This window comes from Pantherophis guttatus, chromosome 2 (assembly GCF_059756535.1).
Source record: "Pantherophis guttatus breed Tessera chromosome 2, ASM5975653v1, whole genome shotgun sequence".
Classification (NCBI taxonomy): domain Eukaryota; kingdom Metazoa; phylum Chordata; class Lepidosauria; order Squamata; family Colubridae; genus Pantherophis; species Pantherophis guttatus.
Genome location: NC_142064.1, coordinates 67,040,114 through 67,174,440, shown reverse-complemented (window position 1 = coordinate 67,174,440; position 134,327 = coordinate 67,040,114). Strand labels below are relative to the sequence as shown.

Below are 134,327 nucleotides of genomic sequence, written 5' to 3'. Positions count from 1 at the left end.
AATGTTGATGTAAGAACATAGGCCTACTCACATTTCAAAGTGCATGTTATGTTAAACCATGTGGTGTTTATGCTTTTCTTTTTCAGGAAAAGCCCTGAAATTGTAAATCATGGAAAATGTTTAGGGAATCGAGTCAAATGAAAGCAATTCAATGAATAAGAGCTTTCTTCTCCATTCCAGATTACAGTTGGGATTGATATAAGGCCAAAGCGAAATATTAGCTTCTTTCAGAGGAAAAAAAGCTGCTTTTCTTTTAACTCTAATTATTGGTGTTTCTTAAATCTTATAATTACCTTGGGGTGGGTTATCATTCATAAATATAAGTATTGGTCCAATACTGCATATCAGTTTGAATCTGAAATTGGTATATATATGGTTTTTTTTAAAAAAAAACTTCTTTTGTCAGAAACTGACTAATTTAAGGGACAGATCTAAAATTTGTGCAGTGATATTTTCAGAGTAAACGGAAAGGACAAGTCTTCTGGAAACATTTGTAGGTGATTAAAGTGTGTACATTTCCAATTTCCCATGAACGTTCAGTTTTAGTATAGTTTTTAAAATCATAACCTGTGTTTTAATTTTTTTAATATACTATTTTTCTACGCATTTTATAACTTGTAAACTGCCCAAAGTCACTTTACAGAGAAGATATGCATACAAATTTAATAAATAAATAAAATACAGGAAACAAACATGGCTTCTCTATAGACCTTGATGCATTTAGCACTAAGGGTTAATAAGAATAAAGCTCACTGCCAGAATGCCTTTGGGAGTGAGACTGATCTTTTATACTGTTTATTTCTCTTTCTTTTCCATGGGGAGGCAAAAAGCATCTTAAGCTTCTTGTGATATTATTAAAAGATACTTTTATGTAATACATTTTAAGTGGCGTTAAAATATTTTACTTACATTAATTTAAACCTCTTCTTTCTGTAAGGCCAGCCAACTCCTTAGTGATTCTGCACAATGTTCAATATTAAAGACAAATTAACAGCAACAAGGAAAAAAGCAAAATAGTGAACTTGTAGAAATAATTAAGTCAACTGTCCTAAACACAGCTCTCCCACAAGAATCCATTTGAACAAACCAGGGGAGGAACAGTATAAATCTCTGCAAAGTTACCATTCCAGAGGGCAGGCACCAGAACACAGAAGGTTCATTTTCTTGCATAGGATGGGATGGGAGGACACTACAGGAGACAAGACTGTCCCTTAGATAATCAGGCCCTATGACATGGATACAGATGATAAACAGAAGCTTGCATTGTAACAGGGAGCCTATTGGCAGCCAGTGTAACACAATAGAATAGAACAATAGAATAACAGAGTTGGAAGGGACTTTGGAGATCTTCTAGTCCAACCCCCTGCTTAGGCAGGAAACCCTACACCACTTCAGACTTAAATGGTTATCCAACATCTTAAAAACTTCCAGTGTTGGAGTATTCACAACTTCTGGAAGCAAGTTGTTCCACTGATGGTTCTGTCGGGAAATTTCTCCTTAGTTCTAAGTTGCTTCTCTCCTTAGTTTCCACCCATTGCTTCTTGCCCTGCCCTCAGGTGCTTTGGAGAATAGCTTGACTCCCTCTTCTTTGTGGCAGCTCCTGAGATATTGGAACACTGCTACCATGTCTCCCCTAGTCCTTCTTTTCATTAAACTAGACATACCCAGTTCCTGCAACCATTCTTCATGTTTTAGCCTCCAGTCCCCTAATCATCTTTGTTGTTCTTCTCTGCACTCTTTCTAGAGTCTCAACATCTTTTTTTACATCGTTGCGACCAAAACTGAATGCAGTATTCCAAGTGTGGCCTTACCAAGGCATTATAAAGTGGTATTAACACTTCACTTGATAACTCAGTGTAACTCAGAGCAAAGGAGTTAACATTCTGTGGCATACCCTTTGCTACCACATTTTGCACCAACAGTCGTTTTCACATGGTCTTCAAAGGCAGCCCCTTGCAGCACACATAATATTAATCCATATGCAAGCATGAGGGATTGTCCAGAAATGCAGAAAGTGAGTATGTCTTGGAAGAACCATTCAGTGTGGTGTAGTAGTTAAAAAACTGGCCTGTAAACCTCTAGTTGTAGGAGCGGAATAAATGGCTTTGGGCCAGTCTCAGCCCAACCCAACTTTTGTTTGGGAAAATGGGAAGAGACCATTATGCACACTGCCTTAACTTGTACAAAACAAAGGTGGGATATAAATCTAATAAATATTTCTGTATGGATTTTTTATACTATTTTCAGGGCTGGATTTAGATGAAAAGAGGCCCTAGGCTATTCCACTTATGAGGCCCTTTCACCTATAGTGAAACTGTAATTTTAATTTTGCTAACAATTTGAATGTAGGCCCCTCTTGATCTTGAGGCCCTAGGCTGAAGCCTAGTTAGCCTATAGGAAAATCCGGCCCTGACTATTTTCACTGCAGTATAGTATAGGATAAAACAACAATAACCATAGAAAAGTGGCACACATAATATATTGCTGCACCCATCTCTTCTTTAATACACCTACCAAAATTAGGTATTTCATTACACTCTTTGTAATAAGCTGTAATACAAAACCATAATTTCTGAAAGTAGTGGGACTTACTTATGAGTAAACATACATAGGATTGTGCTGTTAATCACATTGCTGCATTTACACTCATGACTGGTAAATTTCACCGTGCAGGCTGGTTTCTAAAGATTGCAAATATAGCAGCAGTTTAGAAGAGTTATATATTAGCTGATAAAAGCAAACACAAAGAAGCTGACTGTGAATTGTAAGCTAACAGCCAGAAGTACTTAAGACAGAGATATCGGTTATTGTGGAAGCCTGCCACTAACAGAATAAGCCAAATTGAAGGATCCAGGAAGCATCTGCTTCAATAAACTGCCATGTAAAAAACAGTGGGTTAATCTATGAAAGATTAGACTGGTCTGTATTGGTTCCTTGTTATAGTGCAAAATGTTTTTTTTTTCCTAAATAAGCTACAGGTGTTCCTAGTAACGAGATATCTGAGGAATGTAGAAAGAATCAATCAAGCCATAAGAATTAACACAGTCAGACAATGTCTTCATTGCTGATTAGCAAAGAGGACAGGAGGTTAATTTTTTCAATTTTTAAAATGAATGGAGTTTGTGTAAATGCTCAAGCTCTCGAAAATGGCTCTTTCCAAAAACTAGTTTCCTTATGAAATTGGGGATTACCTAGCCCCTAGCAGTTATTTTTTTGTAAGTCTGAATCAAACCATCTATTGTGCACAGTAAAACACAGTATATAACAGTGTTCCAAGAAGCAATTTGAAGAAAAATGCTGATTTGCCAGCATATTGACTGAAGAAAATATTTTCAGAACTTTAGTGAAAACCAAGGTTTTAAGTGCACTCCTAACCATGTAAGAGCAAATTCCTCGGAACAGATATGAGCAATAACCTTTATCACACACAGTGTTATTTAAATAAGTACATTTATTCTAGTGGACCTAACCCTAATTTTATCAGTAACCTGAATCAGAGATATGTTTGAACCAGTCATACTTTCTCTCAGCCTAATCAAAGTCACATGGGAGTTCTGGGGAAAACCATAAGAGGAAAATGAACTATGTACATCACCTTGAGCTCCTGAATTAAACATATAAGTATAAAAAGCAAAGAATGGCAAAGAATGAAATCTATGGGGAATAATATTAATTGTATTTTAATGTATGTTCAATTTATATTAAATTAATATATTTTGGGATATGCCCCCTGGTATGTCATTCAACAAGTCAAGTGTATGCTCCCCCAAAATTGTTGTATACCCCTATATTGAAGAAAAACAAAAATCCTGCTTGTAGTCTTAATAGGAAATATCTTAATCATTTATCTGTGGCAAATTAAAAACTTTTTTTGACATACACTTTTCTAGATTTATTTCTAGCATAAGCTCAAGTAATTTATTCCTGTACACTTATATACAGTAGTGTAAAACTATGAAAAAGGACACTTTAATATGGCTGTCGAGGTAAGAACAAGACTCCTGAAATGCTAATTTGTGTGTCAAAAGAGATGGATACTGAAACCTTGTGGTTTTTCTACATTACTCATTGAAGAACCCCAATTTTCTTTTGCAATTGCTTTCCCAAATCTTAGTTTTCTTTAGAATAAGAAATGTAACTCCAGAATTAAGAAGGATAAGCATCAGATAGTTAACAGTATTAGGCATGAAGACTACTTGTTAGATATAACAATAGTAGCCGAATAATTCTTTTCTTCAGTGTTTTGATTAATTACCCTGTAATATCATTTTGGAAAGAGAGTGGCAGCAAGCAGAACAGCTGTGCTACCTTCTCCCACACAGACCTTGTCAAAGTTTTGTCACTGATCCTTCCTCCCCATCACAATATTGCTTCTCTAGCAAGATTCTAGCAAGCAACACAAATTAGGTGTGCATAATTCCACTACCATACGTATTTTAAGCAAAGTAAATACCTGACATGGTTTGTGTTCAGGTTTTCTTTGTTCATAAATTGCAATCATTCTGCAAATCTCTACTCAATTCCCCTTAATTGGTGATCTGCATTTTTTTTTTTTAAAAGGAGCATAAAATATACTGCATTTCCAGTTGCAAAAACCAGTCTCAAAAGCCAAAAGGAGAAAAAAAGTAAGGTTAAAGAAAATCAATTACAACAGAAAATAAAAACAGAAGCAGCAATTATAGTCATTATAATTTTATAATTTACTCCCCTGTATTGCTTGGAGTTAAAATTATATGCCATTACTGGTACATAGCACCCAGATAGATGACGCTATGGCCAACTTTGCTTGATCTTGAAAGTTAAAGAAGGTCAGAGTAGAGTAGTACTTAAATGGGAGACCACAGGACATCTTAGGGCATGAGGCAAGATCAGGAAATTGAAAAGTAATACTCCATAAGGCAATGGTAACTAACTTCATACTTTTACAGGAAAACTGTATCAGCATGTCCATTACTTGATCATTCTAATGAAATGTTCGTTATTAGAATTAGAATATTCTTTATTAGCCAAGTGTGATAGGACACACAAGGAATTTGTCTCCGTTTATGTTTCCATTAATGGAAACACTGCAAAGTAAACATGAGTTATTGTATCTCCCTACCACAATGTGTGAAAGCTTTAGACTGGTTGATTAGCTGACTCACATGGACCAATCTTATGCCAGTATGGTACCACTGCTAAAAACACTGGGGTTTGATCAGAGGTTGCCATAAAAATTGGCCCATTCATGTAAGCAGCACTATTGTGCATAGTTAAGTAGTTCTGGAGAAAGGCTTTCAATATGCCATGGTGAAATGTGTGAAATTCCAGAATTGGAAAGCGCCCAACTATTGTTTGGTGCAGGAAGCTCACAACTTCCTCAACAGTTCAGTCCAATTCTTTTATCAAAGACCAGCCTTCCTGCAACACAGCAATTGCTGACAACTAAATTCCTTCAGGCATTTTAAAATAAATTCTACACATGAAGAGAAGAAGTAACTATGTGGATATCTCTGCAGGCATGTTCACTAGTTCCACATATATCAACCTCACATTTATTGAAGACAATGATTATGTGTACTGAAGAATGTTTTTTATCTGTGGCTCCTCTCAATGTGATTTTGAGCTCACAACTCTTTACTGCACACGGTTGACCTTAAGACATGAAGGATGCCACAGGAACAAAAGCAAAAGTGTTGGATTGGACTGCACAGATGAAAGCCAGTGGAATGTCATGAAAAAATATGTAAGATCGACTTGTGATAATTTCAGTTGAAACTGGTTTGGCCTGAATGGACATTTTTTTTTTACTGGATTTAAATCCGTTTTATTATTGAATCATGCATACATATTGTACATCTACTGATATTACATATTATATTGCTTAATCTATATAACATAGTTAGCATACTGAACAAACTAAAGCTTTAGAGCCATTCCAGATAAAGGAGAAATTATATTTTATTACCAATGATGGCATCATGGGAAAACATCCCTTCCAAAGATTCCTTCCTTACATAGCATGTAAACTTATTTTTAAAAATAATCATGATATATGTCCATGATGATGAACCTATGGCACTCGTGCCCAAAGTGGGACATGGAGCCATGTCACCTGGCACACGCGGCAAAACATCCCTTCCAAAGATTCCTTCCTTACATAGCATGTAAACTTATTTTTAAAAATAATCATGATATATGTCCATGATGATGAACCTATGGCACTCGTGCCCAAAGTGGGACATGGAGCCATGTCACCTGGCACACGCGGTATCACCCATTCCTCTTCTGGGTTTCTGGCGCGCATGTGCGCGTGACGATCAACTGACCTTTTTGCATGTGGCAGTCAGCTGGTCTTCTGTTTTCCTGTGTGACCATGTGTGCCGACCAGCTGACCGTAGTGTTGTGAGCCAGAAACCCGGAAGAATAGCTGGCTGAAACCAGAAGTTCAGTAGCTCCTCTTCCAGGCTGCGGTCCAGGCACGCGCACGTTCCCTTTTTGGCAATCGGTGCCAAAAAGGTTCGCCATCACTGATATATGCAATATAAAGCTATCATCTAACCAAAAACATAAGCCCAACTGAATTTAGTGCTATGTTCCCTGCAATTGTTTGAGATGCTCATAGGTTTGTGATTTTTTTCCCATTGCTTGTGAAGGCCCAGATATGCTGCAGAAGGGAAAATCTGACACCTGGTGAAGTCAAGGATCAGGTAATCAGAAACATTTGGGTATAATTGAAGGTTCTATGAGATCCTAACCCTTTTTGTGTCCTCTCCTCCCTAACTCCCCTCTCCATAATAGTGAGCAGAGCTTTGGTATGTATGTTTGAATAATCAGCATGGATTCTCCAGCTTGCACTAAGGATTGATGTGCTGATGCTATGTTTTAATCCCTTTCTCTAAAATTTGTGGGTCTTTAAAGTTCTTAATTTTGGATATATCATATCTCATAGTTAAATCAGTACAACATTCTATGGCCACTGGTCAATAACGAACAAAGTTCAAACCACACAAATTTGTGGTTACAGTTAATGTGAGCATGGGATTATCTTTTCTTTGGTAAACCATGAGAGAAGGGCTTTTTAAAGAGATTACCTATATGTCTGCCATAGTAAGTATACAACTTTTATTTATTTTTAAAAAATCATTATGGTTAATTTTTTTCCCTAGAACATTAGACTTAGAATAATTTGCTTTGGTTATTCGATCTGTACATTTCAAAAGAAATGTTAAAATATGTATTAGTTAACATGCATACACAATCATAATGGATAGTCTATTACATTTTTAACAAGGCATTTATTGTGCATATCTTCTCAACTATCAACATTTGACAGTGAATTGGATTGATTTTACATTTTGTTCAAATACTTAATGAGGGGATTTTTTTTGCTGAAAATTCCAATAATTCATACCTGATTATATGAAATTAGGTATGCATAAGTGGTTTAAATACATGAGCTTAGATGCATGTAACTTAACCAGAGATGGATCATAAGGTTGTAGATCTAAGTACACTTACTAGGCAATAAATACACTGAGGTCAGTGGGATTTGCTCTAGAGAAAAGATGCACTGGATCAAACCATAAAAACCCTAAGATATAATGCTCGAAATCATTTCTATTTTTGAGCTATGGCAAATTCTCTATTATGGGTGCATGGTAGAAGTATGTACATCTCATATGTACATGTGTATGTGTGATGTTTATTTCACACAAAAAAAAAAAAAAACCAAGAAGGCAAATAAGCAAAAAGAAAAAGAACTGAAAAAAGTAAAAGTCAAGAAAAAAAGCAAAATAAAAGAGCAAAAACAAAAACAAAAACAAATGAAAAAGAATAGAAAAAGAATGACTTCCAACTTTCTTTGGTACAGGGATAGATAAAATACATCAAACTCTTAAGTTCACAATAATGTACATTACTTCTATAAACCATACCATTCTAATCTTCAAATCTCAAATTCAAAATTCCAGCAGCTGATGTTGATCACTAAGAACTGAAAGTTAAAGTTCTGATGAAGAGGTAAGAGCAGAGGAAGCTGTTCCTTCCTATTAATTAATCTCAAGGCCAAAATATAAAATAAAATTCTAAACTATTATTCCACTAAAACTGGTTAGATAAAAAGCACAATGCTGGGCCTCCTCAGGGTGCCGTCCGCCAGACAATGTCGGCTGGCGACCCCCAGGGGGAGAGCCTTCTCTGTGGCGGCGCCCACCCTCTGGAACAACCTCCCCCCAGAGATACGTACAATAACAGACCTCCGGATTTTTCGTCGGGCCCTGAAAACCTATTTATTTCAACTAGCTGGGCTGGCTTGAGTTAAATTTTAAATTGATTTTAAATTGGGTTGTTTTAATTTACGGCCAAAATATTTAATTATTTTAAACTGTTTTTAAATTTTGTATGTTCTGTTTTTTACTTTGGCTGTTCACCGCCCTGAGTCCTGTTTGGAGAAGGGCGGTATAGAAATGTAAAAAAAATAAAATAAAAATAAATAATAAATAATTGTGGCTTGGGAAAACAGTTTTTGTATTTATAGGTAGTCCTCAACTTTCAACCATAAGTCTGCAATTACAAATTACAAATTCAATCTTGCATAATTAAGTCTGCAATTTCGATCATACATTGTGACAGTTGTAAAGTGGGTCCTAATGTTAGCACATCCAATTTTATTACCTTTTTTGTAAGGTAATAACCAAACCAATTTTTCACTATGGGTCATTTTTTGCCAGAAACCAGAAGTTACTACCAGTTCTCAGGGGGAAAGAAAGTTGTAAATTAGTCATGTGACTGCAGGGGGTTGCAAATGGCCATAAATAAAGGCCCAAACTGAGGTCATGTGACTGTGGGGGAGCACTTAAATGAATTGTTGGTCTGAGCTCTGAGCTTGGCATTTTGGTTGCAAGCGTTTCGTCACCATTTGAGGAGACATCGTCAGTGCGCTTTGAATTGAATTGACAATGCACTGATGATGTCTGTTCAAATAGCGACGAAACGTTTGCAACCAAATTGCCAAGCTCGGAGCTCAGACCAACAGCCCAACTACCAACAGAGCTACTTATATTCAAATACATTTCAACGAGGTCTTAGATGTCAGAACTTCAAACTTCTAAATCCCTTTTTTAGGGGTCTGTTGTAACTTTGAAAAGTCACTAAGGACTGTTGTAAATTAAGGATCATTTGGAAATTTCATAAATATGGCCTGTTTAAATTTTTATACAGAGCATCTCTCAAAAAGAATTAGCAATATGAATGTAAGAATTCAACAAAGATTGCATTCTCAGACCCATTTGTTCAACTGGTCAGAGATGGTATTATAGCAGACAACAAAATGCAGCTGATTTTATACCTAAAATACAGTTTGGGAATATTCAATTAATCTATAGCTATAAACCAGTGGTGAAATCTAGAATTTGTTACTACCAGTTCTGTGGGCGTGGCTTGGTGGTGGTGGGGTAATGTGGTGGGCATAGCCTTTTTTTTTTTTTACTTTTACTTTTACTTTTAAAACCATTTTTTCTACAACCTCTGGTGAAAAGGTTGTAAAAAAAAATGCTTTCAAAAGGCTCTGATGATCAGGCAACTCAGGGTTTTTTCCTTTTAAATGCCTCTGACGATCCAAGCTGAGTTTTTTAAAAAGCCTCTGCCAATCAGGCAACTCAGTTTGGATTATCAGAAGCATTTAAAAGAAAAAAAGGGGTTTTGTTTTTTAAAAGCCTTTGATGATCCCAGCTGAGCCGTGCGATCATCAGAGGCTTTTTTTTTACTTTTAAAAGCATTTTTTCGGCCGAAGAAGTTGTAGAAAAAATGCTTTTAAAAGTAAAAAAGAAAAGCCTCTGATGATTGTGTGGCTCAGCTGGGTATGGGGGGGCGGGGGGGCGGGATTTTTGCTACTGGTTTTCCAAACCACCCACCTCCATCGCTACCGGATCAGGCGATCCGGTCCGAACCGGGAACATTTCACCCCTGCTATAAACCCAGATGAGAGCTCAAAATCGACACCAAAGCACATATGCTCTTAGGGTGATTTACTTGAAAATGCACTGATTCTTTCTCCAGCCGTATAACCCCTTTTGTATACAACACTGCTTCTTTTATTCAAACCAATGCAAGCCAATCATTTCCACAGATTCGCTATGGTCCCAGGAGATGGTAGAACGAGAAGAGTAAACAATATCTATTCATAAGTGGCAATGAAGGGAATCTTACCCTGTCATCATCCTCCCACATGAGGATTTTTAAAGAATGCCATCAGTTCTGAATTTAAACAGAGTTGAGAAACAATGCAAAGTTGATTATAAACTTTGTAAAGGCATGTTGATTTGTATAATTGCAGTTTTCCAAATAGTCTGAGTAGGACTCAAGTAGCCCACGGGGGATGCATTTTGGCTCTAATGATAATTGAAGTACTAATTATAGGACTGTTTTTCCTTATGCACGATTAATATAGTGTGTAACAAGATATATTGTTCAGGGACGGCTCTCATGGCAATTCTGCAAATCAACCCACCCTTCAAAATGCTTGTTTCTTAGTACAAACATTTTACAAATACTTGTGGAGGAATAACTGGCTTTGCAATAACATCTATGTAATTGACCCTCTCTTGTTCTGGGTGGTAGTATCTAAACATCTATCAGGGATCCACGTTGAGGATTCAAATCAGGAGTACTCATTATGATACAAATCTTAATACTTGAATGGTAACTTAAATATTGTTAACTTTTACTTATTAAAAAAAAGGATGAGGAATCGGCTTTCTGGTGACCAAGGTGTAAACAACTCAACTTTTAATAACTGTAAAATCTCAGCCATTGAAATCTGAAAGCCACTCCAGCCAATTGATGGCTGCTCCTCACTTTATAGCCTTGGTTGCACACAAAACATTAAATGAAAATTCAAGCTTAGCTTAAGCAAGCTTGAGGTTGCTTAACAGAAAAATGAAAATAAATAAATATGGTGCTACATCAAAATTAGAAGGCAGCGTTTAAGAAAACAAACTTTTGAAAACTTCAATTCAGTCCAAGGGTTAAAATACTAAACAGGAATTAAAAACAAGTGATAGACAAAGCAGAGATCCTAATCTGAATAGGATGCTATTCCCAAGAGCTGATAACATGATTTGTGTGATATCAAAGAACATAGACATCTGAAGAGATGGCAAGAGGCAGCAAGTGATGAGATGCATGCTATGATAGTTTTGTGCAAATTATTATTATTTTATTCCATTTATTTATATACTGGTAAGTGTTTATATCATCCTATTTTCCAAGGGCTCAGGATGATTTAAAGTACAGAGACATACAAATATAGTAATCATTAACTGTACAATCTTGGTAATACCTTTCCTCCACATATAAATGTGTTTTTGTATCTTTTTTTTCTCTTCTCCTTGCTTGCTTTTTCTTTTAAAAAAATAATAAATAAAAATTTAAAAATACAGAATAGAAAACAAAACAATCACGTGCTTGCATTATGATGTGATTCATAACATAATTACATAATTATGTTTTTTGTAAGATGACATTATGATGCAGGTGTCATCATTACGACAGCACTGTGGTTTAAACCAATGCCTTTTCCAAGGAATACAATTTTAACATTCTAGTGTTATTTTAAAGCCTAAAGGTTCAGTTTAAAGATTTAAACTTATATTTTAAAAAAGAATAACTTGCTCTGTGAGCATGGGTAGTCTCCAAATTGGATAAAGTTTGACATAAATAATAAAAGAAGATCTGAGAGATATTCAGAGTAAATATGCAGGATATGATTACAAGCACAAAACATGAGGTAAAGACAAGACAGATTACTAAATTAATGAATTAATTAGCTAATTTATATATATGTTACAATCTCATAAGTGGCAAAATAAAATTCTTTTCTATCCTATAGATGGCAAAATAAAATTCCATTTATTAAAATGGAGGCAAGACTCTTTTCCCCAACATTCATGGTTTATATGCTGGCTTTTTGCTTCTTTATGATGTACCATATGTTTCATAGTTTCCCCAGGAGATGAACAATATATTCTGAATGATGTATCAATGGAGAAAACTGCAAACATAGGCGCTCTAGGTCACTTCTATTCAGCATGACTATTAATGATTAATAAGAATAAGAATATTAATGACTTTAGATGCCATTGTGTATACCTAAATCTATGGAAAGCTATATTGCTACAACAAGATGATAGCACTGTGTGGTTTTTAAGCTTATTATAATAAATTCTTATGAACAAGTTATGCCTGTTATTACTGCAAAGGTTGATTAAATAAATATGCTTATTAAATAACTTAATATAATGCTATTAATTCCTAACAATATACTCCAGTCCATCCAATGATTCCTTGGTCACCATGCTTTGAAATTAACTAGCATTTTTCAAAATGTGTAAGCTTTCTCCTTAATATAGGAATGCTATTCTATGACTGTATGATGCAATAATTAACAGTAAATGTTGATTTGATGCTATGATAGCCGTGAATATTAGTATAGGAATCAAAATATTTTTTACTTTATATTGTGCCAATGTTTCAAAATATTATCCTATCATTTTATCAAATGTTTTAGCTTTACTGAATCCATGTATTGGGTTTTATTTCTATCTATATATGTTCTCATATGTAGTCATCCCTCTCCCCACATATATTAGGTTGTAAGAAAACTTATTGAACTTTTGGTTTTTTTCACGATTGCTTCTACATAATTTAAGTTGTGTTTTTTTTTTTAAATTAGGAATGGTCCCAATCTGCAATTTAAACAGTGAAAAAAAGCACAAAATTTACAGGAGCCAAAACAGGGCAACTGCAGTTAACAGTGCCAAATCAACATCTGTGAAGGCTCTGAATCACATTAGGATCTCACTTAAAACTCACTTAAAATGTTTTCCTTTTTTTTTCAAGAAATACTCTGCATTTATATATTAAAAGAGCCAAGAAATAACTAATCTTGGGGCACTTCCATAACAAGCAACCTTTTTCCACTTTACAATCTCTCATAACCAGATTTGAAGCCAAACTTTTAATTATCTTCACTTCTGCCAGCTTCAAAATACTGAGAACAGGCAGGCCACTAGTAGCCAGTTATTATTATTATTATATTTTGCATATCTAGCCATTTTTGCAAGAACCTGGGGTTCTTGGGGTTTTGTTTTTTTTTTGTTTTGTTTTTGGCATATCCCTCCCAAAAAAGTTGTTACAGGTAGAAATTACCATAGTTTTTTTTTTTTTCTATTTAAATAGATCTCCTGGTGATCTTCGAAGGATAGTATGGTGGCATTTTCAATCGGATGCTTTTTCCAGTAGTTCGAACCATCACTGCAGGCTGGACTATAATTTTTTTGGGGGGGGGGTGGAGAAATGAGATTAGGAACCGGAAGAGGCAAAAGTTCAATGAGTTCACTTTTCTCAACAGAAAACATGAAGCCAGCAGGGTTTTCTAATATTGTTGTTATTTTACAGGAAGTATGAAACTGACTAAAAGGATTAGAACTGCCTGGCTTACTAATACATTTACCTGCATTTTTTTCCTATCTTAATTATGGGAAAGCAGACGCTGACCGAGGGGTTACCCGCTTTAGAGCAGTAAAGTGAAACAAGACCAAAGCCAGAAGAAAAAGAGACCCAAGCTGTGCAAAACATGGGTTTGTCTTTGCCCTGGTTTCAGGAAAATTACAGAGTCCAGAAAATATTGGCTCATATCTTAAAAGGAGAACCAATGGTTTGTGAAGAGGGGGTCCTGTATCTTTTCTTGTAAGAATACGGTATGCAACCCAGAGCTCCTTGGAAATGCTCTAAGATCGCAGCCTATGTAGGACTACTGCATACACTAGGTGGCAGCACTAAGTTAGTTCTCTTTCTGCAGCCATCTGATTGTTGTCTATGGAGATTCTCAATCATCGGGTCGGAAGGAAGGAAGGAAGGAAGGAAGGAAGGAAGGAAGGAAGGAAGGAAGGAAGGAAGATCAGCATTGCTGCATGGAAGCTAAAATCTCTAGCTATTAATACATAAATATGTAGAAGACAAGAGACTGAGCCACACTATAAAATCACAGGTCAGGCACATTAATGGCAAAATAATTTGGAATTCAAAAATGCAGAATTTTCCTTATTGTAAATCTACTCCTGATATAATATTACACAAAGTCATTACCTGCACCTCTGCTACTATTCTGGCAGTAGCAGCCACCTCCTGTTTAATTTCAGAATGCTCCAAATAACACTAAGTGATCAGAGAACAAAGGTTAAATCTACCAGGAGTCTTTCTTGCACAGACAGGCTTTGGGGAAATAAAAGAGATTTGTGCACAAGAAGATCCTAGTGTTCCGATGAGAAGCCAAAACTGTCCCATCTTCAAGAGTCAGGCACATCAAACAGGAACGTTTTCTTCTCCAATTTCCATGGAAGTTAAGAATTTTTCATGGCCATGTTGATGCTTTAGAAAAAGAAAAAAAGAGTCAGTACAATGGATTGTTATTACATATGTATCCAGGACTTCCCCTAAGGAGCAAAGGGCAGAATACACATATAACTAGCCCTAGTAATATCCTATCTAGTTACTGCCCAGGCCCAGACATTATAGATGATAAACGCTGAACTATCTCAAATATCACTTGAACTTTTATTCTTTCAATATAAGGGACCTGGAAAAAAATCCACCATGTCAGATCTCATGAGATGAACAGACACAATAGGAGAGAGGCGGTCCCATAAATAACCGGTGTCATGTAGAGTTTATAGATGACATCTAGTCCAGGGGTGGGTTCTAAATTTTTTTACTACCGGTTCTGTGGGCGTGGCTTATTTTGTGGGTGTGGCTTGGAGGTCATGTGACTAGGTAGGCGTGGCTAGGTGGTCAGAGTCATTTCTGGAAGGTCCTCGCACTTACGACCAGTCCTCGCACTTACGACCCGACTCATTTGTTTGCTTTTAACACTGATCAGCTGTAGGACAGCCCTTTGAAGCCCCGCAGCAAGAGTTTAAACAGTTTTTTTCCCTCTAGTCATCAGCTGGGACTCAGGAGGTAGAAATAGATTGGGGGTGGGACCAAATAAAAGGTAAGAATAACGTGGGGGGGTGGGAGAGCGGGGGGGAGAACCAGTTCAGTGACGTCATATCGTCACCGCTACCGGCTCAGCCGAACCGGACCGAACCGGGAGGAACCCACCACTGGTCTAGTCCCTTAAATTGTAGCAGAAATGTACTGGGAGGTAGGGCAGATTGTTAAACCAGAGGTCCCCAACTCCTGGGCCACAGACTAGTACTAGTCCATGGCCCATTAGGAAATGCAAGCAGATGAAGCTTCACTTGCGCAAGCATGGGATCTAGGCAGTGGTGAAATCCAATTTTTTTTACTACTGGTTCTGTGGGCGTGGCTTAGTGAGCATGGTGTGGCTTAGTGGGCATGGCAAGGGAAGGATACTACAAAATCCCCATTTCCTCCCCACTCCTGGGAGAAGGATACTGCAAAATCTCCATTCCCACCCCACTCTGGGGCCAGCCAGAGGTGGTATTTGCTGGTTCTCTGAACTGCTGAAAATTTCCGCTACCGGTTCTCCAGAACCTGTCAGAACCTGCTGGATTTCACCCCTGGATCTAGGTAGGGTGCGAAACACACACACACACACACACACACACACACAGAGTCCATGGAAAAATTGTTTGGCACAAAACTGGTCCCTGGTGCCCAAAAAGTTGGGGATCACTGTATTAAGCAGTAGCATGGTGTGAGTATCACCCACAGACTACCCTGCCTCACTGCATTCTAGACCAGCTATAGAGCTTCTGAATGGTCTTAAAGAGCAGCCCCATGTAGACTGCATTGCAATAATCCAAAAAGAAAGTGACTAAAGTATGAGTGACCATGAGCAAAGCCTCTCTTTGTAGGAATGTGCATAAAGGGCCCATAAAATGCATTTGTGCACAGCTCTGCTTACATATTGAGGAGTAAGTTCAAGACCAGAAAAACTGCCAAATTGTGCATCGGATCCAATGGACATCCATAGTTAGAATTAGAAAATCTCTGGTCTGGGGACTCTAAAACCCATGGACACTTGGTCTTGCTAGGGTTAGGCTGGAGCCTATTCTTCCCCATCCAAATCCCACAGCTTCCAGGTAATGGAAAAGAGCCTTGGCAGCTTCATTTGGGCAGCACAGTGTAAAACATGTACATCTGAGTACTATCAACACACTGATGGGACTTAACCTTTTGTCAATGAATGATGTTACCTAGCAGCTACAGGTAAATAAGGATCAGGACAGATGCACTACCTATATCCTGTGCTATAGATTATTCACAATTACAGTCCATTCCATGTCAGCAGTATAACCTAACTTGAAACCTGGCTACAAAGAAGAGAAAGTTGTAAAAGTGAAAATTGTCCAACTCTGTTGGACTTAGTGATGGCATCTTAGGGAATGAAACTGTTTCTTTCAAAATAGATGGAACTGTCCCTTTCTTAAAGAACCATTCACCACCACATGGATTCCAACCATGTATTATCGCCCAGGAGCTCTTAACCAACCAGGTGAGATAAGGAACTAAAGACAAAAGGTGTGTCGGAACCACAAAAACTGTCCATTTACTCATCTCAGCATCTCAATTCTTCCCATGTACTGTGGAGGCCTTGGAGTTCGCTGAGCTTGGTTGTTTACTTGCGCACATTTCATTACCCAACTTTTGTTTCCTGTTTATAGACAATAGCTTGCTCTGCCAACATTGATAGAGATGTACTTTTGTCCTTGGTAGTTCTTTGATTAGGATATTATTCTCTGCTTGATTCTTTGTCTGGTGATTATTGGGGTATTGGCTGTCAGAGAGAATAGACCTTGGTCTTTTCGTTAGCATTTTTTGTCTCCTTTGAATGGTATGTAAATGTACTTTATGTGTCTATTGATGATCTCATTTACACACCATTCAATTGAGACTCAAACCCCACACACAAACAGAAAGACCAAAAAAACCCACATTCACTAATACTGATAACGTTACCTAGTCAGCTAATGATGTGTAAGAAAACAAAAAGACTCTGAGAGAATCAAGTACTCACTGTTTAACCCTGAGCTACATATATTATCTTTTATTCTTCCCATATAGTCAACAAGATTGTATCTCAGCCAGTTCCAGAGGACCTGATAGCCAGAGTCTAATTCAAACAGTTCCAAGTGATCATTTTCCAATAGATGCCTGAAAAATCCTTACAGGAAATGTTTCCCAGGGTCCACCTTACCTCTGCTCTAGGCACATCTAGAAACTATCAATCAAACCTGAGAAGCCTATGTAATTCTAACAAGAATCCCATCACTTTTATTTCTCCTCCATAAAAGCTGGCTATATGGTCAGCCCAACATGTCCTAAGAATCTACTTGTTTCTGAACTATTAAATCTTCTGAAACTTGAGGATTTGTTTGTAGCACAGTACTTGTCCCACCCCATTCTCCATTTACATTACATAATACGGAGGCATGGAATGACACTGTAGAGCAAACATTCATTAAAAAGCTTTCTTCCTCTAGTAGTAGTTACCATTATTGCACTTTTTATTAATGGATTAGTCTAAAGTATAATGCCATGCAATACCATAACTGATAAAAATTATTACCAATAATAGTCAATATATTTTGATCCTCTTTTATTTGAGTCTTATTTTCATATCATTAAAAGGAAAATAACTGTCAAAAATTAAAATTATTATTGTTATAGATTAGAAGGATCTTCTATAATTAATATAATAATACAATATAATAACTCTTTTAAGGTTCTATAATTTACAGGCCTAATCAAGATATTAATAATGGTATTGTCATAATTAACTTTCATGACCAACCAACTGGCCGTGATCCTTAATACCTCTTAGTTCCTTTACAAAATTGGGCTGAATACAAACTGTAACATTAGAACAGAGCAACTGAAAACAATAGGACTTAATGAGTCATCTGAAGTCTAATTAAAAATATGGATAGCCCAATCCAATGTTTCTTTTACAGCTTGCAGAATAATAAATAACTACTACCAAATACATCCATTTATTTTTTTTAATAATTAAACACTAATGTATATTTCTTCTAACATCATATAGCTTTCATAAACTATGAAATGATAAACATAAATGATAAACATAAACATAAATGATATTCAACACATGCAGAACACTTATGCTTTTTTATAAAAAAAGATTTACGTGCAGCAGTCCTCAACTTAAAGCCTTAGTTTAGTACCTCTTCAAAGTTACAATGGCACTGGGAAAAAACCTATGAACAATCCTAACATATACTACCATTGCAACCTCCCCATAATGACAAAATCAAGTTCAGGTGCTTGGACCCGGCATATAATTAGGAAGGTTGCAATATTTAGGGTCATTTGTGACTTTTCCAGCTGGCTTCTGACAAGCAAAGTCAATGTGGGGGAAGCCAGATTCTCTTAATAACTCCATGATTCACTTAACAGTTGTAGCAATTTGCTTAACAACTGTGGCAGAAAAAGGTTGTTAATTAAAGTTGCAAATCACTTAAAAGCTGCCTTGCTTAGCAATGGGATCTCACAATTGTGGTCCTAAGATGAGGACTACCTGTACTATTTGCTATTCAAACCACAAAGGCAAATGAAATGCAACTCTGTAAAAGATTTTACAGTGATTATAAAAAGGTGACAGGGCAAACAAAAAAGAAGGTTGGGTAGACTCCAGAAAGATATAGTAAAAAAGGTTGTTCCATTAAAGCAAAGTTGCAAATTGCATCTACTGTCTTTAGGATTATATCATGTGTTACTACATGTTTATAATAAACCTGGTAGCAATTTTTATCTGACTTTAGCTTTGTCAAAACTTTAACTTTAATCTAAACTTTTATCTGCTGGTCTAAAAGGCTCATGTAAGTATTTGGATCTCAAAGAGACTACCTGGAGTTTACCCAGTTCTTCAATATCTCTTGCATAATGTTATTATGAACAATACTCATAGATAATGGCTTGTTTATGAAATTCTTACTCCTGTTGGACTGACGTTATTTCGGGCTCATTTGAAAGACAGCTTGCTCTGAAGGCAAGGGAAAATGAAAAATAATAAATACATTTTTGTTTGTTAGATACTTATAAATGCATATTTACTTTAAAAGCAGAACAAAGGCATTTTCACAAGCAAATTTTATCATATATATTATGATGTCTTCATAAATTATCAATGTTCATTAAGGAATGTCTCCCCAATAGTCATCAAAAATGCTTGCCACAAAAATTTTAGGTTGTAGAGTGTTATGAGACTATTTTTTTCTTTTTGCTGTTCATAGCAGCAGACTAATTGGAATATTGGAATCAATTACTGCAAGAAGTTTCAAAAATATTGATTTTAAGAATTTAAATATTGCATTTTAAGAATTTATAGTTGAAATGCTACTCCTATGAAAATGACCTTAGATCATCCTGAATGTATTTATAAAGACTTCTACTTGCTTAAGCATAGATAGGATGAGGTTATAAGACAGTCATATAAATACAGTTTCATCCTTAATATTGGCTGGAAAATGTATTATACAAAATATGTGTATATTAAACTGTATTTTCTATAATTCAGTGAGCTGTTGCACTGATATCACCCATTGTTACCAAATATAGCATTGGATATATGCTATAAGGCACAAAGCTTTAACCAGAGCAGTATGAGATGATAGTCATGACATATTTTCAACCGCTCTGAACAGCTTTGTTGATGCAATCTATCAAAATCTTGCTTGTGGTCATTATCAAGTGTACTAGGATTGCAAGCAGATAGGCAGTTTGCTAAAATTACTTTTGGGCATCATTCAAAATAGATGCATCTTCACAACAGAATATTGCAGTTCAATTTCACAGCAGCAGCATATTCAAGCTTTCTGAAATGGCTACTTCGATCCATAATGTTACCACTATAATCACATAATAAGATAATATAACATATGCATTTTTCAGCGTGCTCTAAAGCTCATGCAATTGACATGGATACAGCCAGTCTAGCAAAAGATTATTTAGGTTTGCAGTGACTCAGTAGTGATTCTTTCTGTCAGTCAACCCCCATTTTAATAAATTCTATTCAGTAGAGGTTAATAATGGATGCAATGAACAAAATCTGGACTTTTGACAACAAGAAACTTTGCCCCAGGTAACAGACAAATACTGTTATGAATGACATAACAATTGTACATTTTGAACATTATGTTCATGTTATGTACATCTACATATATTTTATAATTTTTATAAGATATAGATTATATGTTTGTTTTATATATGAAAAATTGAGCATTTAATGAACTTTTGACTCAAAAACATTTTCCCCATCAGTTCATTAAACTGAGGGTTCTGCGTAATGCTATGCCACTTTATCTTTTTTGTACATAAAATCAATCTTCATCATAATGTAAAATCCTGGGCATGAATAGAACTACTGTATATTCTCTAAAAACATTACCTACCAGTATTTTCTTAAAGGGACCTAGACTGATTTAGAATACATAAATGGAACCATTTTATCATCCAATTTGCCAAATGTCATAACCAACTCTAGCCTAGCCAATTAATAGGTAATAACTTTCATCTGAACAAAAAATGAGCAAAATTACTGTTTTAAAGAAAAATTCTAAAGCTGATAGAAAACACGTTCATTTAAGAAATAAATTTATCCATATATTCTGGAATCTCCTTTTAAGTAAATGTCTTTGAATATATTCTTTGCATTTTCATTTGTAACAAAGATACAATGGATTTATGGGTTGTTGTTTTTTTATTAAGCTTATATGCTGCCCTCTCTCTGGAAAGGACTCAGGGCGGCTCACAGCAATAAAAACAGATAAAATCAATATTAAGTGTTAAAAACCATTAAAACTCCCCTTAAAACCCCTTCAGTTCAATCTGGCCTGGCGAAATAACCATGTCTTAAGGTCATGGCGAAAAGAGCGCAGGTCAGGGGCCACCCGGAGCTCCAGGGGGAGTTGATTCCATAAGGTAGGTGCGCCCACAGAGAAAGCCTGTTCCCTAGGAGTCGCCAGATAACACTGCCTGGCCGACGGCACTCCAAGGAGGCCCTCCCTGTGGGAACGCACCGGGCGATGGGGAGCTGTCGCTGGCCACAGATGGTCCGTCAGGTACCCCGGGCCTAGGCCATGTAGGATTTTATAGGTAATAACCAGCACCGTGAATTTCACCCGGAGGGCAACCAGTAGCCAATGCAGGTCGCGCAGGAGGGGTGTAACATGAGAGTGTCGGGACACTCCCATCACTACCCACGCAGCCACATTCTGCACCAGCTGAAGCCTCCAAGTGGTCTTCATGGGCAGCCCCATGTAGAGAGCATTGTAGTAGTCGATCCGGGAGGTCACGAGCGCATGAGTGACTGTGCGGAGGTCATCACGGTCCAGGTAGGGACGCAATTGGCGCACCAGATGAATCTGTGCAAATGCCCCCCTGGTCACGGTCGCAACATGATCTTCCAAAGTCAACCATGAATCCAGGACGACGCCTAAATTGCGTGCCCTTTCAACAGGGGGCAACACCTCACCCACTATGACCAACGATGGAATATTCCCTTGGAACCAAGATGCCGGTACCCACAGCCACTCTGTCTTGGCAGGGTTGAGCTGAAGCCTGTTCCTCCCCATCCAGAGCCGCACCGCTTCCAGGCACCGGGACATCATGTCGAGGGCATCACTGGGCTGGTTCGGGGTGGATATAAAAAGCTGGGTATCATCAGCATACTGATGATACCTCACCCCGTAACCATGGATGATCTCCCCCAGCGGCTTCATATAGATGTTGAACAAAAGGGGAGAGAGGACCGACCCCTGAGGTACCCCACGTGAGGGACCTTGAGGCCGACCTCTGTCCCCCTGCCAACACCGCTTGCGCATGCTCCGAGAGATAGGAGGTGAACCACCGAAGAACGGTGCCTCCCACTCCCAACCCCTCAAGGCGCCGCAGTAAGATACCATGGTCGATGGTATCGAAAGCCGCCGAAAGGTCTAATAGGACCAGGACAGAGGAATATCGCTTGTCCCGAACCCTCCAGAGGTCATCCACCAGCGCAACCAATGCCGTCTCCGTGCTGTACCTGGGCCTGAAACCCGACTGGTACGGGTCCAGATATAATGTTTCATTCAGGACCAACGGGAGCTGATGTGCCACCACACTCTCAACAACCTTTGCCATAAAGCGAAGGTTGGAGACAGGACGAAAGTTATTCAAAGTAGCCGGATCCAGGGTAGGCTTCTTGAGGAGGGGGTCTCACCACCACCTCCTTCAAGGCAGCCAGAAAGTGCCCTTCACCCAAAGAAGCCGTAATCACTGCCTGGATCCAGCCGCGTGTAACCTCCCAGGCCAAATAAACAAGCCAGGAGGGACATGGGTCCAGCACACACGTGCTGGCCCTCAGCTTCCCCATGATCCTGTCCACTTCCTCGGGAGTAACAGGATCAAACTCTTCCCAAATCACCAGACCCGTCGTCCCCTCCCCGACTGACCCCGCCTTGTCGGAGTCCAGCTCCTCCCAAATCTGAGCGATCTTACCCTGCAGATATTTACTAAATTCCTCGGCCCACCCCCTCACAGGGTCCTCCCCCGCTCCCTGATTCAAAAGGGAGCGGAATACCCTAAATAGGGCAGCCGGGTGGTTCTCTGCGGATGCGATGAGGGCAGAGAAGTGAGCACGCTTCGCCGCCTTCATCACTACCAGATAGGATCGAATAAAAGATCTCAGCTCTGCTCGGTCAGATTCGGAACAGCTAGATCTCCAACAGCTCTCCAGACCTCTCCTCCGACGCTTCATCTCCCGGAGCTTCTCAGTAAACCAAGGGGCCAACCGGGATCTGCGTCGGGTCAGAGGTTGCAAAGGCCCGACCCGGTTGAGAGCCCCGGCAGCCGCCTCTTCCCAGGCATCCACCAGAGTCTCGACCGGGGCATGGAAAAGAGAGAGAGGGATAGTCCCAAGCTCCGTCTGGAACCGCTCAGGGTCCATCAGGTGCCTGGGGCGGAACCAGATGGTCGGTTCTGCCTCCCAGTGGCAGGGAGCGGCAAAATGGAAGTCCAGCCTAAGGAGATAGTGATCGGTCCATGACAGGGGTTGGATAACTGGCATACCCCCACCGAGCTCACTACACCACTGCTCCGAGACAAAAACCATGTTGGGTGTGTCCCCCCCACATGAGTCGGGGCCTGTATTATCTGGGTCAGGTCCATGGCTGCCATGGAAGCCATGAACTCCCGGACTGCTCCTGACGCCACCCCCAGGGATAGTAGGTTAAAGTCCCTCAGCACAATAAGTCTGGGGAACTCAACCACCAACCCCAATATGGCGTCTAGCAGCCTGGGCAGGGCCGTTGATACGTAGCTGGGAGATAGGTACATAATCAACAGGGCCAACTGACTTTGCGGTCCCCATCTCATAAGAACGGACTCACAGCCGTCTATCTGAGGAGCAGTGACCTCCCGCGGATCATGGGTCTCCCTAATTTTGGTGATATAAAAGCAGTAAGTGGATGCATCCAAACTAAAGACAACTTGTTTGTTTTTAATTCACTTGTAAGATTCCTTCTTTACCCTCAACTATCTGTATTAGGGCAACTTATCTAGTCTTAATATCTCCAAAGTTACTGTTATTCAAACAAAGCCTTAAAAGTAAAGATTCCCCCTTACATGCGTGCTAGTTGTTTCCAGTTCTAGGGGCGGTGCTCATCTCAGTTTCTAAGCCGAGGAGCCAGCACTGTCCGAAAACATCTCCGTGATCATGTGGCTGGCATGACTAAATGGCGAAGGTACACGGAGCACTGTTACCTTCCCACCAAAGTTCTCCCTATTTTTCTACTTCCATTTTTTACATGCTTTCGAACTGTTAGGTTGGCAGAAGCTGAGACAAGTAACAGGAGCTCACCCCGTTATGCAGCACTAGGGATTCAAACAGCTGAACTGCTGACCTTCTGACTGACAAGCTCAGCGTCTTAGCCACAGAGCCACCACATCCCTCAAAGCCTTAGGGATTACCAATTGTGCACCATGTCCTAAAAATAACATTTTACCTAGCAGTTATAATTAGACTGAACTAGGATGCTGCTGAAGTACAATTCCCACAATCCCCCAGGCCACTCTACAGAAGTGCCACTGAGAATGGTGAATATTACTCCTATGTAATATTATGTAGCAGTAATATTCACTATTCTTAATGACACTTCTGTGTAGTCCTGTATAGGATTAACATGAATTTTCTTAATAGTTAATCCTTTTTAAGAATGAAAAAGGAATATAGTTTATTATCAGAATTCTGTCTTACTTTGCTGATGCCTCCCTGAGCTCTTCATCCAGTCTGCATGAGTAAAGGTTATTGGTGAAGGAGAAGAAGCAAGCGGAACATAAAATAAAAGCAGGGAAAAGCAGAGTGTCAATCAAGCAAGGAACATGCTTTTGAAATTATGCACCAACAAAGTATTTTTTTCTAATGTGTTACTGATTTCATCTCTGTGTGTGTGTGTGTGTGTGTGTGTGTGTGTGTGTGTCTAGTCCATGTGTAGGCAGATCTTGTAAAACTAGCAGGAGTTTGCAGCATGCATGCTGTGCAAAGCTGACAAAGTGATTGAAGTTAATTCCAGAACAGGCCAAATTAAGAAAATTTATAACTGATCTCAATAGTTCATGCGTGACATTCATTACAGAGAGCTATGGGATCTTTTTAAATGTCAGCTGCTGAAATCCTCTACTGCCTCAGCTATCCTCAGTCATTTAAAAACATCAGCACAGGCTGCAGCAGAGCAAGGGTTTTACCTTACTCTTCTCTGAATGGATCGCTCTTCGTCATACCTTTCAAGATAAAAATGGGTGAAGGACAAACATACACAAGGTCAAGTAATATGCAGACATGTATCACCTGTATCACCTTCACATCACAAGGAACTATTCCCAATGTCAAGTTGAAGTGCAGAGTCAGCACTGAGGCTCTTGTATATGCACCTCATGTCAATGCAAATTTAAGCTACAATGTCTATTTCATTATGCATAGTTTGATCCTTTGGCCCTTATTCAATGGGCTCCAGACTCGCTTTGTTATTAGTGGGTTGGCATGTTCACACTGAGAACTACTATGCGCAGTGAGAGAACTGGTAAAACCATGAAATGTTCTGGATTTTCGCCCTCTTGGCACTGTCCAGCTACATTGAACTAATATCCTATCATCTTTAGCAATTCCTGAAAGTTTTGGACAGGAGAATAATTTATAAAACATAGAGTCCCCAAATCAGAAACATTGATGTGTCCCCAAAACATCAGTGCTCATGAACATGAACACTTTGAGAATTTAATCTTCACTTTCAGTGAATAAAATATATTCCCATTCTACAATGTCTCGTGCAATTCTCAAAAATATTTTGAAAACTATTAATTTTTTATTCCAAACAGATGGTATGAATAAATTAGTGAGGCAATAACACATTGGAATAGATCCTTGGATCTTTCACAGATTCATAGAGTTGACAGATAACAAAGAGGCCATCTAATGCTGCTTAGTGCAGGATCTACGACAGCATCCTGATAAACAATTAGCCAGCCTCTGTTTGGAAACTTCCAGTAAAAGAGAATTCACCACTTCATGTGGCAACCTGTTACTTGGTTAACAACTGAGGCTGTCATGAGTTTCTCCCAACTTCTAGCCTGAATTTTCTTCCTTATAGTTTTATCTAATTGGTCTTGACCCATCTCTTTGAGGTAATTGAGAATGAGATCACTGATTCAACCTTCAGATATTTGAAGAGTGCTTTATCACCTCAATCACCTCTTCTATAGGTTAAATTTATTCTTATTTCTTAACCATTCCTCTTTTGTTTTCTTGGCTTGGCTTTCTTTATATAATAAGGAACCATATTATAATATAATTGTGTTTTTAAATTTTAATCAAGTAAACAGCATAAACAATTATTTCTAGTGCTGTTCAGTTTTAATCACAATGTTGAGTACTTTGTAAATATTATGTATTATTTAGATAAAATTAACTTTCCTTAAAAATAGCAATCCTTTTGATTTATAGTAGTAACTTATCTCATTATTATTTTCCAAACGCTCTTCACTTACTTGACAATACTTTCTGGGACATTTACATATTCCATTGGAATTAGTTCATTAAGGTCTGCCAAAGTGTTGACGTATTGTATCTTATTACTGAATTTTGAACTGAAACACAAAAAGCACAATTCACTGGTTAAGCAATATATAAAATAAAATATAAAATTCATCTCCATGTTAACTAATGAGCTGCTAAATTGCAGGCTAGGGTAGGAATGATCTTTAGTGACCTTTCAAAGTTACTGAAAGGCACTGAAAAAGTCACTTACGACTGGTCCTCACATTTACAACAATTGCAGCATCCCAACGTGATCAAAATTTGGGCATCTGACAACCAGCATGTATTTACAATGGCTGCAGTGTCCTAGCATCATGTGATTGCCATCTGCAATTTTCCCAGCCAGCTTCCAACAAGCAAAGTCAATGGGGGAAACTGGATTTGTTTAACAACTGCACGATTTGCTTAACAACTATGACAAAAAGGTCATAAAATCAGGTGTGATTCATCTAACAACTGCCTTGTTTAGCAATATAAATTCTGATCTCTTTTGTGTCCATAAGTCGAGGACTACCTGTACTGTCTTCAAATATCACAGTAATTTATACGAACCTCATCCAAGATAGCCTACTTAATTTGTTAGGTGAGACCTAGGCAGAGTCTTCTTATCTCTTAGTTTGTATAGAAAAAGAACAAGCACTCGTTTTGCCTGCACCAACCTATTAAATACTGCATAAATTATTCTGTGATAATGCCATATATAGTTATAAGTTAAAATGTAATTATTATAAGGGAATGATAAATTTATTTTTTATTAATGTTACTCATGGTAAAATTAAACAAATATATTGATCATTTTAAAGAGCCTTATCAGCACAAAGCTGAATCGGAAGCTGTTTCTTTACTTCCCCAATTGCTTATCTCACAATCAAAGCAGTTCCTGATCATGTAAAAACTCAGCATTTTAGAAAGTCCGAAAGTGATAACGTCTGACCTTATAAATGGCCGTGTGACAGCTAGAATTGTTCTTATAAACCAAGAAGGGTGAACTATGATGAATGATTTCAAATTCTTCCTTAATCTGCATTTAAAAGGAAATATTACAGATTAACAGAGTTGGAAAAGACCTTGGAGACCCTACACCATTTCTGACAGATGACAGTCCAGTCTCTTCTTGAAAGCTTCCAGTGATGAAGCTCCCACAACTTCTGAAGGCAAGCTGTTCCATTGATTGATTGCTCTCACTGTCAGAAAACTTCTCCTTATTCCTTGAATCTCTCCTTGTTCACTTTCCATCCATCATTCTTTGTCTGGCCTTCAAGTGCTTTGGAAAATAGCTTGTCTCCTTCCTCTCTGTGGCAGCCCCTCAAATATTAGAACACTGCTATCCTGTCTCCCCTGGTCCTTCTCTTCAGTAGACTAGCCATGCCCAGTTCCTGCAACCATTCATCGTATGTTTTAGTCTCCAGTCCCCTAATCATCTTGGTTGCTCTTCTCTGCACTCTTTCTAGAGTCTCAACATTCTTTTTATAGTGTAGTGACCAAAACTGGATGCAGTATTCTAGGTGTGATCTTACTAAGGCTTTATAGAGTTTAGAGTTAGTTTCTCACTTGATCTTGATTGTATCCCTCTGTTAATGCAATTTAGGATTGCAATGGTTTTTTTGGCTGCTATCGCATACTATTGGCTCATATTTAATTAGTTGTCCACTAAGACGGCAAGATCCCTCTCACAGTTACTGTTATTTAGCCTGCTTTCACCCAGTCTATATGTGTACTTTTGGTTTTTCTTGACTAAGTTTTCTTGCCTAAGACTTTACTTTTCTCTACATTGAATTTCATTTTGTTAGATAGGGCCCAGTGTTCAAGTTTGTCAAGATCAATCTGGATCTTGAGCCTATCATCTAGGGTGTTGGCTATTCCTGCCAGCTGAGTATCATATACAAATTTGGTAAGTTCCCCTTCTATTCCCTCATCTAAGTCATTTATGAAGATATTGAAGAATACTGGGCCTATGATACTTTAAGTCTTCAGTATGAAACACATTGGTTGAGAAAAATGACAGTCACATGTTCCACAAGTATAGCACTATCACACACTGATTCACACATTTTTGGCATGCTTTCTTAAATGTATTCTTAATCTTCAGTGATACTCACAAGCAACAGCTTGCATTTAAAAAGAATGGGGCAAGAGGATTTAAAATAGTAAATAGACTAAGAAAAATAATAATTAGAAAATATAAGTGATCCACAAACCGCCTGTCAATCATCTGGTAGCATCTTTTCATCCATCCAAGTCCTGGCATTCTTCTCCTTGGGGTTGCTCCATTTAAGTAAACAATCATATAGTCTTCAGCAACCATGAGCTCCAAAGTACTTATTACATATCTCAACAAAAAGAAGGAAAAGAAAAAGAAGTGGGGAGAAATAATATTTTCACAAGCATTTTTTTTTTCCTTTTAAGAACCTATGCCAGTATTTTTTTAACCATAGGAACTTTTAAATATTAACTTTAAGATATGTGGACTTCAACTGGCTGGGGAATTCTGGGAGTTGAAGCTTACACATCTTAAAAGTTGTTAAGGCTGAGAAACACTGCCCTATGTTTTAGCACTTAAGCAAATACATAATTTCCAGAAACAAAATTGGCAGTTGAGGGAGTTCTTTATTAAGTAACCTACATAGTACAGGTCATACTGTCCCTCCTTTGGGAATGTGAAATATTTAAATAAGAAGCCCATGTTAATTTTACTCTTCAGGGCATGAAAACTGCAGTATAAGTAAATGATTGCACTCACTCCATTGGCAGACAATTTAGGAGCATTTCAGGGACAGGATTCAAAGCAAGAATATAGTCTGAAAATTCAGACAGAACTCCTGACCTATGTGGCTTTCCAACAATGAGAAATTATAGTTTTATAGCTAGTCCTCAACTTATTACCATTCGTTTAGTGATTGTTCAAAGTCACAACAGCACTGAAAAAAACTATGACCACTTATCAGATTTACAATCCCTGCAACATTTCCATGGTCACGCGATCAAAATTCAGATCACAGCAACTGGTTAATATTTCTGATTGCTGCAATGTCCCACCTTTTGTGACCTTCCAACAAGCAAAGTCAATAGGGAATTCATTTAACAATTGTGTTACTAATTTAACAACAGCAGTGATTCACTTAACAGTTGTGGCAAGAAAGGTCGTAAAATGGGGCAAAAAGTATCGCTTACCAACATAAATTTTGAGCTCAATTGTGGTAAGCAGAGGGCTATCTGTATTATGGAATTACATAGGAAGGTTAGGGGCAGTTCAAGAAAAACTTTCTTTAAATATCAAGGCTTAATTCAGGCTTAACTATGCAAGGCTTAACTATGGCAAAACAGGAATCACTTCCCTATGGCTTCTTTCCATTGTAGCAGGGGTGAAATGCTACCAGTTCACCCCGGTTCGGTCAAATCGGTAGTGATAAAAATTACCTGTTTGGGCGAACCAGTAGTAAAAAAAAAGCTACCAATTCAGTCGAACTGGTAGTTTAAAAAAGCTACCGGTTCATCCGAACCGGTATTTCCAAAGATCAGCTGTGCCGCACAGTTTATATTTGCTAGAAAGCAGGAAATCCTGCTTTCTAGCAAAGCTAAATTGCGCAGCACAGCTGTTCCCTTCCCCTTGCTGTTCTACTTACCTAGTGAAGTCTTCTATTTCCGCATATGTTGCGCATGTGCGCGCAACATACTTTTGGCGCACACTGCATATGCATGCACAGCGTCCTTTTGGCGCATGCTGTGCGTGCGCGGCCAGCAAACTGGTGGCAAACCAATTCAGATTTCACCATTGCCTTGTAGTATATTTTATTTTATTTCATTTTATTTTATTTATACAAACCAAATTTCTGTTTCCCTCAAAAGAACGAAGCAACAAAGGAACTCATTTTAACTCTGCATTTATCTCTTAATGAAAATCATCTATTTTACCATATGAAAGAGTTTTACTACAATATTTCCACACTCACAAGAAAAGGTTTTCCATGACATACGTATAATCCATTTGACTGTTATCCGGTAGAAAACATGCAGCAAATACAATGATGGCATTCAAGCCATCACCATAGTATCCTGTGGAGTCAAAAATATATGTCTCACAAACAGTTCTTAACACAATAGAATTGGCAGGTTTCATAAGCAATTGAACCCCCCTATTACCTGTTGCATAATTCAGGGCCAGGGGGCATAAGTATCAAATACGCTAAAGCAAGTTGGGAAGCAAACCAATAGCATAGTGGCATATTTGGTAACATTTTAATGAGAAAAGCAACCTGGGAATCTCAATGCAAAGTATTCCACAACATTGGACCATAGACAAGGCTACTTCCAAACCTGAATGTCTCATGATATCCTCCTATTTGATGTAAGAATTTCCCAGGTGAGGTTTCTCATTTGGAGAATTGATAGCTACGTCTGTTATGAAAGTCTCAATTCAAAATAATTCTAGAAATTACAAACTCTAATAAGTAAGTAGAGTAAATGAAAAAAAAAAATAATGGAAAGAACAGATGCTGCTAGTCCTGAAAAGCTTGAACTCATACAGTTCTGCATACCTACAGGACCCTACCCAGATCCATAGGCCTGTTCACTCATCAGGCAATCCACAAGAATTGCCTAAACATGGATGAAACACTTAGCAGGCTGGCATAGAGATACTGGTGATATAAACCACTGCTACACATCCCATGTCAGGCCTAAATTGCAGCAGTTAAGCACTGAAAAAGAAATAACTTTTCTCTTTCAAGACATGTGTTTTGCTACAAAATAAATACAAAATCTTAGTCTCAGCACACCCACGCCTGGTCACAACTTACTGGTTTAAATGACATGTAGGGAGAAACTTGCAGTAATAGACATCTTTAAACCATACCTTACAATAGCCTCAGTAAATCTGGCTATGCTTGTGATTGCACATTGTATTAAACCATATTCTTTTTTAACCATGAATTGTTGAACAAACCACAATGACACACATGGATTCACACATCATACTAAGCTGCAGAGCAATGATAGCCAGCTTTTCTAACTGAAGATTATATTGGAGCTGGGCTGGGTTTAATTAAAAACAAATTAATTAAATAAAATCAATACACTATTCTCATTATTTTAATTACTTCTCCTTTGGAGGCAGCTTCCAGAGATTCTGAAGCTGTCCCAGTACTGTAGCTTTCAGGGGGCATATGCTGCTATGGGTGTTTACATTCCACCATAAACTATGGTATACAAATCATAGCTGGTTTCACACCACATATTAAGTTCAAAGAAAACATTCAATAAGATGAAATGTTCCTGTAACATACAGGCCTGCAGTTGTACCATGAACACTGAATATATTGTGCTTTCTTCTCTCATTTTTTTCTTTTTAAAGCTCTGTCTTTCCTTTGGAAGTGTGAATCAGAGATCTGGAAACTGGAGCATATCATGCCCAGAATAAAATGATTTAATGACTCATCAACTCACACATTTCACATCAAAAGTATTCTGTTGTCATAGATACATTACAGAGTTTTCAGTAGCGAAGGAATTAATTCAATAATTCACAAATTCAGTTTTGAATTATTCAAAGGAAACATATTCTAAATTTATGTCAGATGTGGAAGACCATTTACAATTAGGATACTTTCAAATGTTTTCTAATTACTCTATACTAGTATAATTAATAAAACAGATTTTTTTTCTGTACCTCCATGAGAAATAACCTTTTTAAAAGGTTCAATTGCTTTCATATCAATCCTCTGCTCCTGGTCTCCAATAACAACAGTTCTCCATAACCTGTTGTCTTCCCGTTCCTCTTCAGCAGTATATTCTGGGATGGATTCAGATTCTTCTTGAGAAAGTTCTTTAATGGCTGGTTGCTCTTCTGAAAATACAAGAATAAAGGATTTAAATAAACAGTCTTTAGCAATAGCAATAGCAATAGCACTTAGACTTATATACCGCTTCATAGTGCTTTTACAGCCCTCTCTAAGCAGCTTACAGAGTCAGTATATTGCCCGCTACAATCTGGGTCCTCATTTTACTGACCTTGGAAGGATGGAAGGATGAGTCAACCTTGAGCCGGTGAGATTTGAACTGCCAAACTGCAGCTAGCAGTCAGCTGAAGTAGCCTGCAGTACTGCACTCTAACCACTGTGCCACCTCAGCTTTAATATAAGAAAAGCCTGTTTCATCCAGTAACAAAATTGAATTTCTGACTGTAACTCTGAAATCAATTGTACAATTCATTGAATGACTTTATTCAATTCAATGTTGGATTATTTGTAGGAACAATGTAATCTGTGAAAAAAATCATTGGATAGTGATGAGGAAGAAATGAGATATATAAAATGGTATTTAGATTCCTTTGGCATGATGGAAAAAAAGAGAAATCCATAGTTCTAAAACAAAACACATATTACATTTTAGGATTGGAGTTAGATACTATATAAGTATCATCCAGAATGTATCCTCCAAAGTTTATACTTGCATCTGGAATCTTTAAAAATAACTCAACTAGAAATACTATTATTCTTAATATTACAATTTTTCTTGCTATCCAATTAAACAGATATACCATTTAATATTTCAAAACTATTGTATGCAAATAACCAACAGCTGGCTCTACAATTTGATAACAATCTATATTACACACACACATACACACATATTGGTGTGTTCTGCTTTTCTTTAGAGCTGTTCATTCTTATACTGCATATTTGTCTTCATGAGCTGACAGAGAAAATAATAAAATTTCATGCCAAAGTGTTCAACCCTGCCCCCAATAAAGACACACAGGTAATCACTGCAAATTTACTTTTACCAAATTAAACTCATTACCATGTCCAGCATATTCTAAAGAATCTCCTTCGTCTGGTGTGTCCAGATCATCTACATTAATATCAATTTCATCTGGAGTGTCCAGGTTATCATCAGAAAGGACAGATCCTTCACTCTGGTCCAAAGAGAGATTGATATTTGGAGCAGTGAGCTTTATTCTTCTGGGATGAGAGCCATTAAGGTCTAGCGAATTGGGAGGTTCTGAATAAGCACAAAAAGAGAAGAATCTCTGTTTTAGGGTAAAACTATTATTCCAAATAGCATTTAAATTAATTTGACTTTTGAAAAATTATTCAACCTGTCTCATAGTTGTATGTGACTCCAGAAAACAAGAAATAGGCCTAGGTGAAGTGGGCTTGGACCTGGATGAAGAGCTTCATGATATGGAAGGAATGAGGTACCAACCTGAGCTACCCTTGACAAGGATCTTCTCCCCATTACCAGGATAAATTACACCATTTGTTCTGATGGATGAATCCATTTCAGAGAGAAGAGGAACAAGATTCTTTTTGTTAGCACAAAAAGGCAATGTATGTTTCAATTAGGTGCTTCTCACTGCTACATCTCCCTTGACAGGTATTTGTCTTGAAGTCCCCATCAGCTACAGCAAGAACCAGTGGAAGCAATGAAGGACCAAAGTGAAGTAACACAGCCATTTCATCCTTAGAAATGCATGGGCTGCTTCACTGCAACCTTCATTATCGCAAAGCATTCTTATGAAGACCTGGACCCAATATTTAATAGCAGATACAGAAGATACTGTATTTACAATTCAAGTAAGGATAACATTTCAATTGGAGCAGAATGCTGTTGCCAGCCAACCTATGTCTATTTTTGTTACTTCTGATAAGGCATCAGTTCCCCTCTAATTAACAGAACAAATATGAAGATTTTATACACAACTGTAAAAAACCCCTTTCCTGGTTCTAATGGTATACTTTTCCTGAAACATGATTACTCAAATCCTAGGCAGTTGTCATTTATATCTTCCTGGTCTTGGATATAATGCAATGGCTGAGGAATAATCTAATATGTCAAAGACTTCTTTTCTAACTGATGACACCTTAGGCAGCAATTTTAATTGTGTTGTTTTCACTGGTAAATAGAAGCTAAATCTGTACAGGCTGAAGTGAAGAAAGTGCAGTGTAGCTAATTATCATATGCAGCAAGTTCATTTGCAGCCTAATGAAATTAAGCAGCGTAGAAAGTAGATGAGAACTGCAAATGATGATCAAGGGAACCATGGAATTAATTAAATATCAAAATTAAACCATTTTTATCCCAAATAAATATTATCAGTCACAGTACAGAAATAGTTCACTCAGTGAATAATTAAATGCCCCAGGAGAGAATGAAACTTTTAAGAAGCCAATTAAAATGTACACTCACCAGGTCTCATCTCTATTGCAGTAGAATCTAGCATGGCCTCATTAAGGATATCCATTCCCACATCCTCTGGTACCAATCTAAAACATCAAGACAAACACATATGTTGTTGTTTTCTGTATTTGAAGAATCAAAGCACTCTAAGTAAAGATTTAACTGTTCTCTGTCTGCCCAAGGGGAAACAGATGCAGAGACCTGAAGAAGTTTGAAGAGAATTTGGCTTTGCTGAAAGAATAGAGACTTTTTGAGATGATTAAGTTTCAAAAGAGATTATGCTGTCTCCAAACTTCAATATTTGCATGCAAAATTAATTATATTTTTTCTGACAATGAAAACAAATCCTGACTTGGAAAATTCTGCCACAAATGAGAATTGTGTTTTGTTCTGAGCTTACAGAATATCCCTGCCAGTTGTTTCTTCCCACCCTTCACTTTGTACAGAATAATAATAACATTATTCCAACCATTATGCTCAGTTGTAGTCTCCATGGAGATCTAATGTTAAACAAGACACACATCCTCTCCATATGCACAATGCATCCATGTGTTAACATTTCTCCAGCTACACCATCTACACCTGCAGCCTTATCAAATGCAAATCTTGCATGGGAGCATGCTCATCTTTTAGTTGAAGCAGCAGCCAGCGTCCAGACTGCTTACCTAAATAATGGATTTACCAGTTATTTCATGTTACTGTCTGAATGAAAAACTCGTCTGTGGCATCAAATTCCACTAAACCCAGATTTAACTTACTATTTGATTGTACCTGGATCCAAACTGAGAGCTATTGCTGAAGACCTTGAACTTTTCTAAATAAATAAGATCACTTTATAAACTCAATAAATTAAGGTTTTCAGAGATTTATGCCCACTAGGATTTTGTGATAAAAACTATTACAGATTAATGGGCATTTTTAGATTCTTAACATAAAATCAGCCTTGGTTCATGCCCAAGGCCTATCTAATCCAACAATCTTTTTGATGGTAACCCATCAGATGCCTCTGGGAAGTGTCAAGCTGTTGCTGAAGGCTCAATAATTCTTAATATCAAAATATATAGGCAAGATATTTATCAAAAAAAATGTAATTTTTTTTAAAAAAGTAAATAATGCCTTTATATAAATCATCTTTGTATGTCATAAAATGCACTCTTTTAACCTCAGCCTTCCCTAGTTACCATTTGTTTTTTAAAGTCCTTAAAAAGTTCTCATTGCTCAACTAGCTTAACTCTAAAAGCCAATCCTTCCCTTCCATGCTGAAAACTCCACCACCTCTCCAGCTCTTCAAATCCTTTATTTTTTTAAATATTATTTTGGAATAATCCAAGGACTATTTAAAAACAAATGATATATAATGGGTGAAAAAAATTACCTGACCAAAAAAAATCTTATCTATTGTAACACATTTTTTCTCTGACTACCTAAAGAAATTGTGAGTCTTTATTTAACTTTCACAAAACTTTTCCAAAGACAAGATGAACAGAGTAAAAATAAAATAAGCCTTGCTCCCAGTCAGATTATTGTAAGATTCCTTAGTTTATGAATTCTAATGTGACTCCCTTCTCTTTTCTATAGAAGATCAAGATGACACCATGTCATAATCATTCACCTGGAAGAAGAAAGAGAAAAGCTAAAGCAAGAAGACAATTTGAATTATGCCAGTAGCAAGATAATTTAGAGAAATAAATGTAATTGTTACACAGAAAAAGGAAAGCACTTGATACAGGAGAACTACTATAGATATAAATGCTAGGCTTTTGGGAGAAAACGTTTCACATAGGTTTAGCTTATAACAGGAATCTTTTAAGATGCATCATATGTTTAATGGCCTGGACTCTCCAAACTCTAGGGCCACACTTTACTATATGGTCCTTCAACTGATTTATATAGTGCATTTTATTCTTTAAACATCTCACCTGCCCCGTTTTGACTCACCAACTTTATACAAACACAATTTTCTCAGTCTTTCCCTTTCTCTCAGACCATTTACTTCCTTTATGCATTTTATTTTTGCACTGTGGATCTCATTCACTCTCTCTGTATGACAGGGAGTCCTCAGTTAATGTACAGAGAGTCCTCAGTTAATTATCATAATTGGGACTAGCAAGTCTGTTACTATGTGGTAAAGTTAAAAATCACATGTCCAAGCTGACTTATGACAGCAATTCTGGTTGTGATCATTAAGCAAACTGTGAGCAGTTGTTAAATGTGACATCATAGGACTTGAGTCCCTACATGCTTCTCCACTGACTTTGCTTGTTGGAAGTCAGCAGGGAACATCAAAAATTGCATTACAGCACCACAAGATACTGAGGCCATCACAACTGTACAAGAGTCCAAATGCAAATCATGTGACTCGGGGACAAGTGATAGCAACAACACTGAGGGCTACTTATAAGTGTTCTTGATCATCACTGGCATAATTTTGAATGGCCACTGAACCAGTAGTTCCTAAGAAAGGATCGTCTGTACTTCTTTCATAATTGTAGTGAATGTAGAGGAAGTCCATTTCAAAAGGTTCAGACGCTGAAAATGTTAGGGAACTTAATTCATCCAGGAGTTGAGTCTGTAGAATCAAACACTGAGGAGCCAATCAAAAAGAAGGAAGGTTCTCCTCTCATATGTATTTTTTTATATGAAGAAGCAATAATCTAGCCTATGAGCCTAGCTAAATTGAGATATGTCAAGAATTTTGAATTGGACAGCCCAATAGCTTGATTACTCAATTCCATCAATATTGCTCAATATTCCATCAATAGGAGATCAGAGTTTAGCTCAACAGCTACTGATGTTCCGGTAATTCTGTTGATTGTCAACCCAGTTACCAATGCCTTGGTAGCCAAGGTGAACCAGTTAACTCCACAGTGACAAATTATGACAGCAGTTTTGATGGAAACACAAGATATAGGCCCCTTACAAAGTACCCAACAAAGATGGTGAGAGTCAAAGCAAATACAGATTTCAGAAGCTGAATCCATGAAGCTGGAATCCAGTAAGATCTGTCCAAGACAAGCACTATAGCATGCAAGGTTTATGTTTATATCGTGGAGAATTTTTTTCACTCCATGAGAACCCCTCTTCTTCTTCACATGAGCATTTTATGAGTAGATGCCATACATGCTCCAGATATGACTTTTTGAAAAAGGAGATCCCAGCCAACCACAGAAGCTAAAGCTTCTCTAGGAATTAAACAAATTCCTGACATGTAGAGCTTCACATAAAAATTCAGTCATTCCTACCCGAAAGATCCAGACTGTTGGTAGAGTACAATTTACAAGCTTTAATAAGGTTAGGGCAGTGCCATAACAAGTTCACTAAATTATCCATCTCTATCACATAGGCCTCACTATAGAAGTATTCTAAGATATTTTAGCTCGTGTGTCCACAAGTGAAGCCCAGAGCAGGATATCTGTTTCCTGAAAAGAATGCACTGATAACAAGGGTCAGTGCATCATACCATTTTTAGATGCCTGCATGCATTAGACCTTTTTCCTTTCACATTTACTCCAGAGTCTTACTGTCAAAAAAATTTCTTCTCTCAGCTCAGAGTTAGTTTTGCATTCAGATACATTTTTCCTGCATCCTTATAACGTAACTTCAAGATAAACATAATTATATTTACTATATCAATGCTACAAAAATCCAGATGACTACTGGTATATATATATATATATATAGTATATGGTATATAGTAGCAAAAGGATTAAGATGGATAAAATATATTCCAAGATTTTATCCAGCTTATTGCAGGAGAGTTACAATAGGCCTAAACACTACGATCTAGATTAGGGGTATCAAACTCAAGGCCTGTAGGCCTGCCCCAGCCCGCAGGGGTGTTTAGATCTGGCCTGTGGAGCCGCCCTGAAAACAACAAACGACCAGCCCGCAGTGCCTCTGTCAGCGAAAACAGAGCTTGGGAGGGCTGTGCGCAACCCTTCCGGGCTCCATTTTCACTGGCAGAGGACTGCAAGAGGCCATCGGGGCCGAAAATGAAGCCTTGACAAGTGATGTCGAGGCTGTGGCCCACCCTGGCCACAGCTCCCTCAAGGTCAAACACAACCCTGATGCGGCTCTCAATTAAATCGAGTTTGACACTCCTGATCTAGATAATGAAATGCAATTCAGTTTTTTTTTATTTCTTTACAGTCCAAAACTTTAAAATTTTACAAGTATAACAGTACAATAGTATATCAGATATCAAATATAAAAAGCAATAAACTTGTATAGGAAAGCCTGAAACAATGCAAAAAATCATCAGGTTGATTCTATAAGCCATAACTACCTATTATAAATTTGGGAAACAGCTGAGGCTTGATCTTGCAGGGGGAAAAGAGTATTTCCTGCTCAGAAGAACAGTTAAAATTTCTGACAATTGAAACTGTGAGTGCTGGCCTCCACTGACTATATAGCAAGCACTCTAACGTAGTGTGAAAAATAGAGGCAACCATTTTATATGAACATATTCAAATATGGCTTTCATAGGGAATGTAGGGTATCTGTCAACTGCCACCCTAATAGATAATTGGCCAATTTGGGTCAAAAAGGAAAGCCTCCAATGTGATATGCATAGGATGCTTAAGCAGAATCTATAAATGAAACAAACAGTGGTGATATTTGAGCTATAATTTAAATAGAAAATTCTGGTTCTCTCTTTGAAGGTCTAGGTCAGGAGTGAAATCCAGCAAGTTCTGACAGGTTCTGGAGAACCAGTAGTGGAAATTTTGAGTAGTTCGGAGAACCGGTAGTGGAAATTTTGACTAGTTCGAAGAACTGGCAAATGCCACCTCTGGCTGGTCCCAGAGTGGGGTGGGACTGGAGATTTTGCAATATCCTTCCCCTAGGAGTTGGGAGGGAATGGGGATTTTGCAGTAGTCTTCCCCTGGAGTGGGGCAGACATGGAGATTTTGCAGTATCCTTCCCATGCCACACCCACCAAGCCACGCCCACAGAACCAGTACTAAAAAAATTTGGATTTCACCACTGATCTAGGTCCTAAATCTTCTGCTTTAGACTAGCTATATTTTTGTCAGAATTTAGATAGTATCAGGAAAGTGAGCTGAATTAAGATTGGTTTGTTCTCTTAAGAACAACTAAATCCTGATAAGGTAAAGTGAACCAAGGATGTTCTCCAAAGTTGTTTCAGCCAGGACCTATGACAACATAGACTCCACACATCCTGAAGAAGATAGAGCTAATTCTATTTGAATAAGAGAGAGTTAAGAGTGGAATGTGAAAAGCGAGTTATTGCCTTTAAGAACTTATACTGAATAATTTCTAAACTGGAAGTATCCCTACAGATACTCATCTGTGTACTATATAGAATCTGAATGAGTACTTGGGTAGAACAAAACAAGATATTGGCTCCCCACCCCCCACCCCACAGCCATTGTGATTCACAAAACGTGTTTTATGATTTACCATTATAGGTGAATCTAATTAAAACTGGATAACAAGTCTTGGCTTAGTAAAATGTGTGAACCTAGATACAATTTCATGCAAAACAATGTTGTTTTTAAATATGGATGGGTTAATACATTGCACTTTACCAAAACCAAACAATTTAGGGCTTAGCACCACAATATACCTCTAGCCCATGTAAGAACAAATCTTAAGTGAATCTTTTACAAGCAGAATCTCAGAATGTCAGTAAGGCTTATTCCAAGGTTAAAACTTTCATCTTAATTGCGCTATGCGCTATGCAGCTTTTCTCTCTCAAGCTGAAATCCTGGATATATTTAGTTAAATGAAACTACAGTAGACTTCACTTCTGCACGAATATGCATAGATCTGTTATTCACTCAAAAACAAATTTGCACAACATGCTAGACTAGACTAATGAGGTTATATAACTGTTTCAGAAGACTATAGATACCCAAGCACAGTCTTAATATGCTGTGTAAACTAAGGCATTATGCTACCTAGTTAGTTTTATGCATAATATAGGCATAACATATTATACATATGTTATGTATGCAAATCTATATGTGTATGTATAATACACATGTCATGTATATAATATATATTTTGTATATATAATATTCACAATGCTTAAAATAATTTAGAAATATAATCTAAACAAGGTTGAATATAATATTGCTACATTCACATTACATGTTATGCACAAAACAAACTATCGTTATAATGCCTTAGTATATATATATATACTGCTCAAAAAAATAAAGGGAACACAAGCAGAAGACATCCAACATCTGAATGAATGAAATAGCCTTATTAAATACTTTGTTCTTTACATACAGTAGTTTATACTTACTTACTTAATTTGATTTATATACCACTCTGCTCCCGAAGGACTCAGGGCGGTAAACAGCCAAACAGTAAAAATACATAGGTACAAAATTTTAAAAAAAGTAAAATCGAATTAAACAATTTGGCCCAGACAGATTAAAACATCCCAATCATTTAAAAACCGATTAAAATTTGCATAATTAAAAAGAGGGAAAAGATTAGGCCAGGCCCGTCTGGTGGAATAAAAAGGTCTTAAGAGCACGGCGGAAGGTGCGCAGATCCAGGATCCTCTGTATCTCCGGGGGGAGCTTGTTCCAGATAGTAGGTGCCCCCACAGAGAAGACTCTCCCCCTAGGGGCCGCCAGTCGACATTGTTTGGCCAATGGCACCCGGAGGAGCCCCTCTCTATGAGAGCGTACCGGCCGTGTGGTAGTAGGCGGTCCCGTAAATAACCAGGTCCTAAGCAATGTAGCGCTCTAAAGGTGGTGACCAAAACCTTAAATGCACCCGGAAGACCACCGGGAGCCAGTGCAGCTCGCGCAGGAGAGGTGTTACATGGGAACGCCATGTCGCTCCCATTACCACCCACGCAGCCAACTCTGCGCCAGTTGGAGCCTCTGGGTGCTCCTCAAGGGGAGCCCCATGTAGAGAGTGTTACAATAGTCCAGGCGGGAGGTGACGAGGGCATGAGTGACCGTGCATAGGGAGTCCCGATCCAGAAAGGGACGCAACTGGCGAATCAGGCGAACCTGATGAAAAATCCTCCCGGTCACGGCCGTCAAATGCTCTTCTAAAGACAGCCGTGAATCCAGGAGGACGCCCAAGTTGCGAAACCTCTCCGTGGGGGCCAATGATTGCCCTCAATAGTCAGTGATGGCACCAATTGACTATATCGGTACGTCGGAAACCACAGCCACTCGGTCTTGGATGGGTTGAGCCTGAGCCTATTTCTCCCCATCCAGATCTGCACGGCCTTCACGGGACATCACTTCAAGGGCATCATTGGGGTGGTCCGGGGTGGAGATGTACAGCTGGGTGTCATCAGCATACTGGTGGTACTTCACCCCGAAACCACGGATGATCTCGCCCAGCGGCTTCACATAAATGTTGAACAGGAGGGGTGAGAGGACCGACCCTTGCTGCACCCCACATATGAGGGGCCTCAGGGTCGACCTCTGCCCCCCTGTCAACACAGACTGCAACCGGTCAGAGAGAAAGGAGGAGAACCACTGCAACACAGTGCCTCCCACCCCTAACTCTTCCAACCGGTGCAGCATGATACCATGGTCGATGGTATCAAAAGCCGCTGAGAGATCGAACAGGACCAGGACAAAGGAGCACCCCCTGTCCTGAGCCCTCCAGAGATCATCTACCAACGCAACCAATGCTGTTTCCGTGCTGTACCCGGGCCTGGAATGGATCCAGATATGTCATTTCATCCAGGTGCTGGGAGAACTGTTGCACAACCTCTCAACAACCTTCACCACAAAGCGAAGGTTGGAGACCGGACAATAATTAACCAACATTGCCGGGCCCAGGGAAGACTTCTTGAGGAGAAGCCTCACCACCACCTCTTTCAAGGCGGCGGGAAAGTCACCCTCACCCAACGAAGCATTTATAATCCCCTGGAGCCAGCCTCGTGTCACCTCCCGGGAAGTCAGCACTAACCAGGAGGGATATGGGTCTAATAAACAAGTGGTCGCATTCAGTCTGCCCAGAATCTTGTCCACGTCCTCAGGGGTCACAGGATCAAACTCATCCCAGATAACATTCTCAAGACCTGCCCCAGTCCCTGCCCCAGTCCCTATACAGTGCTCAAACAACTAAAGGGAACACAAAACTACTGTATGTAACGAACAAAGTATTTAATAAGGCTATTTCATTCATTCAGATCTCGGATGTCTTCTGCTTGTGTTCCCTTTATTTTTTTGAGCAGTGTTATACAGGCCATCTATGGAAAACATAGCCAGTTTAGATTTTGCACCAGTCACTCTCTATTAGCCCTAGGAAGAAAAAAATGACAAACTTTTTTGAAAATGCTGCAAGAAAACTTCAGACAACGTTGAGTCAAAGGAGCAACAAAAAAAACCTCTTTTACTTATAGTTTACATTAAAATCATGTGACTAGACCTAATTAATCTGATAACCTACAGGGAGCTATAATTCACTAGATACGATCTATTTCATTTTATGAACTTGCCACACCAATGTAGATACATACACACACACTACTTAATCAACAAATTATAATTAAAGTATTCCATGTAAAGAATAAGAGCCAATTTGGTGGTTAAGGAGCCAGACTAGAAACTGGGAGACTGTGACTTCTAAGCCCTACCGTAAGCACGAAACCAACTTCTTTGGGCCAGACACTCTTTCTCAGCCCTAGGAAAGAAAATCAATGGCAAACCACTTCCGAACAATTTGACAAGAAAATTTCAGATATTAGTCCAAGGAATCCTGATTGAATCTGTCCCCTCCCCCAAATTGTAAAAAATGCCTTACCTTGGACAAATTTCTTAGCATGGACATTTTAAATCATGTTTCGGTATCCACAATCAATTGCTGTAGTAGAAAAGCTCTGTAAGCACATGTTTTTATATGCCGTACAATATGGTGTGTAAATATTGTCTGCTAATGTTTGCACTACAGCTGAAGGGGAAAAAATCATAACTAATAATGACTGCTATTTTTGACTTGCTTATAATCTAAAGGAGACTTTTCCAAACTTGGCATTCTGGTCATATTTTGAGCTTCGGTTTCCACAATACTAACAAGTACTGCCAAATGGTCACACTGCCTGGGAAACCATGGGAGCTGTAGTATAACAGAAGGCAAAGCTTCTGCTTCTGTTAAGCTTCCTTAAGAAATCCTTTTCCTGGCTTCCTTTATCTTGGCCACAATGATGGCTTGATGTTGTGTCTGGACAGGGTTTAATTTACTACCAACCTTGACTGGAAGATTTCTGAGTTTTGGATGGAAGGGAAGGAGGGAGGGAGGGAGGGAGGGAGGGAGGGAGGGAGGGAGGGAGGAAGGAAGGAAGGAAGGAAGGAAGGAAGGAAGGAAGGAAGGAAGGAAGGAAGGAAGGAAGGAAGGAAGATCACAGATTTATTATGTTTAATTATTTATTCAACTTAGATAGTGTCCATCTAGCCTAAGGCTTACAATCATTAAAAAGCTGATAAAAACATTAAAATATCAAAGGAATAAATAGCTTAAAATTAATAAAGATGGGGGGAAAGTAGCAATTTACGGGACCGCCTACTACCACAAATAGTCTCCCACCGGCCGGTATGCTCTCATAGAGAGGGGCTCCTCTGGGTGCCATCGGCCAAACAGTGTCGACTGGCGGCCCCCAGGGGGAGGGCCTTCTCTGTGGGGGCACCCACTATCTGGAACGGGCTCCCCCGGAGATACAGAGGATCCCAGATCTGTGCACTTTCCGCCGCGCTCTTAAGACCTTCCTATTCCAGCAAGCTGGCCTGGCCTAACCTTTTCCCCTTTTCTTTTAAATTGAAAATTTTAAATCTGTTTTTAAATTATTAGGATGTTTTAAATTTGTCTCGAGCTAAATTGTTTAATCTGGTTTTATTTCTGCTTTTAAATTTTGTATTTATGTATTTTATTTTGTGCCTGTTCACCACCCTGAGTCCTTCGGGAGTAGGGCGGTATATAAATCTAATAAAACAAACAAACAAACAAAACAAAACAAAAGGTAGGGAAAGTGGGATCTTATGTTAGTCTGTTAACCACCTGCAGAATGATGTACCCCCACTGGGGCCCCAGGCCAGCTGGCAAAGCCAGGTCTTCAGGCCCTTTTGGAAGGCCAAAAGGAGTCTGTGGCTCTCACCTCGGGGAGGGGGGGCATAATGTACCAGAGAGCAGGAGCCATGTAGAAAAGGCTCTTCTCCAGGACCTTTTCAGCTGGAATTCCATGACCAATGGAGTCCATAGCATGCCTTTTCTCCCAGCATGAGTGTGGTGGACCAATTTCTTTGGGGTGAGACAGTTCTTCTGACAGACGGGACCCATACCATGAAGAGATTTAAAAGTAAGAACCAAAACCTTGAATTGCACCCAGAAGCATACAGTTCTGCCATAACTGCTTTGTGTGTGGGGGGGGTAGTAACATTGGGATGAATAGATAGCTAGACAGATAGATAGATGATCAATAAGCCAACATTAATAAGGCATGAATGAAATCTTACTCAATTAACTATATTAGCTTTAGGTAAAACTCCACGGATTGATTTAAAACTCACATGGTTAATTGGCTACAATGGCTTTAATTTCTCATTAAGTACTACTGTAATTTGGAAAAAGCAATCACTGACAAGAAGAAACATTTTCCTTAGTTTTCAGTTGATATAGACCATATGTCCTCAGAAAAAAAAATCTGTAATCTGTTCTATCTCAGGAAAGACCAAATGCTTCTTTGCAGAAAGGAATTTCAAGTTACCTGTATCACAAAGATTGGTGCTTAAAAAAAGCAAACAATTCATAATTTGCTAACAGATTAATTGTAGGCAATTTTAGTTGATTAAACTGTTTAATCAGTACAGGTAATTATTGTTGTATATATTTCTAAAATTATTCAAAGTGCTTTAGACCTTAGTACCTTTGGGCTAATCATGAAAGCAGAATGGCTTTATTCAGGCTTTCACAAGGTCTGAGGGGGAAAATGATGTTTTAAAGAGTCACATTAACCTTAATGAGTAGATTACTTAAATCACTGGCATCTATTTTCAGGCATGCACAGAAGCTTGAAAAAAGATGGGTTGTTTTAATGAATATCAAAGAAGCACTGCAATTATGCCAGAGCCAAATTTTTTCCAAATCATTTTCAAATGGTTTATTATCCATTTGAATCATTGACCAATGCTTTATGCAAATCTAAAATTGTTAAGTACCAAGATAGTTAAGAACCAAAAAGTAAAATACATAAAGTATACCTTAAAAAGATTTCAATGCCATTACAATTAAGTGGTGATTAATGCAATATTGGAAGACTTGAAAGACCAAGTTAGAAATAGATCATAATGATGAAAATCTATCTATGTGGTCACCATCAAGCCAAAAAACGACTTGATCGCACATAATAAGTTGTGGTAAGCCACCCCCTCCCCTCTAGAAGAATAAAATAGTTTGAGGAATATTTTAAAAAAGGCAGGATAAAACATTTCCCCTAAAAGAGAAATAAAACATCTTAAGGGAGACAGAAACTCAGAGCCTGTTGTGACCCCGGTCCCGGAGGCTGATTTATCTTCTCATGATGAATCGGAGGATGATATGGAGGAGGAGGAAGCTGTCACGAGCTATGTGCCGGAGGGGCCGTCTTCACTGGTGAGTCAGCAAGAACTGACAGTTGCTGATGTGCCTCTGGACCCCAGCCAAATTGAGGAGGAAACAGAGGCCGGTAACGCCAAGGGGGAGCCCCTATTGGATGCAAGAGAGAGACGTAGGAAACGTCGTAGAGAACAGCTATTGCCACATCCAAAGAGGTGTGGTCAGGAGACGTAGGGCCACACCCTACAAAATATAAAAGGGGTGTGACTGGGCTGGAAAGGCGTGGTGAACAATTTGTTGGAGTTTTGGATGCAGTGGATTTACAACTGTTGGTTTGGAGTTTTTTGATAAGAGTCTGCATTCCTGCATTAACCAGCTGGCCATCTGCCAAGACCTTTGGAACATTGCCTGGTAACTATTGGACTGATATACGCTTTGGAAGAGAACTATTTATTAAAGGGCCAGCTTCATTCTCTCTAGCCTGCGTTTGTTACTGCCGGGCTATTTGAGCGTCTGCAAGGCTACTCATGGGAGGGGACAGAACAGAGCCCCAGCTCCTTGCCCCCAAGCAGATACTGAGCTGGGGTAGCTTTAGAAATGCAGATTTGGTAATCCATTACTCCCTGCAGCAAAATCTGAACAAAGGCAGATTAGCCGCCATCCAAGAGCCAAAACAGGGCAAAGCCAGTAAACCAAAATAGGAATTATTGCATCACCTTCAGAAACTTCAACCAAATTTAGCTCAAACAAACACCTAGGACCGTGATGGCGAACCTATGGCACATGGAGCCATATTAGTCGGCATGCCAGCTCAGCTCTGGGGCGCATGCGCGTGCTGGCCAGCTGATTTTCGGGCCTTCTGGGCCCACCAGAAGTAGGGAAACAGACTGTTTCCTGCCTCTGGAGGGCCGGGGGGGGCAGGAAGGCCCGTTTTTCTTTCTTACCTGCATCCAGATCCTTTCTATTTATCTGGGAAGGGCAAAAACAACCTTTCCCACTCCCTCGGAGGCCTGAAAGGCCCCATTTCCCAACTCCCGGTGGAACAGGAAGTGATGTTTTTTGCTGTCCCCAGCTTCCAGAGACTCCTAGAGTGGCTCCTAGAGAATCCTAGAGAGGCTCTGGAGGCTGGGGACAGCAAAAAATGTCACTTCCTGTCCCACCGGGAGTTGGGAAATGGGCCATTTCAGGCCTTTGGAAGGCCTCCGAGAGAGCGAGAAAGGCTGTTTTCGCCCTTCCCAGGTAAATAGAGAGAATCTGGAACCAGGTAAGGAAGAAAAATGGGCCTACCAGGCCATCATGTGCCAGGAGCGGGGGGGGGTTGCAAGCGCATGCGCGTGGGCACATGCGCGCACGACCTTCCCCCGCCCCCCCTCTCCTGGCACGTGATGGCAAAAAGGTTAGCCATCACTGACCTAGGATTTGTACTTTGCCTATAGAGACAGCTATGACCCCTACATAACCCCTATATGGCCCCATGGGAGTCTGATAACAGCCAATAGAATACATGTTCCTGCACAGGAACAGGGAAGCTCAAGTGCAAAGCCCAAGAGAAGGTATAAAAACCCTTTGCTCTCAACTCCATGTGGTTAGCTGCCCAGAATTACCCATATGGTTCTCTTCATCATTAAACCATCTTTCCAATCAGCTTCTAGCTTCCATTTTGTCTCCAGTGCCTTTCTCCCAGCTTTGAACTGGACCTGATATTTCTCCCAACAAAGTCAATTAAAAAATCCACATAACATTTTAAAACTCTGAAGCTAGAGAGAATCGGGCAGAGAAAACAACCTTTTTCCATATTATAAGCCGGCAATTGTACTGGATTGAAGGTTCTTTTTATAGAAAGATTCCTTCTGTAAAAGAATGTTAATTCTTAAATTTACTATGACCTTCATCAAGAATCAACTATTAGAAGTTATTAAATGTTATAAAAGTTATGCCAGTGACTCATTCATGAAACTATAATATTCAAAGTATTGGCAGCAACTGAGCCACCATGGCTCATGGCACCATTTTGCCGATCCTCCATTACAGGGTTCATTGAACTGAAGCAAAAAAAAGAAATATTGATTTGGACAAATATAATTTTAACAGGTTAATGCAGCCTAATGAGCATACTGTAAACTAGTATAGTAGATGTAATAATTAAATCAAAGATGTTGACATTAAGAATCCTTAGGTGACAAAAATGTACATTATTTCTAAAAGGAGGAAGGATCATAAAGTAAGAAATATCAGAACTGTGGACATGAACAATTTACCAGTCAGACCTTAGCAACAGAATTTTTATGGATTGTAAGTGGGTCAAATTGGGATTTACAAAATCTAAAAATATGGTGGCTATGAGACAAGAATTTCAAAGAGATGGAGCTGCATCAATAGAAGGGACTTATAGGTTATACACTATAAGTTATACACACAATTAGTTGAATGGAATTTACAAAAGACAAAGAATTATTGATGGGAAAACTGCTTCAAACTAACTTATTCACTATAAAACTAAATAAATTTTCTAACCCCTTGACTTAATATAATATAGAGTAAGAAGCTATACTGTATATTCTTGGTAGCCTGGATGGGAAATAACTACAAAGGCTCCATTTATCTCAAGCATAGAAGACACTTAGTTTTTCTTCAGAAGCAACACAAAGTAATAAAAGGAGATGAGGAAGAGGATTCCATGAAAATATAGTCAACTTCCTAAGTATTTTTTTAATATGCAATGCTTTATCAAAAGCAATGTTAAAAGCACACGCTGTTTCATTGGAAGATTGTCCTTTACAGTTTTATAAGCTCCTTCTTTTTCAACCAGCCTCATGAGGCAAAGCATTAACAAGTTCCATCTTACAGACTCAAGAGAACAAATGAGCCATGCAGAGTACATGGCTGATGTGAGACTTGCAGTCAAACACAGCTCCAAACAATCACATCAACCTCTTGTGGCTTAAGAAGACACAGCACAGATCCTCCGTCCTATTCCTATATTTCTATTAAATCCTCCTCTTAAGTATTTTCTTTTCTGAAAGCTGTTGTGCATGTGGTCATTTCTTGTCACTGCACAAAGCATTTTCTGAAAACAAGTTTCTCACAGAAATATTTCATTTTTATTTTTATTTTTTTTACTGGCAGACATAACCAAAGAGCCACAATTCTAGGTAATGCTTGCTCATTTTTCAAGCTTTGTGTTTTCCACACGTTGTCCATTGGAAAGCCAATTCCTTCTGAACAGCCAGAGGATACTTCAAGAAAGAAACCTTATATGCTTCTCCCTGACAGAAAAGGACCTAAAACAGCACAGTCACCTATTATACTGCTGTAAGACTGATAACAATCTCAAGTGCACTTAGTTGCTTCCCCTTAGTTAAGCAAGCTTTTTAGATAGTGGAAGTGCCTTTCTTTCCTCTTCATTACCACCATCAAAGAGCTATGCGGAGAACAAAATCATACTAATGAGGAGGATTATGCAATTAAAATACACAGTAAAGTTCTGCTCGTTAATTACAAAAAGCACGTCATCTTGCAACTCGACATATCTCTGAAAAGAAGATACCGTTTCCTTCGTAACCAGATGTGACTGAATTTCAAGTCACAGCTGCTTAATTTCCTTATGAGACAGCAAACCCTTTGCAATCCTGCTGATGCATATTCTCTTCTCCCTCGCCTCCCTCCGAATTAACTGCAACAATAGAGCTGGTTTTTTTCAAAAAAAAAAAAAAAAACAACGTCTTTGCCGATTGCTCCGTACAAGCGGCGTGCTTACCTTCCTCAGGTTTAAAAAGCAGTTTTGCAATAGGAAAAGTGCAAAGCTGCTTTAGGACTTTATTTCAGCATCTCCTTCCCATGGCAGCTTACTAGAAACGGAGATCTTCACCATTTTTCTGATCACATGACCGATGCCAGTTCTAAATAAGGAAGATGATCACCTGCTTTTGGATACCACGCTGTGCATATCCAATCAGCCATTCTAATAGGCACTCAAAGAACACCAAATACTAACAGACTTATTAAGAAGAACTCTTTTTCTTTACTGGTGGCAAGCACATAACCGTGAAAACCAAATAAAATAAATCTCATAATCAATTTAGAAGCAAATTTGAAGCTGTGTGTTGGATAGCTTTATGTAATCTACATTACTTAAAGAATTTAAAGTGGTGGAGAATTTCATTTAAAAAAACAACGCAAAAGAGGGCAGATTCAATGGGTATCTTCAGGCAGAATAGAGAATTTTTACTGGGATCTCTAAGCAAAAGCCACTTTTTTTTCTGCATTATCCAATTAATTAAAAGGCTATTTCTTTTCCTTGAAAAGTATCTTTAAATATGTGCCAGTGTGTAGAAAATAGCATTAAGAGATATGTAGTCATTTCCATGCAGGGTTATAAATCTGTCATATTATGAAAATTAGCCTTCTCCAGTTCAGAGACTTCCTGATGTGCTAATGCTAAAATTCCAGCCAGTTGAGTAAAGTTGATCTATTGAGCAAACTAGTTCCCATTCAGTTCTCAGCCTTCAAAATTAAAATAATTTTGTATTTCTGGGATTTTGATTGTACACACAATTATATTTTGGTTCCAGGGCCACTTTTAAGAAAGGACTAGTGACATAAATCCAAATAAATTATTGGATAAATTTTGTTTTCTATAATTTATATATAAACAAATGATTAAATGGATAAGTTTATCTCAAATTGAGTCAAGGTTGACTCAGCCTTCCATCCTTTCTAAGGTAGGTAAAATGAGGACCCAGATTGTGGGGGCAATAAGCTGACTTTGTATAAATATACAAAAGTATGAAGGCTATTGCTTAACACATTGTAAGCCGCCCTGAGTCTTCGGAGAAGGGTGGCATATAAATCAAAATAAAAATAAAAAATAAAAAAATAGTAATGTAATGTTCTGAAATATGCTTAGATCTATAAAAATAAGAGGAGAGGTAAAATTATTTGATAAAGTTAAAAAAATCTTTACATGGAAAAAAACCCCACTGTGATAGACTCAGGTGAGGTGGTGCAGTTTATGCAAAATATAAACGGAATGAGAAAAACCAAAAATGTTTATATGTGCCATTATTATGGTCATGAGATTTGCAGCTAAGAGATTACCTTCAAGAAGACAAACTAAACATTTGCAATATATTTTGCAAGAATTGCATATCATTCTGAGACAAGGCATCAACAAGTAATGCACTTAAGCATAGGACTGGAGGAAAAAGTTAAATAACAAGTAACTTGTTATAGCAAGTTTTCATGCTCCAGTGAAATTAGGATCACTTCATGTTTATTTTGCTCACACAGGACATACAGAACTGAACTGGGGGGTATGGGGGAGGGGATGAATACATAGTGTCACTTCAACATTTCTTTCTCTGCAATATTTCAGAGGTAACCCAGATCCCTAGCTTGTCCAAGTTCTACCAAAGAATCTGTGACGGTTGAGAGGTCACGAACTGAGAAAAGATCTATGGGTAGTTCTCATTTAAGAACCACAATTGGGAACAACAACTAGGTCATTCAACAAAGCAGTTACTAAGTGAGCAACAGTGGCGGGCGAACCAGTAGCAACTGCGGCAGGAGGCTCCGCCCACCTGCCCAGATGTTATCATGAACACTCTGCGCATGCGCAGAAGTGCCACGCACAAGCGAAGCAAGCGCACACAGGTGCTCACAGTTCCAAACCAGTAGCGAAGGTAAGTGAAACCTACAACTGGTGAGCAGGCCAGGGATGCTCTGTGAGTTGATAGACAGTGTTTATGTTCTTACTTCAACTTTCCTTTGCTTTATAGACCTGTGAAATCATAGACTAGTCATAGTTGTTTTTTCCATCACCATCATAACTGCAAATAGTAGCTAAATGAAGCAGTAGCTAAAAGAAGACTACCTGTACAGGATAGATTAAAAATACGGTAACAGTAAAAACAACTAAGAACTGTGAAAGTTGATTTGAAAGGAAAAAGGAAAAAGATTCAATTAATATGAGAAATGAACAATGTCTTTTTAAACAAAGGCCCAGGCCCCCAGGAACAGGAGTGGAAAATGGGACAATAGGATGATGGTTAGAATAATTTTGTTCACTACAAACTTTGACATTTGATATCTTAAAAATTAGATCAAAGTTATTTTGTGCTATTTTGAATGACAAATTATATTTAAACTGTATTTATTATTTGATTTTATTTACATCCAGCTTTTCTAACAGAGATTGCCTAAGACACACTTTAAATCAGAATTCTCAATATGCAGGTTAGCTGCTTGGTAACAACACTACATCACTGTATCAAAGTTTAGGTTTAGACCAGGGGTCTGCAACCTTAAACACTCAAAGAGCCATTTGAACCCGTTTTCCACAGAAAAGAAAACACCGGGAGCCACAAAACCTGGGTGGGCATGGCCAACTCGACATCACTCACTTCCACCAGTCACATGACACCCCCCTAGCCACGCTTACCCAGCCGGTCATTAGGGCAGAGAACTGATCGTTAAAAAAACACTGGGAACCACAAAACCCTTTTGACATCTCTCTCTTCCTCCCTCCCCCCCTCTCTTTATCTCTCTGTCTCTGCCCTGGCCGCTTCTCCATCCCCTGCCGTTGTCCTTACCTTCTCAGGCCAGACAAGAAGTGACTGGGGGGAGGGCAAGGGGTGGGGCCAGCCAGTGGTGGGATCACCCGACAGGGAGCCACAGCAGAGGGCCCAAAGAGCCGCATGCAGCTCTGGAGCCACAGGTTGCTGACACCTGGTTTAGACTGATATTAACAGAATTTCAAACATCACTGAATCAATTACTGTAAGTTAAAGACAAATATGTTCTTGTTGATAATATATCAAAGTATGCAAAACTATAGATGTTTTCAGGCATATGGGCTGACACATAGCCTCTTTATGTATCTGATGAAGTTCATAACACCTTATGTCTTTTAATAATATTGTTATAACAGGCTCCATCTGATCTTTAGCTACCAATACCTTTGACTATTATTTTCCTCCTACAGCATCTACATTGAAAATATACAACACAAAATGTATTTCAAAAGTCAAATATCCTTTCAATAGACACAGTTAGTACTATTCATCAATGCATATCTTCATTGCACATCATCAGTTGCTGGATTGCTCTATACTGGATTGTTGCAGAATATAGGAGAGGTAAAAGTTAGATAATCTGCCTTGTATAAAAGGAAGCTCTTATACTAGTATAAAGTTTATCTACTTCTTGCTTTGGTGTGAGCAACCTTCTGAAATGTACCAATACATTCATCAATCATAAATTCAGCAATAACATTTGTAGGCCTTAACATTTACAGGTCTGTTCTTACCCTACTGTTTGATGGAGATGTCTTTCATTGTCCACAGATGGAATCTCGTCTTCTGTTTCTTGTTCTTTAACCATGCTCTCTCCAGGAGGTTGTTGTGGATGATCATCCAATTCAACATCATTAGCATCCACTTGCAAGAAAGGAGCATCTGTTTTGGTATCACATGAAATCTTGTCCTGTTGTTCCCAGGCTTGGTAAGAGCTTTTATCTGGTGGGATATCAGTTTGGGTCTCAGAGATCAGTTCCTGGCTTAAAACATTGTCTAATTCTTTAATGGATTGTCTGCATAATGACTCTATTGTGACTGGCTTGCTACAATTATCTTCAGATGATACCTCCTGCTCTCCATTTTGGCCTACTATAGTCCACTCCTGGTCTTGTACAAGGATTCTGGGTGATTTATTTTCACCTTCCCATTTTTGGGGCACAGGAGCAGAACTTTTCTCTTCTAAGTAGAAAGAGTCCCATTCATTCTCCAGAGTAGACTGTCCTTCACTTTCATTTATTATGGAGATTGACTGTAATGTATCCGAGGAGTCTGCTGAAAATGTTTCAAGAGAATCCATTTGTTCAGCAACTGCTGAAGGGAAATTGCTTTCTTGTGTTACCAATAAGTCCTTTGTCAAAGATACATGTTCTTCACCGCTAATGAGTATATAGTCCATTTCTAAAGAAGACTGCTCTTCTGCTTCCTGTAATTGTTTATCTTCCTTATTGTCATTTCTTGTCCTTTCTGGGAACTTGGTCTCTTTACTATCAAAATTAAACACATCACAGACAGCTTCTGAAATTAAACAAAAAAAGTTTTAGTTAAAGCGGTTAATTCTTCCTGCTAATTTTAAATATGAAAACAGTTATCAGTTTGATTTGTATAGCCTCTTATTATTTCATTATATGTTTTACTTAGAATAGTTTTTCACTTAAAATAAGACATGCTAGACAATTCACAGCTGGAAAAGAATATTGCATTTATAGCGTGTGTGAGTGAATGTCTCTAAAAATACATTTACGGTGTATGCATTGATTTTGAATATTTATTTTTTAAGAAGAAATATTCTTTTAAAAATAAATATACTTTTTTTAAAAACAGTATCTCCATTTTTACATTTTATTTGGAAAAGTTTTCATAATTTATTTCTAAATCATTTCATGATTATAATATATGCAAAAAAAGATTTTACTTGCCTAGAAAAAATCTTATGCTAATAAATGTGCTAATTTTACTCACCGTTGTTTACGCTTATGACTCCATCTGCTGGTGAATCAATATGAGTTGATTTTTCTTTGGATTCACATTTGTTCAAATCATCTGTTAAGTCGGGAATTACTTCCGAGTCCAGCAATAAAGAATCCCAGTTTTCACAACTTTCTCCAGCTTTGCTATTTACATCATCAGATTTCTTTTCTAAAAGGTTATTTTCATATTCGCTAGTTGGTGAATCAATACTATTTGAATATATTTCATGCACAGGTTTTTTAAAAACACATGAGGGTTGCAATTTCTCATCAGATTCTAATAAAAATGACTCCCAGCCTTGATTTTCTTGATCTTCTGTAACCTCATTTTTTAAACTAGTAGCTTTAGATTCCAAAATGTCAATTTCACTACCAGCAACTGGAGATTCAATATTACTTGAATCTGTTTCAAACTCAAATGCTTTCAAAGTACATGAAGATCCAGGAGTCCCATCAGATTCTAATAACAGGGATCCCCAACCCTGTTGAGAATATTCAGCAACATCATCTTTTATGAGAGTAGAGTTAGATCCTGAAATGTTCATGTCATCTTTTTGAAGAGTGTCCAAACCAAAAGGAGAAACACATGCTAGTGTTAATTGTTTATGGGGTGATTCTATAAACTCTGGACTATAATTTTCCTGTGTATTTTGAAGATTTTGTAGACTATCTGCAGAATATTGTATTTCTGAATCATATAGGACCTTTTCCTTTTCTTCTAATGAGGCTTGTGGTGATTGTTTCTTTGTAAGTGTTGGATGAATTTCTGTTTTCTCTGATTCGTCAATGACTGTTAAAGGATTAGTTTCATTCAGCATCACACATTGGTTATTCATAATTGGTACCTTATTCATACTATACTCTTTTCCAGTGTCATCAAGTGCAGTATGCACTGTTTTCAGCTGTTCAGTTAGTCCTGTTACATGGCCAAAGGCTGAAAGCTGATCATTTACAGGAAAATTATCACACATAAAATTATCTGTGGCCAAAACAGATTCCTGATTAATATTTTCTTTTTCAACTTCAGGTAGTTTGTCATTTGGAGATGTTCCTTGGTAGATTTTCTCATACTTATTTGAAAGACATGAGTCGTTTTCTTCAGGACATAATTCCACTCTGTCAATTGCCAGTTGCTGTTTAAAATGAAAATCAGTGTCTTTTAACAAGTTGGGAGACATCACTCCGAGCTCCTCATGTTCAGCTAGGACAGAGGTTTGTGCATATGTTTCCTTGCTTTCATACTGGCAAACATCAGGACTGCTTGAGGCCTGTGAACTGCTGTCTTGATCAAAGTGATTTAATATATCTGGGTTTTCTCTGCTTGTTTTCAAAATGAAGGGATGGTCTACATCAGTCCACAAATCTGGATCAATACTAAATATCTGGCAGTTTCCTGGGGTGCTGTTCTGTAATATGTCAGGAACAAATGAATTTCCTTGGTTAATTCTTTCTTCAGTAGGTGTTGAGCTCAAAGGTTTTGTTAAAGATAGTGAAGGATCAGATGGAGATTTGTTAATAGTCTCTGGTTGCATTTCACTGTACTGATTTATTATTCTGGGGACAAATCTACTTCTAGTTATCATATTTGGATCAAGTTTTAGATCTTCCTGAGCAACAGCATTTAGCAGGCTTGTCTGCCAGTCTTCTGGAACAGTTTGTTTAACAGTATTAGGAGAGGGTTCTTGTCTTCTCTCTGTTTCATCAATATGTGGCCACGGTAGTCCATCATATTCTCCAATGTTTGCACAAGCTTGATCTGACCCTTCATACCAATGAGTCAGTACAGGTTCCTCATTTTTATATTCATGTATATTGTTACATTGTGTAGATTCTTTTTCATGTGTGGAAGTAGCTGTAAGATTTGGTTCTTCAACATTTTCATTTATTTTTGGATTTACTGCCCATGTATTATCAGGGATAACTCTTGCATAGTTTCTTTCTAAATCATTCCTTGAATTCAATCCAAGTGAACTCTCATTTTGTTTTTCCAAATTCCACCATTCAAATGTATCATCTGGAAATCCAAAACATTCTTCTATGGATTTTTTATTTTCATCTAATGCACTTTTTGCATTATCTTGCAACAGAATATCCCAGGCATCTAAATTATTTGGATTATAAATTTCTTCATTGTTTACAGCAGATGTTTGTTCAAGGTGATTATGTACATCTTCCTGATCTATTTCGCTTTCTATAAAATATTCAGATGTTTCATGGGCATAGTCTTCTGTTATAATATTAACATCTTTGGAGGTTTTATTTAATGCATCCATCTGAGCATTTTCCTTCAATTTAGGTTGACCATTTGAATTTTTTGAATCAACTATAAGATTGGTTTCATGGAAATGCAAAGATTCACTCTCTCTCATAGCATCCTCCAATTTCTCAGAGTCTAAATCTGACTCTATTCCTCCCTGATGTCTATTTGAACATTCTGAAACTTCATCTGTTCCAGGACTTGATAACGAAGATGTATCATCATCCACATGAGCATTCCAAAGAACTAAGTTTTTAGGAACTTTGTGATCAGTGTTTGTTTCAGAATCTTCTTGGCTTTTATTTTCAAGGGATTCCTTTCCAGATTCATCTATTTTGATATCATTTGTAACGTCCCATATACCTTCACTCTGGGTATTACTTCCTTGAAAATTCTCCCTGGTATGTATATTAGTTGAAGAATCACTTATATCTGGGCTTGTTGGACCTGAATATGTATCATTATTAATGGACCCGCCACTGCTATTATCTTCCTCACCAGTAATTTTGAGGGAAGTATTTGTAGGGGAATTACTTGATCCTTCTGACATTTCATTCTTCATGGGGCTTAATCCAGCAAACTGCATTTCTTCACTCACTGATGTATTCCAAGCATCAAGGATTTGGGACAATTCATGATGCAGTATAATATCAATACATTTTTCATGAGCAAACTCATTCTCACTCTCCACACTTTCAGGAGTTTCACTTAATTCAGAAGAATCAGCTTTATATGGTAATAAATTATTTGGTAGTGGCTTATCTGTTGTATCCAGGGGTTCAATATCTTCTGCATATAGATTCTGTGAAATTCCTTCATTTCCATAATTTGAAGTTGTGTCTTCAATGTCGAGCATTTCTGAAATGTCTTCACAACTTTCCAATTCAAATTTATCAGTGTTCAAGTTAGGGGTTGACTCGTCTCCTATTGATGGTTGTTCTTTAGCATGCAAAAAAAGATTTGATTGTTCTGACTCTGAAGCGTTCATTTCTGATCTATTAATCATGTTTTGATTTTCAACCATTATTGGATAATGGTTCCTTTGATTACATTCTTCTCTGGGAGAAACTGAAGAGGGACTTTCCATATCAGGAATATTTTGTTCAGATAGATCTTCATCAAAAGGTTTAGAAACTAGTGTAGACACCCCCTCTGAATGGTAGTTTTGATATTCAATCGTGTTAAAATGATCCAAATTATCATTATCTTCTTTGGGAGACATAACATGTTTCACATTATTGTCTTGGGATACCTCATTATTTTCCTCTGTGATAAGATGAGTCCAATTGGAAAATGATACATTTACTTCTGGTGGTTCTGCTGCTACTTCTTCCAGACTTCCACTAGTTATAGTTTTTTCTGGAGAACTGGGATAATCAGAAATTGTTCTGCTTTCTTCTGAACTATTAACATATGAAAGAGGTAGTAAAAGTGACAGTTGCATGTCATTTTGCATTGTTTCATTTCTAATATTATTAAGAGGGAATGACCCTACAATAGTTTTATTTTCAATGACTTCTAGTGATGAGGAGTAAGTTAAGCTGTTATCCTCCAATGTAATTTCTTGATCGTGCTGAAGATGTTCAGCCTTCTGGTCAAATTGCTTGTTCAGAAGTTTACTTTCTTGATCTGATTGATTGTTTTGTCTAGGTTGATAATTAACTAAAATGTCGTTTTCTGTATCATTTGCTTCAAAACAAGGAGATCCTATGTCTTCAAAAATGATTTCATTATTCCTCTCACCATTTTCTTCTTTTGTGCACACGATACTACTTAGAGGGGAATTATTATCTTTTTGTGCAGGGATCAACATCACTCCACTATTTTCAGAAGGACTACTGTCATCAACATCATAGTCACCTGAAAAAAGCTCTGCAACTTTTTGTTCTGAATCATATACAACAGCATCTTTTATATTAAGGTCAGAATGTTCAGCTTCTACTTGTTTTTCATTATTAAGGGTTTGTTCCCAACTTACTTCACTGTAATCAGATGAACATACAGGAAATGTTTGTGGCAATGACTTATTATCTGATAAATCATATGTTTCCGTTCCAGTTTCATCTGAATTTGAGTTTCTTATTTGGTCAAAGATTGGCTTTCTATCAGAATATTTGTCTTCACTTTCTTTTTCATCTCCAACACCTGTGGGTGACACATATGAATCAGATGTTGAATAGTTTGTATCTGGTGGAGAAACAATCAGATCTTCACCTGTATTTGATGTAACAAATTCTGGATCTTTGTATGACAGAAAGGGATCTTCCCAAGAGCCAAGATTTCCAAGCATATCTTTCCTGATGTTTGAATCACAAGGCTCCCAGACAGTGGTATTGTCAGACTTAGTGTTACTATGGTTTTCTGTAATCATTTTAACATCTTTCTGCATAATGCCAAAACTAGATTTTGCATTTTTATATGCTGTATGATTTCTTAATGAGCTATCTTCCCTGTTGTTTTGAGAACTGAAATCAATTTGATTTTTTGGATTTTCACTTAAATTATCTACAGATAATTCCAGCAAAGATTTAGACATAGAATATTTATCAAAATTTTGTGAAAAGTGATCAAATTCCACTTGAGAAACATTCCATGGATGTTCTGTGGGTCTTGAGATATCATGTTCAAACTCTGCCCAAACATTAGGCAAGTTTGTCTTTATATGTCCACTATTATTCCACTGTCCACAAGCTGGTTGACTGGAGTTCCACACATTAGAAAATTCTTCTATTTGCTGTTCATCATCTTTCTGTTGAAACTCCAAAGTATTTTGGGCAGGACTAAATGGTTTTTTCCAAGTATCTGTTCTTGAAAATTCCATATGCTTTGGTTGCTTTTGTATACATGCTGAATCTGATGCTCTTCTGTCAGTTTGCTGTCTCAGTAACATATTTAATTTATAATCTTTCCATGAATCAGGACTCTGAAATACAGATTCTGGCTCAGTTGAATTCCATGTATCAACATTTTTGGAATCTAATTCAAAACCATCCCACCAGCTCCCATATCTAATGCGAGAATGAGGATTTTTAACATGATCAATTTCATTAATTCTTTCAATTACATCTTGTGGATAAAATAAAGGTGGCCCACTATCTAAAGGCGATGTTTCTACAAGGCTATTCATTGGGGTTGGGGGAGTTCTTCTCTCACCACTTTTCAAGATTTCTGGACAAGAAGAAAATTCATTTTCCAAGGCAACCAAATTTGATTTATTTTCAGAGAAACTTCTGTGATTTTCTTCTTGGTGGCCAGATTCATTCAATGTTACTATATCATCATCCTCATTTCTTCTTCGAAAGTCTATTGAATAACTTGCAATATCGCATTCCGATAGATTTGTCTTCTCATCTGCTTTTGAACTAGCTGACAACTGTTCTTCTGATGAACCACTGTCATGGGAGAAATCATCCACAGAACAGTCCACCAAATGTGAAGACAATGTCTCAACTGATGGCATAGGTGCTAAATCAAAATTAAAAAGATCGTAATTGTCACTACTATTTCTAGATGGAGGCTTTTCTTCTTCAGCAACTGCTCCTTCAGGAATGGGACTATAAGAGTCAAATCCAGAAAGAAAACTATGATGAGATGCACCCCCTTCTGCTACTGGACTATCATCACTAAGAAAAACTGAGCTCTCCTTAGATGATCTGCTGCTTCTAATAGTAGCAAGACCACTGTCAGGACTCACAAGGTCTATGTTAACATCAGCATGAGCTTGCCCTGACCCATTATGATCTTGAGGGTTTTCTATAAAGTTCACAACATTTGGTTGTGGTTCAATGTCTGAACCATATAGTTCCATAATACCAGAAGACCCTTGAGAAAGTGGAGCACTTCCAGCCACAGCTTCGGTGGAAGATGTTCTACTATTTGGTGCCATTTCAGGATGTCTTCTGCTAATAACATCTTTCATTAGCAAAAAAATTTCATCACCATTTGCTACGTAATTCTCTTGCTGGTAAATAAGAAGTTGGTCACATCCATATTCCATAGGATCCAGTTCCAGGCATGGATTCTGACATTCTTCTAATTCGCAGCAAATCTATTAAGGAAAAAAAATATATTGAACACCAGAGTTTTGTTTAATCAACTGTACATAATGAAAGTAAGTTTAATAAAAATTAATACTGATTTAATAAGTCTACTTCTTTTTCCTTTGTAATACTTTTCATGTTCTAATATACTCTGAGCAAGTGCTTAAGCAACAGGAACTTAAATGAAATAAAACTTTAGCCTATCGGTCTCAGAGAGTCTAATATTACTGACCTTGGTCCCTAATATTCCCCTACCCTTAGAAGAATAAAAGCAAATATTGTTATGCAGTATTCTCAGTCCAGCATTATTTAGAAGCACCAGATAAAACAACAATAGCCATCCACCATTCCCAGAATTCACCAGAACCTTGCCATATTAGAATGGGGGCAAATTCTGGGGAAAGAAGCATTGCACTAATATATGTGCATGGTTTGATGAGGGCTCAATTCAGTTATTGCTAATCACTGCCTAATAAATTTATGTGGGACTAGACTAGATGAATCTAGCATAGAATGCTAGATTATTTCAATGTCATTGTAAAAAGCAAAAGCCAATGAAATGCTTAAGAAAAAAATTAAATTCAACATTGGGTTTATTTAATTACTAATTACTGTATTTTTCGGAGTATAAGACGCACCAGAGTATAAGACGCACCGGAGTATAAGATGCACCTACCTTTTTTGGTGAGGAAAAGAAGAAAAAGAAATCTGCCTCTGCCTCTGAGAAATTTTGCCTCGTTGCAGCAAACAGCAAACAGCCTGCCTTACTTTCATTTTCGTTTTCAGCATAGCTTTATTAGCACAAGGGAAAAAAAAATCTGCTCCAGCAATTTACCACTTTGCAGCAAGCAGCAGAGGCCTGCGCAAAACAGCTGAGAGAAAATCATCTGAGAGGCGGGAGGCCGATCCAATCAACTTGTGCTAATTAGGCTGTGCTGAAGCTGAAAGGAGCTGTTTTTTCTTGCTGTTTGCTTGCAAGGAGGTAACTGCTGCAAGGCAGAGGCCAAAGGGTGGGGGCCAGTGAGTGGGCGGGGCTACATTCAGTGTTTAAGATGCACTTAAATTTTTACCCCTTTTAGGGGGGAAAAGGTGTGTCTTATACTCCAAAAAATATGGTAGTCCTCTAATTAATGGACCTAAGTTTCCTAAGAGCATGGCCAATTTCAGATAGGTTCATCATATTCTTTCCCTAGTGGGAATAAACATTTGACCACAGCAGTCTGTAACATTTAAAAATGTTAATAATAATAATATTTGAATATATTGTTAATATGAATTAACTTGTTAATGTGAATTAATGTGACACTGTATCATAGAAAGACCAGACAATTTGGATATATTCATATATGTGAGAGTGGTGGAACTCTCACATATATGAATATATCCAAATTGTCTGGTCTTTCTATGATACAGTGTCACATTAATTCACATTAACAAGTTAATTCATATTAACAATATATTAACATAAGAACAAAGTCAAACTAGAATCTTTAAAAGGACTAATTCCAATAAACTAGAGACAGCCTAGGAAGGATTCCATGGGTGAGAATCCTCAAGGGGAAAACAACCCAAGAAGCTTGGAAAACTTTGAAAAGTAAGATTATAAAAGCCCAGTCTAGCACAATATCAGTGGAGAAGAGAAGAAAAATAACAGCTCTCAAAAGAAACCAGCATAGGTGCATAAAGAATTCTCCGATAAATTGAAAGATAAAAAGGACAAGTATAAAAAGTGGAAAGAGGGACATATAACTAAGGCAGAATATCAGCAAATAACTCGAGCCTGCAAAGATGGGTTTAAGATTAGATATAACTGTAAGAAAAGATATTTTAAAGTTAAATATATCAAAAATAGCAAACAAGTATATTATACTGTAAAGACCGCTAGAGTAGGGGACATTCTAGGACATGGAGAAGAAGCATATCTTTTCTTCAACCAAAACAATAAATACAAATATGCTTTGATTAAAAAAAAGTAATTATTGTGGTGTGAACTTTAGACAGCAAAAAATACAGAAACTGGGTTATTTCTAATATATAGTATTTATGACTATTCTATCTAAAGATGCAGATTTAAAAACTATACTGAGAAATCCATGCACATTCATGATTTAGGTGTTAAATAAAAACAAAACAATGACATAAAACTATTAAAAGAGAGTTCAGTTTTTAAAATTTAGAATTGCTTTTCTTCTCTAATTTTTCTATCATTTAACCATCTAATGATGTTTTATTGTTCTAAGAATTTAACATCCTGTATTATTAAAAATAATGGCAAAATATGATGTAATATTGCATCCTCTATGACAATGCCAGTTTTTATATTATTTCAGTCTCTTTTCCAGAATACATACCTGATTTCCTAGCTCCATGTTTTCTGAATAAACTGCTATTTGCTTTTTTTCTTGTCCTTCTGATAAATAGCTGGCCGAAATGACAAGGACATCAAAACCATATTTATCTACAAAGGCTTTCAGGTCTTCATTGATATTTCTGTGAAACAGATAATCCTGTAATATGACAAATCAACTATTTACTGAAGAAAATAATTGAATTAACAACTGAAACTCTCATATTCGTACATACAAAGTGATATTTGAAGTCATTTGAAAACCTGGAGTAATGATAGGTCTCTCAAGTTTTTATTAGGGTGAAATTTTCAGCAAAAATAAAAGCATCTTAGGCAATACAAAGTCTTAATTGGGAAGTGTGATATGATGATGATAGAGCCAGACCTTTCAAACATTAATAATCTGAGGTACAACATGAATTCAGCTGCATTATTCTGACAATCTCTCTTCTGTACTGCCCTGTCAAACTATTCTCCCAGGTCATTTATTCAGGCACGTAGAGATTCTCTTATAAAAAATCTGTTTCTCTTTATAGAAATCCTCAGTTTTTATTTTAATTCTTCAGCCATTTTTAAAATCTGCTTTGGGTTTATTGGGTTTACAATAAATAAGAAATGCTGTCAAACGTATTTCATCATAAATAATACATGTAATGGATTAATCAAATACATAATAAAAATTACTGTTAATAATTGTTAATAATAATTGTTACTAACTTAACAGCTGCAGTGATTCTCATAGCAACTGTGGCAAGAAAGGTCATAAAATGGGGCAAAACTCACTTAACAAATGTCTTAGCAACATAAATTTTGGGTTCAATTATAGTCGTAACTCAAGGAATATCTGTATTATTTGCATACCCCCAAAAGTTGAGGCACGGATAAACCAATAAATAAATACGTATAGTCAAACAATCTAATATGCAAGGGCTCTTAGGATTGAATGTTGTTCAATATACTATTTTGACTAGTAGATACAATATGCTAAATATAAGCATTCACATTTCATGCTTCATATTTCCAATAATTTCCATATTCTAATTTAACTTCCTTCGAATTTAGAAGTCAAATGCTAATTAGATAATGTCTTAAAACTGAGCTTCAATAAAACTCTAGACTAAATTTTGAACCATTCACCCACATACTGGAACCTAAATCTGTAATAAGTTACAGTCATATTTTATTTCTAGATAGTTTAAGACAGAAATCTACTTCAATTCCTTGAACCATAAATAATTTCAATTTGCTTTGCTACTCCTAAACTATTTAGACAAAAAATATGGAACTAATTTTACTTTTAAAAAATACTGGCTGTTTTCATTCTTTTATGTGTGAAACTCAAATCTTGTGCTGCCATTATTTTCATAAGAATAATTCCCTTAAATTATACTCAGAAGCAATATGGTAATTTGCATTTTTTGTTATTTTATCCTGTAAGAACCTGAATATGTTTGAAGTACTTGAAGGACAGAAAAAAAAATCCTGCTAACTTCAATTCAAGTACAAAACAGAGGGATATAGAGGTGCAGGAATATACAGTCAAAATATATTGTCACATTTCTTTTTCTGAGAGAAAGCTGTGGTAAACCTGAATAATTAAAAATAACACCATTTTAAGCACAGGACTAAAATGAAATTTATTTTGTTTTTGTTCTTCTCAATAGTTAGAATACTTTCTGATTGATGGCATATGACACTTGATTACTCAAGTGAGCCCTGTGTAAATGTTCATTGTTCATACATCAGACTCTCTGGAGAAACTAACTGTGTCAATATTAACCTGCCCAAATTAAAAATAAGATGTCTTTTTTGTTCTTCTTGCATGGGGAGCACAATATGGCTTTTGTCAGAAGCGCTCCATCATTTTGGCTCAAAGAAACTGTCACTACAGTGTGGGATTTGTTATTCACGGCCAGATATCCTGATGGGTCTAATGAAGCCTTTCTGCTGACAACTCATTTGCTAAAAATATCCAACTATCGCTAAGTATAAATGAGGAATATATTTCTTTCCTCATTACTCTGCGTTTCTCTCACATTGACAATTATGTCATGAACCCCAAAGATCCTCAAGCTGGGATAAACTCAACTCTTCTCAGTAGCAGAAAGGTGAACAGCCTTTTCATGGTCAATGCTTCAGTTTGCTCTTTTCTGTTTTATGAACTCATGGGCAAACTTTATGACATCTTTAAATTGCAATATAATAGGGTAAACATCAGTGTTTTCGCACACATGCCGTGCCAACAGCCTGTGTGCTGTTTGTTGAAAAATGTATGCTAATTACTACAAACCCCCTCCTGAACCCAGACATGGATGACTTTTTACTAAAAGTTTTCAGGTAATAATACTGATTTGCTTTGTTGTGAAAAGAAAAGGAAGCTATTACTGATCCACCCAGACTCCATTCTTCTTATTGTGGTTTTCTTTCTAGAATGTTCTGTCTGTGCATTCTGGATGCCTATTTTATCTAGTTTCCTACAGTTGCTGAAACCATGGTCTTTCTTTTCTTTTTCTTTTTTTGCAACCAATTAAAGTGAAGTAATTTATTAACAGTAAGGTGAAGACAAAATTACCCTCAATTTAAGGTTGATTCCTGATGATTACATGGATACATTCATGCAATTTTCTTGGTAACAGTACAAATCATTAGCCATTTTCTTCTTCCAAGATATTTTTAAACTGAGGGGTCCTTGGTGTTCTCTGAGCTTGGTTGTTTTCTTACAGATGTTTTATTACCTGAACTAGGTAACATCATCAGTGCTCATCAGCACTGATGATGTTACCTAGTCTAGTTTCTCCATACCCCACCATATTTATTTATTGTTTCTTCCTAACCTAAAAAGCCGTCAAACATACATTTTCCTTATATCAATATTGTTTCAACCTCTTATTCATTTTGGTTGCCATTTTTATTCTTTTTTGACAGCAGAGGTCAGAATTACATCTAATATTTCTCAACCATAGATATGTATAAAACATTATATTAATGTGGGGATACAGAACTCTATATGGGGATGTCCTTGAAAACCACCCAGAAACTTCAATTGGTCCAGAATGCAGTGACGCAGGCAGTTCTGGGTGCCCCATAGCCTAATTACAGTATTGTGTGACCTGCAATGGCTCTCTGGTTACTTCAGGGCTGGTTTTCACCTTTAAAGCCCTGAATGGTTTGAGACCCAGTTCTCTCTGAAGCTATTTGCCTGTCCCAGCATATCAAATAAGAGAGGCACATACCAGCACTCCCATCAAACAATATCATTGGATGGGATATTCAGGAGGTGGGTCTTCTTCATAGCAGTGCCTGCTTTGTGGAACAGGTTCCATCCTATAATCTGGAGGACCCCATTAGAAGGCTGTGTAGTCTTAGTTGTTCTCCCAGGCACTGAGCCTTACAAAGGTATATTTGGTGTGGAAGTGCTATGGCACCTTGGTTAGTTTGTGGCTTTAATTCTGTAGAGTTTTTGCTTTATTTTTTATGTGTTTATAGAACTTGATTGTTGTTGACTACTCAAGGTTAATATTGTACCAGACAACCCTGTGACCAGTTGGGTCATCCTTTGAGAGAAAGGTACTCTATCCAGCGCAGCATTCTTGGTGATAGAATGGGGGGTGTGGGTTTGTCTCCGGCGATGATGCCCAGTAATGGTTTATGGTCGGTGATGAGTTCGAATCTCCGGCTGTACAAATACTCATGAAATCTTTTTATTCCGGCTACTGCAGCTAGTGCCTCTTTATCTAGCTGGCTGTAGTTCCTCTCTGGCTTGGACAACGTTCAACGTTCTGGAGTAAAATGCTATGGGGGCCTCTCTTCCGTTTGGCATGCAATGGCTCAGTACAGCTCCGATGCCAAAAGGTGATGTGTCGCACATCAACCGGATTGGCAGCATTTCGCTGTACTGAACTAATACTCTGTCCGATGTTAACTCCCTCAATCCCTTGTAGTAATCGTTCCATCAGGTTTTGGAACAATCCTGGGACTACACTGACTCCAAATTGTAACCGCTTGCACTTGAAAGCACCCCTGTGTGTTACGATTGTTTGGGCTTCGGCTGTGACATTGTCTACAGGGAGCTGCTGATATGCCTGTGCTAGATCTAGTTTAGCGAATATCTTTCCACGGCCCAACGAGTGAAGCAGATGTTGCACCATTGGTATCGGGTAAGCGCTCTGTTGCAGGGCCTTATTCACGGTACTTTTGTAGTCACCACAGATGCGTACCGACCCATCTGGCTTAACTGTGGTGACAATGGGTGTTTCCTATTTCACATGGTCTATAGGCTCTAATACACCTTGAGCAACTAGCTTGTCTATTTGCTCATCTATTTTGAGCTTTAGAGCAAAAGGGATCCTCCTGGGTTTAATCTGGACAGGGGCAACTTGGGGGTCTAGGTTAAAGGATATTGGGGACCCCGTGTACTTGCCTAATTTGCTGTTGAATACTTCCGCGAATTCTGCCATCAGTTCTTCTTCCCAGCTGCAGTTGTTGATGTGATCAATGCCTGTGACCGCCAGTCCTAGCGGCTCGAACCACTCCAGGCCCAATAGGCTAGGTCTGTCCCTGTCCACGATGGTTAGGGTTAACTTTGCCTTGAAGGTTTTGTAGGCTATGTTGAATCTTCCCGTGGAATCCCTACTGGGATTCGGTTCCCTTGGTATTCTACGAGAGTCAGCCTTTGCTGTTTGAGTGCGCTGGGTTTGATGCCTGGAACCAGCTGTTGTATTGTTCTCCAGGAGACCATGGATAGGCAGGACCCCGAGTCGACCTCCATCTTGCAGGGTCTCCCCTCGATGAGTACGGTCGCTGCCATTTTGTTGGACTTTCCCACGCTTGCATGACCCACTAGTAACATTTGGTGGGTGTTGCCTCGTTCCGATCCGGAGTCCGCACTTCTGCGACTTCTTCTAAACGGTTGCTTTTTTCCATTTGTCTTGAATGACCGGTTGGGTGACGGTGAGCTTGGCGGGCGGTTTGAGTGGCTTCTTCGGGCTGCTGGTTGAGATGGCCTGCAGGCTCTCGCTATATGCCCTTTCCGGTTGCACCGTTGGCATATGGCATCCCGGAATCAGCACTCTGCCCTGGGATGATTCCCCTTGCAGCCTGCGCACCAGAATTCCATCTTCCCTTTTCCTCGTGGCTTGCCTCTCCAGTCTGTCTGTAGGTGGTGGACCTCATCCTCCTCTTCTTCCTCCGATTCTGTTTCCACGTCCTCGTAGTGGACCCCGGATTCCTCTTTCCCTTGTGGCCCTTTGTTCACTTTTTTCATGGCTGCCGCGGATTTCTAGGATGCCTCTGATGCTGTGGCCTCTTCCAGTGCCTCCTTGAAGGTTATCTGAGGTTTGACTAGCAGTCTGCTTTGCAATGTAAGGTCTTTTAGTCCCAATACTAGCCGATCCCTCATAGCCTCTTCTAAGTTTAAGAAATCGCAGGCTGTGGCTATCTCCCTCAAGGTTGCGATGAATTTGCTTATTGACTCACCTTCCCTCTGGTCCCTCTGGTAAAACTCATGTCTCCTTACCAGGGATGAAGCTTGGGGAGCGTAGTGTGCCTTGAGGATGTTTTGTAGATCTGTCCAGGACATCGTTCTCAATTCTGTGGGGGCTGCGAGTGCTTTTGCCATTTTGAACACTGCGGCTCCTCAGTGTGTAAGGAATATGGCTCTCTTCCTCTGCTCTGACAGGCTTAAGCGATCATTCCCTTCCATATACATATGGAATCTTTCCATGTAAGATTCTCAGTCTTCTCCAGCCGGGTTAAATGGTGCGGGTGGGCTGATTGAAGGCATAGTGGTAGCCGATGATCTGACCGATTCTCGTGGCTGGTGATCGGGGTGGCTGGTGATTGCTGTGGAGGTTTCAGTGCTTCATTCTCTATCCTAGGATCCCACCTTTGTCGCCAGTGTTAAATCGTGGGCGCAAGAAAGGACAGGACACGCAGTAAACTCCAACACTTTTATTAGCTCTGTAAATCGCAATGGCAATCCTAGCCGCGGCAGCTTCTTTTATAGCTAGGAGCTGTCCACAGCTTCAGCCACTGATGGTCCTATGAATTTCCCGCTCTTGTCCCTGATTGGTTTGTTCAAATCTGCCATTCAATACTCAACATATACTGTATTATAAATAAAAAAATTATTGTAGTGGCAAATGAAGTTCAATATTATCAATATTTATTTACCTAAAAAGATACACAGAATGACCAAGGATAAGCAAAAAAAAAAAAAAAGTAGTAGGAAGAAACAGCTTCCGACTTTCTGTTAGCTTCCCTATTGATTTTACTTGTGGGAAGCCTATAGGCAGGAGATCATGATCATAGAGATAGTGCAGTGGCCATAATTTTGCAGTTAAAACTGGTCTGACATCATAGAAATTTCATTTGCACAGGATTAATGGAACTCAGATTTTTTACACATTATTTATGTTAGCAGAGTTTAGGTATCTCGATTCAAAAATTGTTGCAACTTGGGGATACAAACAAAGAAATAGATATACACAACGAGAGTTTCAGTAGTACATAGATGAGCAATCATATAAAACTTTCCAATAAATTAAGTAAATACATAAATACTTCTATTTTTTTAAAAAAATTATCTATTATATGACTGTTTCTTAACAGCAGAAGTTTGTTTTCATCAAGCTATTCACTACTAAGCTTAGAATTCTTTCCTGGTCAATTGTAACAACTCAAACCATATGCATATTAAGGTGTTTTTGACACAACATTCATCATTTTACACCACATTTCCCCTTTTAACTTTACTGTCTTCAGACTGGAAAATTCTTCACAGCCCCTTATTAAGTATTTTAAGTAATGTGAGGCCAGAAGTCAATTCAATGCTCATCTCAATCCCAGATAATTTATGAACAAGCAAAAGAACAGTTTTCTCTAATGATCTTTTGCTATCTACTGTCTTGTTTATTTTGGAATCTAAAATACAAAAGCACTTTAAGTATGGATCTTCTACAAAACTTTGTTGTTTTATACTTAAAGCCTTTTTCTTGAAAAGCTGCTCAAACATATCCATAGTATGCCCTTCCACAATCTGTTCTTACACTTAAGACACTAAGAGAAATGTGCTGTTTGACAAAAGTACCATGGTCAGGCTGCAAATAATAAAGTACTAAACTGTGCAGAAAAATGACCAGCATAGTTACTGTCCAGGAGCTGTCTATTAGTGAGACTGTCCCAAGTGTAAATTTATATTCAGTAATTTGTACTATCACCCATGCAGTATCACTGTCATGCAAACATGGTAATAAAGAAACGCATTTCTTGCTGTCAAAAAAATGTCTAGGAAAATTAATCAACCATTCATCCATCCAGGCTCTTTGCATACCCTTTTCTCAAAGAGGGAAAGCTAAGAGATTCTTTGCGTGTTCCGTGCACTCATTGCAATAGACTATCGAATCCATCAAGCTTGAGTTGATTTATTGAACTGTCTCTAAGCACAGCAGTACTACTACAGCAAATGAACTGATAACAACTTTAAAAAAAGACTCAGTAATGTTCAGCAGTATCTGATGCATTAAGTTCCTTCCCACAAATTAAAGATCTTTTAAAGGTCGTGAATCGTGGCTCAGTAAACAACTGAGTATTCCAAAATGATAAAGTTAGAATATTTGGAAAACAATTTGAAGACACTGCTAATGTACTTCACATGCATATAGTCAAGTATATTAATACATTTTAGTATGGATGCAATTATCTTGCCATTCTGCAAGTTTGCATTTACACAGTTGTGCTGATGGCTAAATTGTTTCAGCAATAGAATAAAGATAGTTCTCTGTGTATCTTGAATATATATTGTTGTATTCATATAACTTCTGAGACAGTATCCCAGATAAGTTTCTACTCCAAGTTTGGATGGAGAATTCCAATTTCAAAGAGTGATATCCATTATCAGGTTTCCCTTCCTATTCTCCACAAATATCTGCAACTAGCTTTTTTTGATACTGTCAGATTTGAACCCAAAGGTCCTTTTTTCAAGAGGCAACTGGACTTTCTGGTTTTTCTTTGAAGACGTTTCGCTTCTCATCCAAGAAGCTTCTTCAGCTCTGACTCAATGGTGGGGAATGGAAGGATTGACTGGAAGGATCCAGTCAGAGCTGAAGAAACTTCTTGGATGAGAAGCAAAATGTTTTCAAAGAAAAAACCAGAAAGTCCAGTTGCCTCTTGAAATAAGCACCTTTGGTACAACCATGACCTGGGTGACTGAAAATCTCCATAGACTGTCAGATTTGAACTTCCTGAAAGGAGATATGTTGTCAAGGGGACAAAGATAGGCTATTCTGCTAGTCTTTGACATATTGAAGCATATCTCTCTCATTATTTTGAATGAGAACATTGTTTTTTTTTCCTTTGGAGGAAAAATAAGGCAGATCATCCATGGGTAAGCTAGCAGAAAGCAGGTGCCTCTACTTTGGTGCACTCTAGCCAATGAGGCTGACTGCTTTCTCGGGAGATAGTCCTATTTGCTCAGACTGGATATATATTCCACCTAAATCTATAGGCATCAGAGTCTGTAGGGGAGAGTCAAAACCAATAGGATGGCAGAGAGAACATTGCAATGCAAGTCCTACCCTTTTCATATGTGTATTGGTTATCCTCACACACGTTCAAGGTGTGTGGAGCTTATATCTCTATTCTCCATTTGCCATCTTGTCTTTTTTTTTTTTTGTTGCCATATACATAAATGCAGCTGTTAGAGGGGAAACTTTCTAAGTGGATATGCATATGATCGCCTAATAATCAAATATCCACATGCTTAGAAAGAGTTTTTCTGGCAAAAATATCAATCTGCAACAATATATAAATGTGCTACAATCCACAGACTCCATTCATCATTCAGTAGCTTTGGTTCTTTTTCATAAAGATATGTGACCTCTGCCCATTAGATTTCATTAGCAGGGCACCATGCAAGGTTCCTTCGCAGATGACAGACTAGAAAGCTAAACATCATTGCCTAAAGGATTTGTGGGAACAAGCCCATCTTCAATCTTTGTCCCTGGGAGGCACTTTTAACACCTGCCAACCACAGCACTATCATCAGAAAAACATTTACAGATTTATCTTCAGGCTGGTGATTATAAGAGATAATTTGTTTGGAGTATGGATAAAGTTGGTCTAGCATAAACAAACTCGACACTCAAATTACATGATGAACATCATTAACTATTGGTTTAACCACTACTGATCTGAAAAAGATGAGACATTAGCTCAAAATTATAGAGTTCTTGTTGCTTTAAACTAAAAACTATTAGTCACAAATAGATGAAAATTTTATTGGGGTATTTTACTTTTCCTACTTAGCAAATCCTTTATTTTATATTGGTTATATATTTTAACTCATATCTAAGTATGAATTTGTACCCTGGTACCTAGAATTTATTTATCCTGGATTTTTTTACAGCTCTGAATGCAATTATTAAATGCAAATTTATTTGTTCAAAGATTGATTAATTTGTTAAAAATTTTACTGTAGGTATCAATTAATATAGTTTAAAAACTCACCCCTGTCAAACCAAAATAACTTTTTATTTCTTTTACTGATTGCCATCATGAGCTTTTTTTTCCTATACAAGCAGTCATGTTGCATATCTTCCATCATATATTTACTCAAGAGAACAAGTTGTTTATTAAGCATTGCATATAGAATACTTTTTTGGCTGGAAAAGCTCCCAAACTAAAAAAAAAAAAAAGATGAAAATAAGAAATATTCAGATTTTTTCAGCAAAATATATTCTATATCCTAACCAATTATTTTCCAAATGTTATGACTGAAATTTTATTTTTAGTATGTCAGGATTTAAAAACGTCTATAATGTCTTTCATATGAATGGACATCACAAGCAGAATAAAGTTGCTAACCACCAAATGGCATCTGCAGAAAGGAGAGTGCTTGTACAAGTTTTTGTCCCTAGACAGGCTAAAGTTTTCTGTCCACTTCTTTCACAAATCATGCATAATTGGAATCCAAAATATATGAAAACCAAAGGTTACTGTACCTAAAACATTAAAAACCATTGTAAGCAGAGGTGGGTTTCAGCAGGTTCTGACCAGTTCTGAAGAACCAGTAGCAGAAATTTTGAGTAGTTTGGAGAACCGGTAGTAAAAATTCTGACTGGCCCCGCCCCCATCTATTCTCTGCCTCTCAAATCCCAGCTGATTGGGAGGGAATGGAGATTTTACAATCTTGGTGGACACGCTCACCAAGCCATGCCACTCCCACCAAGCCACACACACAGAACTGGTAGTAAAAAATTTTTGAAACCCACCACTGATTGTAAGTCTTCCTGTTCAGCTCCCTTAAATTAAAATCTGTCCCTTCCAACTTTTTTTCTGAAATATTATTCTTTCAGAGTCTTTTTTTTATACTCTAGTGTTTATTTTGTTCTCGTCTCTTAAGCCCCAGGCCTCTAGGTTCCCTGGGCAAGCCATTTTTCAAGGCTGTTTTCTGCAAGTTCAGGTTTTCCTTTGTGAAGGTTTATTCCCAGCCAAATTAACAATTTTCCTTTCATTTCACAGAAACTAAATACAAATTCCTTCCCTTTTTGAGCATTTCAAACTATTACTCTCATTCAGACAGTGTCAAGATGTCATTACCATAGGCATAATGCAGAATAAGCATAAAATCAAAATATTTCCATAAATGCCTGCCTTATTATAATATGCTGTTTGAAAAGAAGGGTAAAAATATACGTTCTCCATTAAATCCTCCTGAAAGTGAAAAAACAGCCCTGTTTTCACTTTTCTGAGAAAACAATACAATTTTCACAGAAATATTTTGTCATTAACTGAATCTAATTATTTATTTTACTCATTTAAATGTTTTTACATAGATATATATATTACAAAGTAAAATCAAAACAATTGTTTTATATCCAAAATTTGAAAATACAAATATAAAACAAGTATTTTAATCATTCCTTGTACTTCTGCTGCTGCTTTGCTAAAGACCCTAGTAAACACTCATGGTTATGTGAATTAGAAGATGCCTTTAGCAACTCATTTATTAAACAGTCAGTTCCTTCAGAGAAAATGGTAAGAGTCATTATCCTATCAACGATGAAAAAAAAAATCCAGATGCCCATCCTATGCAAAATGTTCCAGTAGCTGTTGTTGGACATTCACCAGCTGTAAATGCATATTTTCCCTGGAATACAGCAAGTAGGACAGATCTCTAACTACTTAATCAGACAATATTTTTAATTTTAAACGTAGATTCCAAATATAGAAACCTATCACATGCAATGAGAGCCAATGGGAAATATGAAGCTAGAGGAAGGGGGCTATTCAGTCTGCTGAATTTTGAGATTTGCAAAAGTCTAAAAGAAATGTGTTTTGGTTAAAAAGATCTAAGAGCTTGAGGAGGATTGAATATTTTAGGGGCACTAAGATTCACAAAAGCTATGGAATGCTGAATGTTAATTAGAAATAAAACATGAAACTTGGAGAACGGAAAAGATTGCATTTCTTGAGGACAGCTAATAATCAAAGTGATCCTATTACAAGGGAGATTATAATTTATGAACTCAAAAATTTACATGTTGCTTCCTAATCCTAGCCCTTTTACCAATGGAATAGCAATCAAGACCCAGAACAGAAAATATTAATATATTTTCCAAAACTAAACTAGATTAAAGTTCTTGGGTTTAATATCATGATATATCTTGCACTGACACATTTACAAGAATTTATGCACCAACTAAAGTTAAGGATGCTGAGCTCCAACTGATTCTATTTCATAATTGCTTTTCATATCAGCCCTACCCTTTTCTAGCAGAAGGAATAATTAAGTACTTCAGCATGGAAGCCAGTGCAGCTGCATGTATTAATAACATAAATCTATAACATAAATCTAGAGCAGGGGTGTCAAACTCAAGTCGTCACGGTGGCAGCGGGACTTTTTTCCCCTTCACTAAACCGGGTGTGGCCAGAGCATGACACATCCAGCCCACAGGCTTGGAGTTTGGCAGCCCTGATCTAGAGTGTTGCTGTGGTGCTAAACTGTGTTGTTTTGTGTTGTTTTTGACTTAGCACAGGGACAAGCAACTGTGACTCAGACATGACTTGTGGACTTCAACTCCCAGAATTCCTCAGCCAGCCTGGCTCAGGATTTCTGGGAGTTAAAGTCCACAGGTCATAAAGGGGCCTACCTCAGATTTAGCATAAAAAAGGGCTTTAAAAAGAAGCTATTCTAATAATGGGCTACAGTTGAGCAGTTATTGAACTTGTGCTAGAAAACTAGAAGCACAAATGAATCCATCTTCCCTATCCAGGAATAATTATGAGTAGCTATGGCCTCCTTTAGTCTGGAAAGATACTTAAATCAAATAACCATCCCCAAACTTTGAAGAGACTAACACATTTCAGCATCCTCCCAGATTCAAGCTAACATTGTTCCATTGGACAGAGTGGGAAAAAACTCAGATTCATAGCTGTCATGTCTTCTTATAATGCGTCTTATCAAATTGCAAACACCCACTTTATAATTCCCTATCTGGCTAAGTAGCCAAACATTTATTTTGTACAATTTTGTTTCCTTGAATGGGACTAAATTTTACATTTGTAAAACTAAACATGTTGTGATTGCCTTAATAAATTAGCTCTAAATTTATACTGTCTTATTTTATTTGAAATAGAGACAGTTAAATTGTTTTAAATATTGGTCTAACTATAGAATTTTGGCCACTGACATAATAAAAATTATTTTCATAGGTGAGTGTTAAAAGATCTTCCAAGACACAATACTGTTCAGTTTTCCACTCTGTTAGGAACAGAACTCCAGTATTAGAGCGCAAAATTGGGAATTTAAACTTGAAAAATCTCTAAAAATAGTTTGAAAAAATAGTAAATCTTTCAGCAAGGCAGAACGAGTTGACAGTATGCCTCCATAACATTTCAGATTTGTTATAAATTAACTCTCTTCTATTGTAGAGTAGGAGAGAATTTCTGTAAAACCCGGGAAAATGTCAGAAATATGAGAAAGCATTTCCATTCTTGCTTTTACCCTGCCAGAGCACTCTAATCTTATTATAGGATTGTTCTTCTGTAACAATTTTCAGTTAGACATTCTTAGTATTAAGGAAACAAAATAAGTAATATGGAAGAAAGCCTTTGGCATCTAATCAAATGTCCAACAACCTCACTTAGTATCCTTTCTTTCCTCAGTTTAGAATACATTAACTAGAAACTAGGATCAAAATAATGCAGGGGTGGGCTTCAAAAATTTTAGTAAGGGATTCTCTGCTCGGTTGCTGGGTGGGCGTGGCCATGGTGGTGGGGGATCCAGAGGCTTTTCTCGAGCCTCCGGGACAGCAAAAACGGCTTCCCCAGGCTCCAGAGGCCTCTGGAGGCCAGAAATGGGCCCATTTTCAGCCTACCTGAACTTCCAGTAGGCCCGTTTTTTCACCCTCCCTGAGCCTCCACGTGCGCCCTGCAATACCTGCATCTAAAACGGGCTGCATGGGGACTCCTGGGAGGGGAGGGTGCACAGGGCCAGCCAGGAGTGGGATTTGGGGGTTCTCCAAACTGCACAGAATCTTAGCTAGAGGTTCTCCTGAAACTCTATGAACCCCCAGCAGCCCACTTCTGAAATAATGGTTTCAATAATTAGACAATTAATATTGCCTTTATTGCCTAATATTGACAATTAACATTTTATTTATTCCTTTTCTGTGTTTCTCATCTTGTTAGTGTATTTTGCGTAACACTGCCAACCCTGTAAAGAAATAACACAGGTGTACAGTACAGGTAGTCCCCGACTTACATCAGTTCATTTAGTGACCGTTCAAAATTACAACGGCACTGAAAAAAGTGAGTTATGATCGTTTTTCTCATGACCATTGAGGCATTCCCAAGGTCACGTGATCAAAATTCAGATGCTTGGGAACTAGTTCATATTTATGACGGTTGCAAGTGTCATGGGGTCATGCATGTGTGGAGCTTTCATGACCTTCTCACAAGGTCAGAAGGGGAATCCAGATTCACTTAACCACCGTGCTACTGACTAACTTAACAATTGAAATGATTCACTTAACAATAGTGGCAAGAAAGGTCGTAAAATAAGGCAGAACTCACTTAACAAATGTTTCACTTAGAAACATAAATGTTGGGCTCAATTATGGTTGTAAGTCGAGGACTACCTGTATGTGTACAATTGAAGAAACAACTGTATTTCCCAACAATTACAGCCACCAGATGGCGGTGTTGAACTATCTGTACTCTATTAGAGCAATCTTATTTTTCTTCTAGAATTTACTACTGTAGTCAGATTGTTCTAGGTCTCTCCCTTCCATTTTTTCTTTAAGGAACCGAGAGCCACTGAGAAGGAAGGAGGTGAGACAGAAGCAGCAATATCAAATTAAGTGGCTTAACTGAAACTTTATATAAAACATAGTTCCCTTTAATACCGTATAATTAAGTTCCTTTTCTCAATTTTACACATCTTTTTTTCTTTTCTACTACTTCCATTTTAAGAGAATGGACTATGCAGTTTGTTAGACAAGAAATAAGTTTGCTAAATGTAGTGAAGATGGAAGATGTAAAGCAGAGGTCTTCAAACTTGGCAGCTTTAAGACTTGTGGACTTCAACCTCCAGAATAGCATAGCCGGCTGGAGAATTCTGGGAGTTGAAGTCCACAAGTCTTAAAGCTGCCACATTTGAAGACCTATGATTTAAAGAGACAGCCAAGTGTAATCAGAGCAGAAGATACCAAAACCAGGCATTCAAGTATATAATATACAAAGAAGAAGTCATCAGTTCTCCTATGAGAAATACATGAGTTTTAATCTCAGGATACAGAATGAATAGTACTCTATTACTAACATATTCTGAAAATGAAGTAATGTTTTCCTAAAACCTTGAAAGGAAAAACCTTTCATAGCAAATGATGCATCGAATTCAAACAGGCCATCGAGGTTGCTAATGGATGTTAATAGCAGCTATTGCAGCATAATGTTACTATTTGTTGATTTTTTTTATTTAGTTTACAAGTCCTCTATGTCTAAGCCCAGCAGACATCCTTCATTTATTTATAATCATTTGGTTCAAACTACAAATAAATGCCACAATACATTCATTTTTATAGCCAGATTGGCAACCCAAAAAGTTATGCACAAACTGGAGGAATAGGATGAGAACATGGACTCAGCTGCTGGAAACAGATAAGGAGCACTGGGAAAACACACCAGCAGTCATCAATGAGTTGTATGAGCAACAAAGGAACAGACAGATAAGCACTGTGGAGGGGGTACAGCTGCTTACAGTTGCTTTTTTGGCACTGGTATTTATATGCAGTGGTAAAGATTCCAGAAGGACTATACAAGAAGGAGCTTAACGTCCCTGATAACCACAATGGAGTGGCCACTGACCTCGAGACAGACATCCTGGAATGTGAAGTCAAATGGGCCTTAGGAAATCTGAGCAACCACAAAACTAGTGGAGATGACAGTATTCCAGCTGAGCTATTCAAAATCTTAAAAGGACTCACTGGAGAAGAGCCTAATGCTGGGAATGATTGAGGGCAAAAGAAGAAGGGGATGGCAGAGAATGAGGTGTCTGGATGGAGTCATTGAAGCAGTCGGCGTGACCTTAAATGGTCTACGGGGGATGGTAGAGGATAGGAAGGCCTGGAGGAAAGTTGTCCATGTAGTCACGATGGGTCGGACATGACTTCGCAACTAACAACAACAAAGATTGCGGGCTTATAAACATTCATGTAGTAACTCTTTAAAGAGGTGCAGTTCCATGAGCCACTTCATTATAAAGGCCATATTTTCCTTTATGTCAAAACACCTAAACAGTTCCCCATAATTTATGTTGTGGGATAAACAACTAAACAACCCCCCTCAAGTAATAGTCACTCAAAATAAAAATCGAGGCTAATATTCTAAAGCTCTATTATTTCTAAATGTTAGACTCTAATATCTCTAAATATTTCATGCAATCTGAATTCATTACAATGGCTCTTTAGCATGACTTTCATCTATTCATATGCATCCATGTGAGTTGGGTTTTTAATTATCTCAACAAAAGTTCATGTTTGCTTTCTTAATCATTTACAGTTTCTACAAATGACAGGAACTGTTCAAACTCATACAAAGAGTTTGGCAAAATATTTTAAGCAATGAAACTTAAAGGACATAATGGGTTTTTGCAGATTGTCATACAATAAAAAGAATTCTCTTTAATTTAAAAAATATAAAATGTTGAATTGCATCAGACAAGAAACACTGGATTAATGTCAATAGTTCAATAATTAGATTCTGTATATTTAAATATTTAATTAATGAACTATTGACATTAATCCAGTGTGGGAATGAGTTGTTACGTTTCACATGAAAACAGTTTGAAATGCCTTTGTGCATTTCGGTTATTGTTTGACTATCTTTGGGTATGAACATTTGCTTTGAAATTATGTTTCCTGGCCACTGGGTGGCTGCAACTTTCCAGAGAAACATCATTTTATACAGTATGCTTCTCAAGGTTTTTCTAACAAGCCAGTTGGTGTTTGGGGGTTCCACAGACACAATAGCGGACTTGAAAGTATTAGGTATAAGTTGCATTGCATCAATGCAATGTCTGGTCATAATAAGTTAGGAAATTGCAGTATTCTTTTGTTGTTGTTGTTATTTTGTTTATGAATACAAAACCACTGTGATGCGATGGTTTGAATTTCACAGTAGGGTCCATAGGAATCCTAGACAATAAATTCCTTTTCAGTGTGTTTTACCTAACAGCATTCTTGCATTGATAGGGAAGAATGCATGCACTTCCCTGAACTTCTTGGAAAAATAATTTATGAATGAGTGATAATAAATGTTCACTGATTAATACAATTAAATAAATTATTAAAAATAAATCTATTTTTGCAGAGATTGTAAAACTCCATGTTTTTATTATATATCATTATTCCATGTGCCCAAGAATGGTGATGCTAACTGTATTCATACTGATTGAAGTAACTAACCATTATGCCAACAGTCGCAACACCAACATCAACTTAATGAATGAAAATATTAACCTGAAAAGCTGATTTCAACTGCCATCATAGAAAATTTAAAAAATTGACTCCGTTATAGTGATGACCATGGTAACACATGCACAGTTAACTTCCTATCCCGGGATTATTTGCAACTTTTTCTAAAGTGGATCCCAAAATTAGGAATAGTTCTTCATGTGTTGTTGAACTTTTTAATATGTAACCTTAAGTTTTTAATACTGAGAATTCAGCTAAATTAAGTCAGGTTATACTGGATTGAGAAAGACACAGTTGATTGCATAGAATAATTTTCTAAATGCTTAAATATTTTTCTGCTATGGCACATTGAAATTTAATAGGATTTCAAAATTAATTTTCTATGTTCTACTAAATATTGAAACAAAATAAAAATAACAAGAAATCCAAACCATTGTCCTTGATCCTCATAAATACCCTATTATCTAAAATGACTTATTTCAGAAAAAACTTGGGATCAGATTATTGTACACTTCATCAACTTCTCAGCATGTTGGATAATGAATGTTTCATTTACATTGCTAATTGACAAGCCATGGTTCCTTCAACCTCTAACCCTTAAGATTTATTACATTATCACCATATGTCAATATAATTGCACTTTCCAAATTTAAACAAAAAGGAAAGCTTGCAAAGGAACTTATTAATGTAAAAAAATAATACTAAATGTAGACATGAATTCATGAAAGTCAACATTAGTATTTAGCTTTTTTTTTAAAAAAATGGCCCACATCCTTCTTTAGCAAATATAGAAAGTTAAATCCTATATTAGAATATTATGATAAAACTTTAACTGAAATAGAAGTGTTACTTTAATTTTCAAAGAAAGAATGTGTTTCATAAAAGATGAAAAGAGGGACAGATTTAAGATAAAAGATGAAAGTCTATGCTTATAGGTAAAGTTGTTCAGAATTTAAAATATGTATCTCTGGTGATAATACTGATGGCAACCTTAGTGCCAGTTTTAGAGGCTTGAACATCCAAAGTTGAGTATATACTCTTGATATTATCAGATTTGTCAACATGGGTCTACATTCAGTGTTACCATGACCAATGTCTGAGATGCATGATAGCAGAAGAGGGAGTAGCAAAGTGAGAGAAGTTGACAAAGAGAAACTTGTAGTTTCTTCCCTAGTTTGTGTGCTGATACATTGAATACTTTGTGATTGACCATAGCTACCATGTTAACCAGTTTCTGTATATCCAAGCTCCCTAACATACCTACTTTATAAGAATAGTCCACAACATTTTCTCCTTAATATTTGCTGATGTAATAGAACCATGATGGCGAACCTATGGCAAGCGTGCCACAGGTGACACGTGGAGCCATATCGGTGGGCACGCAAGCCATAACCTTGGGACTTCTGGAAGTTGGCAAATGAGCCGTTTTCGGCCTCTGGGGGGTGGGGAACGCCGTTTTCGCCATCCCCAGACTCCTAGAGAGACTCTGGAGCCTGGGGAGAGCAAAAAATGGGCCTTCTGCTCCCACTGGAAGTCGGCAAACGGGCCATTTCCAGCCTCTGGAGGGCCTCCGGGGTAGTGGGGAAAGCCGTTTTTGCCCTCCCCATGCTCCTAGAGGGGCTCTGGAGTCTGGGGAGAGCAAAAAACAGGCCTATCGGGCCCACCATTGCATGCCAAAAGCGGGGGGATCACGGGAGGGTCACACGCGCATGCACAGGAGGGCAGGGTGCATAGAATTATGCATGTGGGCACGTCCGTGTGTGACCCCCCCCAGGCTCCCCCCGCTTTTGGCACACGATGGCAAAAAAATTAGCCATCACTGCAATAGAACAACTGGACAGGAAGTGGGGAAGAGAATAATTCTGGCTAATATATGTTGCTAATACATTTATAATGTATTTTATTTACGTTTGTGATTCGTTATCTTTCATTACAAATTACATTCAGCAGGCATAAAAGGGGATCTCTATAGCGAACCAATTCTAAGTACTGAGTCTATCCTGAATACAGCTGCTGACAAAGATACATTTGCACTATTGCAAAACAATATCCAGTGAGAGGAAACCTGAGTAAAAGCCACTGAATCTGAGTAGAAAGCTCTTAAGATCAGTATTAAACACAGGAAATCAAGAGTGAATATTGCACTTATGTAGCACATATCCTTGATTCTCGGGTACCCCAAGGGGATTTGCAATCCTGCTTCTCAGTCCAACACTGCACTTCACAAAAAATGCACTTCAGTTACACCAGAGGGGATGTTTACAGCTAGATCTTTAAGGCAGGCCAAAGGAAGTGATAATAATAATAGAAAAGGCCTTACATGACTTTCCATTTTCTCCAGAAGAAGAATTTCACATTTAAACTCAGGACCAACAAGAGAAGATAGCAGCAAAACTATTATGGAATCAAGAAGTGTGTAGGGAGCTACTGAAGCTAGCCTCCACATACTGTAGCAATTGTTCATGAGCATCTATCCTACAAATCCTGACATTACTAGCACAAAAATGTCTTAGGTTAAACATTGCTATCCCTATTCACCCAATAATGTTTGGAACTAGTAAAATATCTCAGTTAGGAATGGGTGCTACAAAACCTGTCAATTTACATTAAAAAGCTGCTATTTTTGCTTGAGAAGAACAGAAAGACATGAAAAGCTTTTAACAACATATATCAAACTGTGCATTTGATGATATGAGTTAGATATATGCATATTTCAGTTGTCCATTTCCAGCTGCTTTGTGGCATCAAACTTTTTTTATGTTAACAGATCACATTATTATCACATTTAGAAAAGAGTAATGGCATAGGGCGTTGATACATCATTGGCAGCACAGAGCGCTATTTGAAACATGTTTAGTCTTTGCATTTCTAATAGTAGGCCAGAGATGCACGAATTTTAGCATTAAGCTGATGTTTCCTGATATAAAATGATTTAGCACAATAAATGAATATACTGTACTGTAAGTTCCATACAAAATGTCTTGTGCCATGAAGAATGATTAAGAAAGTAGTCTCCTCTCAATAGCTAAACTGGCCCAAATTTTGTTTTGATATTACTCCACTATACATAATATTCTGAAATAGCAACAAGGGTGACAAATGTGATTTTAAAAATAAAATGAAAATATAAAATTCTAGTGAGTTTCTACTGTGCCCTTAAACAAAAAAACCCTGAGGAATAAAACTGGAAATCAGCTCAGCAAACATGCATATTGGACCAGAAATATTAAGTGATTAGATCAGGTCTGGAGAATAGAATAGAATAGAATAGAATAGAATAGAATAGAATAGAATAGAATAGAATAGAATAGAATAGAATAGAATAGAATAGAATAGAATAATAGAACAGAACAGAACAGAACAGAATTTCAGTTCCCTGGAAAAGACCTACGTGCTGACAACACTTATTATTAAGTGTATATATTTATATACACTTATATTAAATATATATTATATTATATATTAAAAATTTAACTGCAAGGCCCAATTCTGTGCACACTAATAAATGGCAGCATCTGACATTCACAGGCATTATAGAAGATCCAATAATTAGGCAGGACTGTATGTGCCTAAGGATGAAAGCCTTATGGGAGACGGGGTGAATTTTACTTACCTTTACTACCGGTTCGCAACAGGAGTGCACATGTGTGCTCCCTTCGCTAGCGCATGCTTCTGCACATGCACAGATTGTACCTTATGATGTCCAGGCGGGTGGGCGGAGCCTCCCGCCGCTCTTACTACTGGTTCTCAAGAACCAGACAGAACCGGGAGCAACCCACATTGATGGGAGAGAAGTGTCCCAGAACTGGGATTTAGAAAAGGCAAAATTTTATTGTCAATAGCTTCCATGAATTTGGTTACAAGTATACATAAGGACTAATAGTGCATTAATGATGAAAAAGCCTTAGTGTTTTGACTAGGCAATCTGGGAAAGTTAAATAGCACAAAGGCCCGTTTGCAGCTACCTGAAACCACATTAATTCTGAAGAAAGATGTGGTACTGAAGATTAACTCTTTTTATAAACCCCTAAAAGGCAGTAAAATGTGCAAATCAGATCCTACCTCTCCTTGTTATGATCCCTTGTTATGTATGACCCTAATATACAAAGCTAGTTATTATGATATGTACATAAGGGACAAAATTACGGTAGAACGTTTGCTGAGGAGATACAGCAGCCAAAGAATGGAAGAGTCAGCAAGGATCCATAACAAAGGAAGAAACACATGCTATATAGATCTGTTTATTATAACATGGTAGCAGTGGTGAAATCCAAATTTTTCTTACTACTGGTTCTGTGGGCGTGGCTTGGTGGGTGTGGTGTGGCTTGGTGGGCATGGCAGGGGAAGGATACTGCAAAATCCCCATTCCCTCCCCACTCCTGGGGGAAGGATACTGCAAAATCTCTGTTGTGGTCGTTGTTGTGACTTTGTGTGTGCTGTGTTCTTTGGGGTCCGTAGCTGGGGCAGAACAGTCTCCATTCCCACCCCACTGTGGGGCCAGCCAGAGTGGTATTTGCCAGTTCTCTAAATTACTCAAAATTTCCACTACTGGTTCTCCAAACTGTTCAAAATTTCCGTTACCAGTTCTCCAGAACCTGTCAGGACCTGCTGGATTTCACCCCTGTATGGTAGCAACAATAAGAAAAAAAGGAATAGAAACTCTTAACCCTTCAGTTCAGAATTGTTCTGCCCTCCTCATTTTCTGCAGTCTGCTTCCAGCAAGTCCGATCCCCAGAACAAAAATGCTAACTTTTCTTTACTGAACCTAACTTTTCTTTTCTTTTCCAAAGTATGATAGAACAAAAAAGTCAATAGGTTAATCTTTTTATTGGAAATATTGGAGAGATGCAGTTTGGTTGTCTTAGCTTCAAATTGCATGGAATCTAAATAAGAGCCTTGGTGGCGCAGCAGACTAAAGTGCTGTTAAGTAACACCAGCTGCCTGGTGTTAAGTGCAAGTTCAAATCTTACCAGGCTCAAGGTTGAGTCAGCCTTCCATCCTTCTGAGGTAGGTAAAATGAGGACCCGGTTTGTGAGGGCAATAAGCTGACTTTGTATAAAAAAGAACACCGCTTGGGGGGGGGAAAGCCCTACTAAGCAGGTATATACAAAAGTATGAAGGCTATTGCTTAACGCATTGTAAGCCGCCCTGAGTCTCTGGAGAAGGGCGGCATATAAATTGAACCAATAAATAAATAATAAATAAATAAAATCATTATGGACATAAAATATATTCATATACTCGAGCAGTAAACATTGGCATTCAAATCCTGCCTTGTTATGAAGTTCGTTGCCTTAAAACACAGTGATGTCTGTATCTAGTGTACCTAACAGACTATTGTTTGCGGAGAATCTCAATGATTCATGTCCTGGTCGTGCTTCCCCCCCCCCAAAGTGCAACTGGGTTTTCTTGATTTTTTTCCTTTGAAAACATTTTGCTTCTCATCTAAGAAGCTTCTTACATTCCCTACCAGTTAGAACTGAAGAAGTATCTTGGACAAGACCTAAAATACTTTCAAAGAGGAAAAAAAACCCCAAGAAAGTCCAGTTGCTTTTTGAAGGGAAAAAAAAACACCTTTGGAACAAACAGGCTATTCATGGATAAAAATGGAGAAAACAATACATGACGCTGTGAAATCCTTGCATGAAGAATGGAATAAAACTACAAGAAGTATGTATGTTCTTATACACAATAGCGCAATAATAAAATCCCCCCTCCCGAAATGTCGCTTGACTTCCTACAGACTTTGGGATGAATTGAGCCCATGCAACTGGTAAACTTGTACAAATCATACAGCCATTATATAATCTAGGAAAAATCAATAGACAGTGATAGTGAGAATATCCAGCCTCAGGACAAATAACATAATTTAATGACAAACTTCTACATGTACAGTGGATATTTTTGTCAGGGCATTCACAGCAAGCTGGATTTTTGTCCAAATGATGGAAATATAAAAGGGATAGCCACTGAATTGCCATGCCACCACTCAGATTTTGCCTTTTGGCCTGCCAATGATGCTCATAATTTCTGTACTGATTTATCTTTTTATATGGATTTCCAAAGAATCCCCAGCCCCTAACAACATGCATCATGTAGAATCATAATTTGTTTAAGCATGCTTTATTATATAAACCATTATATAGTTAGGTAGACATATGTTAAGCTTGGTTATAAACATGGTTTATAATTATAGTACAACGACTAGGTTCAAGAACTGCATTATTTTCACTTAGTAAGCTTCTAAGCTAGCTAACCTGATTATCTGTCACATTTATGTATGGGCAAAACAAGGAAATATCACTTTATTGTACAGACAAATTAATGTTTCAAGTCCATTTTAGTAATTATCTAAATTGGAAACAGTCTTAGAAGGCATCACATTTTTAAGCCAATGCAGATGTGGTGTTTATTATTACAGATGTGAGTTTTAATTTGACCTAGAGCATCAACATATCACCGCTACCATCCTCCATAGTGGTACACAAGTTTAAATGATAGCCTTGTGAACAGAAAGTTTTGATAATGGATCTCTTGACTGCCCCATTTATTCTTAGAAGGTGATTACTTAACTAAGAATACATATGACAGGACAAAATCAAAGTATACTTCCTGCTGTACAACAGATACATCAAAACATCACCTATAGGCAAAGATTATCTGACACTTGAAAACAATCTGTTTATGTGTAGAATATTTTCAAGATCCAAAAATATGATATATGTTCTTTTACAAAGAATGCAATTAAAATAATATCTATATACACACTGCAAATGTAGTACAGATAACACATTCATTTAAGCCCATTTATGCACATTAGTAACACACCATGTGGCAGAAAGACTAGGACTACAAGAAGACCCCTTGGCAATTTATTTTATATTAAATCCCTAATGGCCTCTCCTTATCTTTGCAAAAATATGCAGAGAAGTCCAGGCTATGCAACCATTGAAGTGAATGGTTATTTATTTGCTAAACAAAAACCCTATGTTTAATGTTCCTTAGACATAAGGTAGTCTGCAAAAGTCACATTCCTACAGCTCCATAAATCATTTATTTTTCGTATCCTATGTCTTTGTAAGAAGCATCTGGAGAATTTTTTTTTTACAAAGTCTGAAATTTATTTCATGTGTCGTTATTAAAATATTAAAGAGTACCTTACTTTTATTGGGTTTTCTAAATTGAAATCGAATTTCTATAATCAGCCTGAAAATAGTCCATAAAGTAGCATTTAAGGCTTTGTACAATCTAGAAATTATTAAAACTCTTTGTAATGATTTTAACTGGGCAAAAGGGTATATCCTAGGGCAATAATTTTTGAACCAAGGTACCTCAAATGGGCTAATTTACAGAATACATCCAAAATCCAGAACCTGTGACTCCTGTGGAATTGAAATTTGGCAAGTTTTACAAAACATTTTAGGACATAAAACATATAAAACATTTAGGACATAATATGAAATATTAGATATATCTAGCTAATCTATCTCTGAAATGATGACCCAATGGGTCACAGGTTGTCTAGCTGTGATTTAATACAAGGCCTCTCATGTGATCGAAACTCTGAAAAATTTAAGTCTCCTTATGTCCAGCTCAACTCCTGGTGATTTTCTGTTCATACAGTTTTCTTCGCAGCAATTATCTATGTCTTTCTGCAGTGGAACTCAAGAACAATTTTCCACCAGAGATTTTTACTTCTACTTTTCAAAATATCCCATCAATATTAAACAGACATATCTGACAAATTTATATTTTGTAATGTCCGCCCAAAAACATTTAAAACCAAGCAGAATGGCAGATATCAACACTGCAGTTCAATCTATAATGCTTAGCAACATGCCCAATAACAAATAATTTTGAATTCCTAGGAAATAAAAATGCCAGTCACAGTATGTGGTGCATATCTCTTACCATGTAGCAGATACCATTATGATAAATATGTATGCAAGAATAATCAATCACTGATACAATGCATTTCTTTAATGGGAAAATTAGAAAAGCTGAAAATAGTAGATTATCTGGGTGAACACACATCTTTTTCTTTTTTTTCCAAACAATACTTAATCCATGTTTCCAATTATTTTTAAGCAACTATATTATGGCTACATTGGCAAAGAAGGCTCATTGATACCCATACCTTTTTCTGCTTAGTTGCCTTATAGAACATACCCCCAACAATTGAAAAATTGTCTCTGTGTAATGGCAGTTGCACTACTACTATAATCCTTCAACCTGGACAGGTAAGGATGGAGAGACTACAGATTATGAGACTACAGATTATGAGTGCATTATAATATTAAAATCTTGTTTTGCCAATGCTGTTAGCCCTGAAAAGTCTGGATTAGTTTTTCTGGTCCTTATTTCTTTCAAAACTTTAATTGCAGATTATAAAAGTTTATCTGTTACTTCTTACATGGAAACATGTAGCCTTTGTAAGGTTAGGGTTGGGTTACCTTTCTTTCATTACTATCTTGTTATGTGTAGGTAGACATACACAACAGAGAAAATGTTAATAAGATGATAAATCCCAGCCATAAGTCACCCCCTATGGCACAAGTGTCAAACTCGCAGCATCACTTTACCGTCACATAATGTTTCGCAATGTTTTTTCCCCTTTGCAGAACTGGGGTGGGTATGGTCTGTGCAATGTGCATTCAGCCCGCGGGTTGCCAGTTTGAGACCCCTGCCCTATGGCAATGTTTCCCAAACCTAGGTAAATTAAGACAAACTGGATAAAGCTGGTTTTTCTTTGGGTAACAACACACAAACCCATTATCTAATTTTTACAGGAACATTAAAGAAGGACTTTCTAATAAGTGGTTTTGGGTAATGAAGGCAAATGTTTAGGAATCACTGCTCTATTGGTTTAATTAGGAAATGCACCTACCAGGCCTTAAGGGGCTTTCTGCAATCTAGGGTCTTGATAATCATACATAAAATGATTCAGGCCTTGTGTTGTTTCAGGATTGTTTGAGTATATATTTCAAATGTCCAAACTAGAAAAGGCTATTCTAGAATATTAACAACACAAAGTAAGTCAAAAGAAATCCATCAACAGTTTTAAAAATCCTTATAACAATAAAAAAAATATAAGAATAACTTCAGGTAATTTCTGGTAAAAGCCTCCAGTTTGATTTTTCCTTACCTCCAAATTGATATATATGGTACTAACTGCTACTTTTATTTCTCCGTCTGACACCTCTTTGAGATCCTTGACCAAAGCTTCCTCAATCCTCAGCTCTGTGGAATAGATAGAAAATCATTCATTTTTGCTTAAAATTGTTTTTGCTAAGTATAAATTGTGTGCATATGTGTGTGTGTGTGTGTGTGTATGTGTACACACATGCACAAGAGAAGGAATATGATTTCTAATTTTCTTCCAAGAAAACATGATAATTCAAAAGCTCTTTTGATATTGACAAGATTCATCTACTTGGTCAGTCTGAGATAAATCTAGATGACCAAAAGTATCTATCAATGCAAACATAATAGGAACCTGTTGGAATATAGTTCTTTTCTAGTCAAGAACAATTTCTGTAATATAAGGATTATGATACAAAGGAATGAAGGAGGGGCAGCAGCTTTACAGGAACTTCATATTTACTCTGTAATCAGATCATATTTATTGTTTAAACTTTTACTCAGATATGTTTTCGTATAGAGATTCAGTGAATGGCAACCCATTGTAGAGGGAGCTGCAGTAGCATTGGGAAACAGAGAAAGTGGAATCCATGTTGTTTTTGCATTTCAGGACCTTGAGACCTGGCTTCCAATATATGAAATATATGATCTACTGTATATCTATATCTATACCAACTTCCAAATATTCTCCCAAATTATTATCTTTTGGCTCATATATAGTGGAAACATTTTGACACAATAAGAGAACATACACTCTTTTCTAAGCATTTTCAGAATTGCTGGTTCAAAATGACTGGTACTGAGCCAACATAAAATAAGCCAAATATATGGAGACATATCGCATAACAAGTGTTGTTTAGATTATAGCCAACATTCAGACTAGGAACTAAACCAGAAATTACTACTCATTATTCTAATAAAATTAAGAGTCCGGCAGACATTTAATGAGAAAGTATCGGACAGCTCAAATAAAGAATAAAGGAAAAAATTAAAGCAATGCTGTACCATCGTCATGCAGCTGTGCCTCCTGAAGGAAGGTGATGATGTCTTTTCGGGTTGAAAGTTCTGGGAATTTCTCCTCCAAACATGAAAGAACTTCTTCCTGTTCTCCAGGAATCTTAAGGACATCTTCATCCATGACTTTTGAGAGAATGCTCCCTGAAGGTTTTTTTTTTAAAAGAAATTAGTTCATTAAAAAAAGACAACTATTACAATTAATTTATTAAATAATGTAAATAATTATTAAAGAAATAGCTCTCTATCCTTTCTTTTCATTCTTTATTATTTCTAGTAGTTTCTCTCACATTTCTTCACGTTCAATGATTATCTTTTTAATATACTTGTTCCTACAAATTATCTTCTTACCACAAAGAAATCATCCTTTGCTTTTAATCTGGAAAAATGTATCTTCAGACCCACAGTCCAAGGAATATAGGTAGTCCTTGACTTATAACCACAATTGAGCCCAACATCTCTGTTGCTAAGTGAGACAGTTAAGTGAGTTTTGCCCCATTTTACCACCTTTCTTGCCACAGTTAAGTGAATCACTGAAGTTGTTAAGTTAGTAACACAGTTGTTAGGTGAATCTGGCTTCCCCATGGACTTTGCTTGTCAGGAAATTGCAAAAGGGGATCACATCACTAGTGGGATTCAAATCCTGTTGCTACTGTTTGGTCGCGGGTTTGCTCGTGCTCGCACTCGCATGTACACACAACACTTCTGCGTATTCGCAGAGACGTCTGGGCGGGTGGGCAGAGCCTCCCACCGTCGCCACTACCAGTTCGCCTGATCCAGGGCGAACCTGTAGCAACCCACCACTGGATCACATGATCGCAGGACACTGCAACCGTCATAAATACAGCACATGCCAGTTGCCAAGCATCTGAATTTTGATCATGTGATCATGGGAATGCTGCAACACTTGTACGTGTGAAAAAATGGTCATAAGTAACTTTTTTCAGTGCTGTTGTAACTTTGAACGGTCACTAAATGAATGGCTGTAATTAATACTACAATCAGAAGTTTTCCTAGTAATTTAGAAGTTTTCCTCAAGCAGAAATGTCTGTATGCTGCTTGTTAAGCTATGGGACAAACTATTGTCTTATTTAAAAATATAGCTAGTAATATAAAAATAACTATACATGCCTAAAAGGGATTGCTTGATAATGTTATAGTACCAGTTCTGGCCTATGCAGGAAAATAAAGGGGGAAAAAATCCTTAAAACTACCTAATAATTAGCCTTCCTTCTAAGTGAGCTAAGAGTTTTTCCCAAAGCGTAATTTCCCATCTACTGTATAATGTTATTAAAATAATTTGTGCAAATAAGAATACAGCAACATATATTAATGGATGACATTAAAAAGCCAAGGGACGTTTTTGAAGGTTAAATACCTGCATTTATGTATTATTTATTTATTAAAATTGTTGGCTGTTCAGCTCCAAAATGTCTCTAAATGGATTAACCTTTGAACTGCTAAGAGCTTCTGCATATTAATTGTTTCAGGTTTTCCACAATAACATCACAAAAGGCAGACTTTTCACCCATAAGAATATTTATGACAGATCAGACTATTTGGCTACCTACGGTATCTAGTTTCATATCTCCAGGCAGCAATTTCTCTGATAAAACTATCTTACTTACTTACTTACTTTTTCTTTCTTTCTTTCTTTCTTTCTTTCTTTCTTTCTTTCTTTCTTTCTTTCTTTCTTTCTTTCTTTCTTCACATTTCTATACTGCCTTCTCACTTAAGTGACTATTTTTTCATCATTCACTATTTACTTGTTTTAATTTATAGAGCTTTTGTACTTTGCACACCATCCAGCTGTAAATTTCTGTGGTTTAATTTCTATTCATGTTTGAAAAAAATACATCCTCTTAATATTCTCATGATACACAATGGATACATGTATATGCCTTAGTATCATGAATGAATGAATGAATGAATAAACGAACAAACTAGGAATTGTTTACATGCATGATCAGTTCTGTAGTGAAGAAACAAAATTAACTATCCCTTATCCCTGTTCAAAACTATGGCTATTTTCCATAAAGGGAGAAACCAACAATACTGTACAAAAAAGTAATTTGTAAACTATTTAAACATTCAAAATGGCAGAAGGCCATACTTTTACTATAGCCAGGAACAATTTTTAGGCAATTTTAATGTTGAATTCTTTTCAATCCATTATCCACCTACTCCCAGCAAACTAATAGTAATAGAGCCTGGTGGCGCAGCAGACTAATAGCCTGTTATTATCATTCAGCTGCCTGCAATTACTGCTAGTTCGAATCTCCCCAGGCTCAAGCTTGACTCAGCCTTCCATCCTTTCTAAGGTAGGTAAATTGAGGACCCAATTTGTGGGGGCAATAAGCTGACTTTGTATAAATATACAAAAGTATGAAGGCTATTGCTTAACGCATTGTAAGCCGCCCTGAGTCTCCGGAGAAGGGCGGCATATAAATCAAATTAAAAAAAAACAACTATTAGTATATATAATACTATAATAATATAGTTCTGCCTCTGTCAATGACTTTTTTTGTAAAAATAATCTCAGTATAGATGTCCCATGTTATGTCTAGTTTGATTTTTTCAGGCAACACTTCTTGAACACCAGCTCACAATTATGGATATTGTTCGTAGACTTGTATTCTTTCTCTTGACAGGATTGTACAACATGATTGAGCATATATGAAGGCTATACAAGTAGTCCTCGACTTACAACAGTTCATATAGTGACCGTTCAAATTTATGATGGAACTGAAAAAAGGTGATTTATGACAATTTTTCACACTTATGACCGTTGCAACATCCCCATGGTCACACGATCAAAATTCAGACACTTGGCAACTGACTCATATTTGTAATGGTTGCAGGGTCCAGAATTATATAATCACCTTTTGCGACCTTCTAACAAGCAAAGTCAATGGAAAACCCAGATTCACTTAATAACCATGTTACTAACTTAACAACTGCAGTCATTCACTTAACAATTGTGGCAAGAAAAGTCATAAAATGGAGTTGCAAAGTTAACTTAATAACTGTCTCACTTAGCAACAGAAATTCTGGGCTCAATTGTGGTCATAAGTCTCAATTACAGTACCCTCCAGATGTTTTGCGACTATAGTTCCCTACCTCAACAAATTTGGAGGACACCAAGTTGGAGAATACCTTGTATGAAATGATCACCATTTGAAGCATTTCCATAATCATTAGAAACAAATGCAGGTAGCAGAAAATTGTAAGTACTCCAAAAAGAAAACCACGATCAACACCATCAGAAGTTGTACCTTCTGAGGTTACCAAACAATTATAAAATGTAGCTGAACACTAAATTGGTTGCAGTACTTTAGTTTTGCTGTGTCTATAATATGTACAATATTGCCCAAATTTTTGAATGATGCAATAGTGGTCATAAATAAGGATGATTTCATATCAACTGGTCTCTAAGTGATTACAACATAAAGAAGTTTGAGATGCTGTGGTTATCATTGTTTATGAATGCACATTGAGGCCCAAAATTGCTTTAGAAGCTTAAACTAGCTTACAGATCAAAAGGCCTAAATTAGCCCTCTACTGGATAATGTTCTTAGAAATGTTCTAAGAAAAAAGAAAAAGTACATAATATCAAATAGTTTAAACTATCAGATCCAAATTGCCAAGTAAAACAACCAAGGCTCATTACTTTAGAATTAAAGCTTGCAAAAATATGTGCACCGATTTGGGAGCTTAATTGTACATAAAAAAAGAAGATAAAGAAGACTGTGCTTCAATACAGCAGTGGTTGTACCATGATTTAATTAATTTTATTTTAATTTATTGCTTGTCAACACAATGTAATTATGTAATTGATAGTGAATTGAGCAATAATTGCACACCAGCTTTTGCCAAGTCAGTTTAGAATATCAGTTAAGATGAGACATAAATTCTTGAGCTAGGTAACTTTGTGGCTGGATATTTGCTGTTCCATCAGGCAGCAGAGAGGAACACAAAGAAGCATCCAAACTTCCTTGTTCTACTTCTCTCTTACTTAACAAGCCAGATGGTTGTTGTAATGCTGTCTTCTGCTACTCTCCCTTTCCAGCCCAAATCCTTTGCTTCAAGGGGGCTTAGAGAAAGGTATTTAAGTCAGGAAAGGCAGAAGGGAAGCCCATCATTGTCATAGTGGGAAAGTATTGTTATTAGCAGGCAAACAAGGAAGGTAGGAGTGAGTTGAGCAGGAGATGGAAAGAGCTTTAGGCAAGGTAGGCTCTTCTACCTCCAGCAGAAATCAAAGAGGAATAGAAATTAGAGTCTAATGGATTTTTCTTTTATAAAACTAAACATTCCTAATTAATTCCTAATTTGATCCCACCAGATCAAATAATGTAGCTTTTTAAAAAATACCTATTAAAAATAAAAATGTATATTGTATGTGATTCGTAATTGCATTTGTAACTGTAAGTCTTTTGCTGTGTAATTGTTCCACTATAAGCAAGGTGCAGGAAGAGGGACAAATATTACTGCCTACCATGTGAGGGCAATATAGATTGAATACAATAATGTACAGTATTTCAAATCTCAGTAATAGGGGCTAACAGCCTAATCTGCCATCGGATAGCCGTCCCCCAAAAAAGCCTAGAGGATGTGTTTAAAATTCAAGAACTATAGGAAAAATAACTGCATTAACCACACGAAGGAGCCCTCTAAGAGATCACATAGCTAGAGACTAACAAAAATATAGATGGAACTAAGAGCATACTAAGATGTTTGATCACATTCACCAGATTGTACTAACCCAACTTCCTAGAGCAACTTATATAAGCCCAAAAGCAATAGTTGAAAGACATCAACCTCTCCTGGTTTTGTTTTGTTTTTACAGATCAGGACTGAGTGGCTCTGGATTTTGGGGCCTTCTGTTCCTGGGACGATGTCATCTTTGATTCTGGATGGGATTGCACTGCCCCATATAGCCCTGTGCAATTTGGGAGTTCTTCTCAACTCATGAGTCCTGCTCAAGGAGGGTAGCAGTTATGCCAAGGATGGCTTTGCACAGCTTTACTTAGCATCAGTTGTGTCTGTTCCTAGATTGGGAGATTTTGCTCACAGTGACTCATACCCTGGTCATCTTCCAGAGTGTGAGTGGGGACTATTGTAACACACTCTACATGCATCTGCCCTTGAAAAGTATACAGAAGCTTCAGCTAGAATGGCACACATTACACTCCTGCTCCACAAATTGCATTAAATTGCTAATTTATTTCTGGGTTCAACTCAAAGGTCTGGTTTTGAACTTTATAGCCCTTCATTGCCTGGACCAGGCAATGGTCCAGGCAATGAAGACCAATTTGAGGGACTGTCCCTTCCAAATTACATCTGCCCATCCCATCAAATCTGGCAGAAGGGGTATGTTGCAGATCCCGTCTGCTAAAGAGCTACATCTTACAGGACCCCAGAGATGGACTTTTCTGCAAAGGCACCATCCATATAGATCAGACTGGATCCATTCCTTTTAACTTTTCACATCCTTGAAGACTTGGCTATATCATCAGGCTTGGGGCCCCCAAAATCATTCTCCAGATGACTCCATCTGTCATTCAATCCTTTTTTAATTGTAATATTAAATTGTAATTGATTGGTTTTTTTATATTAGTATTTTTTTTAATTATTGCAAACCACCCAGAGTCACATTTTGTTAGATGGGTAGTTATGCAAATATGAATTAATTAATTGTTTAATAATTAATTAATTAATTATGTAAGCATGTAAGTAAAGTAAAGTAAAATTCCACCATAATCTTGGAATTTTGGTACCTTGCAGACTATGTTATCAGTATGCCAGGTGAATTTGCCTGACAGTCACAGAGCAATTCTAGTTATTAATGTCTTTATAACATAGCAAAACAGAAAATATACTTGTTTTTATTTCATGTTCCCAAAATACTAAAAATCTTAAAATCTTTTTTTTAACTTTGGTGTCCACTTTCTGTTTCTGCTTTCTAAGGAATGACTTCCACACATTTTTCTTTAACAATTCCATGAGCCACAGATGTGTTCTTGTTCCAAAGCCTAGATCCTTCTCCAAGCCATCTCTCATCTGGCCATTTTGTTTTTTATAACCGTATAGAAAAAGTTAAAAACCTTTTGAATCTGTTTCACATTTTTAAGATGCAGGTTGTCTTCCCAAACTCCTTAAAAACATTTTAAACACATATATTTGATACAAGCTGCTAAAAAAAATTAACACAATCTCTTTCATATTATTTAACAACTGGATGTCATTTTTGTTCTATAATTTATTTGTACTGTAATATTTTCCTCACTTAAATTTGTTTTTGTTTATGTTACAATCTGTGTACCTTGTGGCATCCTTTATGGCCTTATATAAACAAACAGAAGAGAATGCAATGGCTCAAGATACTTGACAATCAGTTACCAAATTATATCCTTGACAGCTGGCTGCAGCCAAAAATGTAATGATTCAGCAATTTAATGGGTCTTGAGTTTGGCAAGAGTTCCTTACTAGCTACCTCTAGGGAAATAAGATGATACAGGTTCAGGTCTCCGGCAGGTTTTCTAATTGTTTGCTTCTGGCATAAATCCAAAGCTGGAGCAGAGCTCAAGTAACAGCAGAGCCTGTCTTGAAGTACAGTGAATCTTGAGGCAGTTTTGCTCAAGTCTATTGGGAAGAATTAATTTATTGTGTAGAATGGAGAATTGGCAAGAGTGCCAGTGAAAAGCAGAGCTTTAAAAATGCTTTAAATATGAAACTTACCTCACATGATAATTACCTCTGCAAATACTGCATTGAATTATTTTCTTAGTTTACAGCATTGCTTGTGCTAATGGCAGGCAAGCCCCATCTCTACGCTTATTTTTCTGAATCATACTGATTCATATATTTGTTTTTGTGATGGTAAATTGTGCAGGCAGAGGAAGATTGTCCATTTTTCCTAGGTCTGTTCATTCATTTGATTACATGGCTTCCTGTATCTGCTGCAGCTTCAGTACTGCTCTTCTTCCATACCAGAGCTTGGTCAATTTCTTTAAATGATTTAGCCCAATAGTAATCATACAGTGAATGTAATTATGCTATTCTCTGTAACAAATCAAATTTAGCAACTCCTGAACAAATTATTTTCAAAATGAAGGCAAAGTTTTCAGAGTTAAACAATTCCTAGGCTCCAGTGGTAAAATCCAAATTTTTTTACTACCGGTTCTGTGGGCGTGGCTTGGTGGGCGTGGTGTGGCTTGGTGGGTGTGGCAGGGAAAGGATACTGCAAAATCTCCATTCCTACCCCACTCCAGAGGAAGGATACTGCAAAATCTCCATTCCCTCCCCATTCCTGGGACCAGCCAGAGGTGGTATTTGCCGGTTCTCGGAACTGCTCAAAATTTCTGCTATTGGTTCTCCAGAACCTATCAGAACCTGCTGGATTTCACCCCTGCTTGGCTCCCTTTTTACCTTCCGTGTCTCTTAATTTTCCAGAGAAAAAGCATCTTGTAGGGCTGGTAAAACTATGGCAATTATTATGACTATATTCTTAGTCCTTCTGTGTTTGCTTTTCAGTAATGTTCTTCTCACACTTCTTTTTTAAAAACTAAGTTTTTCAAATATAAAAAAAAAAACCCATACACAACTAGGCACCACATAAATAGAATAGCCCAAAACACACATTCTGCAGAGGTCTTCAAACATGGCAGCTTTAAGACTTGTGGACTTCAACTTCAAGAATTCTGGGAGTTGAAGTTCACAAGTCTTAAAGCGGCCAAGTTTGAAAACCTCTGTGTTAGAGAGAACTTTCCTGAAGATGGGCTCTAGAATGAGTCCCAAAAGTTTGGAAGACTAAACCTCTGGTCTCATGACTGATCCAGATTGGATCCTGCAACAGTATCCTGGAACACGTTACATTCGCCTTCATTTGCTAAGTTTTTCACTTGTTCTTCTCTATGCTTCTAAAACTAATTATTATTTTACTTGTTACAGAAATGGCCAAACATTATCTTCCTCATGTGTTGATTTATTTTTTTCCACTTATGTAATCTGTATGTCTGTTGGACAGATACATCATCACCATGCAGAAACATTTGCCAATTTTGCTGATATCTCTCTGCCTATTCTATCTGAATTGGGAACACTATTCATAGACAATAATATCATAAGCAGCATGGAGGAAATGTTTAATTTGAAATCTTGGGTTCAAATCTTGGGAAGAATAAAACGGGTAACAGTCCTCTTTCCAAAATTGGATTGGTTTCACCAAACTCCTTAACTTTGGTTATTTCAACCTTCAAAAAATGCTTTGATTATTTAATCCATAAAAGGAGAAAGCTAATACAGCATCCGAAAACATTTCAGTGGTTAATTGATATCTAATGGTATGACTTTACATATTAAAGAAATTCTGCATCACCACAAGTTGTCAAAATGGAATGGCAGACAAATTTAGACAATATATCTATTCAAAGGCATCTTGCGTATAGTTCTCGACTTACAACTCATTTGTTACAAAAGCACTAAAAAAAAGTCTTTGCACTTACAATCATTGCAGCATCTCCATGGTCATGCAATCAAAAATCCAGGCACTTGGCAACTGGCATGTATTTTAGGAATTATGTGATCATCACTTTTGACTTTCTCAGCCAGCTTCCATTAAGCAAGCTCAATGGGGGGAACTGGATTTATTTAATGATGGTATGATTCACTTAACAATTGCAGTGATTTGCTTAACAACCACAGCAAAAAAGATCATAAAATTGGGCACTTAACAACTGCCTTGCTTACCAATGGAAATTCTACTTCCGACTGTGGTCGTAAACGTACGACAATCTACATTTAGGACACTTCTTATGGCATTATTTCCTTAATCCCACATATATAAAAAATAGAGCTATATGAGATATGCTTTAGTTCTTTCATGTGGCTGCCTTCACATAACACTGGTATCTAACAATACAACAGACATTCCAGCCATGCCTACTTGTAATATTCTGCATAATATGTAACAAACTCTTCTCACTCTGCTTGTCTCTTGCAGCTTCCTGTGGTTTTTAAAAGGATTGTTAACCAAAGAATGGATCACAGTCTCACTGCATGAGTGGATGCAGAAACACTCCATTAAACTTTTCAGTATTTAATATAAAGACCAATCTCTCACCTCTGAGAAGATGAGCCAGTTGCTGAGTGATTAACTCTGGTGCCTTTCGGAGAAGCTCTTTTGCTACAAGACAGGAAGCAGATTCTAACAGCTCATTTTGCTCTTTGGGGATGATGACTTTGACAACAGCTGATTCTAAATTTTTATCTTCGCTATAAAAGAAAAATGTTAAAAGTTGCTCATTATTTCATTTGTGTAGAACTCAGGGTTTTCCAGTTTCTAGTCTGGTATTTTAACCACTATACAAACTGGCTCTTAATATAACATTGGATTTAACCTCATTATCATCATCATCATTCCAGCCATTGTCTATCCCCAGCAGGATTAAAGCCTCTTCTGCATGCTTCCAAACAATACAGTCTTTGAGTTTTCCTTTGCCAGTTGGGCCGCAATATTTACTGATGTCATTGCAACGTCTTGTTTTCGGTCTCTTTTGTGGAGGCTTTTTATGAAGTGGAGATTTAATCTAAATATAGTTAAGTAATATTGCTTTTAGAAATAAGAAATGAATCTACTGTGATATGTTAATAATTCCTTTATATTATCCCGTGGGCATATGAAACCAATGGTAGCCAGCAGCATGGAAAGAACACCATAAATTTATTTCGCTGCTTCCATCTTCATGATATTGTATGTGCTAACAACATTCCCCAGCCAAGCTGTGATAAGACTGACTTAAGCATACAGGACTCCTGTTGGATAAAATCTGTTTTTCTGTTGAGAAATCTTTACACTGATGAAAAGCAGTTCTGTTAAGACTATAACAATTATAAATTGTGGGACATTGCTGAGAGGGGGAACATGTTTGAAGGATGTTTTGAATTTTTGCTTTACACAGAATCAACCCTTGAATGCTAATGATGGCACATAAATACATCTTGCAATTAGGAGCTGTAAAGACATTACAACACATGTGTTTCACAAGAAATTTCACTCACACAATCTCTCTACAGTATTCCAAGGATATATTTACACAAGCATTTTGATATGAAGAGGTAAGAGTTTCCAAAGTTTTCCAAGATGACTCCAGTCCTATTTGTTCTGCCAAGTTTATGAACTACAACTTCCAACATTTTTCACCACCTGTCATTTGGGTGGGATTGTTGGGAGTTTTAGTTTGCAGCACTTGAAGAACATATATTCATTACCCATATATAAAATAACTGTAGCACAAGAGGTTCTTCTGATGAAATTCCTGTCCCCTTCTAGAAGCAGTCCTCCCCCTTTTCTAGTAATACAAATTTGAAAGAATGAATTTCTCTCTTCTCATCCACCCATGGAAAAAGTGGGAGGGAATAGTGTTGAAAATGAGGCAAGATCCTGTCGACACCAATCATGCAAAGAATATCCTGTTACAAATTAGTATACTTTTTGTGTGAAAACTTAGTAAAAACTGGAATATATGTTCACTTAAAGGAGATTCCAGGTTCAGATAAGGTTTTTTTTTTCAAAACCTACAGTAGGAAAAAATAATATTGAACTCTGCTTCTACAGTTAATCTCAGTGTTACTACTCTTCTTTTGCTGATGCCATTTTTATGAACCTGGCATTTAACATAACTTGCACGCCTAATTCTGACTGATATATTCTAATATATTCCTTAAACAGAGGCAGGACTCTACAGATAGAGATAAGTGAATAAGGCTTGAGTAAATTATCTGCAACTCCAAACACGAACTGCCTAAATGTATGTAGTAAATGGTTGTTGTGAGTGTTGTGTTCCCTAACATTTCATTATCCTTTTAATACTATAAAACTTTATGAATATCAGTGGCATTATGTGATGCAAAATCTTCCAAATAAAGTAACCAGTAATTTATCCAAGAATAAGATAAACTACCAGGAGAGAGGATTTCTAGAATCCAGACGTGAATCTGTCTATGGAGATTCTCCGTCATCCAGGTCAGACATCCAGGTTGTTTGAAAAAACACCTTTGAGATCTACATGAATCTGTTCAAGCAGGGTTTGCTAGTAATAATAACGATGAATAAGGAATTCAAGATGATACCTTGTCAATGTACTGCTGTTCACTAGCGTAAGAAGCAATTTCCCTTCGCTGTTCAGTTGATATAAATTGATTTCATCACGGAAGATGTGGAGAGACTCTGGGATATTCAGCTCCTCCAAAATAAATCTAGTCTCTGGGTGGTAGCAGATTTCTCTTCTTGATATATTCAGTACTGGCAAACATACGATGTTAGATGGACTGACCTACATCAAGAGAATTCCTGGAAATTAGAAAGCACTCCAAGAGTGAGGATAACAATTTCATTATGAACTGACACTACACCCTGGATCAAGTTTGCACTTCTATAAAAAAAAGTTTGATTCCTTAGGAAATTTTTCACTGCAATTTTATAGGTGACATTTTTTCCAGCCCAGAAATAGATGACATGGAATAGATCAGTGGTGGGTTTCAAAATTGGTGAAATTGGCTTGGTGGGAGTGGCATGGCTTGGTGGGCGTGGCTTAGTGGGCGTGGCAGGGGAAGGATACTGTAAAATCACCATTCCCTCCCCAATTCAGGAGAAGGTTACTGGAAAATCCCCATTTCCTCTCAATCAGCTGGGATTTGGGAGGCAGAGAATAGATGGGGGTGGGGCCAGTCAGATTTTTTACTACCGTTTCTCCGAACTACTCAAAATTTCTGCTACCGGTTCTCCAGAACTGGTCAGAACCTGCTGAAGCCCACCTCTGGAATAGATATTATGCAAGCATCTTCATGAATAAAAAAAGTATAGATTTAGTATGATATATGAATAGTAAAGTACCCAGTGTTCATGTCTGATAAAATTGTAGCAATCTAAAGTAACTGAAGATTTTTTTTCTCCAACAATATTTTCATTTCATTTCATTTCATTTTATTTCATTTCATTTGATTTATATACCACCTTACTCCCAAAGGACTCAGGGCAGTGAACAGCCACAAGATAAAACACATAAATACAAAATTTAAAAGCAAAATAAAACTGAATTAAACAATTTGGCCCAAGACAGATTTAAAATAGCCCAATAATTTAAAACAGATTAAAATTTACATTTAAAAAAGGGAAAAAAGGGGAAAGATTAGGCCAGGGCAGCCTGAGAGCGTGGCGGAAGGTGCGCAGATCCGGGATCCTCCGTATCTCCGGGGGGAGCTCATTCCAGATAGTAGGTGCCCCCACAGAGAAGGCTCTCCCCCTGGGGGCCACCAGTCGACATTATTTGGCCGACGCCACCCAGAGGAGCCCCTCTCTATGAGAGCGTACCGGCTGGTGGAAGGCTATTGGTGGCAGCAGGCGGTCCCTTAGGTAACCAGGTCCTAAGCCATGGAGTGCTCTAAAGGTGGTAACCAAAACCTTGAAGCGCACCCGGAAGACCACCGGGAGCCAGTGCAGCTCACGCAGGAGAGGTGTTACATGGGAAAGCCATGTCGCTCCCATAACCACCCGCGCAGCCGCACTCTGCACCAGTTGGAGCCTCTGGGTGCTCCTCAAGGGAAGCCCCATGTAGAGAGCGTTGCAATAGTCCAGGTGGGAAGTGACAAGGGCATGAGTGACCGTGAGTAAGGAGTCCCTATCCAGAAGGGGACGCAACTGGCGAATCAGGCGAACCTGATGAAAAATCCTCCCGGTCACAGCCATCAAATGCTCTTCTAAAGACAGCCATGAATCCAGGAGGATGCCTAAGTTGCGAGCCCTCTCCGTGGGGGCCAATGATTCACCCCCAATAGTCAGTGATGGCACCAACTGACTATATCAGGATGTCGGAAACCACAGCCACTTGGTCTTGGATGGGTTTAGCCTGAGCCTGTTTCTCCCCATCCAGATCCGCACAGCCTCCAGGCACTGGGACATCACTTCAAGGGCATCGTTGGAGTGGTCCGGGGTGGAGATGTACAGCTGAGTGTCATCAGCGTACTGGTGGTACTTCACCCTGAAACCACAGATGATCTCGCCCAGCGGCTTTACATAAATGTTGAACAAAAGGGGCGAGAGGACTGACCCTTGTGGCACCCCACATATGAGGGGCCTCGGGGTCGACCTCTGCCCCCCTGCCAACACAGACTGCAACCGGTCGGACAGAAAGGAGGAGAACCACCACAACACAGTGCCCCCCACCCCTAACTCTTCCAATCGGTGCAGCATGATACCATGGTCGATGCTATCAAAAGCCGCTGAGAGATCTAATAGGACCAGGACAGAGGAGCAACCCCTGTCCCAAGCTCTCCAGAGATCATCAACCAACGCGACCAATGCCGTTTCCGTGCTGTACCCAGGCCTGAAGCCTGACTGGAACGGATCCAGATAAATACATCACCAGATATAATTTTACTTTAAATGCACAGAATAGACATATCATGGTAAATTATGGTTTATTGTAAACATGATTTATTGGACAAACCCTAGTGACCTGGTTCATAGATATATCTATGGGCCAAACCCAAAGGCCCAAAAAAGATACTATACCAGTCTTGGAAGATCGATTTTGACAGAGCAAATTTCTCTTCAGTTGTATAGTGAATGGAAGGAGTAGCGGGGGGAAACTTGCTTGCATCCACCAAAAACTATGCAGCTCTACTTAGTGGATGTGTGTAGGTAAGCAAAACAAATCTCCATGCAACAAATATTTTAAGTATAAAAACAGTTTATAAAGAAAACTATATGGAATAGTCAGAATAAAATTCTAGACAAATTATATATGTAAAATATATTTTGGATAACTGAGCTATAGTTATTAGACAAACATCTGAGATTAAAACAAATAGCCTTGCAATGGTTGCAATGGTTCACGGTCATTAAATCACTTTTGCTATGATATAAATGATTAATATTTATATGATAATGGAGTTGCAATGATTGAAACACAATGATATACAAAATATTTACCTTTTCAAGATAGTAGGCATAAGCTAAAGCAGAAATAAGTGAATCCAAATCACAGGATTTCTTTCCAAGGACTACGTGTACTTTATCCAAATGTTTATTGCGACTCTGAAAAAAAAATCAATTTTTAAGTGGTTAAGGAATGCAGACATATGTTATTTCTTGAAACAGAAAATAAAACCCCATCCATTTGTTGGATAATAGCAGGCCATCCTTGATGCTTGGTATATATGAGACTATAAATGATATAACAAAGGTGGCCCAGCTCAAATGTTAGAGAAACCATAGTTCTATCTATATGAACAACCAAAAAATCTTTATTACAATCACAGACCAGCACAGATCAACCAAAACTAATCCAAGCCATTCCTAATATCCTCTCTCTTCTTTTTTATGTCAGGGAGTTGTCATGTCTGTTTCTAGTTCTAGACAGACTGTAATTTCTCATTATAGTGGTAACTTGTTATTCATCATTAATTGGTTCTGGGAGGTGCGATGAATACCAAAAACGATGGGTACCAAACACATGTTTACCATAAGGAATAATGTAGCGAGCCACAAGGCAACTGACACTGACAAGTTTTAGCTTGTGTATTGAGAATCAACAAACGATGAGTACCAGGACAAAATTTTAATGTCAAAATGCATCGAGTACCAAATTTATGAGTTTCAAAGCAGTTAAGTACCAAGGTACCACTGTATCCCCATGCACAGGCCACCATGTTTTGTTAAACATCTAGGTATTGGAGAGATGAGGACCAGGACCAATAAAGTAGACCAGTTCAAATTGAGAATGCACAGTGGACACAAATATAGTAAGTTCTGTAAGGGATGGTCAATAAATATATGAAACATTAATCCTGATTGGTTGGCTGGAACATAGGAATATATCAGGTATTTTAATTTTTGTTATCTGAATAAAGAGATACTTATTTCTTTCCAATATTTTGCAAATATTTTGGAAATATTTAGTTATTTTGGGATAACTACTTTTTAATATTCCACGACCAGACTTTTGTTCAATTACCATGGCCCTTAGAAAGCCAAATGCTTTCTATTTCTTAAATTATTTATATTTTTATTCACTATCAAACTCTTCAATAACTTCTTCTGGATGTGGAGTAAGAGAAAAATAAGTGCTGCTCTATCTCACAGACTCTTCTTCCTCTGATTATACCACACCCATAAATATTTTTGTATATTGCATTAACGTTACTTGGTAAATATGTGATTTAAATGAATTAAGCTAAGAACAGGAAGTCCATGTGGACAGGCCATATCATAAAACATTACAACAGATGGACAAAGTAGTTGTGCCTTGAAGCAAACTAAACAGATTCAGAAGAAAACATTAAGTGTAATGATTAATGGTGCAAAACATAGTGGAGATGTTGAAAGAACTACTGTAATGTGTCTAAAGCAAAAAAAGCACATCCATTCCTAACTATTTTAAATTCTCTTTTTCGTAAAAAAAAAGATGAGAAAGAAATCTGTCTGCCCACTGTATTTCATCTGCAGCTTCAGATGAAAGCCTTTCAAAAATAATACAGTTGCATGCACTTACATAAAAGTGCATACAATAGAAACAATATATATTACATTCTGGAAGTGGAAAGTGGTCAGATCAAGGTTCTGGGAAAATCTTAAAGTGATACTTCCTCAGGGGCTCCTCCCTTGCTGTACATTTCTGACAGCAGTCAAGCATTGGATACCTGAAGGAGAAATAGATGTGTAAAAGGAAGGAGAGGAATAGAAGAATTCAGAGATCGGAAAAAATATGTGGAGATTGTTAGTAAAAAAAAAAAAGATTAGCCTAAAGAAACAGGAAAGTGTGAGAGGAAAAAATCATGATTGTTCTATCTTGTCTTTCTTTGATATAAGAGGAAGGGAAGGAGAAATTATTTCAGACTTACAAGATTGTAGCCTATATCTATAGAGTCCTAGTATTTCTTGCAATGTCTGTTTCCTGATCTGGCCTATCTCAAATTGTTGCCATGGGGTGAATGGGGTATACTGAATGAGCAAAATGCAAGAGAGAAGGGTCGAAAAGAAATATGACTTTTGGCAAGTCCCTCAGGGATCTCACATACTCTCACAGTGAGACAGCCTCACCCACTTTAAGCTATTTACTAAATTGTTGTTGGTATACACAGATTTTTTTTCTGATTTCTTGTCTTGGTGTAGTTTTATGTAGAACTGTAAGACATGATTGATTCTATAGAAGACAGCAAGAAAGGTAATCCATTTACATAGATAACAGTGGACTGGCTGAATATTTTCTTCCAGCCTTCCTCAATTAGTTAGTAAGATTTTGCATTCCACACTAGTACCACCTTCTAAAACTTGGAAGAGTTCCCAACTGAATATAAACATTCTCATAATGGATGCAGTCACCAAGTGTCGGCTTTTAGAGATAGGCCAAGTAGGCCTTTCTTATACCAAGGACTCTTCTCTTTCTCACACCTCCTCCTTTCCTTGCTTTAACTGCACTCCTTCAGGGTATCTACACATTCTTCTAAAGCAGACCTACACAACGTGTGTCAAGCAGTTTTATGCAGCCTGCAATTTTTTTAAAAAAACTCAATCAATCCACTGCTGCTAAATGTCATCATCGCAAAGAATCTGCTGCCATTCCCTAGACTTTCACAACTACCTCCATCCTGAAAGACATGCTGCAAAGCACCTCCAATGTTTCCAGTTCTCGTCAACACCAACACTGCCAGCAATACTACCCTCTGAACAACTGACTGGCATGCCAACCCTTCTTTTGTGGCCAGTAAATATTTTAATGTAGCAATGTGACCCTTTCCCCTCTATGAATTGTGCCGGCCTGCTCTACACCAAGTCATTGGAGCCGAACCAAATTTTATTGGTATATGGCTCTTTGGTGTTTTATTTGTTAATGCATTTTGGCTTAAACAAAAACGATTGCTTTGAAACCTTAGAGCAACAAAACTGCTTTCTCTTTTGCAAGTGGCATAAGATGCTTGATTATTAGAATCAACAAATCCCTGAATTAACTTGGCCTTCTCCCTAAAATATTAAGCAGGAATATTAATAATTAAAGGACAATTTACATCTTGGGAATTCTATATGTAACCAGTTCATAGCAATTTAATGTCTATTTTAGAACAATAAATGTTGGCCAATGGACAGGAAAATCATGTATCAGAATCCACTGTCCTATCTCATTATTCTGCTGGACCTTTTAGAAGCATTTGTCAGAAGAGAATATTGATTGTGTTTATTCTTTTATTTGATTATTAAATTTTAATCTCCATTTTGGCTCTAAATCTAAATTCTGCAATCTTTTTCCCCCAACCTCTTTTTTTAAACTCATCTCTAAAAATGGTGAAAGTGAATGTGGTGCTTAGCCCAAAACTGTTTGCTCATCCCAATTCAACGGCTACTATCCTCAGTTGCACTAGAGATTGAAATTCTGAATAATAGAGCAGCCACAGGAAACAGCAAGAAGATCTTAACTAAGCCGTACGAAGAGAAACTGAAAAATTATGAAAAATCTTGCAGAAAGGTGACCAGAAGGAAATAAAATGCAATTGATCACACAAGTCAAAAACATGTCTTTTTTTTCTCCAGATGGTAAGACATTGGATAATGTCTTTATTATTCAAGTTGCAGGAAGACAGATCCCAACTGAATGTGAGGAAAAAGTTCCCAACAGGAATAGAGGTTTGATTGTAAAAACAATTACAGAAGGATTTGCTTAATGGTCCTGCAGTAGACGTATTCAGAGATTAGACAAATAGCTGTCAGGGATATTTTATTCTTGATTCCTGCTTTGAGCAAGAATTGGATTTGGTAGCCTAAATCCCTCCTGGTTTCATTCTATTTCATTAAAAAAAGTTGTTTCTTTTTTAAAAATAAGAAGGTTCTAAGTTAATAAGGATAATTAAAATAAATATTCCTGAAATTAACTGGAAAAATTCCAGTCAGCATAACCACTGGAGAGCATGAGATGAATATCATGAAACAACAGCAAGACAGTAACATGACTACACATTTTGTCTTAAAAATAGGGAAGATCTACTCTAAAATTGACAATTAATAGAGGAAAAGTATAGAGGAATACAAGTATAGAGGAATACAAAAATGAGGAAGTAATATGCGGTATTTTAGAACTCTATGGTCAGGTTTTGATCAAGAGGATCATAAAAGTTGGTTTAGCCTAGTCCCATGATGGCGAACTTATGGCATGCGGGCCATAGGTGGTGTGCAGCACCCTCTCTGTGGGCACGTGAGCCGTCGCCCCAGTTTAGCTATGCTGCACATGCGCGCCTCCCACCGGACAGCTGATCTTCGGGTCTCTGCAGAGCATGCATGAGTGTGGGGTACGCACATGCATGGGACTCATATGGAGGCATGCGCACTTGCACAAGGCACATGCATGGGTGGTGTGCATGCACAGAGGCAGGGGCGCGGGGACACACACATGTGCAGGGGCAGGGCTGTGCAAGGGGCATGTGCAGGGGCGTGTGCACATGCAAGGGGTGAGGCACATGTGTGGGGGCCACACGTGCATTGCATTTTGGGGGTTCAGGCACATGTGCATGCATTCGCACACACATGCGCACGCTTGGGAACTCGGTCCGGAAAAGGTTAGCCATTACTGGCCTAGATGTCAGTCAGTAGAACCTTTCATAACATTACACCCACACACCTCAACCTTAAAAAGCACTACAATTTTTTCCTAAGAAATCAAGCACATAACTCAGTGGTCATTGTTCTACAAAAATGTTATTAACTTTACTCATAACCTTTCTAACAATAATTGAAGCCTCTGAAAGCCTCTGAATCTAAATATGATATTCATATGGATATGATACATTCATAGCAATATGAATGTAACCATATTGCTAGAGGTTTATTTCAGTCTTCCATTATTTTCTGCTTTGAAATATTAAAATATTTTTAATACTGATATGGAGGCAATTGCCTCACCTAAGGTCCCAAGACTTTACATGTTCTTCTGCACTTGCAACTAACCATAGATGTGTCTTTCAAATAGTTAACTAGCATAATTGTTTCAGAAAAACTCTTGTGTCAAGACCCTTAAAAATGTGGCTGCTTTGCTTTTCTATTAAATGTTTTTAAAAGAACTGGAGTGAATTTTAGTTCATTGCAGACTGTTAGCATTTTTAAAACACACTGTTGTCTACACTAAGTAAGTTCATAATCACATTTAAAACTAAGTGATCTGTGCCACCAGCATATTAAAATATATGATAACAAATACAAGTCAGCATTTTTCCATACCATATGCTTCTAAATCTTATTCTACAGGGAACCAATTAAAAGTATGGAAAATTTGAAACAACAAACATATGGAGCAAGACAGAGCAACTTATCTTGTCACCATGCTGCTTGCTCAGTACCTTGATCAGGGAACTGATAATATTGTATTATGGCAGAATTGATAGTTAGTTTAATTAAACCCAATTTAAAAGCAATGTATAGCCTTTATTTAGAATCCTGGTTCTTGGATCACTATATTTTATGGACTGATACTGATATAATATGTAATATCAACTAATATGATGCTATATGGGGGCAGGACAGCCTTATAGCATCATTTATCTTTCTTTCATATGACTTCTTAATTTTTTTCTCCAAGGGTTGTTCTGTAGCATATAATCTAAAGTAAAATGAAGATTATTTTCAATCCATTACATAGTAAAGAGGCATGAAATCAAATATAAAAGGAATGTTTGAATTTCTGCAAGATAAAGAAAAGTTAACAGCTTATATTTTAGGCATGTGTAAAAATTGTAATTGGGGCAGGCACTGAATGTAATTGTTATACTCTGAATGAATGACTGAAGATAGTGATGCTTCTCTAGAAACATGAAACAAATGGAATAGAAGACATACATTGTACTCTAGGACATGTGAGGTAAAGACCAATCTAAAGACCAGTAAGGGAGACAAATAGTATAAGCCCAATAAAGCATTACAAGAATGTTTTGCAATTTATGGTGCCTCTCATTAGTAGACATTCTGGTTATCCAGATTCAGGTTATGCCCGGATGTTGCTCATAGGCCAAGTACCCCTTATTACAGCACATCTAGCTAGATTTTGCGCAGCAGCACAGAAGATTCGTCCAACTTTGATGAGCCAATATCCTGCAATGCATTCTATACAATTCATTCAAATTTTAGATATTCTTACTTTGTTGATATTAATAGTTTTAGTTTGTTGTAATTTTAGATATTATCCTATTTCATATAATTTTAGCATTTACATTATTATTTAATATAGGCTGTATCTCACCTATAGATGTTAATTAAGAGCAAGGGTAAATATACCTGTCCCAGGATAATGTTGCAGGATATAATCTGGGTAAGTCACCAGGACCAGAGTTTTTGTCTTCTGAGGTTTTGGACTCAGGATGCTGGAGCCCATCTTCAGGGAACTTCTCTGTGTGTTCTGGATTGTTCTCTGTGTGGTATTTACCGTACTTTTCGGAGTATAAGACACACTTCCCCCCCAAAAAAGTGGGTGAAAATTGCAGTGCTTCTTATACACTGAATGTTGCTGAAGCCCCGCCCACATGCCAGCCCCCACCCTTTCGCCATTTTCGGCCTCCGCATGCCCTGTTTTTGGCCACTGTGCATGGCATTTTTGGCTGGTTCTAGGCAGTGGGGATCACCACCGCTACCAATTCCTGCCACCTGGAACCAGCTGAAAATGTGACGCATGGAGGCAGCGATCAGTGGTGATGTGCTGTGGTGATCCCCACAGCCTGGAACTGGTTTAAAACAGAGTGTGCAAAGGGCAAAAATGCAATGCGTGGAGGCCAAAAACACAACATGCGGAGACGGCGATCAGCTCTGGCGATTCTCGCAGCCTGGAACAGGTGATTGGCAGTATTCTGGGAGGCTGATCCAACTGCCAATCATCTGTTCATGCTAAATCAGACTGCAATAATGTTCTGAAGCTGACCAGTGTTGTGACTTAGGCCCAAGTAGTTATTACCAGACACAATCAGTCCTAAACAAACATATTTTATTAGAACAGCTGAGAATTATTTCATTCTCAGCTTAGTCCAAATTAATTCCAAAACAAATCCTTCATAAACAGTCCTTCGGCCTTATCACAAACCTTTGGCACCCTGCCAAAGGCTTTTCTTGGCAAAACCCCATGAAGTTCAGACGCAAGAGACGCTGACAAGAAACAAATGTAGCAATGTTGCTTTCCTACAAAGATCCCAAGAGCCATTGCTGCTCTTTTAAGTCTTCTGGGAGGGGCCAATCATCTCTTGGCCTTACTCTCAAGTCGTCCTTTTTGCTTTAGCTGCTCTTGCCTTCTGGCAGCTCTTCACATGCATGCACTAGGAACAGGCTCCTCCTATTCCTCTGCCACTCTGCTATCCACCTCTGGAGGCTCCAGAGTCCGTGCATCGCTCCCAGATGGCCCTGGCCCCATCTCTGCCTCCAGCGCAGAGCCCTCGTCCGGGACTTCCCCTGACTCCAGGACTGGCCCATTGTCCTCTCTAGCCTCCTCACTTTCCAACTCTGCTGCCAGCGCCATAGGCTGCTGACAGACCACAACAACCAGGCTGTTTGCTGTTTGCTGCAAGGACGGTAGCCGGATGAATACCTGTGGATGCTGGTAGGCGAGGCAGATTTTTTTTTCTTGTTTTCCTCCCCAAAAGCTAATGTGCGTCTTATACTCCTGAGTCGTATACTCCAAAAAATATGGTATATGGTGGCTGTTGTATGTAGCTTTTTAGATGTAGATTGGGGTGTTTAGATATAGATTGAAGAGGGGCTCCAGCATGAGTCCAAAAGCTTGGGAGACAAAACCGCTGGTCTCAATGCAGTGGTGGGTTGCCCCCAGATCACACCGGTTCTATAGAACTGGTAGTAAAACCAGCGGGAGACTCCGCCCATTGACCCCGATGTCATCAAAATGCTTCTGCACATGTGCAGAAGAGCGCGTGTGCGAGTGAAGTGAGCTCCACTGCGAACCGGTAGTAAAGGTAAGTAGAACCCACCCCTGTCCCAATGACCAACCCAGATTGGATCCTGCAGATGTTAATTACGCTGTTAATTGTGCCTTAAACTTTTTTTTGTTCTGTACTGGTTTTTGACCACAAAAAAATGAAATTGAATTGATATTTCATTTAGCTCTTCTGCTTAATTTTCTACTAGCCTGAATATTAAAGGTTCTCAGAAAGATTCTACATATCACTGTGATCTGCTTCAAATATGCTTTGTGAAACAGATTTCTTAAACTACTATGTATGAACTGTTTGTTTTGAAGGTAAGGGCTTCTTATATTTCAAGATGAATGATCTTTCATTGCAAGAGAAAAGTAAATGTGACATCCAGTCACTTCTTACATTAATTACAGATGTGTATTCATTCTAGGCCTCAGGGGAACATCGCTTCAACATTACTTCCTGTTAAAAGAGGCAGCCAGCTAACCCTACATGTATTATCAAGTGCCTCTGATTCACTTCTTAATGACATCCTCATTAATCTCAAAGTTTGCAAATATACATATTAATATGTCAGGAAATAAATCTAAGGAAAGCTCACTTTCTTCTTATTTCTAAGTATAACCTCTTTTGAGTATATTTGATACAAGTTATCCATTATACAAAGAGTAATCTTATGCTATTTATCTGACTATGTTAATTTAATGCTAGAAAATCCAATAATTGCTTCAAGAATTTGTTAAGGAATTAATTGGCAATATATAATATGTATAAAATTAAGGGAAAAAATAATGGAAGTTTAAGAATTAGAAATTAAATTGAGATAATAGAGAACTATTTTTCACTCTCATTCATTCAGTGAAAATGGTCATCAAATAGATTAAAACAAAATACATTTTCTTTCAATTAGTTCAACAGAAAAAAGAAAGTTTTGGGCACATAACTTCATTCTGACTTTCATAAAATACAAAAATGTCAACACTGAATATACCTGGAGAAAAAAAACAGTGTTGTTGTGTACTTGATTAGATATACCATGGCATTCCAAATTATTATTAAATTACTAAGTATTTATTCAGTGGTAAACTATCATAGGAAAAAAAATGGCATACCACTAATTTGCTGAAAAACATGCCAGATTCATTTCTTTGCATTCTAGAAAAACATACGGATTGCAAAAATAAAAGCAAATATAAAAACTCTGCTTTGATTATATTTGATAAATGGCGCACCATTTATCAAATATAAGGAAAGGAAACCAATCAAATGTTATAAAGAGTCATTATTCCACTATCAATAGTCAGTAAAATGAAGGCTCTTATTGACTTTTACAGAACTATTGTGTTGGCATGGCTAAGAATGAATTAGCACAATTTAGATCATTACAATAGAGCCATTAGACTTGCCAGGTCAGTAATCTGCATTTTAAAAAGAGATCCAAGCTCTTATGTCAGAGTAAATCAATAATGTACAATTCTCACAAGTTAGATGGCATTCAATGATTTTCTCTTCAAGAAAGATCCAAATTGTTGCAAGTGGAAGGCTGAAGTTAATTTTCTACATTTATCCATAAAATTAAAAAGTGCTACATTTAGTATGACACCATGGTTTTCAGGCAGTAAGATCTATTGCAGTGGGTCTCAACCTTCCTAATTCCACAACCCTTTAATACAGTTCCTCATGTTGTGGTGACTCCAACCATAAAATTATTCCTAAAACCATTGAAAATATGTGTTTCCCGATGGTCTTCGGCGACCCCTGTGAAAGGGTCGTTCGACCCCCAAAGGGGTCCCGACCCACAGGTTGAAAACCACTAATCTATTGAGAAGGAAATCTATTCAGAAATTTTCTGAGAAATTGTTATCTAAGCTCAGCTCTTGGAAAGCACAATCATTTCTAAATAAGAACGTAATATTATAACAATTTTATCAGCTATGAAGTATTTTTATTTAATTTTATTTAATTTGAACATTATTAAATAGGAGTAGAATTTCAAACTATTGGACTATTGGACTAAAGATTCCAACCTTTTCCTTCCTTTTAATTTCTGTTTAGTAGTGCAACCATACCTGAGCTCCAAAAATCCTGAAATTTGCTATGCAGCAGCAAACTCTATTTACTGTCATCTAACTGTCATCCGTTTCGAATCCCTAGTGCCCCGTAATGGGATGAGCTCCCGTTATTTATCCCAGCTTCTGCCAACCTAGCAGTTCGAAAGCATGTAAAAAATGCAAGTACAAAAATAGGGACCACTTTTGGTGGGAAGGTAACAGTGTTCCATGCGCCTTTGGCATTTAGTCATGCTGGCCACATGACCACAGAGACATCTTCGGACAGCGCTGGCTCTTCGGCTTTGAAATGGAGATGAGCACCACCCCCTAGAGTCGGGAATGACTAACATATATGTGCAAGGGGAACCTTTACCTTTAATTGTCATCCAGATTTTTGCAGTAAAGCTAAAATCTGAATTGCACCCGAAAGACTAGGGCGCATCCCATTGGAAATAACTCATGAGCAAACTCAAATTAGCAAGAGGTTTTATTCCTTTTTGCAAGACCTTGCACAAGAGAAACACCCATTAAATTGTGTCCCTAACTTTTAACTATTTGTGTTATGAATACTGGATTAAATTCAGTTACTGGAGAATTAAGGTATTGCACTAAGATTGGTAAAACCAGTTTAAATTCCATCATTAGCCAAGGAGACTCATTGACTCATATGCCAGTCTCTCTACCAATCAACAACATAAGATTGTTGGGCACTTAACCGAAGGGATAGCCCAGTGATATAAATCTAATGAACAAACAGGAAAAAAAAAAACACCACTCTTTTTCCTCTTCTTTAATTGCATCTCAACAAGAAAATCATTATTGAAAAGTAAGAGAATTCACTATATTTATCCCTGGACCACAACTGGTATATTTCAAAAGACTTAACATGCACTTGTTTTTATGCTGTACTGTAATCTGTTTTATAACATGATATATAATAAATTAACTGTCAGATTATGTAGTGAAACTGGCCTTTTTTGTTACTGAGGATGTGATTCTTGGATTTCAACAGATCTTGTATATTGTAAGACTCCGAATCACTTTTTTTTAAAAAAAAGTATTAATACCCTAATATTTTCTGCCATTATCTTTATTCAAGTCATTTCTGCTCCCACTATAAAGAAGTTAAACAGAATAACAGATTTGGGAGGGACCTTGGAGGTCTTCTAGTCCAACTCCCTGCTCAGGAAACCCTATACCATTTCAGACAAATAGTTGTCCAATCTCTTCTTAAAAATGTCCAGTGTTGGAGCATTCAAAACTTCTGAAGGCAAGTTTTTCCACTGATTAATTGTTCTCACTGTCAGGAAATTTCTCCTTAATTCTAAGTTGCTTCTTCCCTTGATTAGTTTCCATCCATTGCTTCTTGTCCTGCCTTCAGGTGCTTTGGAGAATAAACATCTTATAATCACAGTAATTAACAGCTAAATATTTTGCCTAGCTGTTTCACAAAGGAAAACTAATTTCTGACAAAATGAGCTACATGCTATATTTCTGCAAATTACTTTTGAGAGTCTAAATAGAAATAAATACAATATGACAGAACAATTCAGGAAAGGGAATTCCCTTAAACTAAATGTGGTTTTTAGTCAGAAGTAGGTTAAAATAAAAGGCACATTAAATTTTCTCTTTGGGGGCATTCAGTATTAAATCATTACACAAATTGGATGTTAAATAGAAGCTACCATAACTTCAGAGTGGTTAGCTTACTAATTAAAATCTACTCATCAATCAAAGTGCAAAAAATATGCATTTTATCTTGCATGTTTTGAAATTGTGCAGGTGGCAGCAATGTTTAAACACAGCTGTTATTTTTGAATCATTTATACAGAGAGAGATTTGTCTGAGGACTCTTATGAAAATATTTTTTCATGGTTATCTTCAACATGTCATTTCTTGAAATAATAAAATACAACTAAAATATCATCTTTACTATTTTACCTTCATTCTTGAGATCATATATACTGTTTTTCAGAACAATGTTTACCAAACAAAGTTGAATGGTTTCTTAAGAACAATTCAATAAGTCAGTTCTGTAGTATTAATAATTTAACATTGGTTTATTAATCTAAGAGTATTATATCTGGCACTTTTAAGCTCACCCCATTGGTTTGAAACATTCATCCATGGAATCACTACAAGTTAAATATAAATGGATTCAACACTGAATCATTTTAATTCATCTTAAACTAAAAGAAGTTTGAAAAATATAGTGTACATTTTCATTTAATTATCAATAAGTTGATAATGAGCCAAATGAACAGAGTTGCTACCAACAATCTTTGTTTCTAAGAAGACAGTAAGTCTTCTAAGAGATCAATAGTCTCTTAGAATAGAAGGCTAAAAAGCTGATTTTGCAGAATTTTTAATTAAATATTTAGTATCCAAATTAGCAGAACATTTACAATGGGATCATCAGTTTTTATGCATTTGCTTCTGAAGATTCATGGCAAGAAATATTTTACAGAGTGCTCAACATGCCAGGAAAGCATGCAACAAATCTACTGTGTAAGCTCCGTGCCTTCTAATTGACTGTTTGACTTGAAACATAAATGCAACATAAAATTAGGCACTATGTATATAAGTCTGAGCATGATATTAAGAGAAATATTTCATTCAAGGTTTTATCATTGCTCTTTTTTTTAACCAATCTCCAGTATGCATAGTATTTTATTAAGAAACTGAATCTGTAGAGAATCAGGCAACTCAGAATTAAGGAAATTTTTTCAATCTTTTATTACATATCCAGAAACTGTTTTGAATAAAGGAAACATCAATTAGGTTCACTATATGCAATGAATGAATTGATTTCATGGAATCAATTCACTCATTGCATATCAGCTTTAGCCATAATAACTAGCTACATTCCATTCATGAGAGGTAGTCAAAGTCACCCTCCTTTATCCTATTTTATATATAAATACTTATAATACTGGAATGATACCACTTTTGGCCAATAACAGTCCCCATTAGAGACTCATTTCAACTCTATTGTCTTCCCCATGTCTGGCACATTTCAAACAAATCATAACATGAACTGATGTGATAATGTATTATTCAATGTGTATTGGATCAAGCCTGTACCGCCTATCACTGGTACCATGTTAAATTATATAATTCAATGTATATATTCATATTTTAATCCAAGATTACTAGTAGCGTTAATAAGTATATCCTTATAAACATGTCCAATTTTTATATGTATACTAGGCGTTTTATACAAAAGTCATGTTCAACATGAAATCTGATTATTTCCAAGAAACAAAATTTTATATCAATTAGTAATATGAGGATAAAAATAACATACTTCCAGTTTCTGAAAGGTCTTATTTTTAAGCCCAGTTAAATGTGGCAATATATTTTGTGCTTGCTATTTAGATAGCATGAGTTAGATTATTATATGTGAGAAATTGTTTATTTTAGAATAATGTATATCCTGTATATTTCATTAACCTTATTAAATTGACCGCATAATGGCATTCTGCCTAGGATGAAAACATCAACAGGATCCACTAGAAAAAGTTGCATAATGATTCTTAAATATCTTGGGTCCAAAATATAGGTGTTATTTCTGTGTTTTAACTGGCTGGGTCAATATTTCTTTTATGTAGTCCTTGAGCTATGATGGTCCTCTTAACAAACATTCAAAGTTACATCAGACAACCCAAAATTATATTCAATTCTGCTTTAAAGTTACAAAGGCTACAGCACCCTTGTGGTTAATTATCCTTATAACTAACCACAGGGATGCTGGAGCCACCCTGCACCTCTTCCCTATCCTATGCTGGGACCCCACAGTGCTTGGGCCTGCTCCCCACATACCCATCAAATTTACCTTTTGAAGCTCTCTGGACCTCATGTTAGGAACATGTTCCTGGGTCACACAGTGGCAACCAGAATACAACCGTCATTTTGTCCTACATCCTTGTGGGTGGAACAAAAATGATGGCCAACAAATGAACTGTTTCATTTTTATGCCTTAACAAGGTCTGCACAGTGCTGAAGAAAAACTTTTAATTCCAAAAAAATATTCTGCAGTGCTGTAGAAATCTTGTTAAGGCAGCAAAACTAAGCAGTTTATCTCTGGGCTATGAGACAATGATTCAAATGTGTCCACTATTTGTGGGTGGGGCATAGTGGTGGCCAGTTCTGGAAACACACCCTAAAGCTATGCAAAGCCACTGGGTGAGATAATCCATCACCACAGGTTGAGATATCTTCAATATGCTGATATATGATGATACCCAACTCTGTATTTCTACCCTGATGATCTGAGTGATGTTATTACTGCCTCTCATGATTCCTGGAGACTGTGGGGCCCTGGATGAGGGAAAAACAGGCTTCGACTTAATCTTAGCAAGACCAAATGGCTTTGGGTGTATGGAATCCCAAGATATGGGATTTTGACATCTTTAGTTCTGGATGGGGTAGCACTACCCTAGACAGATACAGTCTGCTTCTTGGGAGTTCTTCTCAATGAATCCAAGACCAGGTGGCAGTTGTGGCTAGGAGAGCCTTTGCACAACTTCAGATTGAGCTGAAGTTGTGGCCTCTCCTGGATCAAGACTCCCTGTGCTCGGGCATTCAAGCCCTATTCAACTTGTGTTTGGACTATTGCAACACACTCTACATGGGACTACTCTCGAAAAGCATTTGGAAACTATAGGTGGTGCAAAGTGCAGTGAAATGGGAAGTTTTTGGAGTCCCAAGAGTGGCCCATGTCACATAACTGCTCCGTGAGTGCACTGACTGTCGGTTTGCCACTGGGTGCAATTCAAGGTGTTGGCAATCACCTTTAAAGCCATTCACCAGACTTCCAGTTGATGTTGTGGTGCTATCGGATGCAAAAAGTGGGGTTCCACAAATTTGTGCCAAATTCCTTTGTTGGAGGGCCCCATAAAGGGCTAAAGTCACCCTGTAGGGGTGACAAAGTGTGGAGGGGCGCCCTGCAGATTGTGGAGAGCAGCAGCTCCTGCTTGATCCAGGGCTAATTCCCTCTCATCTGACGATGAGGAGAGGCAGCCATTATGGTTGCCGTGAAGCTGGAGCATCCAAAGAAACAAAGGCTGTGCTGGAGCGGTGTGTGAACAGTGACTGGAACTGGGTGAGGTGATCTTTTTTTCCATTTAAAATCTACCCCAAAGAAAATTAACTCTGGAAAAGGGACTCTTTGAAGAGGTTGTTTAAGTGGAGAAAAATCATAGACCCGAAAGAAAAGAAAAGGATATTAAGAAGAAAGCATAAAACCTTTAAAAACACAGAGAGATTGGATCTCTAATTGTTATTGGCAATAAGGCATTTTAAAATGCTAGAATTACTTGTCAGAATTTTTATTATATTTTTGAATAAATGCAAATGGAACTTGTTAGAATCTATGCAATGTTGAAGTTAAACAGAAGGTGCTATCTACTGGTTAATGGAATACATTACATCTCAACAACCCTGAGCAAAATACTAATAAGACAAGGGAGAAAGTGGAAATAACACCTGGAGGACTGCTGTGCTATCTATTGCTTTATACTTATCTATTCCATGACTACTGGAGCTCTAACACTGAAAATATGGAAGACATCTAAGTAAAGTGGATTTTAAATATCAGGAGTTATCATTGAACTTATAGTGGGGAATTAAGGAGACATTTGGAAATTTTCCTGGATTACCTAAAAAGAGCTAAATTGACTAACTATGGGACATAAAGAACCATATAACTGTATTTCCAGAGGAGCAACATCAGGACTGAGTAAATGGTTTTCAGACTGACTTTCTGAGGGCAAAAATAATTGAGACTCTGGGGCAGTGATAGAACATTGACAGATTACTGAGCGATATTTGGACTTATCAAAAAAGAAGGCAAGATGTTTCAGCAGGGTGAAATAAGTGGGTTGCAAAAAATTTGTGATGATGTTTCAAAGCATTCATGATATTATGACAAGAAATCACAGGGAGATAATGGATTTAATGAATAACATAAATGGGAAGTTAGAAAGTGCTCCATAAGGGTTAATCAGTAATGATAAAAAGCCCAGAAAATAGAGGAGACAATGGAGAGACGAGGGAAAAAGGCAGAACTAAATAAACAAACAAAACAAGAAGATAAGACAGAAAAGGTAATAAAAACTTACAAAGCAATTCGGGGAAAATATATGCTAAAAGATCAAAAAATGATATGGGATAAACAGAAAGATATCTTTGAAAAGAAAATGGAGAGTTGGGCAGATCCTCTGGAGGCTTGGCAGTGAAAGTTAGTAGAGATGGAAGAAATATCTAAGCTAACCAGGAAAGAGGTAGACATAGATGAAGACCTAAGGGAGGAATTTAGGAGGCAAGTTAAAAAATGAATAAGAAAAGAAATATTAAAACAGGCAAAAGATGATGGATAGAGGAAATGTTTTTTAAAACAAGATTGGTTTTACTAGGAACTAATACAGAGGCAGATACAAGAAATAGGGGGAATATTATTATGCACATTTTTATATAATATATTAAAAGTAATAGCTAGACAGAAAGATAAGAGGTTGAAAGACTATGTATGTTCTAATGATACTGTTATTGTTATTAGAATCAGGGACTAAAATGTTGAACAATTAAATAATGAAGGCTTATATTTTAATACAAATATGTATAAGAATATTATTACAATAACATAAGCATGATTTAAATAACATATAATATTAATATTATCATTACTACCTGTATTCAAATGAATGATACCGAGATGTCTCACTGTTCATATATTGATATTGATGTATCAATAATTAAAAATTAAAAAATTAAAAAAATATTTTTTTTAAAAAATAAAGCCATTCATGGCATGGGTCCAGGTAATTTGAGGGCCCATCTCATCCTAATGGGATTGGCCTGCCTTACTCAAGCCAGCAGGGGAGGTCTGCTGTGGGCCCATTGGCCAAGGTATTCCATGGGTGGGGTCAGGCAGAATTTTGCTCCTGCCCTTTAGAACATATTGCCCTGTTCTGTCCCCGTACCTCGCACACACCCAACCAGCCAGCCGAGAGTTAAATAAACTCTTCAAACACACAACGTCAGTGATAAGGAGCTTGCCGTGGCTGCCTGCCAAGAGCTTTTACTCCGATAACACAGACAAAAATACACACAGTTTGAATAGTCCAGTTTGTAATTAAATCCACGGCAAATAGGTGTTGTGTCCGAAGGTGCAAGTACCTCGCCAGAGATTAGCTTTGTCCGTCACAGAATCCAAATGGTCACCACACTCCCTTTTATAGCCTGTGGGGTGTGGTCCAGTGACTCAGCTTAATCTCTGGCACCCCTCCTTTTCTGCTGCTCACGCTTGTCTCTCTGACGCCGGCGTGGGTCCAACCACAATGTTTCTTCGTCACTATCCGACGGCTCGGAAACACCTGGCTCCTGGCCAATCTCTTCTCCTTCGGGAGACACCTGAGGCATTGCCAGAGAGGAGGGTCCTGGAGAGGGAGGCCTCGCTGTCTCCTCTCCTTCATGTTCGGAGCCTTCTTCCTCTGATCAGATAGGCTCGGATGACAGAGCCACAACTGCCCTGCCAGAGTGAAGTTGGCTGCAACCATCCTGACCTTCCTCAAAAGTTTAAAGACATGGCTCTGCCAGTTGGCTTGGGGATCTAATTACATTGGGGATGACTGACAGATTAATAACAGATTCCACCTCTCCCCTCCCCCTCCGCTCATCCTACTCCCTCCATCCCCATCTTTTAGCAATTATATTTTTGTTGTACTTTGTTCATATTTTGAATGGCTTTCATATAATTTTATCTTTTTAATATTGTAAGCCACTCATAGTTACCCAGTGGTAAAATGGGAGGCCAATAAATTTAATAAATAAAACAATAAAATAAGAAGAAACAAGCCATTTCAATGCTCTGGAAGGCTTGGAGCTCTTCAAAGGGTGATGTTGGTGCATGTTTGGCCTGGTAGGAATCAAGCCTAAGGACTCAGAGCACCAAGGGGTGGGAAGCAGAGCATAGGGCATCTTAGGAGGTGGAGGAGACCTTGGGCAGGCCAGGGCAAACAGGCCTGGGCCTGTGCTAGGCCTCTAAGGGCCTCCCACATCCTGAGACACCCCATGCTCTGCTTAACAGCCCACATGTTCATTTAACAATTCATTGGGGCAGCAGGGATGGGTGGGGTATTTAGATGCTTCACCTAATGACCAATGCAACATGCAACCATAATTGGCAGGCTTCATTATGGTCATGTCTTAAGGAGTACCTGTACAGACCATAATATGACAGATAGTATCGGTGACATGATTCCCAATGTTTTTTATATGGTCCAAATCTCTCAAGCACACTAAATCTCACAAGATTTAGTCACTGGCTCTTTGTCTTTTATAATATTGGCTATTATTTATTTCTAGATTCATTTGGTTAACATGCCCACATACAAAGTAATCAGTAGTCTCGTTGAATATCAGGTGGCTCTTTCTTGTTTTATCAAGGTAAGCTACTTAGAGTCAGTGAAATTGTGTGGCATACCAATTTTTGGTAACAAAACTTATATAAAACGTAATGTTGTTCATTGGTTCCTGGCATCAAAAATATTGCTAATCCATGCTATAAAAGATTATTTACATATGCATTAAAAATTGCCAATTTGAATTTTCTCACCAAGTAGCAAATAATTTTTCCACAGTTGTTTCTTCCCTCTGTAAAATTCTTACCGTAGGCAAATTCATTTGGTACTATATTGTTTTTCTGTTTGACATTAGGAGATGTCTATACTCTTCATTCATGCTTTGAATAATCAAAGCCTGATTTTATTTGGCTACTTTTAGGTTTTATTCATTATATTAATATTTGTAATTATAATATATACAGTGGATTCCCTGGCTGACTAACTACCTGGGCCCTGAAGATAAGCAGGCAATGGCCTGGTTAGTATCAAATGAGACATCATTACGGACTTCTAGCATTGTAAACCAAAGTAAGAACTTTTAAAACATTAAAAAAGGCAGCTGCAAACAATTCAGGTGCTGTTGCCACAAGTCAGTCACTAAGAGTTGAATTTAATTCAAGGGCAGATCATACAAAAAAAAAAAAACCTTACTGTATCTTACAAAGTAAGCCATTAATTATGAAAGCTTTTGCTTCAATCAATAAATGCTCTTCTGTAATTCCACTGCACTTTTTGACTTCTTGCTGAACAAACAAATTCAGAAATTCATCTGGAATTTGTCCTTTAGCACAATTTGCTTACCGGTACTTAAGAATCTATAGTGGTTGTATTTTATATTCGCTGTTGTTAGCAATCCCAAAGAGAAGCTTATAATACATATTAGCCATGTTTGAAAAATGATAAAATATTTCAGCTATGCACAAAGTGGTACAAGTGCAGCAAGCATAGATACACATGGTAAGTCAAGGAAAGCCCTAAAATTTCCCATTCAGGCTACTTCTACTAATATAACTAAGTCATCATCAGATGTGCTGATCTGTGCCACCTTCCAATTCTCATCTAAGGCTAGCATGGGAAGTCCTGGTGTTTAGCATAGGGGAAATTAGCAAGATAAGATCTTAAGAGAACTTTAAAAATGGAATTCAACATTCTTAATGTTCAATTTCTGCTACAATAATTTTATACTTTGAGTGCTTGTGTTCTGGTTCTAGAGTTAAAAGGAAGTCCTCAATTATTCATGCTTTCTGTGCTTCGTCATCAGCTTTTGCTCTATTTTGTTTTGAAGAAAACTTAAGCAAAAGCTGAGGTTTAAAAAAAGAGGTATAACATTAGTCACTGTGAATATTATTCTATTAAGAAATCCTATCTAGAACTTTTTCAAATAACTGATATCTGTTTAAAGATATTTAAAAATACAAAAATAAAATGTTTGGTAAAAAAAAACACATAAGTCTGGAGCTGGCGTATTATGCCATCTAACTACATTTGGAATGCATATTATTGAAGATAAATATAATATTGCTTATGGTGTTATTTGGAAAAATTTATTTTAATTCATTTGAATATAGTCTAAGAGTAATTTTATTTCAAGTGGAATGAATTTTGATTAATGACCATATGCTAAAAAAGTTTTAAACATAACTTTAAATGTTAGATGACTTTCTAAAATGAAGCAGCTCATGGCTTCTGCCCTTGTACCCCTTGTATTCTCAACTGAACTTTCCTTAGAAATATTACAGAACCAGATACTGATTTGCACAGCTTGATTGTGCCAAAATCATTTACATTTGGTTCATATCAACAGTTATTTTAAGTTAAAGTGATCTCAATGGTGGTGAATTTGTTTTGGTATTCTGATGCTTTCATAATATGACATTGATTGAACTTCCACCTTTTCACGTATTGTTTACTTCCATAATTTTAACCCACAGAATCAAAAAGGGTTCCAAACACAGTTGTAGAGTATTGAACAGATTATCCTGGACACATTTTCCCAAGAGTATACTTAACTTAGTACAGTGGAACTCTTTTCTGAATAAACATGGATTGAATTGTTTTACAAACCATAAGATATCATTCCTGTGGTTGACTAAGATGTAGACAGACAAAGTTGCAAGCACTTTGGGATCCCTTCTAACTACAGACCAAGTTCTTCAAATGAGTGGGTGACAATTCAGCTATTTGTTGTGTGTTTTTTAAAAAAATGGTCTAGACACTTGAGAAGTAATGGATTCCATTAATAACAATGAGTCGCAACCTACAACATTCTGGTGTCATTGTTAGCTATTTCATATTATTATTCAAAACGCTGATTCATACAAGCTCATCTGGATGTCTTCCAAAACTTTTTTAAAAATGTGCAGAAAAGTGAAAAGCAAAACAAGCTGGCATGGTTAAAAAAAAAAAGAAGAAGAAGAAGAAGTCTTTCCAAGATACCCTCTTTTTCTGCAGAACTTACCAGCTTTGTTTTGGTGCGTTGCAAAAAGTCTTCCATGGTGTTTGCTTGGCCTGCGGGTTCTGTTCAGCCAGGGCAAAGTCCCATGCCAGAGCTCCGCACTGCTTCTGTAGGGCGGCTCCTTGCCTCCCTAGCATCGACTGTCCTGCTGCCTTGGCTTCTGCCTCTTCCGCCGCGCGGCTGCTATACGTCTCCCCACAGATCGGCGCTGCCGGTGGACTCCTCTGCCTATTTAGGCAACAAAGTGGAGTCGGGTCCCCGGGCATGGGAGGGGGCGAGGGGTGGGTGGGAAGAGTTTACATGATTCCACAGGCCGGCCGAGCTCTTCCACCAATGGCAGAGACGCTCGGGCGGGCTGACGTCACGCGGACAATTGCTGCAACCATGGACAGCGCCCAAAAGTGAGGCGAAAGACAAGATGCGGAGATCTGCGGCAGAGGGAAGAAACCTCTCTCCCTTCGGTCCGCTCGCTCGCCTCCCAGCAGCACTGCAGAGCCCCAACGGATGTCTGATGTGCGGGAACAAGGAGCGAGCTATATCTGGAGCCGGAAAGCTCCACGAAAAACGTTGTTTACTGTGTTGTGATGCACGATTCCTTCCTTGTAATTAAGAGTTATGGGTACTGGAAACTTCCGATTGCCAGATGCAGCCCCGACGCCCAAATTTTACCCTGCTTGCTTAGAAGTAAATCCTATGGCTTTCAATGAGGTTTCTAAAGAAATAAAAAATGGTAACATATATTTCTGTAGCTTATCATGGCTGTGATGTTTGTCAGTGTGTATTTATCCTTTGCTGGAACCTGAGAAACAACATGTCTTACTTTATTCAGTGAAGCATGGCAGCCACTTCATATATTTTGGTGTTTTTCACAAGTCAAGTGTAGAGTATTGTTCAAATCTTTCTAGTATACTGCTGTAAAACAAACCCCAACACATCTCATATGTACATACAACATACACACATAACAGAAAGTGCTATTTATACTAGATATGTACAAAGGCATACTTTGGCATACTAAATTTCAGTTTATGATTTATAAAATGGATCCAAATAATAATATCTTTATTGTGATTAGATTTCTTTTTTTTCCTGGGCTTTGTACTTTGTTTCCAGTTCTGGAAACTTGGCTGACTTGCAGAAGGATACTTCTACAGGATACTTTGTTAATGGACTGAATCAGAATTAATGCATTATATAAATTTTTGTTTATTAATACAATACACAATTTTTATGCACTTTATTCATTAACTATTTAGGTACTCTGACTCCATGTGATATTTCTCAAATAATTACATTAAATACAAATAAGATATATAAAGAGGTTTCTTTGGCTATTAATAAATGAGTCATTAAGCCAGAATATTTCATATTTTATGTAGAATATCCATATTTGTGAAGAAAAAACATCATAAACTCAGTGCATATTGAGATAAATATTGTTTGCCTGTTGCTACCAATTGGCAGTATCTGTGACTTGTATTGACACCATGACACCTACTAGAACTGATCACCAAATTTTATGAAAGAAAGTCTGTAGAAATGCATTACCAATCAATTTATCTAATATGCAAATTTTAAAACCTGAATAAAAAAGGAATTGGAGATCTTCATTTTGTCTGAACTATATGAAACTGCCTCAATGTCTGTATCAATAATTTAAATAGTTCTTAGACTTTTTCTAATCTAGCAAAAAAATAATCCTTCAGATTTATTGGGTACATTTGAAAAGAAGTACATTAGGTTGTTAAAGATGCAATAAAAATAACACTTCATTAAAACAAGTTTTTGAGAAAGCCTAAAATTGTTACACTCTTGAAACCTGTAACAATAATTTTGAGACAGCATATTTTTTTTATATCTATACTCTTCGCTACACCTATTTTATATGGAATTGATCTATGGGCAATGAAAATGGATTCTCCATGCCCACCCCCCCGTTTTTTTCTTAAGAGACTCAACCTTCAACACTGGAAAAATAAAATTATGGTCCTGGATACTCCAGGGATAGAAGGCCTGATGTCACTTACAACTTATTGGAATAATTATTTACATCTGGTTATGGATGGATAGTTAAATGAAATATGGTTGAAACCATTGAGTAAATGAAATAATTCTGTAAAACTTTTTATACATATATAGATTTGTATAAACTATATGTTTTTATTTTTTTACTTTTTTCTGTTGTTATTGTTGTTTCCAATACTGTTTAAACCTTCTAACAAATCTCCAAGAAAACAGATAATAAGGTGCTTCTTTTAATTGACTAATAATGGCATTGGAGGTGAACAATTTAGCTGTACAAATTATATTCCACCATTCTGCTTAATAATGAATTCAGTGATACAATGACTTTGCTTTGAATATTTTTCCTAAAGTTAATTATAATAATGCTTACAGACTTACTTCTTCCAGTGTCAGATATTAACTTAGCAAATTGGTGACTTATTTCCTAAGCCTGAAAATTGTCCCAAGATAATATTTGCATTTAAATATATTATACATTAAAAGATAAAGAAGAAAAATCAGGCCAAAAAGCTTTCTCAGTAACATTCAGGTACCAGATGATGTTCAACATTGACTAGGTAGAAAAAAAACCTTGTAAAATTGAGAAATTCTGAGTGGCCATAAAAGAATTGTTACAGAGATATTTCTTTAAGAAAAAAAGATAGTTTGGAGAAGGAGAAATGGAAATAACGCAGCTACAGTTTCATTTAATATAATTTCCAGGTCAGCATGGGGTGACCCAGGTCAAAACAGAACATACATTCCCATTTCTCATCCACAGCTGGATTTTTAAAAAAAACATTTAATGAGATCTTCTGTGTAATTGCTGTGCATTGCTTTGAAGTAGACCTGCAAAAGTCACTAAGATTTGCTTCTTAGCAAACATGCATAAAGTGGAAATACTCTTGGTATCTGGTCACTAGAGAGTTGTTCCATTTAACAACCAAATGTATTTAGAGTGCCATTCTTTCTGACCACTGGAAGTATCTAAATTCCTAAAGTTGACTTTTAGCAGTATCAAGGGTTTTGAAAGGCAACTGTTGTTTAGGTTCATTACTAAACATAATACAAATTGGCATAGAGTACTTGGATTACTGCCCAAAATCTTTAATGCTTGCTAGTAAGCCAAGATCCTAGACTCCAATGAGCCAACAAGGCAATATATCATTTTTTTTCTCCTTCACTACAGCATTCAATTTAGCTTAGGATAATTGCCTAGTAAAAGGGTTTAGCTTGGAAGGGAATCCCTAGTTTGAATATGATTTTAAGATTCCACTTTTTATATTCCAGTCTAAGGGGTGCATGTTTACTTTATATCTATAAGCATATGTTTATATGAATTTTGTGTTTGCTTTACTTTAGCTCTCAAAAGCATAAGTAACGTTAGACGACTTTTTTTCTCTTCTGTTCAATCATGTCCATTCCTCAGAGACTACCTGGATCAGTGCATACAGTTTTGGTGGTGAGGTTTTTGAGAAGTGGTTTGCCACTGCCTCCTTCATAGGGTATGACAAAGTGAATGGCCCAAGGTCACTCAGCTGTATTCATGGCAAATGTAGGACAAAGGTCATTGTATCCTGGCCTAACTCTAAAAAACTAAGTTTACTGTTTTACAATAAGCACAAGTCAGAGGGACCAATTTACAGTTCTTTGATTTTAACACATATGCTGACTGAAGTGGCAGATGAGATCGCAAAATGATAACTGATTATAGGAATGTAAGAAATAATAAGGTTAAAAAATTGTAACTTAGCTGATGTACAGTTGTGATATTTGGAGATTACAGCTAAATAATTGGGAATCCCAGGATTTTGGGTAAAAGTAAAGCATCCTGGGGTCTCCTAATATCAAGTTTCTTCAAGGTTTGAGTAATTACCAGAAGATTTTAAGTTTTAAGTAGTTGTCTTGTACTTGTCTTTCAGATCTTATAATCAAATAGTTGATTATAAGATCTGAAATAACATTGCACAACATACTTAATTAAATATGTACTATGATAATTTTCACCAGCAAATTTGAATTATACATTAAATTTAACAAACAGCACAAAATACCTGGGGTATACTATTACTTTTTCATGAAAACATTTTACATATTAAAATCCATTGTGAAAATTGATTGATGGGGCAATAAAATTTAGGCAGCTTATCATTTCTCTATAACAAACCATCTGTATACTGTTTCTATTTCTGCTTACCTTAGTACATTTTCATTAAATTGGCCATTATTTGAACGGTATGTTAATGACTTTCCAGATGTCAGACAGCCTATTCAAGGGCTGTAACCTGTAAAAGGAATCTGAAGCCAGATATTTTTATTATTCTACATTAGGTTCAGTTAGGCCAAAACAGAGTCATTATAATAACTTAGAATGTTGGTTCCCAACTACGTCTATTTTTTTCTTAATTGTATCTGAAGATAGTTCATCCATGAGAAAACGGTATTAGCAAACTGAATATTCTTCCCCAGAATTATTCTGAATTTTTGCCTGACCATTTCAAAAATGAAAAGTGCATAATGGGTAGAACCTAGTCACATGTAGTGCAAAACTAATTAGGAAAATAGAGAAAGGAAGGAAAAAAAGAAGGAAATCCTTAATTAAGATACAGAAATTGTGAAAAACTCAATGACTTCTTTTCATCTGTTTTGATTATGGAAGTTGTAAAAGAGATTCTAAGCCTATTGAATTCCTCTGTGGTGGAATTAGAACAGTTAAAGCAAAATTTAATTACTTAAATTAAATTGTTTAAATTAAATTATTTAACACACACACACACGTTGCAGAACAAGCTTTGCAGAAAGGAAATCTACTTTGATTTAAAAAAAAAAAACTTTGCCAAAAACTTTATGAAAGGCTCTTGAGTAAACTTAGCAACTATCAGATAATTCATCTTTTTATGGATTGCTAAGTGATTAATTAAGAAAAAAATGTAAGTAATCTTTAATTAGAGGTGAAAAAAAGAACGTGGAAAATCTAGGCAGAAAGAGACTCAAACTTTTACAGAGATGGTGGCTGTATTTAAGTAAAAATGGGACAGTAGCACGTCACTGTTTCCTACTTGGAAACAACTCAGAGGCATCTGGATGGCTACTCTGAGGAGCAAATGCTGAAGTAAGTTGGATCTTGGCCTCTCCAAGGCGGATGAAGAAAGATGGTATCATGGCCCTTCTCCATACAATAAGAGATTGTGAAAATCATGTTATGATACAGATCTGATTATTTGAGTCTGGCCATCAGAAACCAATGGAAAATAAAATGGTTATAGATCATGTGAGATATCTGTATACATTAGCTGCATATATTATAAATGATAACAACCGTATAAATTAGTTAAAGACCATGAATTCTAGTCCCACTTAAGGTACAGAGCCAGCTGGGTAACCTTGGCCAGTCACTCGACTTCAGCCAGGAAGGAGGCAATGGCAAACCACTTCTGAAATTTTGCCAAGAAAACTGCAGGGATTTGTCCAGGCAATTACCAGGAGTCAAGACAGACTCAAATGGACAAAAACAAAACAAAACAAAACAAAACAGAAATAAAAATAAAAAAGAATCAGCCTACAATGGTGCATAAATTAGAAGCCATATAATCAGATATAAATTTGGTGCATTTCAAGGTCTTGGGAATTTTTTTCCTCACTTGTGCTATTTTACAGTTCATTGAAGATATTACGGCAACACTCTGGAGCATTTGTTTCCTTATTAGCAAATCTTTTCATAAAGATATGCTTTACTCCCATTTGATTTAGCAGCTCTTGATATTCTGTACAACGTACTACAGAGCTGCCTGTCAAGAACAATTTGTTCTACTGGGCAATCAGCTTCTGTTTTGAAGAACACCTTGAAACAAGTAATATGAATTGCTGAATGGCACAGCCCTACATGACTACTTATTTTCATAATAATTGAGAATAAAACAAGAAAATAATGCTTTTATAATAATGAAAATTATTCTACTTACTATGTTAGTGTATTTTATTGAATTTCTATAAATTATATGCACATATAGAATGTCATTAAATGGATAGTCATGAAGTATTTATTGTTATCCATAAGTTTCCACCTTAAGTAATCTTATGAAATATTATTGAAAAAAGATAGCATTGTTGGTATAATCTGCAGAATCTTGCCATGCACAAATTGCTGCACATTTATTAACTTGGATATAAAACAGCATCATTCTGAAATTAGTGGACTATATTGATTTTAAAGAAAATTAAGTTTTCTAAGGAGATGGATTCCCCAGCATTTAGTAGTTGCAGGAAATAATTGATGTTACTGTATGGAGCTTTTATCCTTTGCACAACAAATTGAGCCTTTCAAAATGCTCTTTTCAGTAAAATTATTACAGGGCTATATATTTGACTGGGAAGTTGGAAAGAAAGAAAAGAAAGTAAGAACTAAAACCTAGGAAAAAGCAAAGTTTGAATACTTCTTTATGTTTGTGAAGAAAACTACATGGAGATGGTAATATAGTAACTAGAAGTCAAATTTAACTCAGTGAGATCTTTATATTGCAGGAAACCTACCCCAAAGAGGTCAACTTCCCACTATCCCAAGATCCAGATGGCCAGATGTTTAGAAGACCTGTGAAGGACTTTGGCAAGAAAGAGTGAGAACTCTTGTCTCAACACACTAACCATCCTTTATTTTTACTATTTAATGATGTGATTTATTGTTTGTGAGCTGACAAGAGCCATTGAGGGTTGGGCAACATACATTTTTGTTAAATTATTTTTATGAATAATTTGCAGTTAGATTTGCAGACTAGTGCAAGCTTAATATTTCAAGTTCTAACCAAGACCTAAGAATTATTAAGGATATTGGCTGTTCCACGCAAAATGGGATTTTTTCTGTAAAGTTAGAATGTTCACATCTGATAAATTGCTTCTTTCTTTAACACTCCTGACTTCAACTAACTCCATGTGGGTTTTTAAATAAACTTTTGTTTCTATATTCTTCAAGTATTGACCATGAATTGGCTTATTCTTCCAATTAACAAATTGATTTTCAATTGTGTCTTTTCTATAGTCAGCATTCAAACCTACACAGCCTTTGGAAGTACAGTGATTAGAACAAATCTTCTATAATAACTTTTCTGAGCCATTTACTATAATTTTCCTAAGTAAGGATTTGGCTTTATATTTCCAGCAGTATTTTGGGCTCTTGATTAGCTTCTGTCAAAATGCCAAGTCTTATAGCAGTATGTATAGTGATACAAACACAGTCATTGCAATGTGGTTCTTTCTAATTCAGATTGACATGTTAGGAAAAAAAGCTTTATTTATTTATATTATTTATGTGACCATTCATCTTGCAAGTAGTGATTCTGGGTAGCTTAAATCAGGTTTAAAACATAAAAACAAAAAGGACCAACAACAAAATACCTAAAACACAACACAAAGGCCAAGCCACCATACATTTCAGTCCCAAAGTCATTTGAGGATGGGCTCATCCAACAGTCTAGCCCAGCACCCAGGAGATAAATCAGGTTTTCAAAGCCTTACACAAAAGATAACAGAATTGGAGCCATCCAAATCTTGAATGAGAATAGGAAGAAAGATCCTACTAGGCGACATTATTTCAGAGAAGTATCCTGAAAGCAAGCCCACCCTGCTGAATGTCATAGAATGAGAATTGGATGCAGACAGTCCTGCTTAGACAGCATTTTTAGTTAGAATTTATACTTATAAATTATTCAAATTTCTGATGCTTGTAAATACATCAAATTAGCATTCTTTTCACAAGCTAACCTTAAGGGAAGTATCTTGACTTGATATTTTGCATAACTTCTCTTAACATCAATGGGAATTAAGCACATGATTCAACAGAGAATAACTACTAAATCTCATTCATTTACATTTTATAAATCTGGCATCTTTGCGTTCAATATTTCTGATCAAACTGGGTATCAAATTTTATACAAAGAGTGTAATCCAGTAGGGATTTGGTGAAATAGATAATTTTGTATGCTTTGTGAATCTAAAAATTAATATGAAAAATATGAGCATCAGGGAAGAATTTAAAAATATATCCAGTGAATTATATTTATAATTATTACATGTATTTTCTGCTCCTACTCTAAGGAGTTTTATACACTGCACCTTCCTTTTATAACCTCTGAGAAATCCTGCAGTGTTGATTGGGCCAAGCAATTGACTATGTCGCCCAGTTTTATGACTAACCAAGGATTATAAATAAATTTTGTCTTTCTATTTAAAAGCAGAAAAGAGTCATTTTCCACTATTTTGTCATATTCAGAGGTTATAACTATTTAATAATTGTAAGGCTGCACTCTGAAATATATTTGCAGAAGAATAAGTGTCACTCAATTCTATATTACTTATGGCTTCATAAAATTGCATAGGACTATAATATGAATGTTGAAGCTAATTTATCGAGAATGTGAATTGATAGGTTTGATGTCTGAGCCACAAACTTTGTTATCCTTTTTTTCCCCGCTATGATTTTGAGACAGTTTTGATTCTTGCAACTGCCTGGACAAGTGCAGGCAGCTTTTTTGGCAACATTTTTGGTTGCCTTGCCCCTGTTATTTTCTAGGACAGAGGATCATGACGGCCCAGATGACTTTGTGCCTAAGGCAGGACTAGAATTCAATGTCTCCTAGTTTCTACTATCCCAAACGGGCCCGCCTAATTAAAGAGCTAATCAAATGAAATTCTACTACTAGATACTATAACTTCCATTTCTTCTAGTGATATAGATGATGATTTGGACACCAGGAAGTCATCATCTGAAATGTAAAGAAGGCAAGGTTAAGAAAAAAGCCAGACTGGAATGAAAAGAAACAAACCTATCCAAGGGGGCTTCGTTCACCCTTGCCAAAGGCCTGGATGAAAAGTCAGGTCTTCAAAGGCCTTCTGAGCACCAACACATGGCCTTCTAGATCTCTGGGGAACTTCATTCTAGAAAGCAGTTGCTGCAACAGAGAAGGTGCACATTCAGGATCCCAACAGATTGTTGAGAAAGAACACTCACTTCGTCCTAGCTTATCTTATATCCTTAACCATATTAGTTTAAGCAGAAAACTGTTTAAACAAAAGGCATTAATGATAATAATTTAATACACTTGGTTATATCTTCCTTTCTGTTTATCAGGATTGATAAACAGGGTTGTGTTTGACATGGTTGTGCGGGCTGGGGTGGGCGTGGCTACGGTGAGAATGCCCAGCTCGACATCACTTGTGTCGGAGACACCTATAGTAGCCCAAGCACTCTGCCAGTGAAAACGGGCTCCTAAGCTCCGTTTATGGTTGCGACAGCCTCCTGCAACCCTCTGCCAATGAAAACAGAGCTCAGGAGGGCCACACACAGTCTTCC

At 37.4% G+C, this 134,327-nt stretch overlaps 1 protein-coding gene across 7 annotated transcripts; it reads right to left on the bottom strand.

Moving 5' to 3' along the window:
* Positions 1-13,121: 13,121 nt before the first annotated feature.
* Positions 13,122-125,319, bottom strand: PRUNE2 (prune homolog 2 with BCH domain). Of its 7 annotated transcripts, none has more exons than XM_034410202.3 (20): positions 124,985-125,319; positions 104,113-104,217; positions 101,253-101,455; positions 99,244-99,395; positions 90,114-90,266; positions 89,113-89,207; positions 62,999-63,154; positions 54,343-60,655; positions 53,115-53,898; positions 34,283-34,359; positions 32,894-33,094; positions 31,761-31,937; positions 30,046-30,148; positions 28,294-28,425; positions 27,030-27,116; positions 26,047-26,145; positions 24,748-24,783; positions 24,260-24,292; positions 18,962-19,009; positions 13,122-14,409 (listed from the first exon to the last, which is right to left on the bottom strand). In XM_034410202.3, exons 1-20 carry the CDS (start codon positions 125,018-125,020, stop codon positions 14,382-14,384), a joined length of 9,018 nt encoding a protein of 3,005 aa, XP_034266093.2. In that variant the 5' UTR covers positions 125,021-125,319; the 3' UTR covers positions 13,122-14,381. The 7 variants fall into 7 exon arrangements, 5 of the variants coding, with proteins under 5 accessions (XP_034266093.2, XP_034266094.2, XP_034266095.2 ...); XR_015732237.1 differs by having other exon boundaries at positions 14,276-14,409; positions 18,874-19,009; XR_015732238.1 differs by lacking the exon at positions 24,748-24,783 and having other exon boundaries at positions 18,874-19,009.
* Positions 125,320-134,327: the final 9,008 nt, after the last annotated feature.

Bases quoted from the DNA above. Each gene is read 5' to 3' on its own strand.
- PRUNE2 (XM_034410202.3), bottom strand. From the start codon at position 125,020: ATGGAAGACTTTTTGCAACGCACCAAAACAAAGCTG. The intron at 104,218-124,984 runs GTAAGTTCTGCA...TTTTTTTTTCAG, and splicing joins AACGCACCAAAACAAAGCTG to AGTCGCAATAAACATTTGGA. The intron at 99,396-101,252 runs GTATCATCTTGA...TTTCTTTTATAG, and splicing joins AACAGCAGTACATTGACAAG to CGAAGATAAAAATTTAGAAT.